The sequence below is a fragment of the Notolabrus celidotus genome, chromosome 6, assembly GCF_009762535.1.
Source record: "Notolabrus celidotus isolate fNotCel1 chromosome 6, fNotCel1.pri, whole genome shotgun sequence".
Lineage (NCBI taxonomy): Eukaryota > Metazoa > Chordata > Actinopteri > Labriformes > Labridae > Notolabrus > Notolabrus celidotus.
In genome coordinates this window covers 10,186,171-10,330,349 of record NC_048277.1, presented here as the reverse complement: position 1 = coordinate 10,330,349, position 144,179 = coordinate 10,186,171, and the positions used below count along the sequence as shown (strand labels likewise).

The following is a 144,179-nucleotide window of genomic DNA, read 5'->3' as shown; positions in this document are numbered from 1 at the left end:
TATGTTGTGGTTTATTCCGGCATTTTCAGTCATAAATCCCCTGCGACTGACGAGGCTCTCTACGAGTCAGGTGTCGAAGAAATGGGACAACCTCAAGCGAAAGTACAAGGTGAGAAAGTTCAATGTTCATGAATGCATTTTTCTTTTTCTTTTTTAAATATATATATTCTTGTTGGAATTATTGTACTGCACACCTTCTTGTTTGCTGCTGTAACTCCGTGAATTTCCCCCATGTGGGATGAATAAAGGAGTATCTTATCTTATCTTATACTTCAGATGTTGGACAAGCTTTGTGAGTCTCAATGCAACACGTAGAACTTTCAGTGTGTCTTTATCTCACTGACAAGTCCTTTTCCTTGTCTTACAGGAGCTGAGGAACCCCCCCCCCCCCACGGGGGGAGGCCACGGCTGCAACTTGGCCATGGTCTTCCCTCATGCATGAGGCCATCGGGGCGCAGCCCAGCATTGAGCTGCCCGTCCTGATGTACTCGTGTGGGGGAAAGCCATGAGCCTGACACTGCGGTGGGCTCCCCAGCTGGCTCATGATCTGCTGCTGGATCCGCAGCTTGTCGCCGGGCTCGTAGAGAGGAGGAGGAGGATGATGAACAGCCCGGGACAAGCTGTGGATACAGCACACAGGCAGATGATGGGCCAGCAACCTCCTCCCGCCCCCTCCTCGAAAGAAAAAGCCCATGAGGGGGGATCTTCTAGATTTTCTGAAGGAGGAGAGCCAACGGGAGGAACAACAGTTTCAGGAAACACAAGAACACTCAAAGAAAATTATCGAACTTTTGCAAGATTTAGTTAACAAATAACATTTTATTAATTACATTTCATTTCTGTCTAGCTATTTCATGAACATATTTTCATATGTTAACAGTCAAAGGTTCGAACCAACCTGAGGATTGAGGTTTGTCTCCTATCTTTACAGGTGTACATTTATGGAGTTTCAAGTGACATTTGGAGATGTGGGGGGGAGGGGGGGGGCAATATCTTCAACTCCAACAAGCAGAATACACTGCTTTATGTACACAAATTTTGCAGGCCTGCATGACAATATCCTAAAGTAGGAAAACAAATGTATGACACAACAAGGAAGTGAGGCTGTTTTAAACAACTTTATTGTAATGCAGCTCATTCTGTGCACAGTTCAGACAGGCATAACTCCCAAATGCATATGTGGGATTAACAAACTGTGGGGTACAGTATCTCGCTTTATCATGTTGCATATGAGTGTATTCCATCATAGCTGGCATTTCAGTTATCCATGAAGCTCATACATAGGAACTTTTCAGGGTAAGCAGACATTTTAAAGGCCTTCAAGGATTTTAACCACATAACAAAAAGAAGTGTTACCCTAACAAAGTACAATATAGAAGGTTTTCAGAGTGGTATAACTGAAATGAATGTCTCAATGGACAAGTTAGAACGAAAATAAGAAAACACAAAAAATAATTTATGGCACACGGTTTGTCATAAAGAGCGGTGGCCTGTGTCCCAGGCCTCCATGCTCCCCAAGTCTACAGGTAGTCGTGCTTCTGAAGCTCTACTGGGTGCACAAGTGGAGCAGAGAGCAGCCCTGCCAGTCGGTCTTGCTGGCCATGTCCGCTTTGCCCCCCCCCACTCACTGGACGTGGTGGAGCCACACCAATGTCCCCAACATCCTCCACAGGCCCGAGGATGTCCCCAGCAGTGATGCAGATGTTATGCAGCACTGCACAGGCAGTGATGACTGAGGGGACAAAGGTGTAGCTGACCTCCAGAGCCTTGAACAACAGGGACCTACAACGCGCCTTCAACATATCAAAGGCCCACTCTATAATACAGCAGGCCTTGGCATGGTGGTTGTTGAAGCGGCTCTGCACCCTCCCCTGCAGTGGTTCCCTGTATGGGATGATGATGGCCACAGGTCTTTGGGTGCAGGGGTAGCCACCATCACCCACAACAAAGTAACCTGCAGACAGAGGGAAGACAAAAATGATTTCCCTGTGATAAATGTGGGAGTATAAAGAAAGTTGTATTAGTCTTACCAGGGGGAGGATACAGAGCGTCTTTGTAGATCCTGCTGTTCTTCAAGACTCTGGTGTCATGGACGGAGCCAGGATACCCAACAAAGGTGTTGATGAAAAAGCCCTTCCCATCACATACAGCTTGCAGTTGTATGGATGGGAAGAGCTTTCTGTTGAGGTAATCCTGGCCTCCAGGTCTTGGGGGGGTCTTGATGTGGACTTAGCAGCCATCAATGGGGCCCACACATCTGGAGAACACTGGAGAGTTGGCCAGCCGAGCAAATACTTGGCCAACTTCATCCAGGTCTCCAGCGGCAGGCAACCTGATGACCTCCTGGCGAAGGGCTGCTATGTTCTCCACTCCACTGTGCACCAGTCTGCACACTGTAGACTTGGGGACATGAAAAGCCTGGGACACCACACTGTATGACAAGCCGTGTGCCAGCCAGTATACGGTCATGAGGACTTGCACCTCATGTGACCAGCCTTGTGCCGTCTTTGATGGCAGGATCCTCATGAGGGCCTCCATAGACTGCCTACTCAGCCTGTAGTTGGCCACGAGGTCCTGACCATCAAAGAAGGCAGCAAGAACTGGCACACGGATGTTCATCCTACCGTATACTGGCTCTCTGTCAACCTACGAGACAAGGGAAGCTGGGTTATTTTCCACACTTTTCTGCACAACAATGTCAACTTTCATATGAAGTACCTGGACATCAAACAATTAACAATTGAGCAACATAATTTGTGTTGAGTCCCCAGTGTATGCTTGGTTTCAAATACCTGTCTTAAATACTCTGTACTTTGTGTCCAGCCTGTGCATGCAGCATTACAATGTTTGGCTAAACTGTCAAGATGTCTTATCTCAAAGGTTACATGTGACATTGTAGTTGCAGTTCTAATTTAATTTGTTAGATGCTTACCTCTTCATAAAACAAAACCAGATGTCGCAGGCGCTGTCTTCTGCGCCTGTGGTGCTCAAGTTGGTTGTGCTGGTGACCCAGCAAAGACATGATGAGGGGTGCCGGCACAGCCATCTTTTCTTAACCTTCTGTGATGTTGCATTACCCTACTCTTTTATAGGCCTGCTGATTGACATACTGCATCAGGTGAACCAGCAAACAGGACTCAGTTTGCATGATTACACAGGCTTGTTAAAGCAGGTGTGACACTCAATGACAGTAATAGAATCAATCTTCTCACACCAGTGACTAAATAAAAGATTACGGTATTGCCTCTCGTGTTTTTGTCATTTTTAATAATGACACATTAGCTCATCAGAGTGTGGTAAGCTATGACAAATTATGCATTAGTCATGTTCCCTGTATTGAACAGAAAAAAAAATCAGGGATACTAAGGGAGGTGGGTTTAATGGCTTATGGCAGCTTGGATATGGTATGTATGGACACAGCGGCTGCAATGTAACATATCAGAACTGCAATCAATATTGCGAGCAATGATGAGACAGATTTATTTTAAAGTATTTACAAGCAGATCTGAGCATGGTCCCTGTGACAGCTAACAGTCTAATCAACCACTGATCAGATAAGATAATTCAGGTCCCACTTCTATTTTTCACAAAGCTACTCTCATTTAATATGTAATGGGATATCATACAATCAGAGTTCACCCAGTAATCATACAAAGTACGGCATAATCTGGCTCATCCACACATTTCAAATCCTTTGCGTTTGGCTGAGGCGGATCCAGCTGTGACATCGTCATCACAAACCGACGTCGCTTCACGTGACGCAACGGAGGAGAGGACGTCTCATTTCTCTTATACAAATCTCCTCGTTTCCTCTCTCCTCTGGTTTCATTTCCTTGCATCTCTGGTGGGTGGGACTAAGATGCGAGGAAACGACGTGAGAATGGAAGTTTAGAGCTTTGAGATGCACCCACAGATTCCAGAAAGGGAACACAGTGCTGGGACTCCATCTTGCTTTGGAAGTTCTTGAGGAAATGGAATGCCTCAACAAATCATTACAAAAGCGAACCATCACAGTTGCAGGCATGCAGGCTGCAGTAGATTATGTTAAGACAGCTCTGCAAGAGAAAAGAACAGAGCTGGTCACCTCAATAAACATCAGCCCAATTGAAATGCCTCGTATTCGCAGGCCACCGAAACGCCTAGCTGTTGAAACTGCAGCACATGCCCCAGCAGCTTCTATTGATTACTTCAGAAGGGAGTTCTTCAAGATGCTTGACAGAGCAGATTTGCAATTCAGAGAGCGGTTTCATCAAATAAGCCTTGAAGTTCTTCAGAAGTTGGAGAATGCGCTTGTAATGGGAAAAAGTGATGCCATTGTGGACCAGTATCCAGGGATTAACAGGAAGATGTTGGATGTGCAGTTAGCCATGTTCAAGTCAAAGAACACCTACATATCAAGCACAGAAGCTGCAGACATCCTGAGAGGCATGCTGCCTGAAGTCAGAGGTCTTTTTGATCAGGTGGAGGTTCTTGTGAGGCTGTTGTTGGTTGTTCCAACACTGTCTGCTGAAACTGAGAGGAGTTTCAGCAGAGGACCACTGAGGAGGTTAAAGACCTGGCTTACCAACTGCATGAGGCAGAAACGCCTGAACAATGTGGCAGTTTGTTACATACACCAAGAAAGGGTTGATGCCTTGGACAGGAAGAAACTCTGCCAGGAATTTATCTCTGCCAATGATGGAAGACAACATGTGTTTGGAAGCTTTGGATGAGTTGATCATGTTGCCCCTTCTGTGGTCTTTGGGTCGAATTGACCCTTTTTCACTTTTCATTTATATTTAAAATAGGATTTTCTTCCTGTCTAAAATGACAGTGGTTCTCTGTTACACTCATTTCAAATAAAATTGACTACTTGACTACTTACACTTAATTATGGACATTTTATTCAATTTATTCCCACCTGTGCTATTCCTGCCAGTTTGACCTGCCCACCACTGGGTGGTGCTATGTAAATGAGGTCTGTTTACCATATATTCCAAAAATAAGTGTAAAATTGGTGGTACTGAGTTGGAGTGAAGTTGATTAACAAAGTGAAACACAGAATTGGGTGATAATGTTTTGCTACATGCTTTACAACCAGTCAAACAAACAAAGGGAACAGTAAACTTAAAAGTAGCAATAGAAAACTAGAAGAACTACTAGAAAACATAGTGAACTGAAAGAGTTAGAGTTTTATTAAAAATACTTGTGTCCCCCACCTCTGAATTCAAATTTCGGCCTTGAGTGAGGATGCCTCCCTTCCTAATGCCCAGGCCAAGAGGCCTTTATCTGAATTGTTCTCTGAGTCTCCTGTGGTCTCAGAGAAGAGGGGAAGAGCTGGGAACCACTCAGACAGTTCATATGTGGAGGACCCCAGAGTCTTCCCCTCCAGTTCACCGAAGGAGGTCTCCTTTCTGAACATAGCTCTGCAATCGACCCCTCGAAGGACTCAAATTTTAAAAATCAACTTCAAGCCAGGAAAACCTGCACAGTCTGAAAGAGAAATGGGGCTTTATCTGGTCACTCTTCCCCCGTAAGAGTGAAAAAGAGCATCGTTAACAAGAAATATAACAACTGTTTTTAATTGATTTTAGTCTTTATGAATGTCTTACCTGTTGTTTTTAACCATATTTATGACTCTCACCTTCTCAACCATCAATGTGAGAAGCATGAAGTCGAAAGTTTGAGCCCTGACTTTTAAGTCAGATGTGTTTTTATTGCGTGTGGTCTACCATTTTTTTTAAAACTACAGGGACTGGGAGGCAATGTAGCCACATGCATCACTGTGGAGTGGATCCAACCATAATAAAAATGATGGTGTGGCCATTTTAATTAACAACCCTCTGGTCTTGGTGAATGGCAACATTGTGGTGAGAGATGGTAGAGCACTTTTAGCACACTTGACTTTTATGGGGAAGGATTTTAACATTTTAGATATTTATGGCTTCAATGATAAAAATGACAGGTATGACCGTTTAGAAGACTTGCCGTTCCACATGCTCGGTAGGGACCACTCAGTTGTAGGTGGAGATTTTGACTGTATTTTAACCAGAAATGATAGGAAAGGAACAAACGATGATTTTAAAGTGGACAAAACATTGGTTTTATTTGGGACTATTTGCAGGGATTTTAAATTACTTGACTGTTTTATAGTCATGCATCCCAGAGAGGAGGGCTTCACCTGGCTCAGTGGTGATGGCACCAAAGCCTCTCGCATAGACTACATTTTATCACGAGATTGCCCACCTACTGATGCTAAAGTAATTCCTGTCTTCTTTTCTGATCACGCTATGCTCTCCTGCACTCTTTCACTTTCTTCAGGTGTGACTTATGGAAAGGGTCTGTGGAAACTCAACTGCTCCCTTTTAGAAGCTAGGGAGCTAGTGAGTCGGTACAGGGAGTGTAGTAGCAGTACAAAGAGTGGCAGACCCTCCAAGACTTCTAAAGTCAAACTTTGAAATGGTGAAGGGAAGGACTCAGACTTTTTTTAGACAAGTAGGGAAAAGAAAAAAGATAGAGAAAATAGATGCATGTTGGGACTGCAGAAAAGACTCCAGAGATATTTTATTTTAAATCAACAAGGAATGGATTTTAATGAAGAAATTCATGAAGTAAAGACGCAGATGTCGTTTTTAGCAGAAATCAAGAGTAAAGGTGTAATTTTAAGGAGCAAGGAAAAGGAAATGGAAGAAGGTGAGAAGTGCACAAGATAGTTATTAAAAATAATTATTCACAAAGAGAGAACAATAACTAAACTCAAAAGAGACAATGGATGCACTGCTGAAACTACAACATAATTAAAATATACAATAGAACATTTTTATGAGGAACTGTACAAAGAAAACCTATCAAGACTGAAATAGTAACAGAAGTTTTAAAATGTTTTGAACAAAGAGTAGATGACAGTATGCTTTTATCCCAAGATTTTACCCTTTTAGAACTAAATAATTGTATTAAAAGTTTTAAAAGAGGAAAGTCTCCAGGGCACGATGGTCTCCCTTGGAGTTTTATTTTATTTTTTATTTAAGTTTTTATTCAGTACAATTTGAAACATGTTTTGCAGCCAGTCAAAGTAACAAAGCATTTTTTCAGAAAGTAAAGAGGTACATAAAACAGGTATAAGACATTTGTCTAAACATTCTTATAAAATGAGGTGATAATAGTGGCGAGAGAAATAAATATTTTGTAAATGAAAATTCAAAGCTTAGCAACGCCATTGTGAATAAAGGTAGTTTGCTAGGATTGGTAAACAAATAGGGTCGTTGTCGTAAACATATGTACATTTATATACCCTCGCTTACAAGAAAACATTTAGAAACAAATATCTGTACACGTACAAAGCCACGTACCCATTCATGGTGACGATAAATCAGTGAAGGAAAGTAAATAAGCTTAAAGTAAACAGATTTAAATCATCACATATTGAGAAAGTAAAAGAAATAAAGAATCTTGAAAAAACTTGATCAGAAAAAGTGATCAGTGAACAGATGAATTAAAATCAGCCTTGTCATTTGTGTCGCAGTACAAACTCAAATTAACAACTTGTTAATAACCCTGTTATAACCACCCATAGTGATATATATAACAGAAAGAGAAACATGGAGGAGGACTGGATCCTGGTCTAGCTACTTTCATGTGTTGCTGAATCATGAAATCTTGTTTGACAACAATTAACTATGTACAATTTAGTAGTTCAAGAAAATAAAACACAAATGGAAAAGTAGCAAACACTCAAGGGGGAGAGGTGTCTTAGGTCCATATTTTGAGATTGGTTGTTGTAGGGTTTAGTGAAGATGCATAAGTGGTCCTGTTAACTCCAATAAACACGACGTTTATTTCTTGTTACAGAACCATTTAATACCGCTCAGGTAAAACACACCGTAACACCGCGGCTGTCTCCCCGCGCTAGAACAACACACAGCGCATGCGCCACCCAGTTCAAGGGTCAACCTCAAAACACATTTTACCGTAACGAACACAGTAGAGATACATGTTAACAGTCCAAGGTGTCGAACAACCTTTAAACTTCTGTTGTTCGAGTCTTAAAGTAAACGCGAGTTTCTCCATCACGAAAATATCATGGATTACATCGATCCAGTTCTCAACTGTGGGGGAAACTATTGACATCCATTTTCTAGTGAACGCTTTCTTGCTTGAAATCAGTAGAATTTTGAACATGTATTTTTTTGGGAAAGCCCTCAATGCTCTCTGGCTGTAGACCTGGATAGAGCGTTGTAAAATTGAAAGGAATTGGCACTTTGAGCACCTTTTCCATAACATTTCTTACTTTTGTCCAGTAATTCTGGAGCAAAGGGCATTGCCAGAATACATGGTAATGGGTTGCCTTTTTTCCCCTGCAAGACCTCCAACAGGACGTATTTTTATTTACAAGTTTATTTTGTGCAGGTGTTTTAAAAAAACGTATCAAATTTTTCCATCCGAACTCTCTCCAGGAGAGGGCAGATGTACTTTCCCATTGTTGTTTGTGGAGTTTTTCCCATATTTCAGAGTGTAATGTAAGGTTTCCTTCCTTTTCCCATTTTTCTTTTACGTACGTTGTGTCGTCCCCTTCTAGCTCATTTAGTCCATTGTACAACTTAGATATGATTTTAGAACCTGGATCTGAATCATAAGCCTTTAAGAAAACCTTCAAAATGGTAGAATTCATGTTGACTAGGCCGTCCTTTCTTAATAATTTCTTAATAATATTATTTATCTTTTATGTATTTAATTAAAGCACTGTCTCCAATAACAGCTTACAGGGAAATATCGCTTGATAACAGGCATTCTATTTCTTTCCACCGCGCTATGTAGGATGGATAACATATCTCAACCAGGGTTTTAAGTTGTGCAGCTTTAAAATAGTTTCTGATATTTGGGAGGGAAAGACCACCTTTCTCCTTAGGTAACTGGAGGGTCTTGAACCTTACCCGAGGCTTCTTGCCCTGCCAAATAAACCTTGAAATCATTTTGTCAAGTTCTAGGAATTGCCCACTTGGAGGTTCAGCTGGAATGGTTTGAAACAAATAAAGAAGTCTAGGAAAAGTATTACTTTTAATTGCCTCTACTCTTTGTGCTGTACTCAGAAAGGGCAAAAGACCCCACCTCAACAGGTCTGATTTAATTTTAGATAATAAGGGGTCATAGTTTAAAGGGACAAGATTTTCAAGTTTTTTGGGATGTTCACACCCAAGTATCTCATCGCTTTAGAGTCCCAATTTATTTTGAATGTCTCTTTAATATGTTGATTAGGGATATACACTGCTCAAAACAAAATAGAGGGAACACTTAAACAACCCATCCTAGATCATGATTAATGAAATATTCCAGTTGAAAATCTTTATTCATTACAAAGTGGAATGTGTTAACATAAAAATGATCAATGGAAATCAAAATCATTAACCCATGGAGGTCTGGATTCAGAATCATACTCAAAATCAAAGTGGAAAATCAGATCACAGGCTGATCCAATTTCTGTGGAAATTCCTCAAGACATTTCAAAATGAGGCTCAGTAGTGTGTGTGGCCTCCACGTCCCTGTATACACTCCCTACAACGTCTGGGCATGCTCCTGATGAGACGACGGATGTTCTCCTGAGGGATCTCTTCCCAGACCTGGATCAGGGCATCAATCACCTCCTGGACAGTCTGTGGTGCAACGTAGCGTTGGTGGATGGAACGAGATGATGTCCCAGAGGTGCTCTATTGGATTCAAGCCTGGGGAACGGGCAGGCCAGTCCATAACATCAATGCCTTCATCACGGAGGAACTGCTGACACACTCCAGCCACATGAGGTTGGGCATTGTCATGCTTCAGAAGGAACCCAGGACCCACTGCACCAGCATATGGTCTTACAATGGGTCTGAGGATCTCATCCTGGTACTTAATGGCAGTCAGGGTACCTCTGGCTAGCACATGGAGGTCTGTGCGGCCATCCTAGGATATGCCTCCCCAAACCACCACTTACCCATTGCCAAACCGATCATGCTGGAGGATGTTGCAGGCAGTAGAACGTTCTCCACGGCTTCTCCAGACTCTGTCACGTCTGTCACATGTGCTCAGTGTGAACCTGCTCTCATCTGTGAAGAGTATGGGGCGTCAATGGCGAATCTGCCAATCCTGGTGTTCTCTGGCAAATGCCAATCAGCATGCACGGTGTTGAGCTGTTAGTACAGGCCCCACTTGTGGACATCTGGTCCCTTATACCACCCTCATGGAGTCTGTTTCTCACAGTTTGAGCAGAAACATGCACATTAGTGGCCTGCTGGAGGTCATTCTGTGGGGCTCTGGCAGTGCTCCTCCTGTTCCTCCTTGCACAAACGAGCAGATAGCGGTCTTGCTGCTGGGTTGTTGTCCTACGGCCCCTTCCATGTCTCCTGGTGTACTGGTCTGTCTCCTAGTATCTCCTCCATGTTCTTGACACTGTGCTGGGAGACACAGCAAACCTTTTTGCCACAGCGTGCATTGATGTGCCACCCTGGATTAGCTACACTACCTGAGCAACTTCTGTGGGTTGCAGACACTGCCACATGCTACCTCTAGTGGTGAGGGCACTGGTAAAATGCAAAAGTGACCAAAAATCAGGCAGAAAGGATGAGGACAGGGAAATAGTCTGTGGCCTCCACCTGCAGAACCATTCCATTATAGGGGTTGTCTTGCTAATTGCCTCTCATTTCCAACTGTTGTCTGTTCCATTTGCACAACAGCAGGTGAAATTGATTTACAATAAGTGTTGCTTCCTAACTGGACAGGTTGATATCCCAGAAGTGTGATTGATTTGGAGTTACATTGTAATTTTTAAGTGTTCCATTTATTTTTTTGAGAAGTGTAGTTAAAAGTCAATTCTTGAGGTTTGTGAGTATTTAGTTTGTAACTAGATAAGGACCCATAATCCGTGAGGGTTGAGATCAATTCTGGGAAGGAGGTATTAGGGTGCCCTAAGTAGATTAAAATAGCATCCGCGAACAAAGCAATTTTTTGTTCTCCCTGGCACATCTTGATTCCGTGAATTTTCTTATTTAGTCTGATCCATTGGCTTAATGGCTTGATGAAGACTGCAAATAAAAGCGGAGACAAAGGGCAACCTTGCCAGCAGCCTCGTTCTAATGCAAAGGGGTTTGATAAGGAACCATTAATTCTTATCTTTGCCGTTGGTCTGTCGTATAATGCTTTAATTGTCTTAATAAACTCTTCATGGAAGTTAAATCCGAACAACACTCTATACAAGAAAGACCAGTCTACGGAGTCAAAGGCCTTTTCGGCGTCTAACCCTAGTATTACTGCTTCTATATTGCTACGCTTGATATAGTTAATTACATGTAGTGTGCATCTGATACTGTCCCGGGTTTGTTTCTGTCTAATAAATCCAGTCTAATGATGTTAATGATGTCTGGGAGAATTGTTTCTAGTCTCTTGGCAAGAATAGAGGCAAAGAGTTTGTAATCCTGATTTCGGATGCTAATTGGCCTTAAGTTAGAACATTCCAATCTATCCTTTCCTTCTTTTGGTAAAACCGCAATAACAGCATCTCGCCAGGATGGAGGAATTTCCCCCCTTTCAAGCACCTAGTTAAAGGTAATTAATAATAGTGGTAGGAAAGGCTCTTTAAAAGTTTTGTACCACTCAGCACTGAATCCATCAGAACCTGGCGATTTACATGTTTTGAGTTTTGATATAGCATGTTCAAGCTCTTCTGCTGTTACTTTTGCTAGCAGGGCTGCATTCTGATCGTCTGTAATTGTAGGAAGTTTTAATGAGTTCAGAAGGTTGTCTGTACTCCTGTCTCCTTCACTGCATTTTTTGGAGTAGAGATTGTTATAGTATAACTCAAAACAAGTTTGGATTTCCTGAGTTTTGTGTTTTACTTGTTTCGTTACTGGATCTTTAATTTTTAATATAACTCTGTCTGATTGCTGTTTCTTCAGTTTGTAGGCCAAGCATTTGGTTGACTCACTACCAATTTCATAGTATCTTTGTTTCAAAAAATACCAATTTCTTCTGAATTGCTAATGAGTGTATTTAATTTATTTGGTTTTTAACTTCTTAAATTTTTTTGAGTAGTATCAGGTTCGGTTTTATCTTTATTTTTTCTTTCCAGGCTCATTAGTTCCTTTTCCAGGTCAGTCAGTTTTTTTTGTCGGAGTTTGTTCAGGAGGGATGACTTTGTTATAATTTTACCTCTCATGACTGCTTTACAGGCATCCCTTAGTGTAATTGGGGAAACCTCCCCATTATTGTTTTCTTTTAGGTATGTCTCTATAACTCTTAGCAGTTCCTGTTTAGTTGATTTAGTTGACCTTTGAGTATGCTTGCATTCAATCTCCACAAAAAAACGCCTGTTTTGTTCCTTATGTCAACGTCCATATACACAGCGCAATGGTCAGATAGTTCCATCAATCCAATTTTACATTTACTTATTTTATCGATATCTTCATTAAATGTAAAAAAAAAAAAATCAATCCTAGAGTAGGATGAGTGGGGAGAAGAAAAGAAAGTGTAATCCCTTGATGTAGGATTTAACTCCCTCCAAACATCACAAATTCCCATCTCTTTCAACAACCCTCTCAGTTTCCTACTTAATGAATGGTCTGGATTTTGGTTAACTCCTGAGGCATCTCTCATTCGGTTCAGTCGAAGGTTGAAATCACCACCACAAATTATTAAACCTTGTGCTTTTGCAATCATTAAATCAAATACGTGTTTATAAAATGCCCATTTGGCTCCTGGAGGGGCGTATACATTTAGTAGAGTGAGCTCTACTCCATCTAGTCTTCCTATAACCATATTAAATCTTCCTTCTTTGTCTTTGATGTCAGAAAGTTTTTCAAAGGGTATTTTTGCAGATATTAGTGTTGCAACACCTCTTCTGCATCCTGACTTATAGGATGATGATGACACCAGGTTGAAGCCCTGTCTGCTATGTCTAGTGTGGTCTAGATCTGTTAAGTGGGTTTCTTGTAAGAAAACTATTTCTGCTTTTTCTTTTCTCATTTTGTTTAAAATTTAGCACCTTTTTAAAGGATGAGGACACCTTTTACATTATAAGTAACTACTCTGACAGGTGTTTGTTCGGCCATGTATTTCTGGAGAGCAGTGACAACACAGAACAAACCTTTCCCCCTTTGCTACTCGTACAGACACAAACCAAAAACACAACAGAACACAGAAAAATAGAACGCTTGATTATTCGAATAAGAACAATGAAACTTCAAGTATCAAGTATTAGCCCAAGTAAGAGACCCTTAAATTAACAGTGTCTTAAAAGGGGCCAGGGGAAGCACCCATAAGTTTTTGCATTGTTGTTTATTCCACTACATCACGGTAGGAAAAGGACAAGCCCGTATACAGGCCGACGAAACAAATGTCAAAAGGGTTTTACCTTAGTGTAGTGAAATTCCTCACATGCCGTGCGTGGTCCGTGTAAAAGTCAATCTTTTCAAAAAGCCTCCAGTTTCTTTTTATATACGATTTGCGGAGTTTCTGCTGGTTTATCTCCCCTTGATGTACCAGATGAGTGCCACTGGGAAGATCAAATCCTGTCGGACCAATTTGCTGGTGCTTTGAACACAGTCAACGGGAGTCCGCGCCTCGCCATATCCCTGGTGGCCTCAGCTGCGGAGTTGTACACACGTGTCTCGTCCTCAGAATACTCTCATCCGGGCCGGGAACGGGGTGTGAAATCAAAGTTTTCTCTCTCTCAGGATCCTCTTTTGCCTCCGCGTATTTTCGCCGCTTCTTTAGGACATCTGGGGCATAGTCGTGATCGAGTATCACTCTTTTCTCCTGATGCAAAAACCGTTTTTTCTGCCAGGCCTTCTTTAAAGTTTCCTCTTTAGTTTTGAAACTTGCAAACTTGACCACTATCGATCTTGGGGGGGACTCTGGTGGGGGTTTTGGTCCCAGTGCGCTCTTTCGATCACAAGCTCTGCAGTGGCAGGGATTTCCAGCTTCTCTCTTAGCAAACCTTCTATGAATGTGATCATCGAAGCGGAGTTATCCTCCGATTCTTCTGATATGCCGTATAATCTGATGTTTTCCCGTCTGGCACGACCCTCTTGGTTCGAGAGTCTAGCCTCCAGGTTCTCTTGTACTTCTAGTAATCTCCAAAACGGCTTCTTCAACCACTCGCATTTTGTCATCTGTTTCTGTGATTCGGAATTCGGCTTCGTCAATTCACTGATGAGTTGTCTTAATTTCTTCTTTAATATCTTGGAGAGTGACTCCGTTCTCACAACGAAAGTCCCTCAGCTCCTGGAGTATGGTCTGCAGGTTAGCCATTTCGTTAGCTTGTTGCGGTGTTAGCTCCTCCTGCTCATTGTGATCACTGTCACCTTCTTCGTCTGCAGAATTTTTGCTTGCCAGAGAGAGCTGTTCTTTAGCATTGCACAGCGTTTTTTCGTCTTCCCCCTTTCATATTATCAACACCTTATTCATATTTTGCGATTTTCAATCAATTTAAAGTTCAAGAAGTCAGCGTTTTAGACGTAGGGTCAGGGAGCTCTGAAGTTAGGCTGTTACCCTCATGGCCGCCCAACCAGAAGCTTTCTTCCCTTTTGAATTTTATTGGATTTTATGGGATATTTTAGCACCTGACCTACTTGTTGTTTTTATGGAATTTGAAAAATTTGACCGACTTCCTGACAGTTTTAGAATAGGGATAGTGACTCTGCTTTTTAAAGACAAAGACAAGACAGACCTAAATAACTGGAGTCCTATCACCCTTTTAAATTTTGACTGCAAACTTTTTAGTAAGCTTTTATCATCTCGTATGTCATTGCTTTTAGAAGGGCTGATTCACCCGGATCAAGCCTGTGCCATACCGGGGAGGAAGATCACTGACAGCCTCATTCTGATCCAAGACACCATCTGTTTTGCGAGAGGCAGAAATATTCGGTTTGTCGTCCTCAATTTAGACTTTGAAAAAGCATTTGTTCCAGGTGCTGCAAACCGTGTGTAACCCAGCTAGTAAAATTGGGTTAAAAATAGTTCTAAAAAGAGGTAAATATTAAGACGGTGTATCATTCTATTTATTGTATTTATTATATAAAATGCTTTAGTTGTGATAACTAAGTCAAATCTTTCATTTTTGCCAGTTTAAAAACTTAATTCAAGATATCCAGTGAAACATCTGGATGAACCTTATTTGTACTAGGATTGTGCCAGTCATTTTTATTGGTACACATAACTTCAAGAATGCACTCCAACGATTTTGACTTATCGCCAACCTTGACTGACTTAAGCAGAGTACACCTTTGTCTGACTAGAATGCATAAACAGTTAATCCTGACTCGGAATTCCTGTGGAGCAACCCTACAAGGGCAATTTTAATTTCTCTTTTATTTAGAGGGCCCAGTTTATTATTTTCATGCAAATGTAAATAGGAATGTTAATTATTTGGTTAAGTCAGTAAACTGAACTATTGTTACAAACTTGTGTGTGTGTCAATGGTTATTATATTCATAACACAGCTCCTTACGAACCTAGAGAGACGTGCATCCAAGAGTGGGCTACACGTGGGTTTCCCTGAGAGGTTTGTAGCTTGGGTGGGATTGCTGTACCGGGACATTATCAGCAAAATTTGTTGTTAATGGGCATCTTACAAAAACAGTGAATATTAACTGCGGTGTCCGTCAGGGTTGTCCGTTATCTGCCCTTCTCTGTATCTGCATTGAACCGTTGGCACAGATCTTGACAAGGGACCCACAAATCAACGGGGTGGGAATACAAGGGAGTGGTGGACTGACAAGCAAGTGCTTTTTATACATGGACGACATCAACATTTTATGCACTGACTTTTTATCTGTCAACAGGACGCTGGACTGACTGGTTTGGACAGGCCTCTGTGTCCAAATTAAACAGATTAAAGACCCAAGCCCAATGCTATGGACCATGGACAACAACTGAGAAGACTGGACTCCCCCTGACTGTGAACCAGACTGACCAGAAAATACTGTGGGTCAAATTTGATAGGGAGGGGGGAGGGAAAACCAATTGGCAAGACAAAGTAGGGAAAGTCAGACAACGACTGGGGTACTGGACGCAGCGCAGACTGACCATGGAAGGAAAGGTTTTAATCATTAAAGCAGTGATTTTACCTTTTCTTTTATTGATCAGTTCTGTTTTTACCCCCTCAAGACACGTGCTTTTAGATCTGCATTGAGCAATCTTTTATTTTCTGTGGGGATCCAAGTGGGAGCGGCTGAAAAGAGACGTGATGAAGAAACAATAAGAAAAAGGTGGAAAAGGGGTCCCTGATTTTAATCTGTTTTTAGGAAGCAGATATGCAGCAACAGCAAATCCGAGCCGCCACAGCCCCATCCAGAAACCCAAAGACTACAGCAATGACACGGTTCTGGATGGGGTCATACCTAAGAAAAATGAAGATTTCACTCATTGATCTTAAAGTTCCAGTGTCTTTTAACCTTCCTCCTGCCTATGCTTTTATCCTAAAGTGTTTAAGTTATTTTAAACTTGAACAGGAAGAGGTGCAAATTTGACTCAGTGAGTCCAGTGCGTGGACTTGCACTCGGCGAGCCCTCTACAGTTTGGAGCATTGTAAACCATCCTGTTCCTCCAAACAGACTCCGGGACCATGGATGGTGGCTCATGAGATCCTCCCAGTCAGGTCCGTAATGCACTCCGGGGCATGTCAATGTCCTTGATCAGCCCTTAACCAGGTTGTGGCATAAATGAGTCTGAGGCAAATCTCAATTGCATTGTTACTTTGCCGCAGAATGAAGTATTTGTTGTCAGCTTTTGCTCAGCTTCTCTGCTTGGAGAATTTTAGACATGCTTTAAAAATGTTAAACCCCAGTTTACTGTATTTAACGTGGAGAAACTGACTGACAATGCCTCATGAAACTGTGAATGCAGAAGACTTTTTAATGTGGCTGGGAACAGGCACCACAGTGTCCACTTCACATTTTGTGAAAAGACGGTAAGCCGTACCTCATGTCCAGACTGGAATTCTCTAGAAATCTGATACAAAAAACGTTGAAATTTACACCAGATGATAGAAACTGCATCGTTACCCTCCCTATTAACAACATCAGTTTCCGCTCCTCAGTCTTACTTCAAGACTTTTGCACACAATTTGAAAATGTTAAACCCCAGATTCTTGCATTCAACGTGGAGAAACTGACTGACAATGCCTTTCAGATGGTTATTGTTAGAATGTTCAATGAAACTGTGAATGCAGAGGACATTTGTATTTTGCTTGAAAGAGACTACATGGTTAAAGGCCAGGCTTTGAAGGTGAGCAATGAAGATGGCATTTGGGCCTGTGCTTGGAGTGTCCTCATCCAACAATGGCATGACTCCCAAGGCTTCTAAGGCCTGAAACATCTGCAATCTGTGATAGTTCTGGGAAATAACCAGGGCCACATACAATACAAAGGCCAGCCCAAGCTCTGCCGCAAGTGTGGTAAACATGGGCACTTTGTGGAAGCTTGTCAGCAAATCATTATTAGAGAAATTGGTCATACTAATGGCAGAAAGTGTAATCTTTGTGGAGGAATAAGTAATCACTCCACAGAGACTCTCTATGAAGAGAAGAGAACAGGAAAAAAGTAGCCGGATTGAGAGAGAGTGCAAGTGTGGAAAAACATGGAAACCTGTAATGAAGAGGTACAACAACTTGAATGAGAAAAGAAAAAGTAGCAATTGATCAGTACAGGGAAATGGTAAAGGCAGATAGAGGACCTCAGCTATGTTTTCTGGCCAGGGCATGGGCTATTCCTAAATCCACCCTTGCAGGAAGGAAAACCATAAGGCACTCTCTCCTCATTGCTTAATGAAAGTGTTGGTTGGTATTCCTTGTCAGCACGTAGACTAAAACACTCACGTATCCTTATTTATAAGTCTCTTAAATCTGCTCCCGTCATACCTTGTCACCTTCATCAAGCAGAAGAACATACTTGGCATTGTTTTTTTTGTTTTCTTTTATATATTTATTGCTTTTATAAACATAGTAAATACAGACTTCACAACACACATACAAAGCAAAAATAAAAATAAAAGCTAACCCCCCCCCCCCTCCAAAAAGGAAAAAAAAAAAAAAAAAAAGAAAGAGTACGTCTGTTGCAATAGCAGCCTTGATCACATAAAAACCTTATCCTAAGCAGTTCTTATTAGGAAAAAAAAAGAAAAACTTGAAAAAACAAAGACACATTTGCAGCAGGATGGTGCAGTTATGATGCAGAATATTAATCTGTGCCACAAAGAAAGTTCAGCAAAGGGTCCCAAATCTTATTGAACACACTTCCTCTGTCTTCTTTGTGGAATCTCAGTCTCTCAAGGTTTAGAGTGTTCGCCATTTCTCCAAGCCACAGATCAAAGGTGGGCACACAGTCCATCTTCCACACTCTTAGTATTAGCTTTTTTGCAACCACCATTCCAAACAAAACAGTTTTCTTCTCATACTTATCAGCAAAAGATAAGGAGCTTGTAGCTCCAAGGATGGCCACCAGTGGGTCAGGTTTCCAACATTTTCCAAAGGCATTTGGCATTGTTTTTGACATAAGAATAATAATATTTTTTTAATTGATTAATCGATAATTGATCGTTAACATTTTCAAAAATTAGTCACAGAAAATGCTTTAAATGTATATCCCTATATTGCTATAGAATATTGTTAGGCATTGTTTTGCAGAAGATGTATGAAGCGCTTTAAAAATAAACAAGAGCTGTTGTTCTGAAATGCCGTGTCTATTCATAGATGTCCCGTGGGCAAGTAGAGTTTTAAAGCATTTTTTGTAGGATATCGTCAGATTATTGTTAACAGAAATTTAAAAAAAATATATATATATATTTATTTGGCCATATCGCCCACCACTAACGGGGATTTATACTCTTCAATCCCAGGACCTTATCTTACTATCTGTTCCAACTTTTGAAGTTCTTCTGCTCCTTCACTTGCCATGCCATGAAATGCAGTGAATGAGGCAGGACTGGGCTAACAGATAGGATGCTTTGCACATGCAGTAAATTTTGAGTTGAACGTTGTTTTTATTTAATGGGCAAAAGTTTACAAATGTTAAACAAAATAAATGGAGGACAAAGTTATATTTGTCTTGTCTTCTTTCTTTCTTTCTTTTTTTTTTGCTGATCCGAAAAATTATCCGATCCGTGACTCAAAACCGTGATACGATCAGAACCGGGAGTTTTTGATCCATTGCACCCCGACAGGATAGACAAATTGAATGATGTTTTGAGTTTCTAATTTTACAACGAACTATAGCTAATTGTTATGTATTGCTCCTCTGGCTCTAATTTTTTTTTATTCCCAGTTAGTTTTGGGTTAGGTGCGGGGAGCGACGGTCCATTGAGCAGCTAGCCCAGCACCTTTCCGTCTTTTGGTCATTTTGGCCGGGGTCTCCAGTCCCTTTTGTTTCCCTTGTTTTTAGTTTTCTTGTTTCTTCAAGTTGGGAATGTTTCTTTCTCAAAATAAAGCTTTGCGTTTAATGTCAGTTTTGCGTGGCATCTCTTTTTGTATGTTGTGGTTTCCACTTTTTGAGCCTTTGGTCATTGTTGCTTTGGAGACCACAACATTAACACTTAAACTAACACACAGAAACTAACCCTTATGTTTGGGATTCTGTTGGATAAAAGAATAACTGAACCACTTGATAATAAAATGATTGACAGTCATCTGGGACCGTTTCATGATCAACAGATGAGGCTGCACCATATTAACAGCAGAACTAGCATTGATGGACAACAGGCATACATAAGCCTTCAGGTCTTTGAGGTGCTTCAGAGTCAAATGAGAGATGCTGCTGATTCTGCTAGGTGCACATGCTCACAAAGTTTGGTTTGGTTATGTCACAGAGCAATCATGGATGGTGTTGTATTGTGGAATGCAGGCAGTGTGAGTCGAAAATTAACCTCCAGGATTTGGATTTCTCAGCTGAAAGACTGTATTCAAGTCTGCCACATAAGACAGAAAAATGCTATCTTGTTGGAAAAAACTTAAAAATAAACAGGGACAACTGGCTCTCCTCAAAGCCTTTATGGTGACAAAACAGATCAACCAGTTTGTTGTTTCCCCCCACCTTTTATACCCAGCTGCCTGATTTCTGGGTTGGTCAGTGAGGAGTTCTGCAATCAGTGCCACATTGACTCAGGTGGACTTAATCTCCCTCACCTTGAGCTCAATAATGAGCTAACACAGCCACAGAGTTTAAAATGTACCCTTAACATGAGAGGTCATCAGAACAATCACTTAATTGAAGAAATAAATCAAACATTAAACTATGTTTTAATATGAACAGAAAAAAAGTTTAGGTCATATTAAAAAGGTAATGCTGAGTAAACAAACCTTTAAAAGGGCAAACATACACAGTAACATGAGTCATGAGCAAGAGGAGGATGTGCACCTTCCTCTCAGCCTGTAAATTAACATTCATCGAAGATTATTTACACTATGACAAGGGAGACAGAGGGCATTGTCAGTCAGCTTTTCAACACTAAATCAAGTAAACTGGGGTTTAACAAGTTTTTAATTATTTAAGCTACATAGCAGAGTGAAAGCTGACATCCTTTGTTCAGTGGTAAAGTTACAATGCTGTGAGATCATGGACAAAAGTTAAGGGTTTCCTGGATTAGCCTCCTTAAAAAGTCAAGACTGGACATCCACAATAGCTGCCCTACAACTTCTCTGAAAGCAAAGCAGACAGTGTGGATACCATGGCTGCATGGGCCCCACACAATTAAGCTGTAAATCTTAAATACAGGAAATAAGCTGCTAAAGTTGTGTTACGATTAAAACATATGAATAGGAACAGGGCAAATAAACAGTAGTATGTACAGACAGTAGCAACTATCAGCGACTGGAGGTGATCTCTGTAAAGACCTCATGATAAAAAGAGATTTTTCTTTTAAAAAATCTTTCGGAACTGCAAACTTAACTTGTATCATAAACATATTTCCATTTTTGTACCTTTAAAAATGCAACAATAAGAAGAAAGTTTTTTTTCAGTAAAAAAACATTATTTAAAGGCATTACAAAGACAAAACATTTTCTTATTAAATGTTGATGGTACACAAAAGTTGATCTCTTGGGTAAAATTGTTTAGAAGGGAGTGCATCGGTTAAAAAGCTCTCCCCTGTGATCTGGACTTCACAGCAATGTTCCTAAATACCTCAGCTGACGGCGGCTGACCAAGGACACGGCCACACAGAAGAATCACCTCTGTGCCCAGTCAGACGACTGAGCTACAAAAGACCAATCAATCAATCTTTATTTATAAAGCGCCATTTCATAACAAATGCTATCTGAAGATTCTTTACAAACACAGCAGGCCTAGAACATACTTAATGTTATATCACAACGAACTGGCCCTCCACATTTTTTAAGAAATACAAATTTAAAAGTCACGTTAATGTTCATTAATGCTGTTTTAATTTTCTGCTTTATGCCTGTATACCATCCTAACACCTGAAATCACAGGTAAAGAGCTAAGGCCTGTTTAAAGAAGTTACAAACTTTATACCTGTGATTTAGTTTAAATCAATTAAATGTATTATTATGTTATATTATTTCACTACTTGATGACTAATCTAAACATACACAAATGTACATCAATAGATGCCTAGATGAGCTGTGGTAATCATAGAAACAAATAAACATGCTCAGTGTTAACCATAGAATGAAGCTCTGTGTGAGCAAAAACCTCTACTATGCACTGACAAAAAAAAACTAGATTTATATCAATACTGAAACAAAATAAATATTTACATTCTTATATTTCCTGATGTTTTTTTTTACTTGTTTATACTTGCATATCTTTTATTTATAATTGTATTTGTATATTTACATTATTATACATTTTTACTTTTTTATTCAGTTATTTTTATGTATTTATTTATGGTTATATTTTATATTTATGCTTTATTTGTTTAGATTTGTGTTGATATGTTTATTTTTAATATGTTTATATTTACATTTATATGTACTTTTATGTTCATGTATCTATTTATATTTATTTCATATTTATATTTATACAGCTCAGTTTGGTTCAGTGTGAAGAAGTAACCTCTGAATTAAAATTGATAACTGATAACTGAATCCTGAGAAATTTTAACTTCATGTAACTTAGAAGAGGTAAATTTCTTTATTCTAAAAACACATTAAACACCAGTGGAATCAAGCCAGAGCTTGTGACAGAGATAAAAGGTGTATAACAAAAGACAGGCAGGTATAACGTTACAGGACACAATGAGATAAGCCTTCGTCATAGTCTAAATTCCACAAAAACAAGAGAACACCTGTATGCTCTAATGTAAACCTGTCTGATTGCTCCTCAGAGTTCACACCTATAACTTATGTGAGTTTCATTGGGCCTCATTCACCAACATCTTCTTCAGGTTTTTCTTAATTTTGTTCTTAAGAAAGTTTCTAATAGAAGTTTACCTTGGATTCATGAATGATTCTTAAGTAGTCGAATTGTTCACACCTGTGTTCTTAAATTGATGAAAGCCATGTCCTCGTTAGTTTGAAGCTTGTGCTTGATGTTCCCAATTAGCTTGTGTACTCCCATTAGATGTCCATATAAGGGCATGACACTGCAGAGCCACTCAGAAATCACACAGGTGCAAATTAAATTATTTACTGATTGGGCACTGAACTCCAAGTAAAAAGTTGATTTAGTTTATCTGTAATGGGTGTAGTGCATCTTGACTTGAAACACAAAAGAGATTATTTTTTGTAAATCATATTGTATAGCCTAAGTAGTGAATATAAACAATACATTTGCTGATACCGCTCACTCAAAGAACACCTTCATCAAAGACAACGCAAAGTTAACAGTGAAAGACGCATTGCAGATGAAGTGAAATAAAAGTTTGATCTCAAATCTGAATGAAAGTTTCCTGAGACAGACAAGGCTATTCTCAACTTTTTGTCCCATAATATATATGATTTGTAAGCACCTTTGATCTGAAAGTTTGTGCTGTAAAATGATTGACATCTGACAGATTAGTCATTAAATACCCGTGTTTGAAGGTGAGTTATTGTTGGTGAGAATGTAAGTTTGCCTTTAATCATATTTTATCATTTAAACTGTAGCTTATATTATTGTCTTATGTCATCTTGTACATCAGGTTAAAATTTCATGTTTAATTTTTTTAGGTATATATCTGTTCAGTGAAAATAATTCTGATCTGATTCTGATATTTAAAAAAAATTCTTACATACATTTAATGGATCAGCTTCTTCTCGAGGTTCAGCCTACTGCCATGTTAATGGACCAGAGGCTAAAAATCCTGTAGTGAAGATGATGGTCCACCAGAGGGTGCCAAAGAGGTGGAAAAGCAGGAACCTACCAGTCAAGGACCTCCAGACCTATCTGCTGGGTAAGCTTTCCTCCACTCTAATAATTATTCCCATACAGAGACAGAGGTTTCACAGTTACTGTGAGTGCTCTGCTTTTTATCTCATAAGCTCTGATGGAGGAGAGACACACCTGTGCAGGAGCTTATTTTATCCCCACCGAAGACTTTACAGAAATCAAGTATAGAAGAAGGAAGGAGAAAACAGAGAGAGTAGAGATATTAATCTTCCAGTTCACTATCCCCGTCTTATTAAGAAAGAAACAAAAGACAAAAACATATAATGATAATAATAATACTAATTTGTTATATTATTATTATAATTATTATTATTATTATTATTATTATTGTATATTTTTTTATTATTTTAATGATTCACCTTGTGTGAAAATCATCAGTACTGGGTTCAGTGTCTTGCCCAAGAACACTTCAGCATGGGGCAGCAAGAACTGGGATTGAACTGCCAACTTTACAATTGAGAGATGAGCCAGTCCCCCACTGAGTCATAGCTATACCCCATGCGACCAGTGTGACCTTTGTGCAGTGAGGAAGCTGCTTCATCCTCTTCTCTGCACCCAGCATGTTGCTTTCCTCTCATTTATTGATACTGTGAATGCATCCAATCACACACAGTGTTGAAAGAAAGACAAACACTGTCAGAGCAGACGGCTTCACCCAACATGAGAGTCAGCCTCTTGTCACACCTTCTTATGGTTTCTATTTAAGATAACCAGCGGCTAACTATGCATTATCCCTTACATATCATCAGAGCTGTGCACACGTCCTTTGATCCGGTACTCGTTAATACGTTAATAGCTTCAGGGAAAGCCTCCTTTCGTTTGTGGCAAAGCTCCAAATGGTCTGCAAACCACGACCTAATCTAACCCCACCATACAGCCTGAAAGCAGTGGACTCTTTTTTCTCTGATGTTTATTCACAGTGGACTCAGTACGGGAAAATACTTAAATGAGAAAGCAAAGTCCATTAGTTTAGAACTTTGGATTCACTTCTAAAAAGCAGAATCAGAACAACAAAAGCGGAGGATAAGATGACCAAAGCTAACGTGGGCGTGTCAGCTCTGAGCTCATCCGCACGTTGGGGGCTCCAAGAGGCTGGGGATGAGGGCTCAGAAAGACAGAGACCAGGATGGAGATTCAGTGGCTGCTCCCATAAGTGATCTGTCAGTTGGTTAGACAACAAAGTAGATGGATGATTGAAAGAGTGCAATGTTTGGCTTGTTATCAGGAATGTAAAGAAAAGGAGAGAGTCAGAGTGATGCTGAATGAGGCGAGCAGAAGGCGAGGAGTTGGCCAGTTGTTTATCTGGCTGTCAGTTTATCTTGAATACCATTCAAAACATTTAGCTCAATGGCTCTCCCCAGAAAAATGTGTCTCACATGCCATCGCTTTTGTCACCTATTCCTAAAGCTGGCCCTGCTTCTCTGTGCTCTCTTCAGTTGGTGGTCTCAGTCCACTCTCAGAGACTCTTGTTATGAAACAGGATCCTGAAATCTAGAACTCCTCAACAGATGATGAAGGTCAAGGGCTGCAAGTTCCCACATGGAGCAGCTCCTAGCTGCAGTTGATATCTGAACATCTGACCATCTGTTAGTGATCTGATGCTCTGATTAATCCTTAAAGGGTCAGAGTCTGTGTTGCAGCCAAGCAGATGCAGGGTCAGTGTCGTGACCTGCAGGGCTTTTATCTCTATTTACAGGTTTGAGATAGAAATTAAGAGTCTGTACTCAAGGGTCTGAATAATATTGACCAATCAGGTGTCAGCAGGCTTTGGTGTCTGCATGAAAAACAGTCTGTATGGAGAGCTACAGCAGGAGGAACACACACACACACACAAACATAAATCTGCTTGATCCTGTATCACTAAAGACAATCAGCATTTAGATTTCCTGACTTCCTGGAATGCATCATAAATGATGGATCCCTATGGGTGGAGATTTGTGCCACTAGAAACTGAAATTGAATAATTATTTTGAATTTGAAAAGCATAATTTGAAATTGAAATTAATGTTTTGAAACTGAATTTATTTGATTTGAAATTGTATTTAACCTACATGAAAATTCAACTCTCTATTTTCCTTAAATTGAAAATGAAAAATTCAATTTGAGTTCACACAATTCGGATTCAGTTTTACAATTAAATTTCAGTTCAGCATGGCACAACCATTACGTCATCTACGTCTGTAAGGAAGAGCAATCGAGCACAGATTCTCACTGCTCCTATTCATAGCTTTCACGCACTTATGGAACACCCCCCCCTGGAGGGCAAAAAAAGCTTCTTAGTGCTAGGGGCTACGGAGAAATGACCGTACTCTGCCGCTAACTACGTGTTTAATTTTTTGTCACTAATTATATTAGCCACACTAGTTTGTGATCTGCTGGTATATCTTAATTACCAAAGACGTTAAGGACTGTTGTTAAGTCTTGCTTGTGAAAGCAAGAAGTTTTCTTGGTTAATTGTTAAGAGGTTAAGAGTCTCGGTGTCATCCTTGACAGCACATTATCCTTTCAATCACACATCAATAACATCACCAGGACTGCCTACTTCCATCTTCGTAACATCAATCGTCTTCGCCCCTCCCTCACCCCCCACACTGCCGCCATCCTTGTCCACAGCCTTGTCACTTCCCGTCTGGACTACTGCAACTGTCTCCTCTTCGGCCTCCCTCACAAATCCCTCCATAAACTCCAACTGGTCCAGAATTCAGCTGCCCGTATCATTGCCCAAACCCCTCCATCTACCACATCACTCCTGTCCTCCAACAGCTCCACTGGCTCCCTGTTCAGTTCCGTATTCAATTCAAAGTCCTTCTGTTGACATTCAAGACCATCCACAACCTCGCCCCCCCATATCTGTCCTCCATGTTCCCACTCCCTCCCGCTCCCTCAGATCCTCTTCCTCCATACACCTGTCTGTCCCCTCCGCCCGTCTCACCACTATGGGGAGCCGAGCATTCAGCTGCTCTGCTCCCCGTCTCTGGAACTCATTGCCACCTCAACTCAGAAACACAGATTCTTTCCCCCATTTCAAATCACAACTCAAAACATATCTGTTCAAAACCACTTACTCCGTCTGACTCCAATTGCACTGTCATTTTGTTATTGTTTCTATTTTTTCTTACCCCTTGTTAGTTTATATTGTTTTCATTTTTGACTCTGATTTTGTTTCCTTTAATGTAAATTCGTGTATGTATATATTTATATCTGTGTGGTGTCCTTGAGTGCCGAGAAAGACGCCTTTAAATAAAATTTATTATTATTATTATTATTATTATTATTGTGTGTGTGCTTTAGCTCACAGTTTACACACCTGACGAGATAGTGGCCTTTGGTGCTTTAATTGAATCTCTCTCCTGCTCTAATATTTTTTTGCCAATTCTGTCCTGATATCTTCATCACTTCCGCCTCTTGGGTGTCTACCTCTGAACACCTACATCTTTGTATGAGCTCTTATGTGTTTTCTATTTCAAGTTAAAAATGTACAAGCATCTAAAACATAAATATAAAAAATGAATAAAAAACAGAAATACATCAACGGATTACCTGGTTACAGATTGGTTATCTGTCTTAGTAAGAATGAGGAAAATGATGCTCTGTATTATTAAGCTTTTGTTGTGCAAAGACAGATGTCCTCTATTCCTACAGACTGTAATAGCATTATCCACTTATACATGATGCCACTTAAGTCTCAGGTCTAGTGCAAATACTCTTAAAAATGTTAGCTCATGGTGCAGTGTAATATAATATAAATCACAGACTGTATAGAAAATGGATGTGGCATAACCCATCTGTTCCTGAAGTTCTAAAAAAAATTCACCCCTCAGTGTGTGCCAATAGAAAAATTAGCTACTCAGACCTAAACTGTTTTTTGAACCAGGCTTTAAACATGTTTATATCTGCTGCAAAGATCGTCTTTTTTGAATGGGTGTGTATGTGGATTCCAGTGTTTCTGCAGCCAGCCTGTCTGGATGCTGCTTTTGGAAGGTGAAGGGCAAGAAAATATCCCTAATCAAAGCAAAGTCTGATGGTTGTGGGTTCAAATCCCATTAAGTGCTTCAAATGTAAGATGGAAAAGAAATAGTTTCCTCACAATGGGCCTCGTTCACTTACAGTGCATACGCACAAATATGTGCTTAAAGCGTGTGTATGAACGTTAGAAGCACAAATCTGGGATTCATCAATATATTCTTACTTTAATTTATTCTTACACTGCAAACAGAAATAGAACTTACTCAGACCATGCACACGCACAAATGTTGATGACGCTGACTTTTTTTTGTCATGGTGACTCCTGCTGATACGCTTCGGAAAAGTGTTGATTTTCTGCAATCAACTCTATTTCTGCCAAGGTGAAATTTTTTATATATTTTTTCCTTTTGGAGCCATCTTTAGCAACTTAGTTTTTCTCCAACTGGGACTCAGCTCAGTGCTCTTGTCTTGATGCATCGAACAGATGTCCTTATATAGATGAATTGGGGCATGGTGGTATGCTGATTGCAGTAAGTTTGTTGAAGCTGTGGTGTTGAGGATAGGCCTGCTACCTTTCAATCTAATGGTTCTGGGTTCAAAACCCACCAGGGGCGCAGATGATATTTTTGAACTGGGGGGGGGACCAAGCTTTACACAGCAACTCAATAAGTTATTTTTCCACTACATGCCTGAAACAAAATATGTTTTATTTAAACATTTTTAGATGAACTGTAGTGTAAACAACATGTGTGTAAACTACATGAATAAACATAAGTTTATATAGTCTCCATGAAATTCAAATTTTAAACGACAGAAGAAATACTATAAGGAATTCCAAAATAGAGCAGCCAAAACAAATTTAGTGTCTAGAAGAAGACTAAATGAAGGACCCAAAAACATTTCTCCTCCTTTCATTACCCTGAACATACTGCTGGGCAATTTCTTGTCTGTCCTGTCTGCCAAGCCTCTCTTGGTGAATGTGGCATATAGCAATGCCATTGAGTCGTTTCTGAGTCATGGTTGATCGCAACCATGTTTTCAATCTGTGTAACCCACTTAAACTGCGCTCTGCCTCAGCAGATGATATGGGAACCACCATCAACAATCTCACAAGTGTCTCTACCTGATCAAACAGGCCATGGACTTCAGGGGGCATTTCTTTCAAAGCATGCACAGCATCTGCAGTTGTGTTGACTTGTACTTGTTTTTAAACATGGCCAGTTGGACTCTCAAGCCTTCCTCTTTCAGTTCAGGATATCTGTTAACTGTCGCATCATTTGTAATGGGAGTCAGGAGTGACTTTTCCAGTTATTTTAATGTTTGAATACCTGGTTGCATAAACCTCTCAGTAATTTGTGCATATGCTGTGTCTAGGATATGGTAGAACTCTACTCTGTAAAAATCCACAGTTGATCTAGGTGTGTATGCAGGAGTTGGCCCAGAATATCTTTTAGGGGGCCTGTGTGTGCGGGGTGGAACAATGGGCTCTATAGACAGATTGCCACACCTGTCCTCTGCCTCCTTAAAGACTGCCTCAAAGTGATCTGTGTTTCTTTTGGATTTCAAGCTGTCTTGGACCAAGGAGACTGCAGAGAGCATGCCCTCCATTGTCTGAGTCTTTTTCTGGAGAGATATGTTTAGAACCTCTAGTTCATTTATCACATCTAAAGCAAGCAGAAGTCCCAGTACAAGCCCTCTGCCCGGCTTGCAGACTCAGAATGACTTGTAGCCACCTCATCTAGTGCACTTAGTACCAAACCATATTGGCTGAGAACAGCACGGGTAGCAGGTGAACAAATAGTCCACCTTGTGGGGCATAAAGGCCGGATGGACAGGACTGGCCCTTCTCCTTCAGCTGCAACAATGGCTTTAAACTTGTCTTTCATTTTACCAAACTGCCCAAAAAATGTGCCATTGTCATGTATCCAGTCAAGTGCATTTTGCACAACACACAAGGCTGAGGAAGCTTGTTGTGCAACTAAATTCACACAGTGTGCTCCACAATGTATATATGGTGCTAGTGGCTGTGCTCGCTGAATAACAGCATGTGCACCTGAGTATTTTCCAGCCATATTTGGAGCTCCATCATATGCCTGACCTCTGAGGCCCAATACTGGCAAATTCAGCCTCAACAGAACGTCCAAAATGATCCTGGCAAGGTTTTCACCTGTTGTAGAAGTTGCTTCATACAACCCTATGAAGTCTTCATGCACCAGCAAATCAGTGTAAACATGGAGTAGGCAAATCGCCTCCTGCTCAACACCGGAGATATCCCTTGTGCCATCCATAATAATGGAATACTGCAACATGGGTAAGGACCGGATCTCATCCGCAATTTTCCTGATAATTGATGAACTCATCAAATGTATCCGCTCATTTTGACAAACCCAAGATGTGTGCACCCCCCTCTTTGCAGATAACCACCCACTGAATGACTGATCATCTTCAGCTCTGTATTACAGAAGCTGGTCGAGGTTACCTTGATGATGTGCATACCCTCTAAAGGCCAATCCCTGCCTTGCCAGGAAGATCTCACCCCCTATTATTTGTAACAGGTTAGCTTTGTTTTCTGCCTGCTGTGTTCTGACTGCACTGCTCAACTGTGTAGTAACTGGACTGTTAGTTCTAACAGCCAGTTTGTGACTCTCTGATTTGTCATGCATGGAACATTTTTCAAGTGCTTTTTTCCAATTTTTAAATCTAGTGTTGACAAAAGCTTGATCCATACTCCTGACTTGTGCTGGTTTCTCTGTCCTAAAGTATTTAGAGCAGTGAAAACACAGAACACCATCAGTAGTACCCATACAAACATGCAGACAGGGATACTTCTCAGACCATGCTTTTTGGAATGTCAGTATCCGGTCTTTGAGCACTTCTTTGTGCAAAACTTTAGGATCAGGTTGATTTGGTTTGGTATATGTCATTGTCATGTCAACTTCCTCTCCCCTGTGTCGCCTCCTGTCCCTACTTGTTCTGTCCCTGCTTCTTCTGTCTGTATTTCTCCTGTCTCTCCTTCCTCATGCCGTGTTTTTCTACTCTGGCTGGCCCCTGGCAGATCCTCTCTTAAATGACTAGTGCCTACCTCACTGTCATCAGGAATTGCCTGAAGGTCAGGAGGATAATGTTAACATTTTGAATCTTATAATTTCACTTAACAGTTGCTTATAAAAATAACCTTATACATAAAAATGAAAAAAAAACAACATTAAAACAATTCACCTACAGCTTAAAAAGGCTTCTATTTTACATTTAGCCTACTTCAGGTAAGAGCAAATTTATAATTTATTATTGTCAAACCAGCTATTAACTTATTGTCAGAATAACTACTACTCAACATTACAAAGCAATTGTCTGCCACATCTGGAAAAGTCAACAGACAACATTTTATTTATAAAGCACATTTAAAAACACAGCAGAAGCTGACCAAAGTGGTGTACAATACATAAATACATAACATGAATTCTATGTCGGGCTGGTGAGAGTCATCCGACTCTCTGAGTTGGAGATCCGACTTTGGAGGCGTTCTGATCAAAGTTTTGACTCTGAGCACCAAAATTCCGACATCCGTGGACACCATGAACGCACCTTTAGCTGTAGCACTCAAACACCGGACTCTGTGTGTGTGTGTGTGTGTGTGTGTGTGTGTGTGTGTGTGTGTGTGTGTGTGTTTGTGTGTGTGTGTGTGTGTATGTGTTTGTGTGTGTGTGTGTGTGTGTGTGGTATTTGCTGCAATCGTGTAAATTAGTCTAACTAACGGAGCATTAATCCTCTGTTTTGCCGGCGATGTTTGTCGCCTTTTTTAGGGATAGTGGCAGTGGCGGAGCCAGGGGAAAACTGATTGTGGCCACCCTGAAATTCTTTTATTTCAAATATTTTTATTGAGTTTTGAACACATATGACAATACAAAACACAGCACACCCAAATACAAAAAATAAATAAATAAATAAGACAGAAAACACCGGGGTTGGGCGGTAATGTTCTACATTGCCACAGATGGTACTGTATTGTGCAAAACAAGGAAGACGAACAGGTCTCTGCGGCAGTGATAGTAATACCTGACATAGTGCAATAGCCCTTCCCACCCTCCCATCCCCTCCCTCCATCCCCAGCTGTCCTGAAAAATTGAGGCGTAATATGTAAGAGTCAGTTTGCAGCGCACCACACAGAGTCAGATCTTACTTCTTATGCCAAGGGCCGTATAAAAGCTCATCTTATGATGGTTTAGTTTGGGTGTCATGAAAGTAGACTAAGAAAGGGTCCCATGTCTCATAAAATTTCCTCTTCGAGCTACTGATAGAAAAACGTAGCATCTCGAGTTTAAGACAGGACATTGCATCCTGACGCCACTGGTCAAGCGTGGGCAGGGCAGCACCCTTCCATTTTAGCAGGATTGTACGTCTGGCCAAGAGCAAGGCAAAGGCAACCATGCGGTGTTCTGTAGGAGTGAGGTGGGGGTTATCTCCACCAGCAATACCAAACAGGGCAAGAGTAGGGCTAAGATTTACATTTTTCTGTAATACTTTAGACAAGGTGTGGAATATATCATGCCAGAATTTCTGCAACTTAGGACACAGCCAGTACATGTGTATCAGGGAAGCATCATTACAATTGCACTTGTCACAGGTGGGAGTTATATCGGGGTAGATACTGGACAGCTTGACCTTGGACATGTGAGCCCTGTGGACCACCTTAAATTGAAGCAGACAGTGTCTAGCGCAGATGGAGGATTTATGTATTGATGATAGAATGGAGTCCCATTGGTCATCAGATATGTGTCCCAAGTCCTGTTCCCAAGCCGCCTTAATCTTGTCCAGTGGTGAACTTATCAGCTTCGAAATGGTATTGTGTAATTTGGACAGTGCACCTCTGGACAGTGGATCGAAGGAGAGAAAGGTGTCAATTGGGTTAGCTATGGGTACTGAGGGGAAACAAGGCACAACCGAGCGGACATACTGTCTGACCTGTAAATACCGAAAGAAATGTGTTTTGGGTAGGTTGTATTTCTCAGTCAGTTGATTAAAGGAAACAAAATAGCCGTCTTCAAACATGCACGCAAATGACCTGATGCCCCTTTCATGCCAGGTCCGAAAAGTCGAGTCAGAGCGCGAGGGGGTGAAAAGGTGGTTGGAAGCAATCGGACTCAGAGGGGAGAAGAGTTTGTATCCAAAAGATCTCCTAAATTGGGTCCACACCCGAATGGTATGACGCACTACTGGGTTATTCAGTGATTTTGGTAAGGGGCAGTCAAGCGGCGCACCGAGGAGTGCAGGAAGGGAGACATCTCGGCATGAGTTCAGCTCCAGAGATGTCCAGTCTGGACCGTCCGACTGGAGATAAAAGCGGGTCCAAAAAGTAATACAACGAATATTGGTAGCCCAGTAATAATGTCGGAAATCGGGGAGTCCCATACCTCCGTCCCTTTTGGGTCTCTGAAGCAGGGCTTTGCTAACTCGAGGCCTCTTGCCCTGCCAGATGTACGAGGAGACAATGGAATCTAGTGAGACAAAAAACGATTTTGGAATAAATACTGGAACACACTGAAACAAATATGTAAATTTTGGGAGTATGTTCATTTTTATAGAGTTAATTCGCCCAGCGAGCGATAATGCAAGGGGGGACCACTGTGACAATAATGTTCTGACCTGGTTCAGCAGGGTAATAAAGTTTTCTTTTAAAAGGTTCTTAAACTGCCGGGTAGCTACCACTCCCAAATAAGTAAACTGTCTCTCTTCAATTTGGAATGGGACACTACTGTAGTCTAAGTCAAACGCCTCTCTGTTTATTGGAAACAGTTCACTCTTGTGCATATTGATCTTGTATCCAGATATAGATCCAAATTGCTCAAGCAGGGAGAGCGCTGCTGGAAGAGAGGTATCTGGGTCCGAAATAAATAGCAAGAGATCATCTGCGTATAAAGACACCCTGTGCTCTATACCCCCTCTCCAAATACCAGAGACACCCCGGCTGTTCCGGAGAGCCATTGCGAGCGGTTCGATCGCTAAGTCAAAGAGAATTGGGCTTAGTGGGCAACCCTGGCGGGTGCCGCGACCTAATGCAAAGGGCTGAGAGACTGTGCTGTTAGTTTGAACTTTAGCAATGGGAGAAGCATACAATAATTTAATCAAGGCTATAAGTAGCGGGCCTAAGCCAAAGTTTTCCAAGACTTTAAACAAATATTTCCACTCTACGCGATCAAACGCCTTCTCGGCATCTAGTGATACAACACATTCAGGGACATCACCAGAGCTCGAGTAGAGAATGTTAAATAAGCGTCTGACGTTAAAGAAGGAGTGTCGGTTCTTTATAAAGCCAGTCTGATCCTGCGCTATTATTAAGGGGACAACTTCCTCCAACCTGCGTGCCAGTGCCTTAGCGAGGACTTTCGCATCTGTGTTCAACAGGGAGATTGGTCTGTACGAGGCACAGTGGGTGGGGTCCTTACCCTTTTTAGCTATAAGAGTGATACGAGCCTCGTTCATCGACTGAGGGAGTGAGCCATTCTTAAGAGACTCTGAAAAGACAGTAGCAAGGTGTGGAGAGAGAAGTGCTGAAAATTTCTTAAAAAATTCAGCTGGAAAGCCGTCAGGGCCAGGGGATTTCCCGGATTGCATGGATGAAATAGCTAGGGCTACCTCCGCCTGGGACAAAGGGGTCTCCATTTTCTCCACCAACTCTGGTGGAATGGTTGGGATGGGCAGGGGGTCAAGAAAGGCCTTAATAGCTGCATCATCACCGTTAAATTGTGAGGTATACAGTTGGGAGTAAAAGCTTTTAAAGGTATCATTTATCTTGGTGGGGTCTAGAGTAGTGTCTCCGCTGTCTGTGTGAATACTTGTTATAAGTTGTTTAGCCCTTAATCCCTTTAGTTGATTAGCTAGTAGTTTCCCAGTTTTTTCACTATGTTCATAGTAGGTGCTTTTGCTTTTTGACAGAAGATTTTCCGTTTGGTAAGTGGTAAGTAGGTCAAACTTAGTTTTCAGTTCCAACCGTTCATTGTATAGTTCTGGAGTTTGTTTAAGTGCATATTGTCGATCGATTTCTTGAATTTTGGATACCAATTCCAGCTGTTCCTTCTGAGACTGTCTTTTCTTATTAGCAGTGAACGCTATAATTTGCCCCCTCAAGTACGCCTTAAATGCATCCCAGACCACAAGAACAGAGACATCCGGAGTACAGTTTGTTTCAAAGAAAAAAACAATCTGTTCTTCTATATATTTAACAAACAAGGGGTCTGAAAGTAGGGTTGAATTGAGACGCCAGTGCCTCGTAGGCCGCGGAGCGTTGGGAAATAGCAATGACATCACAACAGGGGCGTGATCAGATATGACAATACCGTGATATGTGCAGGAATGAACCTGAGGGATTAGTCTGTTGTCTATAAAAATATAGTCTATCCTGGAGTAAGTGTGATGGACATTGGAAAAAAAAGAATACTGTCTCGCTTTAGGGTTAAGGAACCGCCATATATCTGAAATCCCAAACTCAGAGGTAAAAGACTGTATACATGAGGCAGATCTACTCATTACCCCTGGTCTGCTGGAGGAGCGATCCAGGGTCGGGTCCAACCAGCAGTTGAAGTCCCCCCCAAGTATGAGATAATGTGTGTCTAGGCCACTAAGAAGAGAGAAAAAACGATCAAAAAAGCCAACATCATCAGCATTCGGAGCATAGACATTGGCAAGGATGACTTTTGTTTGAAATAGTTTCCCTGAGACAATTACAAATCTCCCATTCTTATCAGCTGTGATATTGTCTGGTTCAAAATGGACATGTCTGCCAACCAGTATAGAGACCCCCCTTGCCTTGGCCTGAAAGGCAGAGTGGAAATGCTGCCCCGCCCAGCCCGCCATAAGTCCGGAGTGCTCAGAGGCACGTACATGCGTCTCCTGTAAGAAGACAATGTCAGTTTTAAACTGTTTGAGATGATTGAATACCTTCCTTCTTTTTACTGGGTGGTTTAGGCCCTTGACATTCCAGCTCACAATGTTAAGATCGCTACCCATTCATTGTGTAATCCAAGGAATGTGTACCAATAGTTTTTATGTAGCATGAACTCTGTGTGATAGCACTGCCGCAAAGTCTCAAACAGTAAAAGTCCCAAAGAGTGCCTAAGTTAAAGCATGGCTGTCTGCCTCTTACTCCCCGTCCCCAAAAACAAAAGAACACAAAAGGAACTTCCCAAAAGACAACAACACAGATAGCAACTGCAACAGCAAGTTGCAAGCTCTTCCTAACTTTCCCTATACCATACATGTACTTCCTATCTACTCAACCTCAGTCCCATACTTGTATAGGTGCCTCAAAATAAATGACCCTCAGACGTAAATGTTCACTACACCTTGCATAGAAGATTTTGAAAGGTAAGATTCACCAAGGAAAATAAATAACAATACTAAAACTAAGATAGTGGCAATAATTCGGTAGAAATAAATAAATACATAGATGAAATGATAGTAAAAAATTTAGTTAAAACAAAATAAGTAAAATCGGAGTATCTGTAATAGGACAGTCTTGGCTCAGTTTTCGCTATGCTATGAGTGAGGGAGTTGTGGGCATATAAGATTAGAACGATATATTAATACTGACATATAACCAATGTGCAACACAGCATGTAACAATGTAAGGAGTCCAGGCTCAGTCCTGTGTAAGGTAGTTTGTCTGCAAAACCAGCAGGGAGTTGGGGGGCGCATGGTGTGGTTGCTATGCAACGGAGTCCGTGATGTAAACAAACCAAGTAGGCCCCGTGTTAGCCGGCGAAGCTATTAGCACAGTTGTAACAACAGTTTGAACATATATGTGGAACTCGTATGAAAGAAACAGTACTCTACAGTCATTACGCTGTGATTGATATGAAAATATAAACGTAGTAAGACACTGTGGCTATAAACACTAGCCAGTTATGCTAAGGCAACAAACAGAGGTAGCCATATGTAAACCTGGACAGCGGTTGCCGTCGTGAAAATTACCACTATTCCCCGTTGGAAGATTGCGATGTGTCTCTACGGTGTGTCTTCAGGAAGGTTGTGGCGTCCTCCACCGAAGTGAAGAACCTTTTCCTTCCATCTCTGGTCGAGATCCGTAGCCTAGCTGGGTACAGGAGCGATGGTTTGCAGCCTTGTTGGTACAGCCTCGACATCACCTCCCGGTAGGCCATGCGTTGTTCGACTATCTCGGGGCAATAGTCCTCGAAGATTGCAACAGGTTTCCCTTGGTAAGAAAGCTGACCTCTCCTCTTTCGGGCTTCCTGGACGATCGCCGCCTTGGTTTGGTAGTGATGAATGCGTGCAATTACCGCTCTGGGCCTGGATCCTGGGGCTGGCTTGGCTACAAGGGCTCTGTGGGCACGGTCAAGCTCCGGAGCTTTGGGGAGGGTCTCTTCGCCGAGAATCTCCTTCAATAGTTCAGAGAAGAAGGCCGTGGGTTGCGTACCCTCAATCGACTCCGGGAGGCCAACTATCCTTATATTATTGCGGCGGCTACGTGACTCGAGGTCGATGGTTTTAGCCTTTAGCTTGTTATAGCTATCTTCCATAGCCGCGCATTTAGCTTCCAGTACCTCCAGTTTATCACTGAGTTCGTCAGCATTCTCCTCGAGTGAGGTGATACGGTGTCCGTGGTCTGTGACCGTTGTCTGGACAAAGTCCAGTTTCGCCTCCAGCGGTGTTATGGCCGATTTGAACTCAGCAGAGAGGGCAGTTTTATGCTCCTCGAGTAGCTTCGTGAGGGCCGCCATGTTATCGTCGGTGGTAACTGGAGCCGGCAAATCGCATTTCTTTTTGGTTGCTTTCGTTGCCATTTTCAGGATCTTTTAGGTGGGGAATAGTAAGCAATCTGTAAATTGCCGTGTTCTACCTTACTAAATGTGCGAATGAGGCTTAAAAAGTAGTATTGTATAGCGTTGAGTGGGAGCTCGAGGAAAACACGTCTACTCCATACGTGACCCGGAAGTCCCTCCTGAAATTCTTAAACATGATTGGCTATTTGCCATGTCAGAGGCATTACTTATTATCAAACAAGCTATTGTGTTTCAGCAAGCTGCAGAGACAGTAGTTTCTGTGGATTTGAATATTATTTTTATTGAGGCTTTGACTTTGGACAATCATCTTCATTTTGAGTCTTTAAAGAGTTCAGTTCAGCAGATTTAAACGTTGACACTCTGTCGAGTTACATTTTTAATGTTAACGTTAGAAATCTACAAAAATCTAACATTTGTTAAATTGTTTTATAAAAAGAAGCTAAAGTAGATGTGATTATTGGAAGTAACCCTCCTAGGTTTGGGGTAAGCCCCTAATGTTTTCCACGCCTGGCCAACCCTTCAACTGTCAGTCCCCCAGTTTGGCCACCCAAGTCAAAACTGTGTGGCTCCGCCACTGGATAGTGGGGGGGACGGATCGGGGTCACTGTGAATCTGAGGAAGTCATATTCCCCCGTCCCTAGTGCCATCTGCGTGCCTGAAACCCACCATGTGTTGCAAATGTGAGATGAAAAGGAAACACTTTCCTCACATGTGCGTGAGCTGTGCTTTTGAACTACTACAAAAAATTGTGAAATGAAAAGACCTAAACAGGCAAGCACTGCGAAGTTTCCCTGTGGGGCTAATTAAACTTTCAAGCATTTACAAGCACTTTGACCCAAAATTCAAGCATTCGGCAAAAATAAAAGTTTTGCGGATCTGAGCCAGTGGGCTCCGTCCTGCCGGACCAGAGTGTAATGTGGCTGGTGTAGGTGGCGAGAGCTAGTGGTTGTAGCAGGTAGCAATTGACCCAAGATAGCGAGTAGCATCAGACGAAAGAGGACAGAGTGGGGATTTCCACACAGCAGCTTATTAAACAGAAGTTAACAGTTGACCTGATGAAGCCAGGTCTCCACAGCACTATATTTGATTATCACACGACAAACAGAAAAATAGGCACAGCTTATACCAGCTCGTCACTAGAGTGAGTCATTCTCTCAGTCGGAAAGTAACATCTGCGGGCTTAGAGGGGAGCAACTTCTCTGTATATAACAAACCAAAACAGAAAGGTGGCGTCACCTTGTGGTGCTACCAGGTATTGTAGCAGTATTATAATAATTATATTCTGAATGTTAAAAGAGACGCAGACAGAAGTTTAAATATTGAGTAGAATAGAAACCTATCTACCTACCTGCCGGGACAGATCAGAGACAGACTGGACACATTTGGTGGAATTTGGCCGTATTACACTGAGCTCTGCTACTTTTACACTTTTTTTCAAAAGCTAGGGTTTAAAGTTCAGCATTGTACAGGTTAACTGAATCTGCCTTTGAAACCCTCTGTCAGCAAATATACCATCACCAGGAATGAGACAATCTAGAAATCCACTTCTTTTAGTCAAGTGTTTGTATGATGTTCAGCCTCTCCATCCTTTTGATATAAAAGAAACTGTTCCTTGATGTTTTTTCCCTATAAAATATATCATGGTATGATGATGTTTGTCGGGCCGATTAGCGGCGCCGATATTCGGCATTTTAATGCATATTGGCATTGGCCTTTTGTTTAAATTCCCAATTTAAAAATCTCAAAGCAATAAATAATAAAAGCACATTTACGTAAGATCTGTCTGAATGTTATAGGCACTGACGGCTGAAGTTCTTCTCAATTAGGCAAAAACCAAGCGGCAACCTCCGGCTGCAAGAATTGAAGCCAATGCGGAAATCTTCAAAAATGCGGTTCCTTGAGGCTGGTTCCGGAAGTACCAGAAACCACAATTGAACGACAATCTTTACAGCAGAGAAAAACATGTTTACAGCCTGGTACAAAAAAAATTGTTTCTTCAGAATAGCTTATTTCTCAACCGGCACACACTGTACGGGGGGAGAATTTTTTCATAACGCTGCAGTTTCAAAGATATTAAGATTACGAGTTTTCTTACTATGAGAGGCACAGCTGACTTGATTGACAGGCCAGAACACTTTAACTGTTAGCGTCTTTACCTCATAATAGCTCGACAGAAGTTAGGTTGAGTTCAGCAAGTCCAATATGGCTCCTGCTGATGATGACATTGATGATTGGCTTCAAAACAGCATTTCAGAAACAGATGGTTGATGTCACGTATACTACATTCATTTATTATACATATATTAAATTAAAAAAAACACAAGCGCTGGAACAGGCCTTGCATGCAAAACTTATATTGTACCTCTTAATATACTGCTAGCAGTTGGAATTGAGATCCTAAAGATACAACCAAGCAATGAAAGATGAAGGTTCATTTTCAGCCTCATTAGAGTTGACATCATTTGTTGTAATGAGAGAGGTTTGCACTAGTCGGTAGAAATGACACAACAAATGTATGGACTACATGTAGCTTGGAATATGTGGGGATACCAATCTTTGCCTTCCCTTTTGCATCACCTCCCCAAAAAGCATGTTCATCAAATGTTCCTGATTTAAAAATGTTCTTTAGCCTGTGGTTTTCCTCCCTGAGTTCATTGCACTCCCTCTGTAGTCATGAAATGTGTTCCTTGCAGTTTGTTGTCCCGCTGTAGTTCATCCTTAGCAAGTCTCAAAGGCTCTGATGACAGTTCTGGGAAGACATCAGCTGCATCTTATTTCTTCTTCTTCTCAACCCTCTTCATCTGCCACCCGGCTAACTCCTTTAGCGCTTTACATAGCCACTTCGTAGCTTGATTTATTAGTAAATAAAATTACTTCTGACTGATTCTACACCACCAGTGTACTGACTAAAAGGTTAATATAAATAAATCTCACATGCCATTGTGAATGAGGTGATCTAACTAGTCTGTTGACACATTTCCGTGTGGTGATATATACAAGGCCTCTCATCAACCTGATCTCAAGGATGACAGTCAGTGAGTGCTGTCTCAAAGACATGAGCCCAGGTGCATTGCACTTCCTAAATTTACGGCTGTGCTCCTGCTTCAGAATGGAGTAATAAAGTGAGTTTCAGGTGCAGCGTGCAGAGTATCTGGTGCATCGTGTGTTAATATAGTGAGCAGTGCATTACTGCTGGTTTGTAAAATGTGGTGAGACTTAGAGTCTTACATGGTGACTGAGGAATGCTGCTGAGGTGCACTGAAGTCAGAGTTACGAGAGAGAGAAGCTCTAATGCCACTTAATGGGCCACATAGGCCTGCCTGTGTGTGTGTGTTTGTGTGTGTGCGTGTGTGCGCAGACTCGGGGGCTTTGTGGTGGGGGAGCATTAGTAAACTGAGTCATTAGTTGGAAGTTAATGTTGGGATTTCAGACTGATCTGTGGTCTGTTTCCATTAACGTTGAGGCTGGAGAGGGAAGTTTTACTGTACGTTAGGGATCGTGCGTCTCTCTCTCTCTCTCTCTCTCTCTCTCTCTCTCTCTCTCTCTCTCTCTCTATGTGTGTGTGTGTGTGTGTCTTTATATGTGTTATAGGACTCTAGTGAAAATTAAATCAGAAAATGTATGTGTGCGCATCAGTTTAACATACTCTAACATGCTGTTTTGCAGAAACCAATAAAGTCAGGATAAAATGCTTGTATTGACGACCTAAAAGATAAAGTGACCACAGATAATCAGGTTGTCAGGATTGGTTTACGCCTCCCTCTGCACTTTCCTCAAATTATCCCAAAGAAAGGTCCATTTAAATGAGACAATAGCTGCTGGCTTAAATCTTTGAAAATTATCAAGAAACTGAATACATTAATGACTGCAAACAATGGAGAAGTCATCCATTAATGTGCTGAGATCAGCTGAAAAAACTGTTACAGAAGGGAAGTCTGGAGTTGTTTTTAATATATCAAAAAATAGTACAGGACAACACTCAATGGTAACTTAATTTATCTTCTTTGTTGCCTCAGACGTTTTGGGCATGACCCCTCCTCAGTGACCTCCAGCAGTCACAGACAGCGATCAGTATAATGGTAAAGAGAAAACAGAAGGACCTGAATAATGTCAAGCTGCATTGTTTGATCAACAAAACAGTAGGAGTAACGCCTCCATTGATTTTCAGAGGATGAGAGGAAACATAACCAAACTTAAATTTCTATAGAGGAGGACGGTAAAAGGCGACTCCAATATTATTAGAGGGAGGAGGATTAACAGTCAGCCAGGCACGTAAATATGTGCTATAGAATATACAGAATGCACTGAGCATTACAGTAGTCAACACAGTCTGCATCCATTGCGGTCTACAATCATCACAGTCTACAATCATCCCAATCATCACAGGCTACAATCATAATAGTCTACAATCATCACAGTCAACAGTCATAATAGTCTACAGTCATCACAGGCTACAGTCTACAATTATCACAGTGTACAATCATCACAGTCTAAAATAATCAGTCTATAGTCCACAGTCTACAGTCATCACAGTCTGCAATTATCATAGTCTACAGTTCTCATAGATTACAACCACGACAGTAATAGTCTACAGTCATCATAGTCTACAATCATCACAGTCTAAAATCATCAGTCTACAATAATCACAGTTCACAGTCATCACAGTTTACAATCATCACAGTCATCACAGTCTACAACCATCACAGTCTACAGTCATCCCAGTCCACAGTCATCACAGGCTACAATCATCACAGCCCACAGTCCACAGTCATCATAGTCTACAGGCTACTGTCATTACAGTCTACAATCATCACAGTCTAAAGTCATCACAGTCTACAATCATCCCAGTGTACAGTCATCACAGGCTATAGTCATCACAGTCTACAGTCATCACATATTTCATACTGAGGTAGAGCAGCTGTTGCACTAACCGGCTTTAATTCGCCAAAGTCCGGTCTTCCGCCTCCCTTCTCCGGTCGTCTATCTCTCTTCTCCTCCTCAGCTGACGAAAGTGAAGCAGTATGTTTGTGTCGGGCTGCTTATTCAAAACTATAATCAAAATCAAAGCGAAAATTGTACTTATTGTGTGGTCTTCCATGTTGTAACCGAAAATAATAATAATAATAATAATGCATTTTATTTATAGGCGCCTTTCTTGGCACTCAAGGTCACCATACAACATTAAAAACAAACAGAGTTTAAATAGCAGACAGTAAATAAAACACAATTTTAAAAGTTTTAAGTGAATAGACAGTGGAGTTGTGGTCAGATGGAATAAGCCAGTTTAAACAGATGGGTTTTGAGTTTGGATTTAAAATGTGGGAGTGAATCAGTGTTGCAGAGTGGGAGAGAGTTCCAGAGCTGGGGAGCAGAGCGGCTGAAGGCTCTGCATCCACCTCACTGTCCCCCCTGCTCCCCAAGGCGAGCAGGGGGGACAGTGAGGTGGATGGAGGAGGAGGATCTGAGGGTGCAGACGGGTGTGGCAGTATGGAGGAGGTCAGAGAGGTATGGAGGGGCGAGGTTGTGTATGGATTTGAAGGTGAGGAGAAGTATTTTGTAGTTGATCCGGTGTGTGATGGGGAGCCAGTGGAGCTGTTGCAGGATGGGTGTGATGTGGTGGAAGGAGGCGGTGCATGTGATAATACGGGCGGCTGAGTTTTGAACCAGTTGAAGTTTATGGAGGGTTTTGTGGGGGAGACCAAACAGAAGGGAGTTGCAATAGTCCAAATGGGAGGTGACGAGGCTGTGAACAAGAATGGCAGTGGAGTGGGGAGTGAGTGAAGGACGGAGACGGTTAATATTGCGGAGGTGAAAGTAGGCGGACCGGGTGACGTGGTTGATATGGGAGGTGAAGGAGAGGGTGCTGTCGAGGATGACATCCAGACTCTTAACCTGGGGGGAGGGGAAGAGGGGCGAGTTGTCGATGGGAATAGAGAAATTATGGAGTTTGTTTAATGTAGATTTTGTGCCAATTAGAAGAAGTTCAGTTTTATTGCTGTTTAATTTGAGGAAGTTTGAGGTGAACCAAGATTTTATTTCAAGGAGACAATCAGTTAGGGAAGAAGGTGGAAGTGAGGAGTCAGGTTTAGTGGAGAGGTAGAGCTGGGTGTCATCCGCGCAGCAGTGGAAGTAAATATGATGTTTACGGAAGATGTGACCAAGGGGGAGGAGGTAGATGATGAACAGCAGGGGCCCCAGGACAGAGCCCTGGGGCACACCTGTGGTGACGGGGACTGGGTGGGAGATGAATGATTTAAATTGAATGAACTGAGTGCGGCCTGAAAGGTATGAATGAAACCAGTTGAGGGGTGTATTGGTGATGCCTATGGACGAGAGTCGGTTCAGCAGAATGGTGTGTGAAATAGTGTCGAAGGCCGCACTCAGATCAAGCAGAAGGAGAATGGTTAGTGAACAAGAGTCAGCAGCAAGGAGGAGGTCATTGGTGATCTTGATAAGTGCTGCTTCAGTGCTATGGAGGGGACGGAAACCAGACTGGAATTGTTCATATAAATTATTGTAGAGTAGATGGGTATGGAGTTGAGCGGCAACTGATTTTTCAAGAATTTTGGAGATGAATGGAAGATTTGAAAAGGAACGGAAATTATTGAGGTCGGTGGGATCTGAACCAGGTTTCTTGAGTATTGGAGTTACAGTGGCTGTTTTGAGGGAAGAAGGAACAATTCCAGTGGTAAGGGAGGAGTGAATAATGTCAGAGATGAGAGGGGACAGAGAGGGGAGGGTGGCCTTTACGAGGACAGTAGGAAGCGGGTCCAATTTGCAGGTTGAGGATTTGGATTGTTGAATGAGTTTGGATATTTCATTGACTGAGGGTAGGGTAAATGCTGAGAGTGAAAGGGTAGGGGCAGAGGGAACTGGGTCAGGTGGATATGGAACAGAGGTGGGTAAGAGCTGTTGGTGGATAAGTTCGATTTTTGATGAGAAGAATGATATCATAGTGTTACAGAAATCAGTGGAGTACAGGTGAGGAGGAAGTGAGTCCGGTGGCTTTGTGATGTTTGTAAGGAGGGAGAAGAGGGCCTTGGAGTTTCCTTCATTTGTACTGATCAGACCAGAGTAGTAAATGGATTTGGCTTTGGAAATGCAGTCTCTGTAGTGGAGAATATGATTTGAATATATGTCCTTGTGTACAGTGAGACCAGTTTTCTTGTAGAGTCTTTCCAGTTGGCGTCCTTTTGTTTTAAGCTGTCTGAGAGTGGGAGTGAACCAAGGAGCAGTGCGACTAAATGAGACAGATCTGGTTTTGAGTGGAGCAAGATTATTGAGAAGGTTATGGAGGGAGTTGTTGTAGTGGGAGAGCAATTCATCAGGGGTAGAGAGGCTGTCAACACTGGGTAGGCTGTCAATATGAGCAGATAGATTGTCCAAGTTAATGTCCTTGATTTTACGGAAAGTTATAGTGCGTGGAGGGTTGGATTTGGAAAGTGAAAGATTGACACTGAAAGACAACATCATATGGTCTGAGACAGGGAGGGGATCGGCTTTGCAGTCAACCGGTGGAAAATGAAAGAAGCAGGAACTGGAGTCTGTTTTCTTCCGCTAAACGTAAATACATCACGTCCGCCCCTGTCCAATCAGAACCCTTCCTAACCCCCAGACCTTAAGCAGAATTAAATAAAGACGATTAAAGTGTTTTCCATGAAAACCTCAATTCGGAATTACTATTTCCATGTAAACGCGAAGGAGAATACTTTAATTCCGAATTATTTAATTCTGAATAATTAATTCTAAATGTTTATTGAAAAATTGCAGTTAATGTCTTCTCTTCTCTGGGCCGTATGTTTGACACCCCTGCTCTACAGGCATCACAATCTAAAATCATCAAATTCTACAGTCATTAAAGTCTAAAGTTATAGTCTACAGCTTTGTGAAATGTTTTTTTTCCTTAATTTTGTATGTTTTTTAAAATATTATGAGTTTCCCTTCAGGGCCACCGTACTGGGTCCTGTGGCGCAGTGTTCATTACACTTTAAAAAAAAAAGACACACAGAGGGAGAGAGAGCTGATGTCATTTGACTGCGCTGAAGATTAAAGGATCCTTACGAGCTGAAGAGATTTAAACTTTGGAAAAACAGACTAAATGATCTGTTATTAAATATCTGTCTTCACTGCACTGCATCATTACAATGATGAACCATGCACAGATTTTTCTCCTGACTGTGTCAAAGCTTGTGGATCATGTATTGGGTAATTACTGGACAGGTTGTGCCCCTTATTGAATGTGGTATAAAGCATGACAACGAAAGTTACATACACAGATCCATACTATATCCGCCTGTCTCCTCTGTCTGTATCTTACTGCATTATTATAAACTCTGATAACCTGTGATGTGAACACAGTGTTAGATATGGTTAGCTAACGTCTTTACCTGCACAGTTCTCCGCTGGGTCTCATTGCTCCTCATCTTAATGTCTCTCCTGAGGCCATTATTTCTCCCGATCTGTCACTTTTTGAGTCCGAATAGGCTTGTAACCATGACCCTTGTCATCGGCCGAGCTGACATTTAGATTTATATTCATTGATATTAAGCAGCAGCTTAAAGCAGGGTTCCCACGCATCCTGGAAAACCTGGAAAACCTGGAAAACAGTTTACCAGTTTTCCAGTACTGGAAAACACCTGGGAAATGGGAGAAAAAGTCAAATGTCCTGGAAAATCACTTATAGTCCTGGAAAATTATTCCAACATGGCTGCATGCGACCTGACCCGATTAACAAAACACATCCCCATTCATTGAAAGTTGAGTCCACGCTATGCCGGAAAAGACAGCGACACTGTGCAACTTTTTTCACATCTTTTCTCCTTCACTTCATAATCATGCATTCACAGAAAACAGGGGTATATTGTTTAGTTTTATGGTACATTAACCTTGTAGAGTGCTCTTTTGATTCAAAGAGTCTTATATTCAAGTTATAGTGTGACCAGTGGAGTTGGGCAGAGAGCTTGGGGGTCTGTGCCTCACAACTTTCTCTGCAGGCTGAGAGCTCAATTACCGTACTGTAGCTCAGTTGTTCTCAAAGTGGGGTCCTGGGACCCCTGGGGTCCGCGAACCATAGCATGGGAGTCTGTGAAATAATTTGAATACATTTCTAATGAATTATAAAATTGTGCTGTGTCATTACAAAACAGCATATACACAATTGTTATGATATCATTTGGTGGCTCAAAGGGATATGTGAGTCTTGCTACTGTTAATTTTCTGAAAGCGTTTAAGATCAATTACTTGAAAAGTATAAATGCTGTCATGTTGAGTCCACAAGGAATGAAATGACCCTGTGTCTTAAAGTATACAAGTGGTATTTACTTGATTCAAATTTAAGTGTTATCTGTTTATCACTATGGTACAGGTCTGAAGTATTTACATTGATACGTTTTACAATACAAATAGTTCCAAGGGCAACTAAGAGTGCAAATGGCAGTAAGATTGTGCTTGAGTGATGGGAAGTTCGGCTCTTTTCAGAGAGCCGGCTCTTTTAACTCGGCTCCCAAAGAAGAGCTGTCTCTTTCGACTCCCGAACGGCTCTTAATTTAGGCTCTTGTGTATCTTTTGACGTATATTTTAACTTAACTTTGCAAAAACTAATGGTTGGTGTATTGAAAACCCTTTTACGTACGATGTTTTTATGAGAAGCCTTATAATTGCCCACTTTTGTGCATTTATTCTGTTACAAAACCATTCTTACCCTAATCCTAGGGTTAGGGTTAGGGCTAGGGTTAGGATTTGGGTTATGATTAGGGTTATGATTAGGCTTAGGGTTAGGATTAGGGTTAGGGCTAAGATTAGGGTTATGATTAGGGTTATGATTAGGGTTAGGGTTAGTGTTATGATTAGGGTTAGGATTTGGGTTAGGGTTAGGGTTAGGATTAGTGTTAGGATTAGGGTTAGGATTAGGGTTAGGATTAGGATTAGGGTTTGGGTTAGGGTTAGGGTTATGATTAGGGTAAAGGTTAGGATAAGGGTTAGGGTTAGGATAAGGGTTAGGGTTAGGATTAGGGTTAGGGTGAGAAACAGAACTTAATTTAAGCAAACAGAACCAGAACCAAACTCAAGCAAACAGAACCAGAACCAAACTCAAGCAAACCCAACCAGAACCCAACCAGAACCGAACCAGGCCCGAACCAGAACCGAACCCAACCAGGATCGTACCAGAACCGAACCAGAACCGAGCCGAACCAGAACCGAACCAGAACAGAACCAGAACAGAACCAGAACCATACCAGAACCAGAACCAGAACCAGAACAGAACCAGAACCAGAACCGAACCAGAACAGAACCAGAACCAGAACCATACCAGAACCGAACCAGAACCAAACTCAAGCAAACAGAACCAGAACCAGAACCAGAACCAAACTCAAGCAAACAGAACCAGAACCAACTCACACAAACAGAACCAGAACCAAACTGGAGCAAACATTATTCATGTCCTCAGTGCACGTTGGCATTGAGAAAAATCAGATGCCTCAGCTTGGATTGGCTGGTCCGATTTCTCCTCTCAGTGAGTATTTGCCCGGTCTTCAAGAAGACTCTCTCTCAACTAACAGATGTAGCCAGGATACACAGCCTCCCCTCCATCACCTGTATCCCATATCCTCACACGATTCCTGATTCCTTTGCTGGCTCTTTTGTTCTTTTCTTAGCTCATTTTATATTTTTTGAGAAAAGAGAAAGCTGAGATGTTGCCCATCATTGTTACTTGGTTGCACTAATAAAGTGAAGTTCTGTACATCTGTGGTTGCATTATTCTATTATCAATTTGCCATAATTTTTAAGTATGTAAGAGATGATTTCATTGATAGCCATAGACGACATGTCTTTCAATGTAGACTTCCACTGAGAGGAACATATTAGACTATTTAGGAACTAAGTTAGGAACTAAATTTAGACTGTCATACCAGCTTGAACATCCATGAAAATGTCCTGGAAATGTCCTGGAAAATGACCTCTGGAAAAGAGTGGGAACCCTGTTAAAGGTAAATTTACAAAAATGACATCCGAAATCACTTTTGAAGATTTATTCATAAATTTGTCTGAAAATGCTCTTAATAATTTCTTACATATTGGCTCACTGGGGACTCAGAGTTTCCCTGTAATGTCTCTCCATGCATGGTTAACCAATAATAGCACGATGATGTGCTTTCTCTCAGATAGCAGAAAAGTTTGTCTCAGATGAGTTTCTGGAGTCATATTTACGAACAGGATGATACATGATGTTTGTAAATTAATGATCAGGTATTAGTTTCAACAGGAGTGTGCATCTTGAATTTGTTTTAAACTTTATTGACACGTTTATGCAGCAGTCTTCATGCTGTGTGCGTCCCTGCTGGTCAGGCTCTTTGTCCTCTGGTGGTCATTGTTATCCTGACCACATCCTGAAAGCACGGAGAGGAGGACGATGACGGACAGGATGAAGAGAAAGAAGATGAGTCGTGGAGATAGAGAGGCTCAAGGATGAGGATGAGAAAAAGATTTCATCCAGGTAGGGATTAGTTATACTAAAGGATGGATGTGAGGTCTGCGAGGAGGAGGAGGGGGGCATTAAGAGATCTGATGATAAACTCAATTAGAAAAAAGAGGAGGAAGAGAAGGGGGAGGAAGGATAGGAAGGAGGAGGGAAAAACAAAAAGGAGAAAATGGATCTGATATTTTGTCGGTAAGATGGGCTCTCGGTGGTCTGGTCCATAAAAAAAATATGTTAAAGGCTTTTACCGCCAGAGGCTAACAGTGTGTGTGTGTGTGTGTGTGTGTGTGTGTGTGTGTGTGTGTGTGTGTTTGTGTGTGTGTGTGTGTGTGTGTGTGTGTGTGCGCGTGCGTGCGTGCGTGCGTGCGTGTGTGTGTGTTTGATAAAACATGATAAGGTTATTGTTCTCCAAATGGACTCCACTGTCCTCCTGTCCCTCCTATATTAAATATTAAATAATCTAATAATATAATATAAATATGTTTGTTTGGGCTAAATGAAGACAGCAGATTACACACACACACACACACACACACACACACACACACACACAGATCCCTGTGGGACAGAGTTAGAGGGAAACAGTATTTTTATTTTTACGTGTTATATATTTTGGGTTCTAAATGACAAACAGGTAAAAGAAAACTCTGAGTGTTTACAGTAGGTGTCTTCATCCTGCAGCAGGTAAACATGCTGTGATGTCTGCAACATAATCCCTGATGGATCAATGTGTGTCCACGAAAAGTTCTTTTTTTGTCCCTGACAGGCTCAGGTTGTTATTCTAAGAGTCATCATTACAGCAAGGATCCCTACAGAGAGAGAGCATTTATGTTCAAGAGGAAGAAGATTTTAACCACAAACAGCTGTTACATGTCTCTCTACAGACACCACACTACACTGATGATAACAGGAGTTTAACCTCACAGAGCTCAGGAGTTGCTGATCTACCTCTGGCTCCATCAGGTCAGAGTTTTGGTTGCTTATTCTGGACTCTGTGACTCCTCTGCACCCCGTATGTCTCATTGCTGAAATTTGATCTGGATTCAGTCTCTTCTAGTGTGTCTGCTGTGTTTGTGTGATATTTTGACCGCATTCAGCTGCAAACCGCAGCTGAATGCAAAGCGGCTGGGACGAGAATCTGTACCTCTAGGTCTGAGGCCATGATTCTCTGCCGGAAAACGGTGGATTGCTCTCTCCCTCGGTGGGGAGCGAATCTTTGCCCCAAGTGGGGGAGTTTAAGTATCTCGGGATCTTGTTGTAAGTGGGGCTAAAATGGAGCGTGAGATCGACAGGCGGATTGGTGCAGTGTCAGCAGTTATGCATGCAATGTACTGGACAGTTGTGCTAAGGAGGGAGCTGAGCCAGAAGGCAAGGCTTTCATTTTACCAGTCGGTCTATGCTCCAACCCTCACCTATGGTCATGAGCTGTGGATCATGACCGAAAGAATAAGATCTCGGATACAAGCGGCTGAAATGAGTTTCCTCCGAAGGCCTTAGAGATAGGGTCAGGAGCTCCGACATCCAGAGGGAGCTTGGAGTAAAGCTGCTGCTCCTCAGCGTCGAAAGGAGCTATCTGAGGTGGTTCGGGCATCTGATAAGCATGCTTCCTGTCACCTCCCTTTAGAGGTGTTCCGGGCCCGTCCAACTGGGAGAAGGCCCCTGGGAAGACCCAGAACTCGGTGGAGGGATTATATATCCCACCTGGTATGGGATTACCTCGGGATTCCCCAGGAGGAGCTGGAAAGTGTTGCTGGGGAGAGGGATGTCTGGGTCAATTTGCTTGGACTGTTACTTCTGCGACCCGACCCCGGATAAGCTGTTATCCGGTTTTATGTTAGGATGTTGGGTAAGTTTTAAGGTTTGAGTCAAAAGATACACAATACAAGAAACTGACAAACAGAAGCACACAGGTGTGAGGATTACACACAGGTAGCTCTGATGATACAGTTTAGATACTCCTAAACACAACACTGGATTAAACTGGAGTCCTCAAACTGAGGGTAAAGTCTGACTCCTCCTGAGAGGACAGAGACAACAATCAGACCAACAAGCAACAGGGTAAACACACAAACACACACACACACACACACACACACACACACACACACACACACACACACACACACACACACACACACACACACACACACACACACACAGGAGGTGATGTGGTCTAAGGAAACTCTTAGAGTATGAACATACTCACAAAAACTCTGCAGCAGTGTGCTATGGTGTATGTTTTACAAGCTAAATGTTGTCTGAGGATGAAGAAAGACAAACTGCACTATGTGTAATCCCAAACACTAACACACGCAGTAACATATCAGTGTTGATCTGAGTGCTGCAGTGTGTGTGAGCTTCAGGACGTCAAACTGAAGAGGACTCAGTAATGGTGAGCTCTGTGACTGACCAGAAATATAATCATAGATCAACTCATGCTGTTCATTCATTATGTTTCTCATGGTGAATATCACCACACTCTGACCTGTTCACTGTCCACCCCATGAAGCCAAATCACCTGAAGAAACTGACTCACCTATCTGCACTGATCCGACCTGTCAGCAGAGAGAAGGTGTCCTGACATTAACTAATCTTTGCTTTCTGCAGTCTCTCTATAACATCAGCAGAAACCTTTGTTTTTCTCCTCTCTGACTCTGAGCACATTAAACTCTACATAAAAGCCCTAATGCTCCTGAGCTGCTGTGTTTAGATGTGTGTGCGGTTTGTGGACACACCCCGGTGTGTTTTCAGAGACCACAGTCCATCATGAGTCCATCCTGAGCCACAGAGACCCAGAGGACACACAGGAAGCTCCCTTTTACTGCTCCTTTCAAAGTAATGGACCTCTATTAAAAATGTTTTGGGTTTGTGTTTTTCTGTGGTTTCTGAGTCTTTGTGTGTGTGTGTGTGTGTGTGTGTGTGTGTGTGTGTGTGTGTGTGTGTGTGTGTGTGTGTGTGTGTGTGTGTGTGTGTGTGTGTGTGTGTGTGGGTGGTTCAGATAGAGATACTGAGCTTTTGTTCTGCCCTCTAAAACACTAGGACTAAAAGTCTGCTTGCTTCTCTGGGCATCTCGAATGTGAAGGCTTACTCCAAAAAATGAACAAGATTAAATTGTAAACTTTAATTCAAATCTTTTTAATTGTGGGGATCCACAGATGGAGCTTATTGTCTGCGCTCAAAAAAATGTGTCCTTAGAAAGAAAGACAAAAACAGGAAAGAGACAAGGGGCAGCTGTGTCGTCCATTGTTCCGCGGATAAAAGTGGGTGTAGTCCATGAAAGGTGTTAATTCAATTTCTGATCCAGAAATGTCCTTCTTCCAAGTGCCCATGCTTCCAGGGATTAAAGCATAAAATTATAAACTTCTGAATGATAAAAAATCAACAGAATGTTCGACACTAGGGCTCTATGTGGTTGTTAGCTCTAATAAAACCTGACTCATGGTTAACTCTGGCATGTTACAGATCATCAGTCTCCTCAAAAGGCCACAGAAACAGAATACTATACTGGTGTTACAATAAACAGAGGTGGGCCAAGTTAATCAAAACTTTCCCTCTGTTAACCTTTAATCCATTAACCGTCAATCTGTTACCTTCCATAACACTTAATCCGTTCATTCTTTTTCAAAAATGAACATAACAGTCATAGCATTATAATAAACGTTAACGTTAAAACCTGTTGAAAGTCTTATGGTCCCCACCCCAAATCTACAAAGGCTGTATGCTCTGCTCAAGCTGCCTGAGATCCATCTTATCATGTCAGAGATGGGTTTGGATCCTGCTTTCTCAGGTACACAGATGGGCTGTGGGTAAACCCAGTACTCTAAGTAACATTTGTCTACAGACCCACATTCCAGGGACTGCAATTCTCAGACTCTTGTTGTTTTTAGTGTTTAACGTAACCATATTTAGTGTCTAATCAAAATTCTAACCCTTACGTCTAACTTTAACCAGATCAGTCCGGTCTGTCTTCGCTCTGTCACAGTAGCAGAGCTGATAGGTTTCAATCGAGTCAATGTGTTAATTTCACTGGCTCTGCTGTGTTTCTGCTCTGCAACAGCTCCAGCAATCCAAACCCTCCACAGCAGATACTTCTTTCTTTGCTAGTCCTCATGATACCACCTACAGGAAGCCTATATAAGGTGTTTCCTCATGATACTACTTAGAGAAAGCATAAACAGGGAACGTCCTCATGATGCTACCTAGAGGAAGTATATTTAATGTGTTTCCTCATGATACTACTTAGAGGAAACATATATAAAGTGTGCCCTCATGATTATAATTTGCCTGAATCAAGTGTAGGCTTTTTAAGAGGAGGTCTGATCACAGCTACTTCAGCCCATTGGACTAAAGACATTGAGTGATAGAGGACAGAATCTCCCTGAATGAGATGCTGGATGTTGATAAGATAATCATGGACAGAGACCAGACTTTGAAGTAACTTCAAGCCTTAATGTTAAAAAAAAAGAGAGCTTGGGAGGTTACAGAACTTAATCAGAGTTATTTTCAGGGAATCGGGAGTATTAAGCTGAATTTTTACAGACATGGACAGCTGATGTTGAGCTGCTTACTGTGAACATTTTGGGGAAAATAAGTCAGAGCCGCCATATGCAGTGTCTGATCTCTGTTAAATGTCTCCAGCAGGCTTTACTGTGTTCTGACTTTCTGTCTTCACTGTCAGATCTGTCAACATTTCACAAAATGAACTGTTTCTCACAGCACCTCATGATCTGACTTTACCTCAACAATCTTTGACTTGTTGATGAGTTACTGTCAGACTTTATATTGTAGGATCCCCACAAAAAACAGATGACGCATCTCAAGTGGTTATTCCTAATAAAAAAATCAAATATAGATGTTGTTCCTCTGGTTGATGCATTACAGTCAGATTGTATAAATTATATTAGAGGTTTTCCTCTGGTTTATATGTTACAGTCAGACTGTATATGATGTTAGATGTTGTTCCTCTGGATTATATGTTACATGTATTTATTACCTGGCTCTCTTACTGATCTTCCAGTTGTGTAAGATGCTTGATTATGATTGATCCAAATCCCTTGACAACCCCTTAACAACGGTTAATAACTTTCACTAACATGAGCAACACCAGAGGCAAACAGATCACAGTTCATGTCAAATCAATAAGCGGAGAAGAGTTCAGACACATTTAGCTTCTGCTTGTTGACACTACAGACCGTAAGGTGAGAGGAAACCGTTAGCTTCTGTTAGCATCATATTGGTTAGCAATGTGGGTAAAACGTTATCTTCGATTAGCATGCTGAATCAGCAGGCTATGGATGCTTACATATTGGATCCTGTCCAGCAATATTAGCAACGGCAGTGGATTAGGTGAAAGCCACTTTATGTTACCAGTCTCTAAAAAGAAACTTAAACCATGAGTAGTGGTGATGATAGCAGCAGGGTTCAAAGTTGTGACATTTGCCTTGATTATTTTTAAATGTGTGTGAGCTCAGAGGAGGAGAGCTGGATGAGGACAGTTTCATGATAAATCCACCGCAACAGACAGATAAGAATCCATCGCCATGGAACGCTAACTGCAGTTGAATCACTGGGACTACTTTTTAAAAATTGTGTCCAAACATCACTTTAAATCAATAAAATAATCTTTTAATCCATGTTTTTTGACAACGTGTGTGTATTTTAAGTTAGAAAAAGAATCCCGACAGGGTGAGACAAGACCCCGACGCAAAGCCGAGGGGTCTTGACCACCCTGGAGGGATTATTTTTCCCATAACAACCTGCTAACCATACATTATCCCTTACATATGATATTAGAGGTTGTTTCTCTGGTTAATGTGTGTGTTCAAATCAGGCTAAAGAGCTGGATAAAGAGTCATTTGGTTCCTACTCGTCTCATGGCTGGTTTCATCAGAGTCGATAAAAACTCTGACCGCAGGTTTCATGTTGGACTCATGAATAAAAGATGGCGTCCCATTAAAGATGACCACAGTCTTTTTGTTTCTAACATGGAGTATTTAGAGGATGCTGTGGAGACAACCGTTGAGGACTCTATGTCCAACACATCATAATGTCCTGATTAGCTCCGATCTGATCTGCACACTCTCAGGTTTAACATCACCTGGCTCTGAAATTCAAAAACTCATACAGACATTCAGTCCACATAAACCAACCTCACATTTCTGTCAGATTTATTCATTTCATGTGTTAGTGTACACAAACTGTGGAGGATAAGCCAAACAGTCTGGAGGACAAGTCAGCCTGAGTGTGAGAGACAGAGGATAATGTGCTCCAATTTCCAGGAGAATTGAGAAAAAACAATTTAACCTGAAGAGGTGAGAGTGAACATTGATCCTCTCTGAATGAGCTGTAATAATGCTGCTGTCTTCTACATTAAAGGTACAGTTAAAGAATGTGTTTCTTCATCAATTAGCAGCAACTATCTGTGCATTTAAACTTTTCCTCTTGTCAAAATTACCTTACATTGAATTGTTTTTAATCCATCAATAAGTATGAAAAGGTTCATCTGTTCAGCAGTTTTATGAGGACAGCTCGGGACGAGACTGCTACTGAGAGATTAAATCTGATTAAGGATTGAGATTGGAATATTAAAATAATGTAGTGAGGTGCAGGAGGTTTACTTTAACAAACACACACAAACAACCAAACAGTACCTCTTATTCTTCTGTTTCATTAAACCTTTAGAATCAACAGCATACACACAGTAGTGTGTGTGTGTGTGTGTGTGTGTGTGTGTGTGTGTGTGTGTGTGTGTGTGTGTGTGTGTGTGTGGGTGTGTGTGTGTGTGAGTGTGTGGGTGTGTGGGTGTGTGTGTGTCTGTCCTCAGGGCTTGCTCTGGTCACAGTCAGTACATTAACTCAACATTAGGAATCAATGGATCATCCATAATGCATTGTGGTCAGAGGTGCATTAAGAGACATGACAGCAGTTACATCACAGTGATGTCATCAGTGGGCGGGACTAACCCTCTTCGCTGTGAAGAAATACTACTACTACTGCTATTAATAATAATTTGATGCATGTCTTGTACGTATCTTATATCATAACATATCAAACATTTCTACACAGGTGAAAGGTTTTATTCATCCTTCATTTGGGGTGTGTAGCCTTGTTCACACTAGCTAGTGCTAGCTTGGACATGCTATAGCGTAGCGTCCTGTTTGATGTTCATAAGGACAGTTTAGAGCTGTATGAATGTTATGATTGTCTCTAAACTTTACATGGTAATTTCAGGTCAGGATGCAGGGGACCATCTGCTCTTTCTTTAAATAAAGAATCATGTCAGAGGTAGGTTGTTCTGAGTGAGCTGATATTTAGATGTAGGAAATTTAAATGTGATTTAAGGGATGAAAAACCCTGATGAAAAATTACTTTAAAAAAGGGAGTAAAAGCTCACAGATATGTAGATTCATGTTTATGTGAGACCTGCATTCAAAACTGACAGAGCAACTTTCACTTGTATTGGAGTAATATTTGACCAGGAGGATCTATACTTTGACTTAAGTAATGAAGCTGTGTACTTCGTCCACCACTGGATACCGGTCATAATAAAAAGGTTAATAACAGCTGTAGTTTTGATATGTAATAATATATTATGTCAGAATAATGAGTAATAGTCACGGCCAAATTCCACCGGATCCGTGTCCAGTCTGTCTCCGATCCGTCACCGGAGCTGATAGGTTTCTATTCTAGTCAATGTGTTAACTCCCACTGGATCAACTCCGTTGCGTTCTGGCTGCATTTCTGAACTGGCACGCTGGAGCCCCCCGGGTCAGAATAAGACTTCTATTTTTGCCAGATGCCAGAGCACGATGAATGAATCTTAACAGAGAGGATCGAGTGGGACAGGGAGTCAGGCACCAAAACAAAATTAAAACATCCGGTTAATTTTCAGAATAAAACACTTTGTTATCGCCAGATAGTTTTTCACTTAACTACGACAACAACCCGTCATAATGAGCTGAGCCAGGCCTGGAGTCAACAGGTCAGAGGTTTTTAGAGGCGATATAGGCAACATGGATGAGGAGAGGTGTCAGATATTCATTACATAAAGTCATCACTGCAAGAAAAACCTTGGTCACATAACTTCAGCTGTCCGTGAACATGAGATGTAACATAAAAGCAACAAAACATGTTTTATGATTATTAAAATAATATTTAAAAGATTTCACCCTACTGAAGAGGAAGTTTAAACTTCAGGTTTTTTTATGTTTAAATTTCAAAATACTGAAAACTGAATAACTCCATTTTTTCTGTGAATGTCCTCACCTGTCCACCCGGTAACTTCTACCTGACTGCTTTATACATCACCACTGAGCAGACAGCATAGGGTGAAAACAGAGCAATCAATCAATTTAATAAAACACTATTGAACCAATAAATAATAGAAACAAAGATAAATAGCAGGGTTTCATAAAATAAATACATTTGTGTGGGCAGAGTGGGTAAACTGTGAGAGGCCAGTTCAACTGACAAATAATGAATAATAAGTGAATCAATAAAGCGCTGTGAGCCGCACAGTCCGGACTGTGGCTCAGTGGATGCAGGCTGTGACGCGTTGGTTGGTTCTCTGTAAATAAAAAGGATTTATTCAACGCGCTGCCCACCCCGTGTTTTATCCGGACATCATCCGAGCAGCTGCGCGCGTGCACCCCGACCAGTGCGCGCACGTCTATCAGTTCCCTTTGAGGCCGATGGGTGGAGCTGAAGCTTGAGGATGGATTCTCTCTCTCTCTCTCTCTCTCTCTCTCTCTCTCTCTCTCTCTCTCTCTCTCCCTCTCTCTCTCTCACACACACACACACACACACACAGTCTGTCTGGTACCAGCAACAGCGCGCGGGAGGAGAGAAGAGGAGAGAGAGGGGGAGAGGAGAAAAGAGAGGGGATGAGATGGAAGGATGACTTAAAACGATGAGGAGAGAGAGAGGGGAAAAGAAGGACCCGGACACCTCCACTCATGCCTCACCTGGAATATTTTCTGGATTTCTCCTTTTTTTCTGCCGAGCAGTGTTTTTTTTCTTTCTTTTTTAAAGGAGCGCGAGAGCCGTGACTGGCATCATCAATACATCTGACACACACACAGAGACACACTTACACACAGATACACACAGACGCACGCACACACCCTCACATTCTCACGCGCACAGATAGGCTATAGGGAGATGTGTTTTTTGGACTCTGTGAGAGAAAAGGTGAGAGTAGCGTCCACACCCCCACGCACGCGCGGAGCGGACTCTAACAGGAGGATCTGAGTGTGTTTCAGTGCTGGGGGTGAAGTTGCGGACAGATCCGGCTCCTGAGTCGTGACGGTATGGAGGGGCACGGCGCATGGTTCGCCCGGCGGCCTCGCAGGATTTGGCTTCTGGTTCTGCTCAGCAGCGTAGGTTTTCACGGATACCTGAGCTCCCTACTGGACTGTCCGCCCACCTGCTCGTGCTCTCCTGCGGAGATCTTCTGCAATAAGTCGGACAGCAGCAGCGTCTTCCCGCTGCTCTCCTTCCAGGGCACCGGGAGCTCCGCCAACAGCAGCGGGAGCATCGAGGACCTCTTCCAGAACATCTCTTCCATGTGAGTCTGCTGCTGGCTCTGAAATCTGCTTCAGCGACGTGCTCTGGTTATAATGTGTGTGTGTGTTAGATCTCAGCCTGTGCTCTGTGTGTGTTCTATCTGAGCTGATGGTGGGTGTGTGTGAGCGCCGGTTTGTTCTCCGTTTCATGGTAAATGTGGATAAAACCTTCACACTTCTCCTTGTCTGTGTGAAGGATGCACACTGTTATGTCCCGGGGATAACGTGACTCCTGTCTGTAAGACAGCAGACATGTGAGACCCTCTGAAGGTTGGTGCTTTAATATAGTTTAATATTGGAATGTTTTTAATGTTGACCTGACAGACTGAGAGCAGAGTCACTGTCAGTCAGAGCCTGAGTCCTACATCCCTGATGACAAACAGCAGCATGTGAACATCATTCAGGTCTGTCAGAGACAGGTCTGAGTCATTACACTCCCTCATACAGGATCATTTGATTTTATGTATTAGTTATAATAATTCAATCACTGTCAGACAGGTACTGACACATGCAGTGACTGTGACAGCCTCCGCCTGTCTGATGTGATAAACTGTGTTTTTAATATAGGTGACAGTCAAAGCGTGCTGTTTCGCTCTAACAGATGAAGCTGTATCTCAGCTTATCGAAAAAAGTCAAGAAAACTCAACCCAAGTCAAAAAAACATTTCTTAAACAGCAAAATCAGATAATGTTGACATTATCAATCAATCAATCAATCAATCAATCAATCAATCAATCAATCAATCATTCTTTATCGCTAATCCACAACAAATAGTCTTATCATTTTTTTATACAATTATTCTAGAATCAGAAATTATAAAGGTAGAAGTTGCTGGTATAGAAGCAGGGCTGCACAGCGGTGCAGGGCCAGCGTCATCCCTTCAGAGTAAGGAGGTTTGTGGTTCGATTCTGGGATCAGTGTTGCTCTGTATGTTCTGCATGCATGCTGCACTCTGGTCCTCAGACATGCTCGCCAGGTTAATTTCTGAATCTGAATTGCCTTTAGGTGTTAGTGTGTGCCTTTCTGGTTCAGGTGACCTGTCCAGGTGTTCCCTGCCTCTCACCCAATGACGGGCTCCGGTCCGCTGTGACCCTAAACAGAGTTAGCGTTAAAGACAATGGATGGATGAACCAGTGTGGGTTGACTGATTCAATCTGCATAGTTGAGAATTAGACTGATTTAAGCTTGATGGGTTGACTGATGGTATTTAAATTATATTTTATAATATTTAATACAAACATTAAGGTTTGATTTGGGGTGCATTTAAAGTCACCCATCCTAACATATACTGAATATGGATGAGGCAAATGAAACGTGTTAGAAATTATCCTCTGGTTACATGCAGAATTTAGTCCTCATGGATTACATCCAATACAAACAGAAAAAACTGACTGAAGTACAGAAGCATGGAGAAACACAAAGACAGCGTAACATTAAAAACTGATCTTTATTTAAAATGACCCTGTTTTAAACTTTTCCTGCAGAGTGCCTGAATCCCGTTAAATAGTTGTCAGTCATGTTAATGAACACAAGATGAAGTGATGAGGTCAGGATGAAGAGATGTAAATGAACACAGGATGGAGTTCGGAGGTCAGGATGAGGAGAGAAATAAGGACAGGATGGAGTGATGAGGTCAGGATAAAGAGATGTGAATGAACCCAGGATGGAGTGATGAGGTCAGGATAAGGGGATGTTAATTAGTATAGGATGGAGTGATAAGGTAAGGGAGAAGAGATGTTAATGAACACAAGATGGAGTAATGAGGTTGGGATGAAGAGATGTTAATGAACACAGGATGGAGTGATGATGTCAGGATGAGGAGATGTCAATGAACACAGGATGGAGGGATGAGGTCAGGATGAGGAGATGTTAATGAACACAGGATGGAGTGATGATGTCAGGATGAGGAGATGTCAATGAACACAGGATGGAGTGATGATGTCAGGATGAGGAGATGTCAATGAACACAGGATGGAGTTCGGAGGTCAGGATGAGGAGATGTCAATGAACACAGCATGGAGGGATGAGGTCAGGATGAGGAGATGTTAATGAACACAGGAGGGAGTTCGGAGGTCAGGATTAGGAGAGAAATGAGGAAAGGATGGAGTGATGAGGTCAGGATAAAGAGATGTTAATGAACCCAGGATGGAGTGACAAGGTCAGGATGAGGAGATGTTAATGAACACAGGATGGAGTGATGATGTCAGGATGAGGAGATGTCAATGAACACAGGATGCAGTGATGAGATCAGGATAAAGAGATGTGAATGAACACAGGATGGAGTGATGAGGTCAGGATAAGGAGATGTTAATTAGTATAGGATGGAGTGATGAGGTAAGGGAGAAATATGTTCATGAAAACAGGATGGAGTAATGAGGTTGGGATGAAGAGATGTTTTTGAACACAGAATGGAGGGATGAGGTCAGGATGGGGAGCTGTTAATGAACACAGGATGGAGTGATGATGTCAGGATGAGGAGATGTGAATGAACACAGGATGCAGTGATGAGGTCAGGATGAGGAGATGTAAATGAACACAGCATGGAGGGATGAGGTCAGGATGAGGAGATGTTAATGAACACAGGATGGAGTGATGAGGTCAGGATGAAGAGATGTCAATGAACACTATGAAGGGATGAGGTCAGGATGAGGAGATGTAAATGAACACAGCATGGAGGGATGAGGTCAGGATGAGGAGATGTGAATGAACACAGGATGGAGTGATGAGGTCAGGATGAAGAGATGTCAATGAACACTATTAAGGGATGAGGTCAGGATGAGGAGATGTTAATCAACACAGGATGGAGTGATGAGATTGGGAAGAATTGTGAAATCAACAATGGATGCAGTGATGAGGTCAAGAACAAGAAATGTCTATGAACCCAGGATGAAGTGATGAGGTCAGGATAAGGAAATGTTAATTAGCAAGGATGGAGTGATGAGGTAAGGGAGAAGAGATGTTAATGAACACAGGATGGAGTAATGAGCTTGGGATGAAGAGATGTTAATGACCACAGGATGGAGAGATGAGGTCAGGATGAGGAGATGTTATTGAACACAGGATGGAGAGGTGAGGTCAGGATGAGGAGAGAAATGAGGACAGGGTGGAGTTAGGAGGTCAGGATGAGGAGATGTCAATGAACACAGGATGAAGTGATGAGGTCAGGATGAGGAGATGTCAATGAACACAGCATGGAGGAATGAGGTCAGGATGAGGAGATGTTAATGAACACAGGATGGAGTTCGGAGGTCAGGATGAGGAGAGAAATTAGGACAGGATGGAGTGATGAGGTCAGGATAAAGAGATGTTAATGAACCCAGGATGGAGTGACAAGGTCAGGATTAGGAGATGTTAATGAACACAGGATGGAGTGATGATGTCAGGATGAGGAGATGTTAATGAACACAGGATGGAGTGATGAGGTCAGGATAAGGAGATGTTAATGAACCCAGAATGGAGTGATGAGGTAAGGGAGGAAAGATGTTAATTAAAACAGGATGGAGTAATGAGGTTGGGATGAAGAGATGTTTTTGAACACAGAACGGAGGGATGAGGTCAGGATGGGGAGCTGTTATACACAGGATGGAGTGATGATGTCAGGATGAGGAGATGTGAATGAACACAGTATGCAGTGATGAGGTCAGGATGAGGAGATGTTAATGAACACAGGATGGAGTGATGAGGTCAGGATGAAGAGATGTCAATGAACACTATGAAGGGATGAGGTCAGGATGAGGAGATGTAAATGAACACAGCGTGGAGGGATGAGGTCAGGCTGAGGAGATGTGAATGAACACAGGATGGAGTGATGAGGTTGGGATGAAGAGATGTTTTTGAACACAGAATGGAGGGATGAGGTCAGGATGGGGAGCTGTTATACACAGGATAGAGTGATGATGTCAGGATGAGGAGATGTAAATGAACATAGCATGGAGGAATGAGGTCAGGATGAGGAGATGTTAATGAACACAGGATGGAGTGATGAGATTGGGAAGAAGTGTGAAATCAACAATGGATGCAGTGATGAGGTCAAGAACAAGAGATGTCTATGAACCCAGGATGAAGTGATGAGGTCAGGATAAGGAAATGTTAATTAGCAAGGATGGAGTGATGAGGTAAGGGAAAAGAGATGTTAATGAACACAGGATGGAGTAATGAGCTTGGGATGAAGAGATGTTAATGACCACAGGATGGAGAGATGAGGTCAGGATGAGGAGATGTTATTGAACACAGGATGGAGAGGTGAGGTCAGGATGAGGAGAGAAATGAGGACAGGGTGGAGTTAGGAGGTCAGGATGAGGAGATAAATGAAAACAGGATGAAGTGATGAGGTCAGGATAAAGATATGTTAATAAACACAGGATGGAGTGATGAGGTCAGGATAAGGAGATGTTAATTAGTTTAGGATGGAGTGATGAGGTAAGGGAGAAGAGATGTTAATGAACACAGGATGGAGTTATGAGGTCGGGATGAAGAGATGTTAATGAACACAGGATGGAGGGATGAGGTCAGGATGAGGAGATGTTAATTAGTATAGGATGGAGTGTTGAGGTTAGGGAGAAGAGATGTTAATGAACACAGGATGGAGGGATGAGGTCAGGATGGGGAAATGTTAATGAACACAGGATGGAGGGATGAGGTCAGGATGAGGAGATGTTAATGAACACAGGATGGAGTGATGATGTCAGGATGAGGAGATGCCAATGAACACAGGATGGAGTGATGAGGTCAGGATGAGGAGACGTCAATGAACACAGTATGGAGGGATGAGGTCAGGATGAGGAGATGTTAATGAACACAGGATGGAGTGATGAGATTGGGAAGAAGTGTGAAATTAACAATAGATGCAGTGATGAGGTCAAGAACAAGAGATGTTTATGAACACAGGATGAAGTGCTGCTTTTCTGTTCTTCCACCATATGAATCAGTGATGTCACAGAGGAGTCTGTCTCTGCTGTGATTTGAACTTATTTGAAGTATTTCCTGGTTCTGGCTCTTTAAATATGTTAACTTTTTGTCAGTGCTGCAGTGTGAGATTGTCCTCCTCCTCCTCCTTCTGCTGTGACAGAGTACAGCTCAGTGAGACAGAGAATAAACCAAGATCTACAAAACAGAGTCTGAACCTGCACTCAGTCTCCAAACACAGACGATGACTCTCTCAAATACCAACAGACTTTACAGAAACACTTCAGAGATCCCATTTAATAATCATACACAGATTGAATTCATCTCTGCACACTTCATTTACACACAACAGAACATACAACAACACCATATCAGAGTGTGTGTGTTTGTAAGTGTGATGTAAGTCTGATCTCTGTGATTTTTGTCCAAAGTTTACAATCAACAAGCTGTTAAACATAGAACAAATAGTATATCTAAATTGAGTTTAGGATTTAGAAATAAGAAAATCTAAAAAAATGTTATCCGTCCATCTCCGTCCAATGTTTAGGGTCAGATTCACATATAAACTTTTGCTTTCACATTACTATATGAATATTGATATTTCAGGTCTAACCTGCCTTATATTCTCTGAACACCTCTGTCAGAAAGGCTGATAGAACTTCACACTGACAACATTTAAGAATTATAAGCATAGTTTGATATTATTAAAATAAACTACGTTATGTTATTGAAATATGATAAATATAATATACTCATAAATGAATTAAACTAAATGTAAACATTACTTATATTACTGTTATATTGAATTAAATAGTCCTTGTTAATTTATAAAAAAAATATGATAAACAATAGTATCTTAAATAAAATATAATACAAATTAAACATCGTGTTAAATATATTGAATTAAATAAGCTTTGTTCCTATCCCTATGTTATAAAAAATATTAAGAACATAAAAGAATGTTAAAAAGAATAAGATTAAAGCTTTATGTTTAATCATTGAATTTAATAACCTCTGCGTTTTTAAACAGGTCAGTGACTCTGAGGTCACCTTCAGTCCGACATGAATAATAAAAACACTCTCTATCCTCTTTCTCTGAACTCACTGATCAAATATTCAATAACATTACTGACCATTATGTCCCCGTGAATGTGGCACACTGCATCATGTCATTATGTTAGTGTTTGTGTGTGTGTGTGTGTGTGTGTGTGTGTGTGTGTGTGTGTGTGTGTGTGTGTGTGTGTGTGTGTGTGTGTCTCTCAGTAATGGGAACTTGACTTGGCCTATCCCCTGGACTCGGAATCAAGCTTTGGGACTCATACACGTTCTTATTATTGCGAAAATGTCATACATGCACAGTTTGCCTTTCTGTTAATGCAATGATGGAGGTCAGCGTCTCATGTTGAATATTAACCTTCTCTTACTGCTAATTAAACAGTGTTGTGGGTGCTGAACTCTCAGTTTTGGATTGTCATTAACAAGCCTTGTCCACACACAGATCACCTGATGTGATAACGGAGCATTCAAGTATTAAAGATGATGTGCTATTTGGACGTGTTAATAAAACGGGCTGCTGATGAGTGAGGTCACAGAGCAGACACAGACAAGCAGTCCACTCTGTGTCTTATCTGTGTCCACGTTGTGTCCTCTCTGTCTGCTCTGTGTCCTCGCTGTGTCCACTATATCTCCTCTCTATGTCCACTCTGTGATCAGAAACAGAACACAGCTGGGCTAATTTTATTCTCTTTATGAAATGTTAAATACCTGTTGCTGTAGTCTTGGTTGAAATATTCCACTATATTAAAATTATTCAGAGGTTTATTATAATATTAGATTGAAATAAGAGGATAGATGTGTTCAAATGGTCAAAGACTACTGTTTGTGCTGACATGTAAATGTAAAACACGTCTAATTAGTGAAGTCAAGGATGTGAGCCTTTGTTCACAATCTCCAGAGTGAACTGCACTCATGTTCCCGTTCATTAATTGCAAATTAAGCTGTTCAGTTCACCGTTCACCAAAACATGAGCATATCGATGAACATGAATACACATTTTCGCACAGCAATGCTGTGATTCTCTGTTATCAGCTTTTCTTTTCCTTCTTCTTCTTCTTTTTTCTCGTGTCAGAAATTGGCTCTAAGCCAGATTATTTATTACCAACAAAATTTGATTATGTGTAGCTGTATTTCACAAAACAATAATTTTATTCCCTTGTTCTATCATAAATGAGTGACCTATGTTGTTCTCGCAACAAGTACAACAAAAATGGAAGGCAATCTTTCAGTGCAAAGACTGTGTGCCGTGTGGACACCTGTAACATAGTAGAGAAAAGGTGTGTTACCATTATTAAAGTATATATTGTATTAATATTGCATACTGTTACATTATTAAATCATATATAGTACTAACATTACATACTGTTACATTATTAAAGTATATACAGTACTAACATCACATACTGTTACATTATTAAAGTATATACAGTACTAACATTACATACTGTTACATTATTAAAGTATATACAGTACTAACATTACATATTGTTACATTATTAAAGTATATACAGTACTAACATTACACACTGTTACATTATTAAAGTATATACAGTACTAACATTACATACTGTTACATTATTAAAGTATATACAGTACTAACATTACATACTGTTACATTATTAAAGTATATACAGTACTAACATTACATACTGTTACATTATTAAAGTATATACAGTACTAACATTACATACTGTTACATTATTAAAGTATATACAGTACTAACATTACACACTGTTACATTATTAAAGTATATACAGTACTAACATTACATACTGTTTCAAGTGTATACAGTATGAACATTACATACTTTACATTAGTAAAGTATGGTCAGTATTAACATTACTTGCTGTTCAATTATTTAAAGTATATACAGTATAAATCAGGGTAATACATACAGTGATATACATGTATATCCGTCAGTATAGACTTCACGGTGACATTAAAGTGTCCTCAGCTTCCTGTGTGTCTGTGTGTATGTGTGTGTGTGTGTGTGTGTGTTTCTAACAGACCTGTTTATGAAACACATTATGACAGATGATCAATAGCAGTGATGAATGCAGAGCTGAAGTCGATGTTAAAATGCTATAGATTATGAAAATGAAAAACGATCAATAAGTTCTTTAGTAATGCTGTCTGACACAAACCGTCAATAACGGCCTGCGCTATTGATCACACTTGAATCTAAATTTGTATGCTTGTGTGTGTGTGATGACGTATTAATGGACACGTTAATGAACCACAAGGATTCATTAACGTGTGTGTTTAATGAAATGGATAGATGTATAAAGATATGTTTACAGCTAAATAACTTAAAATACTAAAAAACTTAAAATAGTTAATTTTGGTCTTTTCTGATTGGAACAGTTTCTGCTTTATCACATGTATCTCTGAAAATCAAAGTCAGAATGAAACCAAATCTAGAATGGACATTCACAGACATTTTATTTATTTATTTTTTACAATAAAACAAATCTTTTGTTGACACCATTATCAGCTTATAAAATGAACACACTTCCCTGAAACACACTTAGTGTAAGCGAAAATATGTACTAAATACAGTTATCTTGTCTAAAAGTAGGTTATTTGATTCTTCATGTCTTTCTTTCCTGTCACGAGCCCTCTTGTCATTTTTAATACATTCTGTAGTATGTGGGCTTGTCTTAAATGTGATACTTTAGGATGATACTCTGAGCCAACGAGTTGCTTTCGACACCAATAATTTAATAGAGCATATTAACCCAATTATAAAAAAAAAAATTAAATACAAAAATCTTTATATCAATCATTTATTACTAATTAAGAATACAGTATTGACAGGCTACCATTGAGTTTACATAACTGAGACATTCTTCTTAGTCTGAATGGCTTTAAGCTTACTGCTATCTTTGTGTTCAAACCAGTCTTATAAATATACATTTAGCCAACTTTTTTTATCGTATCACAAACTTTTAAGAATTACCTAGTTACTGCAGAGGAGACATTGGATGAAGTAATATTCTTTGAGCTACCCTAAGTAGGGTGGGGGTTCTGTAGCTTGTTAAATGATAAGCTGTGTTCAGAAAGGGCATTAATGTAAGGTCAGTGACCTTACAGTGTCCCAAGTACTTTAGTCTAACATTGTTTTGCTTTATGGTTTAAACCACATGCTATTGCTCAAAGAATGTAAAATGTATCCACCTCAAATCTGTGTCAGGGAGGCCTTAAGATTTTGGTTTTGATGCCAGCAGAGGGTGTGTTTATTGCAGCACTGCAAACAAAATGTTCGCCATCATGACTTGCCATGAAAATTCAAACACAGTTGCTCTATAGCAATGCATTTTTTAAAGAGGGAGTCATGTTTTTGTGAGCTTAGATTACATGTAGAAGCACCAAACTTGGTACACAACGGCCCAGTGGAATACTGAGAAATTTAATATAGGTTTTGAATGTGGTTGTGGCTAAATGGCTCAGTGGTGCCCCTTACGTATTTTGAAAAATGTATCCCCTTCAGCACATTTTGCCTAGCCTTCTGAGATTTGTCGGGCTTCTGTTTCAAGTCAAGACCCACAAAAAAGTATCCACATTGTAAATAATCTGTAATAAACAGGCAAATGTATTGGCATTTCCAGGGCGTGACTTTGGCAGCTGATTGGAACATTTGAAAAAAATGTTTTTTTAAGTCAATTTCTGAGGTCAGACTTGGTTTCATTTCTTCTGCAGGGTTAATACAATCCATGTCAAATTGTTACACCATCTGAAGGCACTTAAATAAAAACTATTTCTATAGTTTAATTACATAACCCAGAGTCTGGCTGTGGCTAAGTTTGATGTCTCACCATATAACAGTAATGTCTGTGAAACATACAGGATCCAAACTGACTCAAACTCTACATGTAAGACTAAAATCCCTCTCTGTCTGCATTATTGTGTTTTTGTAATACCCTTAGTTACTGGTTAGGCAGGATACTGACATGACTCAGTATGTTCTGTTGGAGTTCACACTGTGTGCTGTTCAACAGGACAGTTCAAATACAGTACCACTGTTTTTTCACTGAGGAAGATGGTGAAGCTGCAGCACACTGAAATAGCACCACACCATGAAAAGCCCCAAGATACGTCACACCATGACATGCGCAAAGGTACGAAGGCCCGTTCAGTGCTGGTGTTTTTTTGTTACTATAGTAACGATTCACCTCCTCTCTGTGAAGGACCAATCAGCTGATGATGGATCAGTTCATACAGAGCTGTGACAGCTGCAGCCTCATCACTGTGTTCACTAATTCAGCCAAAGATACAGGTTTTACACACACACACACACACACACACACACACACACACACACACACACACACACACACACACACACACACACACACACACACACACACACACAGAGAGAGAGAGAGAACCAAATTGTGACGGTTAGACGACTGGATCAGCGTGTCTCCAAAACTGCAGCTCCTGTGGGGTGATTCCGGTCTACACTGGGTCAGAACCTGCCAGACAGGGTTTTGGGCGGCATGACGGTCTGATCCAACAGAAGAGCTCCTGGAGCATTAAATGCTGGCTCTGATAGAAGGGAGTCTGAATACACGGTGATCAGTTTTTGGTTTATGGGTCTGTGGAGCTGCAGACCCCCCAGGGTGTCCAGGCTGACCCCTGTTCACAACCTAAATTGGACCCCTGAGCTTCAGAGCTAGACCATAGAGCAATGGAAGGAGGTCTGCTCAAGGTGTTGACTTGGTGTCATATGCAAACTCACACACCTGTTAGCTTCTCTCCTGTTATTTTTCTCCCAGCATGCATCACTGCCCTCTCTCTCTCCCTTAAGAGCAGAGTGTGTGGGAGGCTGCTGTACTGTTTCAGCTGTGTCCGTGTGTGTTCGCCTTGTCAGTGTAGTTCTGTTGTGTGCTGATGTTGTAACATGTCTGTATCATGTAAGACTAATACTGGTAACCATGGAGATGCCTGCTAAGTCTTTATAAATCTCAGTGCGGACAGTCCTTCCTCTCCTCTGTGTATCTGTGTATCTCTGCATGAGTGTGTGAGTGTGTGTGTGTGTGTGTGTGTGTGTGTGTGTGTGTGTGTGTGTGTGTGTGTGTGTATAGTGTTTGTGATATAGATGCAAAGTTTATTTCTGATGTGGCAGGTTCAGTGGTTGAATAAAGTAGTGTGTTTGATCCGCAGTGTGTCGGAGTGTGTTTACAGGTAAATACACCTTCATCTCAGGGCGTAACTGCGCAGTCAGTGATGTTAGGACTGTTTGCGGCTCATAGATCAGAGCAGCATGCACCAAACTGAGTTTAAAATCCACCTGTCTGTGTGGAGAGACATACTGTCCCCTGATGCAGGTGAAAAAGCTCAGGTGATCACAGGTGTACTCAACTCAAGCTAACACACACACACACACACACGCACACACGCACACACACACACACACACACACACACACACACACACACACACACACACACACACACACACACACACATACACACACACACACACACACACACACAAACTAACACACTAACACACACACACACACACACACACATACACACACACACACACACACACACACACACACACACACACACACACACATCACATCACATCACATGACCCTGTGTGAGGTCTGACAATAGACTGTATAATACATGGATGTAGTCTCTGTGACGTCACCTGTTAGCTTTTTGAAGACTATTGTTGATGAACACCATGTTGGAAATGCTGACTCAACCTGACTTCAGTCGATCTAGTATGACGCAAAGACATGTAGTTGCGACAACATTTTAGCCTCTTTGCTATAGGCAAACTACAAGTCAGCCACACCTTTAATTAGGCGAAACTTGTAAATTTAATCTTTTCAAAAATAATGAGTTATAATTAAATCCACCCCTGTACCCGTGTGTGTGTGTGTGTGTGTGTGTGGAGAGAGAAATTAGCTATTCAGACCATAAACGTTCTTTGTGCCAGGCTGTAAACATGCTTGTATACCTGTAATGATCGTCTTTTTAGAATGGGTGTTTATGTGGTTTCTGGTCTTTCTGCAGCCAGCCTCTGGTGGACACTTGAGGAACTGCAGTTTTAACACATCCACATTGGCTTCATATTTTAAGGCCAGAGGTTGCTGCATGGGTTTAACAGGTGATGTTCCTCATTGTTAATCTCTAGTAGTCAGGAGGAGAGGCTTTTTTCTACAGAAACCATGGTTTCATGCTCAGTGACAGAGCACACCTGAAGTCACACCTGTAATTCACTCGATGTATGATTTGAGATGGAGTCAGGTGGATAGAGGTGTGTTCAGTCAGAGGTGTCTCAGACAGGCTGCAGTGTGTGTGTTATAAAGCGAAGGTGTGTTCACAGAGAGAGGAGTTAATAAAAGAGACTGTCACTGGCAGCAGAACTGATTCAGTCTCTAACAGAGGACAGCTCCTCTTCTTCTCCTCACACCTGGTTACACATTATCACCTGATATCAGCTGCTGCAGAGACTTCTGTAAATACTCTGGTTTCTAAAGTACTCTACGGCGCTGTTTGCTGTATATTTAACATGATGTGTGTGTGTGTGTGTGTGTGTGTGTGTGTGTGTGTGTGTGTGTGTGTGTGTGTGTGTGTGTGAATTGAATGATTGATCAGCTGTTTGGTTAATCGATCAGCAGCTCTCAGAGGGGGCGGAGTCTGCTTTCAGGTGATAATGAACTTAGCCAATCAGTGAGCAGAATGCTGTGTATGAAATGACTCTGGACCAATCAGAGGGTGCTGTGGTCTAAGTGTGAGGGTGCATCTCAAAGCTCTAAATGTCCGTCCTCGGGTTGTTTCCTCGCGTCTCTTCATCGCGTCTTAGTCCTGCCCACCAGAGATGCGATGAAATGAAATGAGAGGGGAGAGGAAACGAGGAGGTTTGTATTTAGAGGAATGAGACGTCCTCTCCTCCGGAGTGTCACGTGAAGCGACGTCGGTTTGTGATGACGGCTTTAACAGCTGTTTGTGTCTGCACACATGTTCACTGTAATAACTCTGATAAATATAAACAGTAACAGAGCTCTGTCTCTGTGTTTACCTGCTTAACACACACCTGCACATGACGAGAAACCCTGTGCTCATTAATGATCAGCCTTATATGAAACTTTATTAACCTAACAGGAAATATATAACAAGTGTTTTTACTAACAGACAAACTTTACTGTCAGAATTCTCTCCATGAAGAAAACGGGAACAAACGGGGAAACTAACATGAGAAATAACTGATCATTAATATATATTCTATCTATGATATTAGACTCTATCACTCTATTTCGTTAGACAATGAATCTAACAAAAACAATCAGATATAACATAATCCACCCTCTGTTATATTGAATTTATGCGTTCAGTATTTTGTGTTTAAAACTCACATCAAACAATTTTCAATCTCACAGACTGTTTACAAAACCAACGTATGTTTATGATCTGTCTCAGGGCACCCTTAGTGACTGTTTTAAGGTCCGTCTTTTCTCTGTTATTAAACTCAGCTGATGTTAAGTTTCAGTTAGGGCCGCTGCTGCAGCGTCCAACCGGTGAGTGATATTCGATACGGGGGCGTGTCTGTCAGAGAAAAGTCTTCTGCAAAGTCTGCTCTCGTGTTTCCTCGATTACCCCTCCTCCGATCAGTCTCCTGGCTCCTGGCTCCTCTCTCCTCCTACCAGCACCACCTCTCTCTCTCTCTCTCTGTCTCTCTCTCTCTCTCTCTCTCTCTCTCTCTCTCTCTCTCTCTCTCTCTCTCTCTCTCTCTCTCTCTCTCTCTCTCTCTCTCTTTTCTTTCTGTAAATGTGTTCAAATTTGCTGAATATGTGTGCCAACATGACAACATCATCAACAGCTGCATTCAGACTCATGGTTACAGTACAGATAATGGTGTTGAAAATTTGTGAACTTTTTACAGGAACTAATGCTTAATGCTAACAGACTGATCTTAATATTTAAGGCAGTAAAAGTGAACAGGTCTCAGATTAGCATTGATTAGCGTTGATAAGAATAACCCACTCTGGTCTTCCTCTTTTAGCTCAGTGTTTGGTCTCCACCAGCTGCTGAGGGAAACATCAGTTTGTTTCTCTGCTGAATGATATTCTTTGTTTTGAGATGATTGTAATATCCTGTACTTCCACCTGCTTTAAAATAGTCTCCATCACTTTTAGGTTCAATAGTATCTAAAGTGCAGCAGCTTTAATTGTGTAACAGAGGAATAGGTTTTGGATTGCTTGACAGCGGTTATGCTGTTACAAACTCCACCCCTCCAAACTAACGTACAGTACCGAGCTGGATTCTGTCTGAATGCAGCTGCTCTTCATCCCGCACACTGTAGTTCATCCCTTACACCTGTAGCTCTCACACAGAAACAGAGTGTTCCTATCCACAGTTAGCAGTGTCTCTTAGTCCCTTTGGAGTCTCTGAAAGATGTGCAAATTATACTTGTGTCTGTCGCCTACAGACTGAGAGCAGAGCAGACAGAGGTGTCACACCCAAGCACAGCTACATGATGAGTCAATCAGAAAACACCAACAGAGGGCAGACTTCTGCAGGTACAGACACCATCCAACACTTGAACTGGACAACATTACTAATTTTACTGTGAGTGTAAACATTAAAATAAGGAAAAAAAAATTCTCCAGCCTTTGATGACTGAGCAGTTTGTCAGATGTTGGTGTGAGTCAGGGTATTTGTCTGTAGCAGCACTGTGAGCACATCAGAGGCTAAAACATGATGATGATCTACACTTGTTGCTCAGTTCTTATGTTTATTGTTTCTGTGGTATTGAATCTAGATGGTGTGGATTTTACTGGTAAGGTAGAGAAGTTCAAACTTACAGTTTAGTGACAACCTTTGTTCACTAACTTCTCTGTGTGTGTATATGTGTGTGCGTGTTTTGAAGTGAATAACCAGTATAGATCATATAACTATATCATGCTAAGCCGTGCTGTCTCTGTTTGCAGACACATCGAGAACTGGACTGGGTTGCAGACTCTGAGAGACGTGGACATGGAGCTGTACACCGGCCTGCAGAGACTGTGAGGGCAAACACTGAGTACACGTCTGAATGTTTCTGCAGCTTATAACCACACGTCTGTTAAATATATTCATCTAGAAGAAAAGTAAAATAAACAAAATATATATATATATATATGTACATTAACGAAAATAACTTAAACAACAACAATGAAATAAAAGAACAAAACTCTGCATAACAGAAAACAAGGGTTCCTACACCTCATATAAATGAAGAAGGTGACCACTCTGTGACCACCAATGTGTGTGTGTGTGTGTGTGTGTGTGTGATTGTGTGTGTGTGTTTTACAGATCTATTACGAGGAGTAACCTGCATACGATACAAGCTCGGGTTTTCTCCAAGAACCCCCACCTACGCTTCATGTGAGTATACACACACGCACACACACACACACGCACACACGCACACAGGCACACACGCACACACGCACACACGCACACACGCACACACGCACACACAATAACTTTTAGTGAGTAGCTCTGACTGTTAGAACGTTCATCTTCACATGTTGCAGGATACACACACTTACATGTTATACAGCCACGCTGTGCATGTTCAGTGTGTGTTTAGAATATTAATGTGTCCTCATTGTGTTCAGGCTGACCTTTCACAGGACACCCTCTGCATGTGTGTGTGTGTTTGTGTGTGTTTTGTTCCAATAAACATAAAATTATGGATGAAACAACAGTTCCCTGGAACTGAAGCTTAATATTTAGAGCTCCCCTGATGACTGGCTGCAGTATAGGTTATAGAGCCAGCCTCCTCCACATTAACAGATGGAACAAGGGTCAGACTCTGAAATCCAAATCCAGGTCAAATAAATGTTTGTCAAACATGGTTTCTGTCATTATAGTTAGTTCTTTTCATGATGATTTATGTCCCAGTGTTAAGTTTTCTGCCTCAGTTTTAGAAAGATAAATGTTCCTCAGTGTTCTTGCATTTATGAATTATTGACTGAAGCTTTCACTTTACGTATCAGTGACTCTGCTCAGTTATCTCTTACAGGGAGGTTTAAATACAGTTCCTCAGTTAGTCTGCACTTTCATTCTCTCATTGAAATGTTGAGAAGTTTCTTAGGTCCTATTTGCCTATCAGAGACCAGTCGGACCTCCTCTCCCTGAAACCTGTCTGTTTTCTGTGTATGAAATGAAATTGATGAGAAACTGAAGTATATACCGTATATCCTGTTCAGACTACAGGAAGTGATGTAAAAATCCTGTTAGCTTCAGAACAGTAGCCAGTCGACAGGTAGAGACACCAGGCTGCGTTCAGCCTTGACAGCACGCAATAGATGTTTGTTAAAAGTAAACCCTGGTGCTTTGTTTTTTTGTTTGTTTAGTTAGGCAGGGCGCTGTTTCTTTAAGAAGAAGGGTTTTATGTAAGCAAGTTTCTGCTAATTGGATTAAACCTCAGAAACACCCTGTTTACCTCAGCTGTTCACACCTGTTCATGGGAGCATGTTAAAGTTTTCTAACGTCTGTCTCTGTCTCCTCAGAAATCTGTCCAAAAACCCGATCACCACGCTGTCCTGGCAGATCTTTGAACACCTGCAGCTCTTTGAACTGTGAGTCCTTTTAAGTTGTTCACTAACAGCTCAAACACACATGATGTTTGTTCCATCGTCTGTCTAAGGGGAAATACAAGCAGTTTGAACCGTACGAGTGAATGTAGGTGAAGGTAAGAACTACCTATTGAAGCAAATATTTGCCAAAATGAACATTAAAAAGCTAATTTGAAAAGTAAATTGCAACAGAAATGCTTATTAATTTTCCAAATATAGGTGCATTATGTGACTCATAACTAAAATTAATATTCAATAATCCTATTTGCATTTTAATTTTAATATTCAACAATGCTAATTATTTCACACAATTAAAATGAAAAAGAAAATGACATTTGCTTTTTATCATCATAATCTGTGGACCTCGTTGTCTGACAGATCGCTCCAGCGTTAAAGAGCACACCACCAGCTTCCCGTACTGGATGTGTGGTACAAACAGTCGGACTGCGAGGTGAAGTCTGAGGCCACTTTTCTGGGCCGTGCACATTGCAATTTCATTTTCGAGTTGGTTTGAATATTGTGAGAGATTTAGAGGGGCAGATTTGAAAACGAAAAAGCAATGTCCTTTCCGTTTTTATTTCAATTGTGTTACAAAATGTGCAAGCTTGAACATGAAAGTTAGAATGAAAAAGGAAGGATTACTCATTTTTGAGTAAAAAAATATGTATTCACTCATAAATTTAAAAAGCATTTCTGTGAATGCATTTTAATTTTCGAATTTTCTTTTTAATTTGAAGTATGATAATAATTTAGCAGGGCAATTTTTGAAAATTAGATAGCAAATGTAATTTTCTTTTTCATTTAATCATCTGAAATAATTAGCATTGTTGAAGATTAAAATTAAATTGCAAATAGGATTATTGGATTTTAATTTTAGGTATGAGTCACATAATGCCCCCATATTTGGAAAATTAATAAGGATTTTTGTTAATGCAATTCAATTACAAAATTAGCATTTTCATTTTAATTTTGATACATTGCTTCCATGCCTACCTTCATTTAGCTCTGTATTTGATTCTATAGATGGAGACAGTGTGAGTGACGGCTGTTTCATCACATTCACGCACTGAACACTGCAGCTTTCATTAAACAGCTGTTAAAGAGAGACAGACAGTCAACTTCTGTTGCTGATATTCTCACCAGCTTTACTTATAGCCAAGCAAATGTATTTATTTACTATTGCTGAATGAGACCTATATTCATGAGTCCACAGTCATGGGCCCACCTGCTTCAACAAAAAGCACAAAAGTGATAGCAGGTAAAGAGTCAGGTGATGTTAGAGCATTCATTACATTTGCTGGGTAGAGGTTGGGGCTGGATGACCCAGGTGTAGAATCATCAGTGATTCTCTGTCAAAGAAAGCTGAGGTGTTCTGCTCCAGCAGCCGAATGCACCAGCTTGACATAAACCAAGACTGTTGTATCTCTTATGTCACATTCAGCAATGACCTACCTTCTGAACTGAATGCACACTGAATGCACAAAGCCTGACTAAGACCAGTCATTGCTGTACCATGCGCGTTTGAGTAAACATTTGCTGCCTGCTGCTAATTATTAAGGAGGGGGATTTCAAGCCAAAATACTATTTGATAATCACTGGCATTTATTCTGCGATTATTCGTAATTGATCTCTCTGACAGCAGGTTTGAAATGTCAAGTTGAGACAACTGCTACTAACACAATATTTGTTGTGCTGTAAAAGTAAACACTCCTTGACACACCTGTCCTGTTAACAGTCCGCTTTTGTGGCAGTTGTGTTAACAAGCATCAGGACGAGGTGCCGCTAGTAGCAGCAGTGGCAGCGTCTATCGCAACCTTCATGCCGGCGTTTGTATGACGCAGCAGCATGGCATTTTCTGAATATCACAGCATAATGATTTTCTTCTTTTGCGGTTTAATGCAGTAAACTTTCTTGTCCTCCTATAGCTACTTAATGCGGTTAGCAAACAGCTTTAAGAAGCTCTATAGCCACCGTCTGAAGAGTATGCCGTATCAAAACCAGGCATCGGTGAAAACGATGAAAAATTGTACTGTACAAATTAGATAATATTTACATTAAGTCTTCAGTTTTCAATAAGTGAACGAATATTCAAGCATTTGAAAATCATGTATCATCCCTCCTAATTATCACACTTCTATCCACTCTGTTCTCCAGTCAAATTATCTACAGAGAATTAGGATAACACAACCCTTAAAATTTAATACAGATGCAGACAAACAGAAACTCAAAGATGTATCTGTGGAACATAACATTCTCACTAAGGTACTAAACAACACCAACACAAACACACAGAAGATTCAGCGAGGTGTGTAACTGACACCATCATTAGTCTCTGACATATGTGAATAGAATTCCTCCTCTCTCACAGGACTGGACGGCATAGACCGCTCAGAGTTGACAGCCTCATATAACCTGTGATCAGAACTTGCAGGGCAGGGACAGGACTCTGTCTTTGTGTGACCCATGCTGTAGCTGAGGGGAGAGCTCTTTGATTCATTAAGAGGACATACCAGACAAAAGGAATCCTTAAAATCAGCTCACTGAGTGTTGTCCAGATCTCTCTCCTTTCTCTTAATGCACTTTCATTTATCACCCTGTTAACGAGACGCGCTGCCATCACCCTATTTAAAGGTCTGTTACTTTTTCTGTTAATATGACTTTGAATAGGATGACTGGTCTAATGCCCCTGCCTAACACACAGGGCTTCAGTCTAACAGGTGACAGTGCTTAAGTTTAGGTCAGTTGTAACTTTCAACTCTAAGTTGCCGTAACATTACATCCAACTGCTGCACTCAGCCCCAAGAGCTTAGCATGCACAAATTAATGTCTCTTTCCTTATACATAAAAAAAAGGGTTGTCCAGATTAACTTGGGTTTTTACCAATACTTGAGATGGAATTTTTCCTAAGTTAAATTAAAGCGTTTTAAACAGTAGAGTCATTGTGAGGCGTTTTCCACCTGTCAGCCTGTCACTGACTCGCAGAGCAGCTAAGGACGTGTTTATGAGAAAACCCGAAACTATCTGAGCTCCCTGCAGATGAAGTCAAATATATTAAACAGTGTCGGTGTTTCTGTCCTGCTCTGACTCCGCTCCTCCTCTTCGTGACTCAGAGTCTCAGTCCGTGCTGCCATCCAGTCAAACCTTTTTAAATGTCATCAAAAATAAACGCAGCTCTCCATCAGACAGATTCAAAGCGAATGACATGAAGCTATCAGCGTGCAGAAATGTTTTAAAAGTTGAGTCTGGTTTAGTTTGAGGATAGCAGAGTGAAACTGATGTTTCACTGGTCCGACACGCAACAGATCCATCCATCAAACTCCTGCAGAGAGGACTGATGTTCAGTTTAATTAGGTTATAATAATCTAAACTATAAACCCTTCTCCATTTATCTATTGATAACATATATGGATCATATAAATATAATGTTCAGTAACTATGGCATTGGTTTGAACACACAGTTTATGCAGGTTATTTTAACGTGACAGAAACAGTTACTCTGAATGTAAAGCTCACAGCATGCTCACACTCTGATTTACCTTCATTACTGCCCAATTAGCTTAACATGTTGCACTGATTGATTGTGTATAAATACGAACAATACAGATAAAGGGAGCCAAAAACCCACCTCAGTGGCTCCTGACACATTGAACTTTCTAAGAAAGCGTGGTCGCTACCCTAAGTGGATTGAGTCCTTAGGAGGGTCCAGCCCAGCAGAACAGACTATTGTGTGGGTTTGAAGCAGACACTCACGGTTATGAAAAGTTCAATGATTCTTGTGTTAGAGTTTGCCTCATTGGTCAAGAGAGCAGTCAATCATGGTATTGTAGCCATTTTTATAGCATAGAATAAGTAATTCAAACTAAACTAGTCATAAAATTGAACTCTGTGAAATAAATCAGCATGATAGGAACTAACTATGATGACAGAAACCATGTTTGACAAACATTTATTTGACCTTTGTTTGGATTTTAGAGTTTGACCCATGTCCAACATGTTAACATGGAGGAGGCAGGGTTTATGACCTATACTGCTGACAGTCAGCAGCTCCACATGCTTTTGCTTTCCTTTGATGGAGCTGTCACACTGTTCACTGACCATCTTATACAGTCTGTGGTGACTGACCAAAGAAAATAGATTTACAAACAGGAAGGAAATGCGTGTGAAAACATGGACTACATATTTAATGAGATAAGAACCCCACCCTTTGACAGTACTAATAAACATTAAATGTAACCCCACCTTCTGACAGCACTAACACACATTAAATTTAACACCACCCTCTTAAAGCACTAACATACATTAAATGTAACCCCACCCTCTGATGGCACTAACACACATAAAACCCTGTTTGGGATAAATCACTCCAACTGTTATCTGTTCTGACATTAAGTATTTTACTTATCACTCAAACCAAACTAAGTTCTGTTTCGTACCAATGGTGCTCTCAAAATTTTAATTATTTATATGATCTAGAAAAAGTAGAGTGTCAATCTGCTGTTACTGCTGTTTAGAAACTAAACTAAGAACTGTCAGTAAATGTTGGATGAGGATGTAGACTGAAAAGTTCAGTGTCTCTTAGGGTAAAAAGCATCAAATTAAATACAGAATAAATATAGGATTGCAGCTTCAATCGACAGGCAGGTAGTGGAAATCATGGACTTCTTCACATTTAAAGACCACAAACTGTGCATACAGCAGAAACAATGTCAGGTAGCTCTAGTCTCCACTTCATCAGGTGTTATCCCTTACATAAAAGAATCTGACAGTTACTGTGCATTTAGTCATTTGATTTCAGTGATGTATTAAACTGCATTATGTGGACAGAAACATGATGTGGCCATACATTTGATTGTACTGAAATGTGTAGTTATGATCATGATCATTTTTAGTCAGATATCTTGTTAAAAAGGTTTTTTTTAGATAACAGTGTAGATCTGAAGAGCCTGCTTTAATAACACTGTGAATGAGTCCCCCTCCACACTGTGAATCACTCTGCTTCACGCACACGCACACGCGCACGCACGCACGCACGCACGCACACAAACACACAAACACACAAACACACAAACACACAGTTAATGTTAGAGGTGATTATTACCAGACCTAACAAGAATCACAGACTGTAACACACTGTGATAGTTACATAGTCCACTGTATAAGGACTACAAAGTAAACAAAGATATAACTGTGCCTCAGAAACTGCTGAAAAAACATACACACACGATACAAATATTAGGGAGATTAGAGCGACTAATCATCATCACAGGAACCACTGTAGCTTGGTTAAATCTTATTTGATGATCAATCTCAGTTGGTACACGCTAATAAAATGTCCTCTGTGCACACCAGGGCTAATCATGGAGTTCCACAAGGATCAGTGCACGGACTAATCCATTTAACTTTATATGCTTCTTCTAGGTAGTATCATGAGGAAACACCTTATGTATGCTTCCTCTAGGTAGAATCATGAAGAAACACTCAATAAATGTGCATTGTTATGCAGATGACTCTCAGTTATATTTATTAATGAAGCCAAAAGAAATCAATCAGCTGACTGAACTAGCAGCATGTCTTAAAAATATAAAGATCTGGAGGATCAGAAATCCTTTTCTGCTAAACTCGGACTTAGTGAAGTTATTGTTGTTGGCCCCAAACATCTCAAAGAGACTCTTTCTGATGGATTATTGCAATTCCCTTTTATCTGGCTGCCCTAATAAGCCTCTGAAGACTCTTCAGCTGGTCAAAAATGCTACAGCGCGAGTACTACTAGAACTAGGAAAAGAGAGCATGTCTCTCCTGTGTTAACATCTTTGGACCTACAAAGCTCTTAATGGTTAGTCACCTTCACATCTTAAAGAGCACATGGTACCCCATTAACCCCACTAGAACACTATGCTCCCAGCATGCAGGCCTGCTCCTCATACCTGAAGTCTCTAAAAGTAGTATTGGAAGACTGTTATGTGTCCGCAGCAGAAATAACAACACACACTCTTCACACACAGACACAGACCCCTGAGGTTTACCGTTACATAATCCCAATCTGTGAGTTACATTATTCACTGTGTGTGTGTGTGTGTGTGTGTGTGTGTGTGTGTGTGTGTGTGTGTGTGTGTGTGTGTGTGTGTGTGGGAATGTGAGTGTGTGTGTGTGTGTGTGTGTGTGGGAATGTAAGTGTGTGTGTGTTTCTGTGTGTGTGTATGTGTGAGTGAGAGTGAGAGTGAGAGTGTGTGAAGAGCTGTATTTATTTATGTGTGTGTATGTGTGTGTGTGTGTGTGTGTGTGTGCTCTGCAGTCTCAACTGAATGTGTCACTTTTATTTTACCTAGCAACCGTTGCCAGGAAGCTCTGTTTTATTTGACGTCACACAGTTTCTCTGAAGGTGAATGTGTCGATCTAACTATTTGGGTGTGTTTTGTGTGTGTGTGTGTGTGTGTGTGTGTGTGTGTGTGTGTGTGTGTGTGTGTGTGTGTGTGTGTGTATCTGCAGTCACTTGGAGGAGGTGGTGTTTACCTGTGGCTGTGAGATCCGATGGCTGCAGCTATGGCAACAGAGAGGCGAGGCGGGGCTTAGCAGCCAGCAGCTGCACTGTTCTGACGATTACGGAAGGATCCCTCTGCAGGACATGAACATCAGCAGCTGTGGTGAGGATGGGCACACACACACACACACACGCACACGCACACACGCACGCACACACACACACACACACACACACACACACACACACACACACACACACACACACACACACACACACACACACACACACACATACCTTAACTGAGTTGTGATGTGTGTTAAGTGTGTTATTGTTTCATGGAAAATATGCTCATTTTAAATTTGATACATTAACATTTTTCAAACAGCTGGTACAGAGACAAAAAAAACAGCTTAAAGTTTTGTAACGCTAAAAAGGAACCTGGAGGAACATCTCCCAACTAATGAGGTTAACCATCAACAGGTTAATCATGACTGGGTGTAAAAAGGACACTCCAGAGAGGCTGAGTCTCTCAGAAGGAAAGATGGGAAGAGGTTCACCACTCTGTGAGAGACTGTGTGAGCAAATAATTCAACAGTTTCAGAATAATGTTCCTCAGAGTAACATGAAAAGGAATGAGTGGATTTCTTCATCTACAGTACATAATATAATTAAAAGATTAAATCTGGAGACATCTCTGTACAAAAGGGACAAGGACCAAAACCAAGACTGGATAGCGCTGATCCTCAGGCCAACAGGCAGCACTGCATTAAAGACAGACATGATTCTTCAGTGGAAATCACTGCATTGGCTCAAAATCACTTCGAAAAACAATTGTTTATCACTGCATCCACAAATGCAGATTAAAACTGAACCATGCAAAGAGGAAACCATACATAAACACGACCCAGAAACACAGGAGACTTCTCTAGCCTGTTTAAGATTGACTGAGGGGAAGTGGAAAACTGTAACTGGTCAACAACAACGAGGTCACACGTAGCATGGTGTTGACAATGTGAACACAGCGTCCTCTGAAGTCACATTGCCAAAGATCTGATGTGGGTTTGATTTAGGAGCACTTTTTAAGGTGGACCAAGTCAGAGTGGTAAAGATCAGACACCATGTGACCTGTAGTGTTCAAATTCTCATTCAATATCTGATCTAAGTCACATATGAGCCCAAAAATAATCCAGAAGAGATTAATGTCTGCCCGCAGTGTGACATATCAGTCTGCCATGAAGACAAGTTTACAACTCATCCTGCCTGTCATCATTTTACCGCAAGATTATCACACAGCAGCTGTGACAGTGATTCTGCTGAGTGAGGTTCACCTCAAAGAAACAATGTCTCTCTACAACTTTAGTACTGAAAGGTGTGTGTGGGGGCTTGTTTATACTCTCTCTCTCTCTCTCTCTCTCTCTCTCTCTCTCTCTCTCTCTCTCTCTCTCTCTCTCTCTCTCTGTCTCTCTCTCTCCCTCTCAGACCTCCCTGAGATCAGCGTTAGTCACAGTAATCTCACTGTGATCGAGGGCGATCGAGTGACAGCCATCTGTAACGGATCAGGATCACCTTTGCCTGAGGTGGACTGGCCTGTTAATGGCCTGCACTCCATCAACACACAGGAGGTATACACACACAAACACACACAGACATGTACACACATTCTCACACACACACACACACACACACACACACACACACACACACACACACACACACACACACACAGACACACACACACACACACACACACACACACACACACACACACACACACACACACACACACACACACACATCAGGTGCTGAGGTGTTTGGCAGTGGGATGTCAGTGTGAGAGAGTAACTGCAGATGCCATTACTCTCAGTGATGTCCTGGTACTGATCACTTCCGGACTCATGCTGACTGAGCGCAGCTAGAGAGCAGAACATATGTACTGACCTAGGCTAGGTACTGACCTTCCCATATGATCTGACATCAACAAACCCCCCCAGCCAACCTGGTCCCTCTGCTGCCGTCGTGTGAGCAGGAGTAGGTTTAAAAAGTCAGACTGTTTGTGAGTTAATGAGTAATAATGATTAATGTGAGGACGTTAAACTGACCTAGGATCAGACCAACCCTCTGCTGGTGTACTCAGACAGAGCTGAAGGTTTCCACAGACAGACAAACCCTCTTTGAGTTATCTGAAGAGTCCCCGCCTAAACCACGGCCTGTGTTGGGCTGTGACACTGAGCTGCAGGTTATATACAGATTGATTTTTTAAAATGCAGAGAAATGTGATACATCTTTTTCTGGCAGCAGCATGCTGGGCTATGAGAAGTGTGAACAGTTGTCACCTCTCCAGTGTTCTCATGAAGGAGCACAGCTGAACCAGCTGTCAGTCAGACTTGTTGCTTTCTGTAGAAACCATCTTAGTCGACTTAGTCAGGTGTAAAGGAAAACCCAGCTCTTGGGACACTCCCTGCACTAATCTGCGGGGCGTGTGCCTCAGGTGAGAGGGAGAGACAAAAGTACACACATGATGATGTGTTTTAAAAGTAGCAATGTTACCTGATAGTCATCTCCTTGACTGACTGAGCTCAAGTCAGTCATTGGGTTGTTTCCGGAGACTTGGCATGTCAGGGTGTAGCGCCCTCTGTGGCTTTCTCAGGTGTGTGAACAGAAACACTGAGCACCTAATGGGGGGGTTTACTATGGGAGAGAGCTGGTGCCTCTAATAATCTAGATATATTTATAAAGATTGATCGATCTGAGATGAACCAACTCACTGCACACACTCATGTTATTTTATATGTCTGTACTAATCAGCTTTAACTACCAAACTCACTCTGGTGTGTGTGTGTGTGTGTGTGGGTGTGTGTGTGTGTGTGTGCATGTGTGTGTGTGTGTGCAGGCCAGAGTGTATGAGAACAACACAATCCACTCCATCAACATCACACTGGTCAACGTCAGCAGAGACGACAACAACTTCCTGTTAACCTGCACCGCCACCAACGTGGTCGGAATGACCAACGCCTCAGTACAGCTCACTGTGCACTGTGAGTACACACACACACACATACACATGCACACACTCAGATGTGCAGAGGCTGTGATGAGAGCAATGTATTTGAGTGTTAATGGATCTCAGTCCTGGTCGCAACAGCAGAGTGATCACACTCTGTCTTCTCCCAGTGTATGAGAATGACATGAAAGAGGTGGTGTGAGGCTATAAAATACTGTGATGTCTATCTGATGATAATATGAACATGTCTCTTCTGTCCTCCATCCTCTGTCCTCTTTTCTCTATCCTCTCCTCAGTCCCTCCCTCAATCATTAAGCTCAAAGAGCCTGAGCGCCGCCATGACACCTGTATAGAGTTCACTGTTCGGGGGTCGCCCCACCCCAACCTTCGCTGGTTCTACCAGGATGAGGTGTGTTTGATTTATCCCTCAAACAAACACACAATCACACAAATAAACACACAAACAAAAAAAACATTTATTTTATAACACTAATTTCCAATGAATCTTATCTGAAGACACTTAACAAACAGATCTGGTGTAGACCAGCAGATATATCCAACAGGTGTCATATTAGCTTTTATAATAATCATGTTGATAATAGGGGAATGAAAGTGTCAGGTACAGCAGCTGGAGTCGGACTGCTCTGAGATTAGCGTTGTAGCAGTGCTGATAATGCTGAGATGGATAGTGGTAGTTATAGCAGCTGGAGTCCGGAACGTCCACAGCAGCAGAACGTCCACAGCAGCAGAACGTCCACAGCAGCAGAACGTCCACCGCAGCAGAACGTCCACAGCAGCAGAACGGCCAGAGCAGCGATCCAGAGGAACCTACGAGACAAGGGAGCTTATGAACTCCAAGAAAGATCTATGGTTAGCAACTTTAATTGGAAAGGAAGACTTAAACATAGTGACAGGCAGACAGAGGAGAGAGAAAGAAACAAGATCCCAGTGTGTCAGTTCCCCAGCAGTCTAAGCCCATAGCAGTCTATACCTATTGCAACATAACTAAGAGCTGGTTCAAACCTGAGCAGAAGACATCCTTATACAGGAGCTGTTTTTTATCATGTTGCTGTGTCCTGACTTCCTATGAAGACTGATATGTTACTCCTCTGTGATTCAGGAGATCAAGCACACAGAGTATGTGCGTCCTGACATGGATATTTATCAGGACTATATCGAGGGCTGTCTCACCTTTAAAAATCCAACTCACCACAACAACGGGAACTATACTCTCGAGGCCACAAACTACCTGGGAGCAGCCAGCAGCATGGTGTATGGGCACTTCTTGGACGAACCTTTTGGGGGTAAGTGAAGGGAGACTCAGAGCCGGACTACACTGACAGAGAGTGTGTAAACAAAACTTCAGTAGTTGTTCCTTTGCATTTACGTGTCCCGTAGCAGCAGCCTCCTCTGTCGAGCCAGACAGCTGTCAGGCAGACATTCAAGACAATTCATGTCTGACCAGACATGTACAAAAACTGTCTGACGCCCAGGTGATAATATTTAACACAAAGCAGACAGTGAGGCTGACGTTACGTTTCCTCAGGTGAGACTCTTTTTACAGTTCAATCTGTTCACATAAGATGGTTCAGTAATACAGTAACTACTGATGAGTCCCTTATACAAATCAAAACTACCCTCGTACTACAGCTAATCTACAGGGCCTGGCTGCTTACAGTTTGATCCAGATTATGTAATCCACCTTTTTTAAACCTGGTTCAGGAGGTTAATTTAGTTTTGTCCGGTTTTTAAATCTGATTTAGATTCTGATTTATAAAGATTACCTAATCCAGATTAGTAGATCTTTAAAAGGGAATACACACAATATACTTATCCACAAGGGGGCGCCAAAATCTCCACATGCTAAAATATGCTCACAGCTGCTTTAATTTCTCCGTCATTGTAGAGACTCAGAAATACAAAAGTATCAGCATTGTTAAGAACATATTTTCTTCAGGAAGTCCTTGAAATCCTGCCTGAATGCAGCCCTCTTCTGGGTTCAGGATAATCCGGATGTTTTGATGAACACTCAGAAGTTTAACAACACAAACTGAAGGGTGAACTGGATTACCTGTTAAAATCCCATTACGTAATCCAATTTTTGTATTGAACACACAGATTGTAAAATTTGATCTAATTTTAGTTATTTACCTATTCTGATCGGATTACTTCATTTTAATGTGGGAGAGTGTGTTTCTGTGGATTACGTGAAGCACGTGAGTCTATATTCAGTCTAAATGTGTTCATAATCCCAACTGCTATAATAATATTATTTCATAATAATAGCGATAATCAAAATTGAAATTAGGATTATAATAATAATAATAATAATAATAATAATAATAACAAAGATAAAAAGATAATAAAAATAAGTATAATAGTAATATCATTATTAAAATAAAAGTTATTATAATAAGTGTAATTATTAAACTAATAATTATCACAATGTTTCATTAAAAAGTTCAATCATTAAAACAGCAGCAGCAAAAGACAATAAGACCAACAATAATAATACTACTACCAGTAAAAAAAAGCCAAATAATGCTAATAATAATACTGATCTTGAAGATTACTATTATTATTATTATTATTATTATTATTATTATTATTATTATTATCATTATCATTATCATTATCATTATCATTATCATTATTATTATTATTATTATTGTTATTATTATTATTAAAGTGAGGCTTGTGTGTTTATTATCTCGTGTTTTCAAACCTGTATGGGCTGTATTTCACCTGTAGGAGCTGTATCTCACTGTAGGAGCTGTATCTCACCTGTAGGAGCTGTATCTCACCTGCAGGAGCTGTATCTCACCTGTAGGAGCTGTATCTCACCTGCAGGAGCTGTATCTCACCTGTATGGGCTGTATCTCACCTGTAGGACCTGTATCTCACCTGTATGGGCTGTATCTCACCTGTAGGAGCTGTATCTCACTGTAGGAGCTGCATCTCACCTGTAGGAGCTGTATCTCACCTGTACGAGCTGTATCTCACCCGTTCTCTGTCTCTTTGTTCTCTCTTACCTGTCCAGTAGGAGACTATGAGTATGGTGAGTGATTCATGTAATTATTTAGTGTTGCAGCAGTGACAGCAAGCAGGTTACAGAGTCAGATTATCCTGATTTTATAACCCTACAGGATGATTTATAAGATACTGACCATAAAGCTAACATAAGAGGTGAAGGTTACAGAGTCAGAGAGATGCTGTGTCAGTCTGTACTTCTGTTTAAACATATATCACTCAACAGTTAACAGCAGATCCATCATACAGCTTACCTTTACCCCAAGTGTGGTCTGCAGGCAGCTGTAGCCTGCACAGATTCACTGCAGTGTAAACAACCTGACCTGTTATTAATAATCAATAACTCATGTTGTTTGTCTCACACTGTGTCCCTTCTCTGGTGTTTTCTGTCAGTCTGAGTAAAATAAAAATAACTGATATCATAAAACATTAATATAGTTGATATTTTCTAAAGCTTTTTATTTATTATAGAGGGATATTCATTAATGTCACAGTATTACTGCACAGTTACATCATCATTAACATTATTTTCACAGAAATAAATAATCTTTAGTTCAAAATGTTCTCTTTATTATAATTCTACCTGACCACATCTGCCTTCTAGAATATAAATACAGGTAATTTAAATAATTATATAAGGACGTTATATTTATGTATTCATGTGTTATCTGTTTTTAACTGTGATAGCTTGATTTCATGAATCTTTGACCTCTCTGTGTATGAATTATTGTTCACCGATTATTAATTTATACTCTGCAGGATTTATCTGTGTGTGTGTGTGTGAGTGTGTGAGTGTGTGTGTGTGTGTGTGTGTGTGTGTGTGTGTGTGGTGTGTGTGTGTGTGTGTGTGTGTGTTTTTGAGATGAGTTCAGACATTGTTTCAGGGAAGTGTGTGAACTCTGTTGTGTTTGTCTCTCAGGGACTCAACCTGCTGAAACTCTGAAACCTGAAGAGGACACCTTTGGGGTAAGTCTTTGAATTTTAATTATAACAGATTAAATATTCAACATTAAATATTAAATATTGAACATGTGCAGTGTTTCTATTCAGTTCACAGTTTGTATTATATACGTAAATTACATTATTATTATATATTATATTATACATCACAAACTATAATTATATTATGAGGTCACAGTCTCCTCTCCTCTCCTCTCCTCTCCTTTGTCTCTTATCCTCAGGTGTCCATAGCTGTGGGTCTTGCAGGTTTTGCCTGTGTGATGTTGGTGGTTGTCTTCCTGCTCTTCAACAAATATGGCCGGCGCTCAAAGTTCGGCATGAAGGGTAAGAGGAAGTTGAATGTGTGTGCTGTGTTTGTGATCACAGAGTGATGCTGGAGGCTGTGAGTGTGAGTCTGACTGATCCAACATCGTCTTAGTCCATTCAGTCTGAGTGAAGGAGTGAGTGAACCATGGAAGAGGAGGAGTGACAGGGTGATGAAGACATGAAGAGATGGAGGGGTGAAAGTGTTAAGGATGAACTATGTTAGTGCAGAAATGTGTTTCACAGTGTCTGTGAGTCTGGTGTGTGTTCAGTGAGTGTGTTTGGAGAATAATCTGAACTGAACTAAGAAGACTCTGAGCTGAGTTCACTGCTCACTACACTTCTCATCTCTCTGACTCTCTCTCTCTCTCTCTCTCTCTCACACACAGACCAGAGACCCACTACGATTCAAGTTCAACATACCCCTTTTAACTGTTTCAGATCCAGCTTCACAAACAAGATTGAGTTTATCTGTCACACAAAGCTGATCAGTCAACCAAGAGTTACTCTGTGCTCACATGAATGGGGCAGAGTCAGCAACATCTGACTAATCACAGATAAGAGAGAGTGGATGTGCAGGTTACGTCTTACTGTATAATTTTTCCATCATTAGTGCAGATAGATCTGACTATAATAACTCCTTTTTTCCCTAAAAGTGATCTCTCACTCTGATTTAATCTTGTGTCTGATTTAATCTTGTGCCAAGTCAGGAGTGAACCACCATCATGGTACTGAAAATCCAGAGTTAACCCTAAAGGCACCTCGATAACCACAACCCCTTCATAATACACCCCTCTGTCTCTACACACACAGATACACCAGATCAGCCATCTGTTGATTACATCCATCTGTTCATTTAGTGCTGTTCAAATTACTGCCTGCAGGGCCATTACACACACACACACACACACACACACACACACACACACACACACACACACACACACACACACACACACACACACACACACACACACACACACACAGATAAATAGTGGTGATATGAAGTGTCCTATTCTCTAAATGGAGATGAAGAATAGGAACAAACAAGTGATTTCATTATGTTTCTATAAATCTGATCTGAGTCTGCAGGAACAAACCATAGTGCACAGTTCACTCCTTAGTGTCCTCTTTATCTCTACCATCTGACTTAATGTACTCAGAGCACTCAAAGAGGCACTGTGTGTGTGTGTGTGTGTGTGTGTGTGTGTGTGTGTGTGTGTGTGTGTGTGTGTGTGTGTGTGTGTGTGTGTGTGTGTGTGTGTGAATAAATAAAGCAGCCCTGAGGATTCAGTTTGTTCTGTTTGTGTGTGTGTGTGTCCATGTCCTGAGCTTTGATGTGATCTGTCTCTTGGCGCTGAAGTCAGCAGGTGAGCATAGGAGCTCCTAATTTTGGCTCCATTTGACCAAAGAGTGAATGAACAAGTTACTGCAGCTGATGTTTTGTCCATCTGTAACCCATGTTCCCCTGTTTAGCAGGTTAGGGTTAGGGTGTGCCTTAGTGAGTGGGAGAGTGAATGGTACATATCTGGATAACAGAGTCAGAGATGGGAGTGAGAATCCTCAAACAGTTACATGAGGATGAAGTAAATTAGTCTGTAAAAGACAATTTACAAATAACACTTTACAAGTCTACTGATCAGAGTATGAAGAGTAACATCAACATTTAAGACTCTCCAAACACTGATGGTGACAGAGAAGAGGAGGGAGATGATGAGGAAGAGTTTGGAGGACTTTAAAGCTCTGATATTTCTGACTCTCTCTCTGTATCATCCACCATCTGCTCTGTTTTAATTCAGAACAAACTGAATCCTCAGGGCTGCTTTATTTATTCACACACACACACACACACACACACACACACACACACACACACACACACACACACACACACACACACTCAAACTCAACTCAGCCTGGTTCTTCTCAAGTTTAGATTCTAGGGACTGTGTGCCTTGTGATCTGTGTATTGTGTGAGTGTGTGTGTTGGTGTAGAGGTGGAAGCTCTACTTCAGGTATCATTGGTAAACTGTAAGGTAGCAAGCCGTTACTCTCAGCTGGTAAACAGCAGCATACGATGCATACTGTGATGTAGTTATGGTGTTACAATCTTTTTACGTCTGTGCTTTGTGCCTGTTTCTCTTATTGCTGGTATGCTGTAAAAGAGTCACAGATTTACCCTCATCTTTATAGCTCCATCTATACAGTGGGTCTTACTGAGTGAAATAAGACTGGTTGTTCTCAGACCAACTGAATAACTGGGTTAAATTGGATATTTGATTCCAATGTGTGCAGATTGGCCTTCTTTTATTGTCAGGTGACTATATTAGAGAGTATGCGGTAAAATAGTCTCTTGACGTTTGAATACAGACTCTGTTTATATCTTGCTGCTGGAGTAAAGATGCTGAAGTCAGCATGAAGAAGTAAGCACACTGCAAGGAAACTGTGTGTGTGTGTGTGTGTGTGTGTGTGTGTGTGTGTGTGTGTGTGTGTGTGTGTGTGTGTGTGTGTGTGTGTGTGTGTGTGTGTGTGTGTGTGTGTGTGTGTGTGTGTGAGCAAATGAATGAAGGTTTTATCCTCTTCTGTCTCCCTGCAGGAACTCACTGTGTTCATTAGCATTTAAATAGAGCAGCTAATATATACATAATTACGGTGTTAGCCTTTAATGTACATCTAAATATGGCTCACACACACACACCTACATACACGCACACACAAACACACACATTGGTTTGTATCATTGGAGCATGAGCAGAGTATATTTGGATCTGGTGTAGTTTCTCACACATCCTCATCACAGTCCGCTGGTAGTCTGAGCTAAATTTGGGCTCTGTCTAATATCTGGTCAGCTACCAGCCCATGTGGTGGAGGATTAGTTTGTTCTGGCAGGTTCTGTCTGATGTTGAACACCAGCGTGTCACTGGATTTTGGAAGCCATGTTCTCAACACTTTAAGAACAGCAGATTGATCTTCAACGTAGAGCCTTTGAATTATGACTCCCCAGGTAGTGTCAATTTAGAACGTGCATGTTTAACTGTATTGTTAACAGTTATTTGAATCTATATAAATAGATTATGCTGAGAAACATTACTTTTTTATTACATTTCAGGATTCCTGAATATGCTGGTATAAAGTTAGATTTATTCAAAGTGAAGTTAAAAGTGGAACATGGTTTGGATTATTTACTGACATCTCGTTTTCATCTCTCTTCCCACTCGTCTCTCTCTCCTCTCTCTCTCTCTCTCTCTCTCTCCTCTTTCTCTCTCTCCTCTCTCTCTCTCTCTCTCTCTCTCTCTCTCTCTCTCTCTCTCCTCTCTCTCTGCTCCATCTCTCTCTCTTTCTCTCCTCTCTCTTTCTCTCACAGTTACAAGTTCACCTCCAGATATTTAAAGACTCCCCAACATCTCTACTGACTCTGTACAGTAACCTCGTCAGTGTGTCTCTCTGCTGGTTAGACTTTCATAGATCAAATCTAAATAAATCATTTTCTCAGTGAGAGGTTAGACGAGCTGGAAACTTTCTCCACTTCATCAACCTGTCATTTTACTGAAAAGGGACAGTTCAGAAAGGGATTATCTTTTATAGGAGGATACATGGAAGACAAATACGTGTGAAATACATGTGACACACAGAGACAGCTAGAGTTAGAGTTAGGAAAACAGAAAGACAGAGAGAGGTCAGAAAGTTGATGAAATAAAAAAAGCAAACTGATTAAAAATGGCTAACTGTCCTCTTTGGAGTTTAATTCATAATGCAACAGAAACATATGCACCTGAACACACACGGCCCGTGTTACCACGCACAGTCTGAAGCGCATGGCTCAAAGTCAATCAGTCCGACTGCATGTTGCTGCACAGTCTGAACGCTAAGTGAGGCGCAGAGGGCAAAGAGGTTGGATTCAGCCCTGTAGTTATTCTAAGGTGTGTTTTTTGCACAACATAAATCAAACCAATCAGTGTGTCCACACTCACTCCCTTTAAGAGTCAGGTGATCGAGCAGGCAGGTGTGTTACTGGAAGATTTCAGACTTTCTACTTAGACAGAGCTGCAGATGGCATACTGAACCTCTCTCCTTCCACCTAAACACAGAGACAGAAACAATTAGGGAGGATCCAAGTACATTTATGCACGAGACACAGCAGCATAACTTCATGAACATGAAACTGAAAAACTATAAGAGACAACAGACTCCAACATACTTAATCATTTTGTATGTATTGTTAACTCTGACCTTATCTCAGGTGTGTAACCCAAACCAGCAACCCTCAGGACTCCATGAATACCCACAGAGTCTCTGTGGAATAAAGACTGAGACCCTTTCAGTAATGACGTCCAGGCTTCTATATGTGTGTCAGAGAGTGTGAAATTAGATTACCTCCTGTACGTGCTTCAGATCAATATTTCACACTGTCGTCCTGTGATTACATCCTGACTATTACCCGTGCCGTGCTGAAAAATTAAACCTCCCTCTCATCAAGCATTCACTGCTCTTCCTCTCATTACCGCCCCCCGGCCTGTTAGGGGGGGGCGGGAGAGTGTGGACGGGATGTGAAATGTCAACAGACTTCATGTCTACATGCTGCTGGAAGTCTCTAACATTTGATTTAACCTGAAGTCAACGTGCTCTGATCAGAGACTGAAATCTTCAGACGCCTGTGATACCTGCTCAGACTGTGGACACAAGTTATACACATACAGACATACAGATCATGCTCTGTGCACAGAGTATCAGTATGTGCACACATGATCACAGTGTTACTCCCCCTCCTCAGCCTGTCACCCCTCTGATGTCACTCCCTTCGACCTTTAACCTCTGTCCTCTGTTAAAACTGTCCACTGCACACTGTCTGACACCGACATCTTTTTAACCTCTGTGCTTTATTCTGTGTGTCAGTCTCTGATCCATCAGCAGCTCAGTGCTCAGCCTCCTGACATACAGCCTACACACACACACACACACACACACACACACACACACACACACACACACACACACACACACACACACACACACACACAAATACACACACGCACACACACACACACACACACACACACACACACAGACACACAGACACACACACACACAGAAGCTGTTGCTGACAGAGGTCACAGGTTTGATCCCCACAGCCTCAGACATGTCCATCAACATGGAAACGGTCCTTTCGAGTGTCCTTCAGATAACTAGCCCATCCCCCTCCTGATCACAATGACAACACACACACACACACACACACACACACACAAACACACACACACACACACACACACACACACACACACACACACACACACACACACACACACACACACACACACACAAACACACACATACACACAGAGATTTGATTAATGTCTGTTTTCTGTGCTGCTGGTCTCAAGAAGAAGAAATGAAAGCAGTCAGCTCTGATCCAGTGAGCTGACAGAAATCTTTGCTGTACCTTTAATCAACGTAAAGCCTATCCATCTCTTTAAATGAGTTGTTAGTCACTGCTTGTTGAAGAAGAACACAAACACAATGAACACAGTCCTCTGATCGCATCCTCCTGTTTCTGTCAGACCCCCCCTGCCCTCTGTAGCAGTAAACAAGACAGACCACAGACAAGACAACAGGCTAGGCAGACAGGACAATAGGCTTGTGGAGTTGTATGACACAGATACAAGATGAGAGTATGCATTAAAGTGAAAGTTATAACCTGTTCATTCAAATGAAGCTAAGACAGCCAGCTGAGCGAGACTAAGAACAGTCTTCATTACTAAAAGGTTCTCTGTCCTCTGTCTCTAATCACCTGGCGTACATCCATCCTCCGTTTCTGTCCTCTGTCCTCTGCCTCTGAACACTCTTTATTGCACTTATGGGCCACCATAGCTCCTCCTCCTCCACCTGTGGGTCAACCTCATACAGCATAGTTAGTAAATGTGTGTGTGGATGTAGGGTGCGCTGGGTGATCAGTAATCTCCTGTTCAGCTGTGTAGAGATGAAGTGTGTGATTTACCTGGAACCTGAAGATGAGTCTGTTGGACATTTCTCTTCTTGTGCTGCAGTCTGATGACAGAAGTATCTGACGTGTCTTTAAATCTGATCCTGTTTGGTTATCGAAGAACTTAAAACCATACTCCTGTCTCTATGTGTCCCTCCCTGAATAACCCTGTCATTGGTTTGTCTGTAAAAAGGTCAAGGATTTTATGAGCTAACAGCTGGGTTTGTATCTCTATCTCTCTCTTTCTCTCTCACTCAGGACCCGTGGCAGTTATCAGTGGCGAGGAAGATTCTGCCAGTCCTCTTCATCATGTGAACCACGGGATCATCAGTCCGTGCACGCTGGATGGAGGAGCAGATGCTGTGGTGATCGGGATGACGAGAATTCCTGTCATCGAGAACCCGCAGTACTTCAGACATGGACACAACTGTAACAAACCCACCACCTGTGAGTACACACACATGCACATACACAAACTCACATACACACACATGCACACACACACACACATGCACACACACACACACACACACACACACACAGACACACACACACAGTGTCAGAGTCAGCAGGTGCAGACTCACCTGTGTTTGAGTCGAGTGGAGTTCCCAATATTCATGTTAAGTTTCGAGTCCCCAGTGATCGAGTCGATTTAAGTACCCAGGGTTCGGATCAAGTTTCGAGTTGAGTCAAGTCAGCTGTAAAATCTTTGAAGCTAGAACATATGACACCTCTGTAAGCATGAATGAACTATCAGGGCCTTATACTAACAAAACACAAGACAGTCTTTATCAGTAAGTCCAACCGTGAAAAGTAAGACTGCCTGACTCGAGTACTGCGACATTATCTCATGAGTCCACATGCTGTTTAAATGCTGACAGTCAGCAACATTGACATATCATGTCAAATAAATCATGGGGTGGTAGTTTTGGCGCTGTGGGCAGGTGCTAAAGGTACTTTCATCTGAAAAGAGGACTTTGGATGTGCGTAGTGGCTCTTGATGCACTGACTCCAGCCACAGTCCACTCCTTGTGAAGTTCTCAAAAGGTCTGAAACAACTTTTCTGTAAATCCCTCTCCAAGTTGTGGTCATCCCTGTTGCTTGTACACCTTTCCTATCACACTTTTCCTTCCAGCCAACTTTCCATTAAACTGCTCTGATACAGTGCTCTGTGAAAAGCAAGCCTTTCAGCAGTGACCTTCTGAGGCCTACCCTCCATGTGGAGGGAGTCCATGAATGTCTGCTGAAATACTGTCAGGTCAGCAATCTTACCATGGCTGTGGCTGTGCGTACTGAACTACTCTGACAGAAACACAGTGTTTCTACTGTTTGAATAGTGATTTACTTAAACTCTAAATTTAAAATTCTTATATTATGAGGTAAAGACAGACAGTTGTTTTAGATAGATGTTTAGTGGATATAATAAGTCCAGAATATGTTCTTAGACGACTGATGGAAAATAATGAACTATGAATGATTTGATTCTAATTTGTTCAGCTGCGCCTGTACATCACCTCTATTACTGTAACCATGGAGACACACATTCAGCTAACACACACACTCTCAATCTCTCTCTCTCCCTATCTCTCTGTCGCTATATAACTCTGACAGTATTCTGCACAACGGTCGAGCAAATCGCCTCTTTCCTTTACAGCCACATAAATCTAACAATTCCCCTAGAGACTACACACACACACACACACACACACACACACAGACACACACACACGCACACACGCACACACACACGCACACACACACACACACACACACAACCACACACACACATACACACACTCACACTCACACTTATGCTGTTGCCAATGCTGATCTATCACAAGAGTCACCTTGTGTGATTATCACCAGCTACAAATTTACACTATGTGTGTGTCAGTTTGTCTGTTTGTGTGTGTGTGTATGTGTGTGTATGTGTGTGTGTGTGTGTGTGGGAGGGGGGGGGGGTTCTTTGTACTGGTGTTTGGTTCTTGTTACTACAATAGTGTGTACCTGGGCACAAACACACACACACTCTCAGAGAACAGGTGATGTGGTATTTCCCAGGTGTAGCGATGATGTTATATCTGGAGGTTATCAGTAACGTTGGTTCTATTCATTGTAAACATGATGTCTATGATTACTAATGTTAGCCCAGCTGTTAATCAGGTGTGTGTTTTATTAAACTCTCAATGACAGTATCCAGCTCTGCACAGCTGGAGCAATCTCACCCAGTCCCCTTCCTTCATATAGCACTTTACAAACAGAGCTCAGTACACAGGGGTGAATTTAATAACAGACATAAACTCACAGAGTATAAATTACACAAGGACACGCTGGAACAAACACATCAATAAACCTATAAAAGTAACACAAACAGTGAGCAGAAACAAAGATGGAGTCTGTGTTATCAGAAGGTCCTGATGGTTTATAAATCACCTGTATGGGGTTAAACCATGCGCCCCATGTACAGAGGATAGTCCTTGACACAGGCGGCCCAGGCTCAACAACATCCAGGAAACATACGGCAGCAGAGCTGGTGACAGCATCTCTAAGCTGCTGATCTCTACAAAGTCACTTAAACCAGAAGAGAGTGATAACAGCAAGAATCAAAGTTGAGACTCATTGATGTTTAAATATGAGTCAACTTCAAAGAGAAGGAGAGCTGAATGAGGACAGAAATGTTATCATCAATATTCCTGCAGATGTCCTGTTCACTTCGTACAATGTTACCTTCAATGTTCACTTTAGTGTGATTTACACCAAATAAACAGGATCAGGTTTAAACTGGGCCCTGAATTTAAATGTTCAGTTTGATGTTAATTTATACAACAAGGCGGCTGAGGTGAATCTGTTACCAAGGAAACATTAACAACCGTGGAATCAGAGATTTTAATATCTGTATAAATAATCATCTTTAAATCAATATTTAATGTCAGTTGGTAGAAAGCTTCACATCAGGGTCCTGTCAGCTGTATAACAACCTGCTCATTATACAGTATCCCTTACATAACGTGTATATATCTACACTGAGTATAGAGTTATTGACATGATATGATGCACCACCACGCCTCAACACACACACACACAGCCTGTATAGGAGCTATACATCTGCTGCTGATCCCACAGCTCATTACTGTCTCACTAATTGAAACTCAGGGGCGGAACGGTCAGCTAACTCTGTGTGTGTGTACGTGTGCATATGGAGGGGGCTGGTTTAGAGCACAGTAGTAGGACATATCAGTTCCGATATCGTCCTCTGGTGTTGTTTTTATTTAACATCTCTATGTTTTACATTGGAGTGGTTTTGATGAGTCTCTGCCGGCTGTGCAGAGAAACAAACAGAAGCAGTGATGAGCAGGCTGCGTTCAAAATACAGTGAGATAAGCAATGAGTTACACTATGTTACAGTCAGCTGCACTAAGATGACCTCTGTTTCTAAAGGAGGACAGCAACTAACACACTCACACACACAAGCACACTGTGGACTCGGCATGATGATGATGATGATGTGTGTGTGTGTGTGTGCGTTGAAAATGCAGGCTAATTAGCACAGTTACAAATAGCTGAGGTTAATGTTGTCATTAACACAGAGAGACAGAGGGCAGCCAACACACACACACACACACACACACGCACCACACACACACACACACACACACACACACACACCACACACACACACACACACACACACACACACTCGCACACACACATATTGATGAAGCAGCAGCCTTATCCAGTTTACTATCAGTCTAATAAACAGCGGGGTATCTTACCCTGATACAAGAGTAGGTGTCCGTACTCAGGACTCCACTGTCTGTCTGTCTGTCGGTCTGTCTGTCTGTCTGTCTTCTGTCTGTCTGTCTGTCTGTCTGTCTGTCACAGATGAATGTACCTATATCACGTGGGACAGAGCTCAGCTGTAAATGGTATGTGGACTTGTACTGTAAAGCACTTACTAGTGTTTCTGATCACTTCAAAGCACCTTTACACAGCTAGTCACATTCTGATCCCACACTGATGGCAGAGGCTGCTATAGTAAGGGACCATCAGTATTAGTAATCTCGTTCATACACATTCACACACAGCGGTCACTGGGAGCGATTTGAGGTCCAGTGTTGTGACCAAGGACACTTTGGCAGGTGACTGCAGAAGCAAGGATCAAATCCCAACCTTTTGATTGAGAGATGAACGACTGCTCTACCACTGAGCCACAGCTTTGTGCGTGAAGCATCTCTAACACAGACTACACAAATGTATCACTCTACAGACTGCATCAACTGAGTCCATCAGTATTGTTCAACTTCACAGTACAAATGAGCTAGCTCAAAGTTCAGCTCACATTGACTGAAATAAACAAATTCATGTTTATTTTTTTTAGCTGTTCCTAGACTCTTTGTCAGAAGAGCCTCCTGTGCTTCAATCCATCACCCTCAATCACTGACATTTCCTAAACTCCATTTATTACGGTATTTTACATTTTAGAACTTTTTACACAACACTCGACTCAGAATTGACCCTACTCTTCACCTCTGTGATGAGGACTGTGGACCCTCAGAGTCATTACAAATCAGAGCTCACATGGACAGAGTTCAGTCTCTGCACTCACACTCTGATCTGTCTGAACTGGGCTGAAGAGTGGGTGAACAGTGCACTCAGACCATGTTTCATTCATGACACTGACTAATGATGCTAACACTGTCTGTCTCTCTTCTGTCTGTCTCGCAGACGTTCAGCACATACAGCGCAGAGACATCATCCTGAAGAGAGAGCTTGGAGAGGGAGCGTTTGGAAAGGTGTTTCTGGCTGAGTGTTACAACCTGAGCCCCACCAAGGACAAGATGCTGGTCGCTGTGAAGGTGAGTTCAAGGTTAAAGGTGAAAGGCTACATCGTCTAAGCTTTTTTATTTTTTTATTTAATTCACAAAGTTAAACTCTCAAATATGTTCATTTATCCTCTCTGTACTTGGTTGGGGCTCCTTTATGAGGAATTACTGTATCAGTGTGGCAAAGCATAGCGGCGATCAGCCTGTAACTCTGCTGAGGAGTTATTGAAGCCCAGGTTGTTTTGATAGAAGCCTTCAGCTCTTCTGTATTTTTGTGTTGGTTGTTTCTCGCCTTCCTCTTAACAAATACCTCACAGATTCTCTTTAGGGTTCAGGTCAGGTGAGTTGGCTAGTCAATCAAGCACAGTCACATCATGGTCAGTAAATCATGTGGTGGTAGATTTGGCGCTGTGGGTAGGTGCTGAGTCCAATACTTGAATTAAAGTTGAAATAATTATGAAAATTAATCTTTGAGCTTGTTAAAAACCCCTGCTCTTCTTCACCTCCCACTATCCCAATGCTGTGGTCAGTGTGGTCATAAACACTTTCTCCTTCTCCTGAAACCACAGCGAGAAGACATATGTGACCCTTTGATACACCTGTTCCTCCCTGCAGAAAGATGTGAAGGTGAACTGAGTGAGGACAGAAAGAAACACAGGTATCAGGGTGCTGTGTCAGAGAAACTGTCAATGGCAATTGATCTTCCTCAGCACACCCACCTGGACCTCTGCACAGGTGTAACATGAACTGATACTTTGTTATTCACATGTCCCAGTAAACTGTGACAAGGTGAGTCAGCATGAACAGAGCCTGAAACTGAAACATTCAGACATCATTCTTCAGATGGACTCTTGTTTTCAGGTTACATCACTGGGATCATCTCTGTAACGTCCAATGTTATTACTCTGATAACCCAGTAAGCTGACTCAGCAGGTTTCACATGTAAACAGTGATCGATGGTTAAGTCCTCAGCCTCTCACCGCTCAGACGTGAGCACACTCTCTCACACACACACACACACACACACACACACACACACACACACACACACACACACACACACACACACCCACACACACACACACACACCACACACACCAAACACACAACACACACAGCTGGACTGTCAGGGTCAGTTTCATCAGCAGTGTGTTCATGCAGAGACAGTTAATTTCTGCTGAGTCACACATAATGCAGTAAACAAAACAAAGTGTGTTAGTGGAGGAAGTGCAGGAACACAGGCTGCAGGAACACAGGCTGCAGGAGAACAGGTCCATGAAAACAGATAGGAACACAGGCGAACATGCGCTTGAGAAGAGGAGCTGTCAGAGGACGGAGATTAGATGGTGATGCAGATAGATGCTGGAGTATTCTATGGTAACAGTCCTTCTATAAATTATGTTGACTGTTATGTGAGTGTTCGTACCTGTGACTGTGATTCTCTGCAGAGGACTGAGTTTGTTTTTCATGAATGGATGTGGTTTCTGATGTACTTGTCTCTGTGCTCTGACCCACCTGAAGTCTACTTAGTCTAAAGACGATCATAATGAAGGGTTGAGAGATGATGAAGATGCTGAGGGAGGGAAAGAAGCAGAGCTGAAGAATATACGTGTAGGAGGCAGGAGACATCAATCAGCCAACCTGACTAAACCTTATGATCCAGTGACAGTGTTTTCAATGTGTCAACCTATTCAAATCATCATACAGAAGTCTAAATACACTAAGACGTTTGAGCTGTGAGAGTCCGAGCTCAAGAGAGAATAATTAACCAAGAGGCATTCAGTGTAATTGTTGAAATGAAAGGAACAAAGACAAGAGCACAGCGTTCTACATTTTGGCTGATTGTTCCAGTTATTTTGTTAAATGTCATCATGTGATCATCATTTAACAGTTGTTAGAGCTGCAAACATGGAGGATATAGAGCTCTAAACCTGCTGACAGGAGAGAGAGATTACTGAGGGTGGAATAATTTACCTTCCTGACTGTGGTCATACCTCCTTCTGTCAGACTCTGAAGGATCCCACTCTGGCAGCCAGGAAGGATTTCCAGCGTGAGGCCGAGCTGCTGACCAACCTGCAGCATGAACACATCGTCAAGTTCTACGGCGTGTGTGTGGACGGAGACCCGCTCATTATGGTGTTCGAGTACATGAAGCACGGAGACCTCACAAGTTCCTCAGGTCAGTCTCACCTTCTTCATCCTCCTCCCCATCATCTGTGCCCTGCTTTCGATCCTCACCTTTAACTGTAACCTCATCGTTGTTTTAACCCTCCATGTTGTCTTTACCCGCAGCGTTATTTAAAACCTTATCGTTATTTAACCCTCATCATATTTTAATACTTAGCATTATTTAACCCTCAGAGTCATTTTAACCCTCAGAGTTATTTTTACCCGTAGCCATTATTTAACCCTCATCATTATTTCAACATCATATACATTTCAGACCTACGTCTACGTTGTGAGGATTCTGCTCTAACAGTTGAGCATACGTCCATGAACTCTTCACCATCATCAGGCTGAATTTGACTTCTTATTTTTGTAGAGGAGAAATAACTGTCTGTATTTCCCTCCATCTCCAGTGAAGTTTATGGCCCTCTTTATATAGAGTTTATCTTTCATCCTCTGAGAGCAGAAAATGTGAGAGTCAGACAGCAGGAGAGCTTGGTATAATCACATCCTCTGATCATGGTGTGTGTTTGTCAGACTGATGCCTTCAGATTTAATCAGACAGAGGGATCTAATTTACTCTGAGAGAGAGAGAAGCTTTATTGTTTGATGAAATGAGGAGCTCTGCTCACTTCATTACAGCCCAACACACACTCAGACTGCTCTGCATGTAAGGGAATTAATCATTACATGGTCATTTGATCAGGTATAGCTACTGACATAATAGATATATTTTAAAATATCTATCATATAAAGGATTTATTAGATGGACATGTCCATTTTAAATACGATCCATTTTTATCACATAGAACAAGGTCAGAGCTTCCTCCACCAGAGCTCCTGTTTTATTGTTAACCAGCTGATTATTTTTACAGCTTATTACCTGGCTTTCTTACAGATCTTCTAGTTGTGTAAGATGCTTGATTCTGATTGGTCAAAGCCCCTTGACAACCCCTTAAGAATGTTGATTAACTTTAACTAACATGAGCAACACCAGAGGCAAATCATTCACACGTCATGTCAAATCAATCTGCGAAAAAAAGTTCTTGCATATTTTGCTTTTGCTTGTTAACACCATCGACCGTAAGGTGAGGGAAAACCGTGAGCTTCAGTTAGCATCCACACAATGTGGCTGAAACGCTAGTTTCAGTTAGCATGCTAAATTGGCAGGCCATGGACATTTCCATATTGGATTGATAAAGTCCTGAGACCAACAATACAACAGCCATGAACGATAAGAACAGTTCAGTCACAGAGGTGGACTGAATATAATGCTACACCTGTCTGAACAGATGTGTTTTTTAAAGACTCTGTAGAGCCAGCAGACTGTAGAGACATCAGCAAAGAGTTTCAAATGTTTGGTGCTATAGATTCAGCCTATACAGATGTCATGAATAGAGAAATGGGCTGTAGAGACCATGCTGTAAACATCTTTATTTCTGCTGTAACATTTTAACATGGGGCTCTATGGGGACTGACTCACTGCAGAAGACAGACTCCAGTGGACACTTAAGGAACTGAAGTTTCTTATATTGAAGCCATGGCCTGATTTTTCAACGCTGGGGGTTGCTGATTGATAAAGGGCAGTACAAAAAATAAAGTGGATGCATCAGAAAAAAGCAGCTGTATGTTCCCATTTTGGAGCTGAAGCTGACGTTTATTCTCCTAAATGATAAATATATATATGTGGTGTAGTGGTTAAAGCCAGTACTGAAACAGAGCGTAATGGTTTCATTGTTAAAGGAGCAGCAGGTTGATGAGCTGTAACGCTCAAACACCAGAGAACAAGAATTAAAATCATGGCTTTAATAGCAGAGAGAGATACAGAGGATTAATGTGTGTAATTAAAACTCTCCCTGGTGTGTGCACACTGAGATGAAGTATGCATGAGGAGCAGTTATTACCACATATACTGACTGCATGAGAGAACATGAGAACACAGCAGCTGATAACATGAAACACAGACTCTAACTGACCCGATCTGATCTGAGGAGGACGAACATCACACCTGCGCCATACTCTGCAGCCCTATCTGTTGCTCTACCTGCAGCTTTACCTGAAGCTCTGTCTGCTCTATCTGCTCTATCTGCTCTCTCTCTCTCTCTCTCTCTCTCTCTCTCTCTCTCTCTCTCTCTCTCTCTCTCTCCACACTCACTGCCACACTGGCTGTCTGCATGTTAAACTGCTCTGTGAGGTAATGAGCTGCATTATGTCTGCTGTCATTAGATCTGATTTGCTCCCATGATGCTTTGCCCTGCAGAATACAACATCAATACTTAAACCGCCGCCAGAATGTGGAATCTGCCAGAGTGTATGTATGACTCTGACTGTTTGTGTGTGTGTGTGTGTGTGTGTGTGTGTGTCTGTGTGTGTGTGTGTGTGTGTGTGTGTGTGTGTGTGTGTGTGTGTATCTTTGCCTCGGATGCTAATTTCAGCTCTGTAATTGTGTTTCCATTTAAGTGCAGCCATCAATTCTTCCAGGACATACTGCTAATTAAGCTGACAACTATAACCCTCCAAACCACACACAGACACAAACACGCACACACAGAACACACACACACACACAAAAAACACTGAACTGCCTTTTCATTGGCCTCCCCCTCCTACAGTGGAGACTTTAGGTCAGCTGGACTAAAAAGACTCCAACACACTCACTGTGTGAGCAGGGAGGAAAGTTCAGACACACTATAGTGGTAATTTTGGTGGCTGCTTTAGATTTAGTCTTAGTCTTTAGAAGAAAATGCCTGTTAGTTTTAGTCACATTTTTAGTCTTTTCAGCCCTTTATAGTTTTAGTCTAGTTGTAGTTGGCGGAAACTCAAAACATTTTGATCTAGTTTTAGTCGACGAAAACTCAAACATTTAAGTCTTTGATTTTTGCCGAAACATCTTCACTCTTTAAATAATTCATGTAGTCAATCAGATATTGGTAACAGGGTTACACCAAATGTAAAAATCGTGAACATTTCACTCCTTTAACACTTTTGCTTGTGTAATATCTTAAGTTAAACAATTTAGCCTGTCCCTACAAAAAATCTAAAGGAAAAATTCTTGATGTGACCATTGTGACTGTATTTTGATTCTCTTGACTCAGAAAAATGCCATGAAAGGGCTGTATTGCACATATACGACGGTCCTTGAATGCACCTGCAGTGACAGGTGAACTGGACAGACAGTCAGTTCACGGCACTCTGAAATGTATCTGCATCTTTCAACAAGGAGTTGATCCAAACTTTATAAATGTGTCTGATTTATCACCAAACTGGAATAAATCAAGCTTTATACGCAGAGCTTTTTACGGTAATAGCGGCAAAAACAGCAAACATCAAATATTAAACAGACGTCCCCTGGTTATGTCTTTGTCACTAACGCACTACGGGGTTAAAAAATCCTCAAGGAAGATGAGACAGATGCATGGAGGGGGGAGAGCTGGTTCATAAAGCACTCCTGCTGCAGGTAGTAACCAAGCGAACACTGCGCCCCTCAAATAATATCTCAGCCTGCCACAGGAATGCATCGCTTTTATTTTTAAAAATTAGACGCACAGCGGGGGAAACATGGATTCTTAATCTCCGACGGTCCACCACTAAGTTTTCGTCTCATCATCGTCTCCTCAACAAAATCAAAACATATTTTCGTCAGAGTTTTTATTATCAGTGAAGCACTTCACCTCGTCATAGTCTCGTTTTCGTCATGAAAAAATGAGTCGTTGGCAAACATTTATCGTCATAATTTCGTTAACGAAATTAACACTAATACACACGCTGTATTTGGGTACAGTACATACTACACTGTTACAGTTGAACTATGAACTATCACAAGAACATCAGTTTCTGTTTCAGGTTCATACCGCTGAAGTAAGCCAGAGTGAAGCTGTCTCTGGAACTTACTGTTTACAGTGAAACTGAGACCCTACCCGTCTGATGAATATATTGGAAATATAGTTTTTTTCTCTGTTTTTTCGCCTTCCTTCCACACGTAAACAGATTTTTAAGTCACTGATAATTGAGGTTTTGGAAGCCAATGTGTTGATCTTTAAAAGCTCTGTTTTGTCTGTATTTGTGAGGACAGCATAAACAGAGGTTTCAGTTTCAGGTGAATCAATCTTTCACACTCAATAGAAAGCTGTTTATGGTCTCTGCTTGCTCAGTATTAGTGGACAAAATGTTCGTCTTGATTCTTATAGTGTTGTTTTTGAAACTTTCCTTTGCCTGGATCCCCACGCTGAAGAGACACATTTTTTTCTGCACCTGTCCACACCCTGCAGCACTCCATGCTTCTGTTTTATATTTGAAGTCTGATGCTTATATTCTTACTGATTAGTGAAGGAGCTGTTAGTTAAACATCCCTCTATTGGAGTTGCACATGCTCAGTCAGTACTGATCAACAGGATCACACACTGTAAACACAAACCAGTTGAAATTGCACAAAATGTTTGTCGTAAATGATTACATAAGAGTTTTTAAGTAGCGGACATATAATTTTTGAGTATAACTGAAATGATAAAATCCGCTTTCAGTTTACTCAATTGTTTTCTTTCTTTTCTTTTAATTTTCAAGTTTCCCCAACTCAAATTTATTAGTTACATTTTTTCATATTTTTAATTCATACATACTAGATGAAACTGAGTGCATGTCATGGTTTGGTTAGTTCAGTTTTTTCCTTGTGTTTCATGCCTTGGTTCCTCCTTTGTCCTGGAGTGTTTAGTGATCCATGTCTCTTGATGTGTTTTCTTAGTCTAGCCTTGTGTTTACTGTTTTATTTGTAGTTCTGAATCCTTGTGTCTCCAGTTTAGTTTTACGTCATGCCCATGTGTATTTCCCTCCTTTTGTGATTCCCCTCATTAGTATCACCTGTGTTCACAACTGTGTTGATTACTCGGTGTATTTCATTCCAGTTTCCCTTGTTGGATTATTGTCCGTCTTCCCTGTACCGGTACAGTGATTTGGCATTGTCTTTCTTCGTTACTTGCCGCTTCATGAATATCAACCATTGTGGTTTGTCAAGTGTGTGAAGACTTAGGTGGAGACGTAGATGACGTCATACGCAGCGTCCCTCTATACACTCAAAAGTTGTTATTTGGACATGGATATTAACTCACTAAAATTGATCCACATATAATTAAAACAACATTAATCGTTCAGATAACTCAAAAATTAATTGTTGGTTCAACTAAATAGCTGGTTTTGAGTGCTGAACCCTTAATGACTATGCGTTAGAAGTACTTTTCAGGTTTACAGTGTATATGAAGATGAATGTGTTTCTCTCCTGTTGTATTTTCTATCTCCTGATCCTGAACCTGGCTGTGTACATCTCCAACTTTAGAGCCCACGGGCCAGACGCCATGATCCTGGTGGACGGACAGCCGCTGCAGACCAACGGGGAACTGGGTCTGTCTCAGATGCTACACATCGCCAGTCAGATAGCGGCGGGGATGATCTACCTGGCGTCTCAGCACTTTGTGCACCGTGATCTGGCCACAAGGAACTGTCTGGTGGGGAACGGCCTGCTGGTGAAGATTGGAGACTTTGGCATGTCCAGAGACATTTACAGTACAGACTACTACAGGGTAAGGGACAAGTTTTCATCCAATCATTTAACAGAAAGGGAAAAAGAATCCTACATATATAGTTTTAATGACTAATTCACTCTGAGATCTGAGTCTCAAAATGTTTGATTCTTAAGGTGCCGTAACACTTGTGTTCACTCAGCTTTGTTCATGAAATGACTGTGATGGGGGAGGCAGTCTAGCCCTTCCTGTTGACGTCATGATCCTATTCTCAGCATTAAAAGTACGTCAAAATACCTCTAAGAGAAAATTATTGGAGTCAAGAAAGACACTGCACAAATCTCTGGAGACGTATTAAGTCTGACACAGACAGCAGACACATCTTAATAATCCCTGAGTCAGCTGGAGATTATGGTCTGACAGTGGATTTTGTAGTTTAACTGTTAAGGCTGATTTATACTTCTGCGTCGCCCCTACGCAGCAGGGGCTGACGCGGACATGAGCCCACATACTTCTGCGTCGATGTGTCCGTGTCGCGCAGCAATTCTCCTCCGAAACGCTTGAGGGCAGTGCGGTCTCTTTGATAGCCGGTCGCCTGCTTCCGGTCCTGCTACGATCTCTGTTTACTTTTCCACATCGATTCAGAGCGTGTTACATGTTGCTGTTTATCATACAGACATGATTACATGAAGAATAGAGAGGAGGAGATGAAATACACGGCGGATGTGTGGCCGATGTCCGGGATCCCGGAAGTGCTGTGAATGCGGGAAAGACCAAGCCGTCGAGCGGACCAATCACAGAGCTTGCGGTCCGCGTCGGCTCTACGCGTAGTTACATTTTGGAGGAGGTGCATGTCAGCTACGTGCGTAGGCCTCTGCGTAGGTACGGGAGCTACGCGGACCTACGGCGTAGGCTACGCCGTCGATTCGACGCAGAAGTATAAATCAGCCTTTACTCTGCAGATGTTCGTCACACCATACCGTTACACCATTATAATCAAATCATATCATTAGCATATTCTTTCCAGGCAGCGTGACCACACCCTCTGAAAGCTAACTAAAATGCTGAGTCAGCAAAAAAAATCCTGCTCTGTCATGTTCTAACTACTCAAGCTTTTGGGTTTTCTCACTCCTGGGACAAATCCTCTGAATGACCTGTTCTTGTATACACAAGAGAGAAAGAAATGAGTCATAACATGGATGAACAGATTGATTTAGCCTCTCCGGGCTTTAATAATGGCTTCATGTTTGTTAAATGATAATAATATTTACTGAGCAGCGTGTCTTGGATTGTTGTCTTCCTCAATTATTCAGAGCATTTACATTTAGTAAGGGGCAGTGAACGGTTAAACATAATCATCGACAGAGAGCTGTGATTGGAGGTTTGTCTAAAGTTAAAGTGGAGATGGTGAATCATGTATACTCTGCTGCTGTGTTAAAAGTGCAGACCGCCTGTTACTGTGTGTTCTCTTTGAAAGAAGAGGCCTGTAGCAGTGCGTTAAAAGATTAGTGAGGTTGTGATGAACTCTGGAGGTTTATTAAAAGTTGAATATCTCATGTGGGTCCCAGATGTGAGTCTGAAGAAGCTGTGCAGTGAGTTTTCCGCCTGCATAGAGGATCTTTGTGTTCAGCAGCAGCTCAGAGGGGTTTTCAGGAGGCTCGCTCTGCTCTGTAATCGCTGTGCTGGGAAATAATTTGTGTTTGGCAGTAAATGTCAATGAGTCCATGGAGTCCCATCGTCCTTAAGAGCTCCTGAGGACTGTTCTGGTTTTAATGGCTGCTCTGGTGTCTCTGCAGCACAAACAGCAGACTGACCTGTTTTATTTTAACTCCTATCAGCAGGATGCCGTTGGCCTTGCAGTTTTGAGCATGCGCCTCGTGTACAGAGGCTTCAGTGCTCTTTGGAGCAGCTGATGGTTCCACTCTTGGCCACGAGCATGTGCTGCATGTCTTCCCCCATGTCGGCTCCACTCCTCACATTAACGGTCTCTCTTCAGCTGTCCTGTTAATAAAGACAAAATGCCCCCAGAAATAACTCTAACTCAGCTTCCCTCTCACACAACAGAAACAATACAGTATTATAACAAAAGTAATTAATAATGTGCTTCTCTGAAACAAATGACACCAAAACTTCAGAGTTACAGAAAGGAGGATGAGGTGATGATGAAGAGTCAGAGGTAGATGGTGGAGTGGAAGGAGGTTGATTTATCAGCAGCACAGCAGAAGTCATCCATTGACTGATGCACCACAGAGGAGACGGTCTGCAGCTTCATGTCCTCACATCAGTCATGTTAGAGTCAGACAGTCTAGACTCATGATGAATGTTTACATCAAAAATATGGACACACTTTTTTCATGTTAACACCCTATAAGCAGATTGAATGAACTCTTACTTATGGACAGCTGGATTGATCCCAGCTTCCGCAGTCTCATGCTGAAGTAGGCAAGACACTGAACCCCAAAGTGCTCCAGGTGACACAGTCAGTCAGTTTTGCTGAGAATAAAAGTAGGAAATGTGTTTACTGGAAGCAGGGGTTAGACTGAACAGCACACATGTATTATAAAAATAAATACAAGCCTGGCGATGAAAGTTCCCTGTATAATCTTTAATAAAATCAGTATCATCAGGGTGGTTTTACAGCCCAAGATTTAAAAATGTACCTCATAAAGTCTTACAGGACTCTGACTCAATAAACCCCAAACCTATTCTGTATGTATAACCTGCAACGTTAAAATGAATGAAACACCTGTCTGATACCTGTGGATCACACAAACTAAGAGCATAAAGCAAACACCGGCAGCTGAGTTTGACTTTAACGTGTATCTGAAGACATCACATACATGCATCGTTCTTACTCTGTATGTGTGTTTATGTGTGTGTGTGTGTTCAGGTGGGGGGTCACACCATGCTGCCAATCCGGTGGATGCCTCCAGAGAGCATCATGTACAGGAAGTTCACCACAGAGAGTGACGTGTGGAGCTTTGGAGTCATCCTGTGGGAGATCTTCACCTACGGCAAACAGCCATGGTTCCAGCTTGCCAACAACGAGGTACACATTATAATATTTAGAATATTCAGGTTATATACACTTTGTGAAGTCACTGATGCATACACTTTATATGCACTGTGTGAAGTCACTAATGTATACACTTGATATACTCTGTGTGAAGTCACTAATGTATACACTTTATAAACACCGTGTGAAGTCACTAATGTATACACTTTATATGCCATGTGTGAAGTCACTAATGTATACACTTTATATACACTGTGTGAAGTCACTAATGTATACACTTTATATGCACTGTGTGAAGTCACTAATGTATACACTTGATATACTCTGTGTGAAGTCACTAATGTGTACACTTTATAAACACTGTGTGAAGTCACTGATGTATACACTTGATATACACTGTGTGAAGTCACTAATGTGTACACTTTATAAACACTGTGTGAAGTCAACGATGTATACACTTTATAAACACTGTGTGAAGTCACTAATGTATACACTTTAGAAATAGTGAGTTGTCACAAACATCATCTGTGACATACTGAGACAAAAACACTGATAGAGCCATTCATTGGCTAAGCGATCTGTCTTTCCTCTGATGTATACACTTTGAGTTAAAGCTTCTGTGAGCAGTGTCATTCACCCTGATGTCTCTTTATGACCTTAGGGGTATACTACAAAGCCGGATTTGCGGTTATCGAGGTAACTTCAGGGTTAACTCTGGATTTTCAGTACTACGAAGGTGGTTCACGTCTAAAGGCTGATGTATACTTCTGTGTCTCCCCTACGCAGCAGGGGCTGACGCAGACATGAGCCCAACATACTTGTGCGTCGGTGTGTCTGTGTCGCACAGTAATTCTCCGCCGAAACGCTTGAGGGCAGTGTGGTCTCTCTGATACCGGTCGCCTGCTTCCGGTACCGCTACGATCTCTGTTTACTTTTCCACAGAGATTCAGAGCGTGTTATGTTAATCTACAGCTGATACATGTTGCTGTTTATCATACAGACATGATTACATGAAGGAGGACAGAGAGGAGGAGATGAAATACACGGCCGATGTGCGGCCGATGTCCAGGATCCCGGAAGTGTTGTAAATGCGGGAAAGACAAAGCCGCCGAGCGGACCAATCACAGAGCTTGCGGTCCGCGTTGGCTCTACGGGGAGTTACATTTTGGAGGAGGTGCACGTCAGCTACGTGCGTATGCCTCGGCGTAGGGTACGCCGTTGATTCAACGCAGAAGTATAAATCAGCCTTTACCAGGGTAGATAACCATGGTTACTCATGCTGAACTCCTAACCTGCTCCGGAGCAGGTTATGCTCAGGATCAGAGATCAGTTTGTAGTAAACTCCGCCCACTGACCAATCAGCTCACTCCATCACATGATGTATAAACAGAGTCTGAAGTCAGATTATTCTGATTAAGTTGTTTTACTGCATTAAATATAAAACTGAGTGTGCTTATCGCTTTGAATCATGTTCTCATTGTTATTAGTCCTTTAAGCACAGCGCTCAGTTTGATACCGTCAGGACTGCAGCTGAAATATTACGTCTAAAACTTGCACACACAAGATAAGATTAAATCAGAGAGAGAGATCACTCTCAGGGAATAAACAGAGTTATTATTGTCAGATATATCTAATGATGAGAAATAAGACCTGATTCGCGCATTCAAACAGTTTTTGTCTTATCTCTCAGTTCTTCCTTCATGTTCCAAACACAGCTGTGTTGATCGTAGTCTGGATTATGTGTTTAACTTCTTCATATTTTTCTAAAATCAGTGCAGTGTTTGAAAAATATGTCGATGTGCTGACGGCAGACTGTCCTTGTCTGTGATTGGTCACATGTTGCCTTCTCCGCCCCGTTCATGTGAACGCGCTCAGGGTAATTCTGGATTGACTCAACATGTTGATAACCAGCTTCGTGTGACAGTTTAGCGCGATCTCCTTTGTTAGGTTCAGTGAGGCCAGATCAGGAGAAGATATCTAGGATATGTTGAACTTGCTTCGTAGTATACCCCTCTGGAGCATCATCATTATTCATTGGTAGATGTTTATGATGTCTTAAGCTGTTTCCAATGGCTGCTACAGTGTTTTAGTGTTCAAGTAGCCCAGGGGAGATATTTTGTAAGGAAACATGACACACGTCACAGCACAAAATCTGAACAGAGCTCAGAGTCACCTCTTTGTCCACAGGGGGCGCTAAAAACAACATAATCCAACCTGACCTCACAGGCGCTTTAACTTCTTCTAACAAAATACAGATGCTAATTGCTGTGACCAATGAAAGCTTCACTTGAGTGATTCATGATGTGTTTACCTGTGTCTCTGTCTGTGTCTTCAGGTGATAGAGTGCATTACTCAGGGCCGGGTCCTGGAGCGCCCAAGACTGTGTCCCAAAGAAGTCTACGATATGATGCTTGGTTGCTGGCAGAGAGAGCCACAGCAACGCCTCAACATAAAGGACATCCAGAAGATGCTGTTTACCCTGATGAAGTCCACACCTGTCTACCTGGACATACTGGGATAGAGGTGGACTTCAAAGGACGGGTTGGAGGAATGATTTCACTGGATCTAAAGAGAGTGGATTACCCTGGAGCTGAGGTCTGGACTCACATGTGGATTAGGTCTGGACTTTTCTCTGTGTCTGGATTAGGACTGATCTGACTGCAGAAGGATGATCTAGATGCATGTTGAACTGGATTAGAGTAAACTGGATTTGAGTGAACTGGATTAGAGTGAACTGGAATACTCTTCTCAGGATCTCATGAACAAAAGAGTGTCTGAAAGCTGAGTATCTTGGTTTGGACTCATGTGGTCCAGTTTTGCCTGTTGGACTAAGCCATGTCTGAAAGACTGGAGTATGGAGTATGTTAAACTGGACTGAACTGAGAGCACCTGATTGTACTGGTCCAGTTTGGTTTGGTACCAATGTTTCCTAGCCTATGCATCTTCATTTCACCCTGAGCCAGTGCAGCGCTGGTTCAGGATCAGTCCTGGTAGAGTCTGATTTAGCCTGTTGGATTTAGGCTGAGCTTAGCTTTATAACCATCCTACATTATAACAACCCCCCCTCATGTGTTTTCATCGTGGTCCCTCGCGGAGTCAGGGCTTGGTTTGGTGTCAGCAATCCTGACTTAGAGCGGTCTCTTCTAACTGGCCTCTCTTGGACAGGTCATCACACAGTTAACCGTCCCTGACTCTAATCATGTGACTACAGTTCAGAGGGCTCTGTGTACAGTCTTACCTTTGAACAGGTAGGTGCTTGCCTATGGCTTCACCTGTTTTTGAATTTCTATTGGCCAGATTAGACTTTTAGATCACGATAGAGTTTATGTTTGTGTGGAACACTCTGGATCATCATGGCTGTGACTCACTGAGTTAGACAATTGGGGGTCATGGTTTCTCAGTAGAATACGATGGAGCTATTCAGTATGAAGCACAGCCTCACTGAACTTCTCCTCCAGCGTAAAAGAGAAACATTAACAGACATTAGTACCAGGCTGCGGTCTTCTTTCTTTCACACTCATGTTGAAAATGTACAGCACAGATAACTGGTGAGGGTTTTTAGTCAGTGAATGAGCTGACATCTCAACAGCTAAGCTAGCAGCCTCCAGAGCCCCACTGGAGACATGCAGCTGTTCAACATGACGCTGCTTTGTTCAATGTTTTAATTCTGTGTTTCAGAGAGTAACAGCCTCTGTAGATAATCTGACTACCTGTGGACGACTAATACTGACAGATATGTGAGGGAGGAATTCATAAGTTTCTGCAGCTCTGTGCAGGTTGCTCTTGTTTTGTGTCTGATCATGTAAATGAGCTGTCAGAATCTCCTCTCTCTGCAGTACAGAGCTGTGAGCTCTCCTCCTGACGGAGTTAAAGTCTGTCCTCATACAGATTATGAGCTGGATGGAGAGAAGACACTTTTAACAAGTTTAATATGAAGTCATTTCGTGACATCTCTTATGAGTGCTGCACAGTGTCAGTGTCACTCTGTGTGGCTGTTAGAGCTGTTTTCTGTCTGACTTGCACAGGTTTAGCACACCAAGCTGCAGGTATGTCTGCATCTGAACCTGTATGTGTTGACGGAGATGTGATCCAGAGTTTTCCTGACCCAGACGTCTGAGGAGGCTGACCTGCTGAGACCCTGACCAAGTCCCTGTAGAGGGATTAGAAACCAAACAGGCAGGCGGATCAGACTGAAGATGACCATAATTTACTGGTCATATGATCTCTGTCCACAGATTTCATCTGTAAACACTGTTCATTCAAACATGCGGTAGCCTGCATGTTTAATATTCATCCACTGTCTGCTTCCATTCATTCATTCATCTGAGGTTTTCATCTGTCAGTCTTCATTGTCTCACCTACTGGTCCTGACCTCAGGTGACTCCAGACCCTCTGGTCCTGAGCCTGAAGCCTGAGAGACCGTCTGTGGCCGTACAGATGGACCTAAGTGCCTCATTCTTTCTAAATACAGGAACTAAAAAACAAGTCTCTGAGATAAGAGCACTTTTACATTTTGTTTACCTGCGTACAGACCAACACTGGCTGCAAACTTCTTTTCTTTTTCAGACAAACAAACAAACAAACAAACAAACAATCAAACAAACAAACACAAACAGATGGACAGAACAACAAAGAAGAAACAGGTGAACAAACAAACAAAATAACGAACAGACAAACACAGAAAACCATATAGATAGATAGATAGACAAACAAACATACCAACACACAAATAGACAAACAAACAAACAGATGGACAAACTAACAAACTGACAAATATACCGACATACCAAAAAAACAAACAAACAGACAAACATACAGATAGACAAACAAACCAACAAACAAACAGACCTTCAAACATTAAAACTTTAAAATATGAGAAAACAGAGAAAAACGGAAGAAAAAAAAAAATAGAAAAAATGTTTTTTACCTTTTCAACTCAACCAGAAGGTCAGAGTACTCGAGGTAAAGTTTTGTTTTTTAGATAAAAAAATATTCTCTATATTTTTATTTATTTTTATTTGTAAACAAAGAGTGGACCTCTGCCATGCTTCAAAGCCATCAGAACAACCTGCCACTGATCACCACAGACAGGTGAGGTCACCTGAGACCCTCATCTGACATAGAAGTGTTTCTGTGAGGGGATTCACCTGGATCAGGTGTGACCCTGGACGTGATCCATGATAAACAGCTTTATGGACACAGACAGAACGGGGACAGAGCATCCGCTCGATGAACAAACAGTGGCCAGTGTTCCTTACGATGAATGTATATACTGTAAATCTCTGCGTCTCACAGCTGTTAATTTATTCACTCTTTATTTTTAGCTCCTGATGTGTTGATATAAAGTTCAGTGAGAGATAATAGATCAATGATAACGTTTATTTCCTGTTGTTTTAAGTGTTGGTATTTACTTTAGTCATTAAATGTCTCTCAGCATTTTATTCAGATAACACACACAGAAACCATTTCTCTTTATTAATCTTTGAGTTTAACACCTGATGGTCTTTACTTTGACACCTGATGGTCTTTACTTTAACACCTGATGGTCTTTACTTTAACACCTGATGGTCTTTACTTTGACACCTGATGGTCTTTACTTTGACACCTGATGGTCTTTACTTTGACACCTGATGGACTTTACTTTAACACCTGATGGTCTTTAGTCGGTCATGTAATGGTCACGTGATGTCTGAGTGGGGACAGTAGAGGAAACCTGTTGTGGAGCTGATGTTGAATGACCCTGCTGCTTTTACATCAGGAACATGGTTCATGCTAAAGGGATAGTCTGATGTGAATGAGGTTCTTTTTTAACTGTCAGTGTGTTACATGCTGTGGACATCATTCAGCACAGTCAGCGTTTGAGAAGACAGCCAGTATGCATGGTGGTTGTGCATCACACTGCAAAGAATGCAGACAGTATCCTTAGAGATAGCACACACTTTTACTGACATGTTGTCCTGCAGGTGTTTCTGAACAGTGACTGTGCTGACAGTTATCTGCTGCTAATGACAAACTGAAGATAAGGAAGGACCTTAAACTGCTTCAAAAACACAAACAATCCCTTTAAAGAAACAGTTTAAGAAACTGTCATCTAACATTGTTCACCTAGAGACAGCTAAACAGTAATGCCTGTGCTCCTGTGTTTAGTTTAGCTTAGCATAAAGGGTATGAGCAAAGGGAAACTGTTAGCTTAGCTCCCACCAAACTAAAGAAATGTACCTTGAAACTGTTGTTACGCTGCTGTCTCAGCTTACAGTGGTTTTATAAATATCTAGTAAAACTGTCCCCAAACTGTTGAACTGTTTTATACATTTATTCTACACACGTTTAATTTTTGTTTTTTTCTGTCCAACCTCTGACTGTTTCACGCTGTACTCTGTTCATGCTTCAGCATTTTTCTGACCTGACCCAGTTTCTCCTCCTGGTTACCTGAGAAAGTTACCTGATGGGAACAGAGCTTTTACATGTATGTATGTATGTAGCACTACACTCAGGGGCAGAGCCAGGGGATGGGCATGCCCCCCCCCCCCCCCTGAAACCTGATTAGTAACCCCAGTGGCCATCCCAGAATGTTAAATCATGATTGGCCATCTAGCATTTTGAGAGGCGGGGCTTATGATGAAATCAATTACTCAGGCTGTGTTTCAGCAGGCAGTTAGTAGTTATCACTGTATTTAACTGTGGCACACTTTCTTTTGTTAGTTCTTTAACTCGTGACTTTGGACATAATCCTTTGTGAGTCCTTTTAGCTGAGAAGATTCATATGTTGTCATTTTGTTGTGTTACTTTTTAAACTTATAAATATACCCTGAAATATAACATCTGTACAATACTTGAATGTTAGTAGTTAATGTGTTTATGATCAAATAGAATATAATTAATAAATGTCATACATTTATGTGATTATGGTCACAGGTCTGGCTCCGCCCCTGAGTACACTGGGTATCCATGTTAGTCTCCATCCTTACATACGTAGATCTGCTCATGTAGGTGACTGACACATTATAATCTCAGACACAGTGTGTGATAGCGCTGTCTCTCTGAGCCTGTGGCTTCATTTTCAGCTTACATCATGAAAACACTGAAAGTAAAGATGGATGATATGCCCCCTATATCCTGTTGTACAAAAGTGAAGCCAAAACACCACCAGCAGGCACTGACTTGTTGCAAAAATTTAGGTGTCGGGCTCTGTGCAGTAGGGATCGGCTGGTATAGCTGCAGTATTGACATCCTGCCCCCTCCTCTAATAAACCCACCTTTACCTTGTTGCTAAAGCGTGTGTCCGGTCCACAGCAAAACAGATTCTTGTGTTTGTTACGTTTCCTCTCACTTTTCCTCCTTCAATCTGAAAATCCGGTACACCCAGCTTTGCAGGAGCCTCATTGGTCAACAGAGCTGTCAATCATGATGTCACATCTCCTCTTTATAGCATCAAATAACTTACAAATACAAATAAAAACTAATTTAAACCAAACTAGTCAGAAACATGAACACTGTGACGTAAATCAGCATGATAAGAACAAACTATAATGACAGAAACCATGTTTTACAAACATGTATTTCACCTGTGTTTGGATTTTAGAGTTTGACCCATGTTCCATCTGTTAACATGGAGGACGCGGGGTTTATGATTTATCTGTTTGATGAGTATCTGTTTGTTGTCCACAAACTTGACTCACCTCAGAACCTTAGTGTTAAAATAATAACTTAAAACCAAGATTGAACCAGAGCTGATACAGATTCCTCTCACCCTGCTATAACCTGTGTGGGGACTGAGGTTGTTTAAAAGTGAAAATTTGAAGCATGACTCAGAGACAGAGTCAGGAGAAGGAAAAGGGTGAGGTTATTTTACAGCAGTGTTTCTCTCTTTACGTGATTCCATGATGCAGTCTGATTCTGAGTGCTCTCTGGTTACACAGCTTTACAGTTTTTTTTTCACATAAATGAGTATTTAAGTTTTCACAGGAGCTCCTCTGTCCTATGTGAAACTCTCATGTCTGTCAGTCTGAGGAGGAAGTCTGTCAGACCAGAATGTAAAGACACTACTCTGATGTTTTCTTTCCTTCTTTCTGTGAATGTTTCTGAACGTCCTCCTGAAGTCCATGAAGTTTACTCTGTGCATCAGAGAGCAGCTTTATCTAAACTCAGTGTTGATCACTGTTCTCCAACAGTCTTTAGACGCTGTGTAACATATTAATAAAAACAGTTTGATGGTCTGTAAATCATTTAAAGTCTATATTTAACTGAAAATACATCAAAGACAATGTGGCAAGTGTTGAAACTGAAACATTTTATTGTTTTATGAAAATATATGCTGATTTTAAATTTGATGTCATCAACATATTTCAAACAGTTGGTACAGAAACATGTTAACTGTTGTGTTCATCAGCTCTTCTTTTAACAACACTGAAAACATTGGTGAACCCAGGGGACCATTTTCTGGAGTTTAAAGTGAAATGTTCCATTCTTGATATAGGATTTCAGCTGCTCAACAATTCAGGGTCTCCTGGACGCTTCTACTACAGAGCCATGCAGTTGTAATACGTGCAGAATGTAGCTTGGCATTGTCTTGCTGAAATATGTAAGGTCTCCTGAATCTTTTAATGATAATATGTCATGTAGATGATGAAATCCACTAATTCTGTAATTTTACTCTGAGGAACATTATTCTGAGACTGTTGAGCTGTCTCTCACAGAGTGGTGAACCTCTTTCCATGTTGATAATTAACCTTTCTAATGAAATTTTCACTGTGTTCACAGAGTCATTGTTGTCTCTGTACCAACTGTTTAAAACGTGTTACTGCATCGAATTTAAAATGAGCATTGTTATAAAACAATGACATTTTCAGTTTCAACATCTGATACTTTGTCTTTGTTCTCTTTTCAATTAAATATAGGCTTTCAATGATTTAAAAACCATCTTCTTTTTCAACATTTTACAGAGTCCAAGGTTCTTCAGCTGAAACAGACTTTACTGGGTGAAACTTATTCAGCTTCTCTTCAAAACTCAAAGGGTGGGTTCGTGGTGGCTGGTCAAATTTTGACATCTGAAAAACTGATTTTTCAGCCATTTCTGGGCATCACTCTTGTATTAACTACTTCCAGAGTGTTACTCTGATCTACTTCAAATTTGGTGGACAGCTTGTAGAAACCTGAAAGACTAAAAGTGAATTGGTTTTTGAGCAGTATTCAAATAGTATGGCTGCAGTGGCCTGTCAAGTCTTGATGTCCAAAAAACAGTAAGTTTTGAGCCATTTGAAGGGGTTATGCTCGGATTAACTGCTCCTACATGGTTTATCCAATCCACTTGTTTTACTTGTTTAGTCCAAATGTTTTATTAAATCACAGGAAACCTTAAGGACGATAATAGTTTTGTCTGGTGTATAGAAGTCATATCCACATGGCTGTGGCGGCTTGCTGAAGTTTGATTTTCCCACTGAAATCAGGAAATAGCTGTAACTTGAAAAATAGAGGCTCCAAACTGCCTTTATACAAGGTTTACTCTCTGCATGATACAGTTTTAATCACATTTGTGGATGCAGTGATGAATTGTGTTCATAGACAATGGTTTATGAAGTGATTTTGGCCTATGCAGTGACTTCCACTACAGTCTTGTCTGTTTTTAATGCAGTGCTGCCTTAGGGCCTGAAGCAGCCCTAGTTGTTCTTATGTTTTCTTATTTGACAAAAACAAATACTGTTGGTGAACACAGGGCCTGAGTGAGACTGAAGCTGCCCGGTCTGAAGAGAGGACACTGACCTGAGAAACATTTTATATGCGGATCTGAATAATGCAGACATCATGAGGACTCAGAAACAAACGGTCAAATATTCAAACAGACTGATCTCTGCTGAATGTCCTGATCACAGCCTTAACCTTTACACACACTCTCTGATACACGTCAATACTGCTGATGTCAATGTAAAGATTTCTGTCAGCTCATAGCTTCACATTTCTACTTTTATATTCTACTGTTTTTATTTCTAACCATCAATGCCCCCCTGCATTAATCTGTCTGCCTCCTTATCATCATATTTATATAACCTAACCAGCTCATGTACTCCTCCCCTCTCCTGCATCATGATTATACATCCTATTATATCTAAATGTGTTCAAACTGCATTACTCACTCATTACTCTCTCTCTCTCTCTCTCTCTCTCTCTCTCTCTCTCTCTCTCTCTCTCTCTCTCTCTCTCTCTCTCTCTCTCTCTCTCTCTCTCTCTCTCTCTCTCTCTCTCTCTTACTCTCTCTCTCTCTCTACCTGTCCCCCCGCCCTCTCTCTTGGTAGCGTGTAGTGTATCCATCTCCATGCAGTCATGTATACCTCTCTGTAATGGATCGTTTCATCTTATAGACTGTGTTTTTAGAGAGCTGATATGTGGTGAAATGTGGGGCGGCTCTGTGTGATTCTGACTCATTAAAGTTTCTTCATCTTTGAGATGTCCTATCCTCTGTTCTCTGTTCATTCTCTGAAGAAAAGCTGTTTGGAGAATATCTCTATACCTGATCACAGATCAGCCGCATCACTTCACTTCATTATTCTGATGTATAAACTCTATGAACGGTCATAACCTGTAGTCAGAGTTTCAGCTTCATTCACTGAGAGATGGAATTCAGTTTACGTGAAGCTGCAGTGTGGTCAGATTGTCACCTGCAGACTGTGAGACGTGCTGAACTACATTGACTGTAAGTGGCTGAGCTGTGACTGAGCCCACCTGAGCTCTGTGTGTCATGGGTTTCAGTGAGATGGGGACTCGAGTTACAGACCCAGACTTGAGCCGACCTTGCGACTCGTGCACAGTCTTTATAATTTTAGTATTACAAGCTGAATGTCATGCATAAATTTCCACATCTGGTGCACGAGCGTCCCCACCCCACAGAGGACACCATGGGGAGCACATCACCTGCTACAGGGCTTTTGTCTGTAATAACTTCATGCATAGTCTGAAAAAAAGAATCGCTGAATGCTACATCTGTGGTTTGAAACTAAGGATGCTAGATCAACTACATCAAACTTTTTTTGGCACCTGAAAACGCTCCCAGATAGATCAGACAGTTTTGCAAAAATGATGGGCTCAGCTGCACAAGCTTTCCACGTTAGCTAGCAAAGACAAAGTCATAACTAGAACATCAGACACTGTCTGTGACTGTGCCCTTTTAGACTGATGTGTGGCCTACAGGGGTCACAGCCCACTTCATGGACATGTAGGAAAAACAGACGAGTCTGCAGACAGGACTCTTAAGATTCACAGGGTCACACAGAGAAGGAAAGATAATTAAAATACATTGAATTTAATTATAAAACATAAGTTAGATGGCATTATCAGTGATAATGCTGCAAATATGGAAAAAGCCTTCACAGTTTGTTTCCAGAGAGTGATGATGACCTGGAAATTAACAACTAATGGAAGGATCACCAGAAGGATGTGCAATCCATCCAGAGCAGCTGCACTGCTCTGCACATTCACTGCAGCTTGTTGTGTGAGTTTACTTCATGTGGTCTGAAAGAAGCATCTGAAGCAATGTTTGGTGCCAATCCCAGCATCCTCTCTGCTGCATCAACAAGATGAACACAACTCCCCACCACGTGGAAGCAATCACTGAGCTGGATCCCCAAAGCCTCACTACGCTCCTGGAAGCACATAAAGGCTTATCACCCACAGAGCTGAGTCAGCTGAAGGAGTCCCATTTCTCCAAGCATCAGTCTTCACATAAGGGGAGAAACTGGAGCGCAGCTCTGCTCTCACTCAACAGCCACCTGATCAGTGTGCTGAATGTGAATGGTCACCTGGTGAGTGTAGTCAGAGCAATGACCCAGATTAATACAGCTGGTGGATTAAGATGACATCAGACTTGAGTCCTGCCTGTGAAATGGGACTGGATCTTACCCTGTTTTGATGTTGGGTCTCAGTTAATAATTTAATATATAGGGCCGGATCTACTAAGATCCCAAATAAGGAGCGCTAATTTGCGTGTGCAAATAATAATTTTGCACGTGTTATTTCTGGGCGTGTTGCGGGTGATCTACTATGACTGCGTGCGCAAATGATAACAGGTGCAAAAGTGGTTCGGACTGCCCTTTAATGAGGATTTTGCGTGTGCTATCGTCTGTCCCCATGGAGAGTTTGAGAGAACAGAGTGGCCTTAAGCAATAAATGAAGTTTGAAGCCACGGAGTTGGAGATCTTTGTGGAGGAGGGAAATAAACACATTGGTGAACTCCAGCAGAGACATCTCAGCGTTAGAAACGCAATTTGGGAGGCCATCTGTGAAAAGGTGAATGCTGTGAGAACCAGGGCCAGAAAAATTAGGCGTCACTTGGACGAAGACAGTCACTTCACTGACGCAGAGAGCAACTTTTGGTTGAACGTTTTTAATGCCTGATATCATCATCCAGCAACTGTCCAAAAGATTCACTAGCTTAAATGGAACTGTGAACATGTTTGAGGCAATTCACCCCAACACACTGCTGCAAGCACGAGATGAGGAGTTACACCAAGCTGCCTGGCAGCTTAGTGAGCGCTCATTCTCCAAGTTAAAACTAACTAAAAACCCCTTGATGAGCACGATTTGACAGGAGCTTAAGGCTCGTCCAAACAGTGGTGAGTAGGCCGAGTACTTCATATTGATTTTTGTTTGTATGTGAGCATGTGGGCCGCTGAGCCAATTTTACTAAACTGTATATCTGTTGATACAGTGACCTACTGTGCTCTCATTAGTTGAAAAAGTTAAAGTGGGTGTGAGAATGATGCGGCCGCTATCCGGGATGCTGAATTGCTTTGAATTTGTGTTGTTTTATTATTATTACTTTTTTGTTCTCTTGGTTTGATTGACTAAAAAATGTAGTAATGCTTGTAAGCCCCTTTGTTGCGGGCATGTTGTAAAGCAATGTTATGATGAGCTTTACAGTGACCGCACCCATGTGTGTGTAACGCTGTGCCAGTTTGCACCTGCCTTTCAAACGTGCTAAATATAGAAGCAAAAACAGCGCTCGCTATCTGCTTCAGGTTTGATAAATCACATTGCGTGTGCTAAATGATTACATTTGTATCTCCTCCTCCCAGTTTTTTGCACGTTCTGATGATCTACATGTTTTCTGCATATTCATGAAGGCAAACACGCTAAATGGATAGCGAGTGCTATTTTGCTCATTTGAAAGACGCGATCCTCGGTGCACCCTGCACTGACTGTTCTGACTGTAAAGAGTCTCCAGGTGACACGTGTTGTGATTTGGCGCTATATAAAGAAAGATTGATCGAACCTGCAGGAGGCCTTCCTTTTGGATACAAGGTTTGTATGATGTCTGCATGCATCTGATACGTAAAACTCTGACAAATGCCTGTTTTGTTTTCATTAACGAGCCGATGACGATGTTAGTGATGGACCGCCGGACATTCAAAATACATGACACCTGTCCCTTCTGTCCGAACAGGGAGACGGTGTTTCACTGTTTTCTGGAGTGTGTCCGGCTGGGTCCTCTGTTCTGTTTTTTGGCCCGCTTGTTTGTCCTGTTCGATGAGGTGTTCTCTCGGCAGGTGTTCATCCTTGGGCGCAGGTACGGAAAAAGAGACAAGGTGAAGTGTCAGCTGATTAACTTTCTGTTGGGGCAGGCTAAGCTGGCCATTTATGTGAGCAGGAGGGACCGGCTGGAGCGCTCTGAGGACGTGGATCCTCAGGTCCTGTTTGTGAGGATGGTGAAGGTCAGGCTGAGGACCGATTTTAGGTACTTCAGTCTGACCCACGGCCTGGATGAGTTCACACACCTGTGGGTTCTCAAAGAGGTGCTGTGCTCTGTGGAGAACCAGGAGCTGGTGTTTGGGAACATCCTGTGCTGAGCATGTGTTAGTTTCATTGTGTTGTGTCTTGTATGATCTCGGTAAGCTAATGATCTCTGGTTGGTCTTTTTTGTGTTTGTTGGAAAAAACAAATGAGACAATAAAAGGAGTGTGAAAAATCAAACTCAAAAAAATACATGATATTTGTTCATTGATCTGTCCAAATACAAGCAATTACAGTCCTGTGATAGGCTGAGCGTAGGGCCGCAGTTTTAGCTTGGTCACTAACCTGCAGTGTGCTCTGTGTACAAGTTCTCGCTGCCTCTGTGCACCTTTCTTATTTTCCTTGATGATTTTTATCCCCCAGTGTGCGTTAGTGACAAAGACGCAACCATTACATCTGTTTACTATTTGACGTTTGCAATTATTTTCTGCTTTCATTGTTAATAGCTCCGTGTCTAGAGCTTGATTTATTCCAGTTTGGTGATACGTTGGACACATTTCATAAGACGTTGAAATGTTTTGATCAACTCTTAACTCCACAACGTGACAAAGGACTGTCGTAAAAGTGCAATGCAGTCCTTGTGTGTTCATGGCACTTTTATTTGAAGGCAAATAATCCAAATACAGTCATATTTTTTCTTTTTACTTGACTTGGTGTAAAGTTGGAAGTAAACATTTTTCTATATTACCTCTTTTATCTGTGTGCACTTAACTTACTCTAGTAAATCAGAACAGCATTACATTGGTGGTAGAGTCCAGGCTTAATTATTTAGCTTTATTAACACTGCATGAAACATCTTCTCAGTTTACTGCTCAGGGAGGAGCAGACCCATGTCCCTGACCAAACTCTCTACAGAAGTGAGTACAGAGCCATTCCCCACTCATATTAACATTCTGCAATTCACCCATAACAATCACCACTGGGTGTGCTATACATTGCCAGTATTATATCACTGTAACTAACTATGGATTTTGTGTATATATATTTTTTACTTTCAGACCTCGTCTTGGCTGAGGCTCAGAAAGTCACCTCACCAGAGAGTGGAGAGGTGAGGACGATCAGGTGGAGGAACCACCTGTTCTCTGGCTTACAGAAGAAGAAAGGAGACCATGGCTCATCCGTCAAAGCTGAGCTCATCCCATCCAGGTGTCTGATGAAGAAGAGGAAGAGGTGGACTGCCTGGATCGTTGGGGAAGGAAAGCAAAGAGCTTCTTGAGTCTGTACTGTGGCCAGGCTTGGTGAAAAGACGCTGTCAATCCTAACCCTTTGAAATGCAGGTTGTTATGAACCATGGCAGCTGGCTTTAGTTTGGATTTCATGTTTTGTTTTGAGCTGCATGTATTGAGTGTTACATGTACTTTTGTTGATTTCCTCGTGTATGACGCAGAGGAGTTATCATGTTCTTATTAATATAACCAGCTGCGGGGTTGATTCGAACACCTGCTGGCTTCAGGAGCATTTCAGAGTTTCCTTTTCATGTTGTTACACTACACAGGGAGGGATCCTGATGTAATGAACCTGAAAGATCTCCTGTTTTAAAGTGTCCTTCAGACAGAGCTAGTGTCCACATACAGCCACAGCTCTCAGTGTCTGTGTGTCTGTGACAAAGACGTCAAACCAAAACATCATAATTTGATGGTGTTGAGCAGTTGATAAGTTTAGACCTCTATCCCGTGAAGCTTTATTTGTTATCACTTATTTAGAATTCATTAGGACGTGCTGCTGCCCTCAAAGACTAGAGACTTGACTCGGACTTGCAAAAAGAGACAAAATAGAGGTTTAACTTCATGGCACGTTCCCTCTCTCTGGTCAGTCTGTGGTCTGTTTCTGTCTGTGTCTGCTCCTCCTCCACCTCCTCCTCCAGTTCTCTGACCCCACCCTCAACCCCCATCCGCCATCCTCCTTCAGCTCATACTCTGGTTGTTTGGACAGAGCAGAGGACAATTCAGCCCCAGAAAATGTGTGTGTGTGTGTGTGTGTGTGTGTGTGTGTGTGTGTGTGTGTGTGTGTGTGTGTGTGTGTGTGTGTGTTGTGTGTGTTGTGTGTGTGTGGTGTGTGTTAGCAGACTGAGGAGAGGTTACCCCTGGGAAATGAGCCTCTGTCAGGGCAGGTTGACCAATTTGTTCAGGGAAGAAGCGCGCATGTGTGTGTGTGTGTGTCTGCAGTGGAAGAATGAACAGTGTGAAAAAGATGAGAGGATGGTATCGGTGTGACAGACTGAGAGGAGCAGATTTATAAGAGTGAATTTAAATAGTCTCTTATATTATAATCCTGTTGGTGTAAACCAGATTATTCAGAGTAAAATCCGAGCTGCTCAGCCCCTCAGCAAACACATCAGTCTCCCCTTTTTAACTGCACTGTGGTTATTGAAACACTGTTCACAGAGACTGAGTTTAGTTTACATGGACTTGAGTGTCCCGTTTTTGAGCGGGTGTGTCCTGTTTGTCTTTGTGTGTGTAAACAATATATCCTGATTTCAGAAATGTTAGCCCCAGTTATTTTGTTGACAGCTTGAGAATGAACACCGGAGAATTCGTTCAGGTCTCAGAAAATATTTATTATGGTCACATGTAAAGAAGTACAGCGCTGGTCTCAAAAGGACAGTGCTCCCGCAGGAAATCAGCAAAATGAGCCCTGAGTCCTGGATATCATAATCTTATATAGAGATACATCTTGAAAGGCATACAGGAAGTACGCAGCCAACTCCTATTGGCCTCCAAGTTGGGTGTCGTACACAGCCGTCTCCATTTTGGCTCTAGTCTCCCACACACGTACCTCAATCGATACACGTCAATCTTTTGGAAGCAGGGGCAGCCTTCCTTTCTGTTATAGATTTCGCTATTGTTAGCATCTAAGGACTATCTGTGGATCCTTTAGATCTGCAACACCCTGCCTGTGTTATTTTTCATGGTGTCTTGTGTCTATTGTGTGTGAGTGTGTATATGTTGAGAAAACAAAAAAAATCAACTCCCTTGTTCTTGCTGCCCTAAACTTTACTGTTCCATTCAAGCTTGAGGTTGAAACTAGTGGAACAGGGGCTGGAGCTGTCTTCATTCATGAGGATTCAGCAGGCATTGACCACCCTGTGTGATACTTTTCTGAGAAATTCCCAGCAGCTCAGCAGAACTACAGCACTATTGAAAAGGAGGCCTTAGCTTTGCTGTGAGCTTTACAGCATTTTGAAGTTTACGATGGTTCCTCCTTCCAGCCTGTTGTGGTGTACAAGGATCACAACCCTCTAGTGTTTTTGAACCAAATGTATAACAGCAACCAGAGTTTAACGTGTTGGGGCAACATAGCTCAAAGCTATAATTTAGAGATTCCCCACAAGACATGCAAAGACAATGCCCTGTCACGTGTTTTCGAAAAATGTCACAGGGGTGCCATCTTTATGGGGGTGAGTGTTACATCAGAGTTATTGCCTGTTTTATGTTAGAGCCTCCTGGGGGGATTCCTGGTGATCCACCTATACCTGAGTCTATTTAGGCAGGTCCTGAGTATCGACTCACTCTCTATCCCCACCTGGCAACAGCAACACCTCAGTGGTTTGTTTTCAGGTCTATAGTTATATTCTGTTTGGTTTTTCAAAAAAATCCTTTCATTCTTTTGTGTTGTGTCCCTTATTATATTCGTCAATAGAGCCAGCCGTAACACCACGAATCTGAGACATTTCACTAGTTCCAAAATGAAACAGGTTTTCGGTACCCAAGCCTAGCTTCAACATGAACTGTTCGATCCACCTACCATGGTGGTGGGTAGATTAAACAATCAGCCAGCACATTATATATTTTTTTTGCTATAAAACATAGTTTTTGTCTCACATAAACATTTGTATGTAAACAAGGGCACGTTGCTATTATTGTGTGCGTGCATCAGCGGGCCGTGGTATCAACATGTTTTTATGCTTAAGCCTCACACAGAAACCTCTGACATGCAGACACTAACGGAGCAGCAGACATAAGCTTAGCTGCGCTCCTTTGCTTCACTTGTGTTTGTTTCTCTCTCTCACACACACCTCTTCATCTCTCAGGTATTCCACTCCTGCATTTTGTAAACAGTCAGTTTACTGTGAGTTAACACAACACAAACATGACACCTGATTAAACCCCTCTCTCTGCCCCTCTCATTTGCACTCGCACCATCTTCCCTTCATCATCCTCCACTCATTCACTGATAACACTGATGATGATGATTAGGGTCCTCTCAGATCAGTGTCCTGAGGAGACTAGAATGAGTGTGTCTAATAGAAACCCTGATGGCATAATCACTCTCAGATCTCTCTCTCTCACACACACACACACACACACACACACACACACACACACACACACACACGGTGTAATGGATCCTCCTGATCAGTATTCAGATCTTTGCCACTATCAGCTTGGTCAGTAATGAAGAGCAGAGAGGCAGCGGAGGGAGGGTTTATCGTGATATCACTCCTCTCCTGAGGCTACAGCGTGACGAGACGTCGTCCTGAGAGCTCCTCACGGTGTGCAGAGAGGAGCTACAAGAAGAAGAGCATGAGGGAGGAGCACAGAGGGTTGAGCGAGAGGCAGGAAGAAGATGACAGGCTGAAGAGAAGAAGAAAACATGTAGACAAAGTTTCACACTAGAAGATCACCAAATGGAAATATGAGGACTCTCTTTGTTAAGACTCAGTCTGTTATTTAAGCCAGGTGCTCTCAAACTTCAGCCCGTGACCCCCAACATAACGGTGCCAGGGACCAGTGACCTCTACCGACCTTCTGTAACTTTGTGTTTTTGTGAGTGGTGTCCAACATTTGACAAATATGCTCCTCTGTCCAAATGTCCATGAGACATTGACCTCCTTGCTGCTCCAAGTCAACCCATTGCTTATTCTGTTGGCAGTGTTACACACGGCTCTGAGTAGAGGTATGAATTAACATAATAGCTAGCCCTAACATGAAGGGTGAAACTATAGATATGGGTTGGATAGAAGGGACTGGTTCTCATTAAGAGAAATAGGCTGGATCAACTCACCTGCACCTGCCGGATTACTCTGGACATGCCACTGGTGAGTGGCGAGCCCAAGCTTCGTGTGTGAGTTCAAGTTTCTTTTTTGTTTAGTAGTGTTAGATTTTAAAAGATACGGACTGGTTCTCAAAAGTTCATGGGTCTATCAGTGGCTGAGTCTTGTAGTTGTACGGGTTGGCTTCCTCATCACATCACAGCTGCAGCTCATCACCTCAATCGTCATTTAAGGGAGACCAAGCATCTTCTTGGGGTGCACCTCAGAAAAGGTGCATTTAAAGTATTGGAAAAAAACAGACACAGCTGCACCCAATCCACATTTCTCACATGAGAACCAGTCAAAGTAAACAGAAAAGAAAGGAAAAGAAGAGGAGAGGAGACTTCAAGTACCTATCACTCCTAACAATGATGGTGTGAGCTTTACTTTAATATCACATAGTGAACACAGAAAGACCAGAGAGAGAAATACAACCGTGGATCATTTAACCACCTGAATCAGAACAAAGAGAACCAGATAAAGGTGAGAGGGCAGACTAACAGATCAGGAGGGTGAGGAACTCAAACACCCTGAGAGCTCTGAGTAGAAATGCTAGTTCCTCACATCTAAAGGAGACAGTTAAAGTGGTTCACTGTCGGATCAGGATCCTCTCAGGCACCTCCCTTTGGAGGGTTTCAAGGAACATCAAACACTGACCCTGGATTAAAGACCCTGGACCCCAGACACAGGGGGAACATTTATTCCATCTGGCTCTTTGTCGTCACAGGATCCATCAGGAGGAGCTGCAGAACGCTTCTATGACTCTGAACCTAACTTACTGGGCAGACCCAGCCCTGGAGGAGGATCGATGGTCGCTTCTTCTTAATGTGCAGTCACTGATCATACCGCCATGCAGAGCCTTACACACACACACCAAATCCATACTGTGTGTGAACCTCTGACCCTAAATGTGTAGAGTTACTGAGTGACACACACATATACACACACAGAGAGACACACAGTGCACTGTGTAACCCCTCAGTGTAGAGTTTCGGAGTGTCTGTCTGTGAACACATGTTCCTGCAGGGACTTGAAGCAGCAGAAAGGAGGAGTCCTCAGGTTTAGTCCCATTAATATTTAAAGACAGACGACAGAGCAAAAACAGAGAGAGACAAGACCCAGGACAGATCATCTCAGACGCACCACCCTGTTCTCACCAGAGCCACAGGAGCAGCTACACCATTTAGAGGCACTGCTGGAGATACTGTAAAACAAAGCACACTGCAACCCTGTGTGTGTGTGTGTGTGCATTTGTGTGTGTGTGTGTGTGTGTGTGTGTGTGTGTGTGTGTGTGTGTGTGTGTGTGTGTGTGTGTTTGTGTGTGTGTGTGTGTGTGTGTGATGGGCCGGTTCCTCTGTGAGGACATCAGTGATGTCTCCAACCAGATCACCTTCCATGCTCGGGTCAGTGTGTAGTTTCTAACATTTCATGGAGTTCAGCTGGATCACTTTCACTCCAACTGTCACATTCCTGATAAACAGACAGCAGTATGCTCCTACACACACACACACACACATACACACACACACACACACACACACTGCACAGGTTTCTTTAATGTAAATCTAAAGGTCTCCCTTGACTGTAGTGCTGTCAGCAGTGTAAAGGTTAAAGTTGGTCTGGGCAGAGGTCAGCGTTCACGCTGAGGAGATTGAAATAAGACTTGAGTTAGTAGCTTCAGATTGTCTTTACCTTGATGGATCACATGAAGATGAAATGTGATGAATTTATGTCTTTCTTCATGTGCAGAGATTCAATTATTTGTTATTTTTCATTGTTCTACCATTACATCTCTGTCTTTTTATCTCCTCATCCTGGCTCTGCTTTCCCTGATCTGTGTTTAACCTCTCTCCTCTCCCTGTTTTTCTCTCTTATCTTTGGGTATGATAGGCGGTGTGAGCTAGCACGGGGAGGTTGGATCCACTAAGCTGCAGCAATTGGCTAACTTCTAAGTCTGTGTTAACTTCCACTGGCTCTGATGTGTCTCTGCTCTGTCTCAGCTCTGGAAATCCAAGCCCTCCACAGCAGATACAAGACTTCTGTCTTTGCTAGATGCCAGAGCACGATGCATCAATCGGCACAGAGCAGATCGAGCGGCACAGGAAGTCAGGCACCGAAACAACATAATTGATTTAATTGATTTTCAGAATAAAACACTGTGTGGACACCAGATTGTATTTAATTTAACTACAACAAACTGTCATGATGATTGGAGCCAAGCCTGGAATCAACAGTTCAGACATTTTCAGAGGCCAATAAAGACAACATGGATGAGGGGAGACTCATCATTGGAGGTAGAAAACCATTGATTCAGTAATTACAGCTGGAAATCCTCGCTCAGATGTCTCCATCCATGTTTGTTATCCTGTGAGAAACAACCCCTTCACAGAGAGAGAAAACTCACACTCAAAGATCCAGATGAAGAGAGTTCAGATGGATGACATGCTCTGCAGTGTTAAGGAAGGAACATTTTCTACCTTTCAGACCGGTTCATTGTCTTGGTGGTGTCACCAAATCATTTTCAAGTCAATATCTCTGACTGTTGAGAACAGAGTGGCGAAAGCCGAGTGCTGGGCTCAATACAAACTGCTTTACTGCCCGAAACTAAAAAAATGTATATGACATGAAGTCCTTTCATCATGTATTTTTAAAGCACTTTTCTGTGGAAGTTTACAGGATGTGGAGGTCTTCCTCTTTCATAAATAACTGGGTTTTTTTTGTAAATCAGTCAATTGTCTGTAGCTCTCTTTCTCTGTTTTGAGGCTGTACAATTTACTTACCCACTTATCTTCTAATCTGTCTCTCACTTGTCTCCGTTTAGTCAAAGTCTAAGCTGCTATATTGGAGTGTATGTGTGTGTGTGTGTGCCTGCCTTGTCAGCAGTGTTGCCAAGTGTTACACCTACAGCGTCCATTACAATTCAAATTATGCAAATTAAATGATGATGTCATTTAGCAACTTCTAGCGACTTTTAGGACAGCCAATAGCTACTTTCCTCACTGAGGAGTTTGCAACACCGCTTGTCAGTGTTTTCCACCTTGACCACCCTCTCATTTTCATCAAATCATCTCCTGGGAGTCTCTTTGCATCAGTGACACACTCTCTGCCACATACACATACACACACCCACATGGCTCATATCCTGAGTACAGTGAATTAATAACTCTGGTGAAGCTGAAGGTTTATCTCATCATCAGTTAAATGTAATATATATGATATATAATGTTTATTATATTTAATCTCTGAGAGAGAGAGAGAGAGAGAGAGAGAGAGAGAGAGAGAGAGAGAGAGAGAGAGAGAGAGAGAGGGGGCGAGCCCAGAAATGCTTCTGTCAGGACCCACAAAGGTTCAGAGAGCAGAGCAAGAGGGATTTGATTGGTTTCATATTTTGGCTCCTGATGGCAGGGATTGGTTGGTGTTTTCCCAGGTTTTCTCCGGCTGTAGATATCGGCTTTTTTTCACTCTTTTTGGAGAACACATTATATATTGATTGCCATCGGGACATAAAGATCATTTTAACCAGTATAACAAAAAGTGTATCTAAATCTGACCACCAACCCCAGCTTTAATACTATTGTTTTATTATATATGTATATATTTATATTATTAAGTCATGATGATGTTGTTGATGTTATGATATAGGAGGGGGGGAATCAAAATGTAGGTATCAATTTTCTGCCTTGAAATGGCCAAAATACACATCTAAATTAAAATTTGATTTTCTGAGCTTTTTGTCTTAAAAGTTATTTATATGAAAAATTACCAATTTTCAAATGCTGATTAAAAATGAAAGAAACAAGTTGGAATATTTTTTTTCGACCTATGAAAGCTGAACCTCTGTGCTTTATTTTGATGTATTCATTGTTTACATATTCATAAAACAAAACATTTTCGGGAGTTTGAAAGTTCACTAAATTTGATCAAAAATTCTGGCAGAGGCTGGCAACTTATTCATAGAATGTTGGCGGGGAATGAGTTAAGAGCTAGCTTACGTGCACTGCAGGCTGTGCTAAGTTACGTGCACAGGATAATGCTGTGGTTTTTTTGTGTATGAGCTCGAGCGAGATGCAACTTACATGGAGGTCTGTTTGTCTTTTGTGCCAGTGACAGAATAAAACAGAATCCTGGTGTCAAAGTATCGTACTCGCACTACACAACGCAGAAGTAAACCAGTAACAAGTGCATACATGCACATGCATCATCAGTGGATGAGTGTTTTCCTGCTGTGCATTCAGGTCCAACTGTTTTCTTTGTGCTGCTATGTCAAACGTGACGCGACGCGTTTGGGCGACATCAAAAATAATCTACTACTTCACTGCACAGTCGTGAACGAATATTCTACGTAATAGTGTAAACCCTGGATCACCACAACTGACAAATGTTTACTCCAAGTATGAATGCTCATAAATGCTTGCTGGGATCTGATTCCAAGTTTTTTTAAAATCTGACATTGCATAAAAAATAGTAGAGCGATAAAATGAGTGTTGTTGCAAGGCAACTTATATCAAACTGTGTTGACTCCAAAAAAATTAATCCAGTTTTAATGTATTATGTAGGAGAAAATCCATTTTAGTGTTTTTCATCCCCCTAAATTTCACCTCCAGTGCGCTATAACAAGTGGTCATTAAAAGGTGTATAGTACAATTAGTGAATTTTAAGTATTTCAAATGAATACTGAAGTTGATTAGAAATGTTTAAATTGAAATATTTCATTAATGTTTGACATTAAGCAGTACCTGGCTTCACAGGTACTACATCTGGATTCTTGGATGCATCAGCCAAGATGCTGAATGCCCGTTTTTAACGTAAATCTCACTTCAGCCACAGATAATGCAGCATTTGGGTAACTCTTGGCATCTGTTGATAACTCTTGGATCCTCCCTGAACGTAAGTGGTTGTTCTGTGTCTCCAGAGTGAACATTCACATTCACGCTTATGAGTTGCAAACTGAGCGTGTTAGATCCCTTTTCACACAATAATCCCTTTATAAATCACAAACCACCTGAAGAATGCAGCTTGTCATTCTTCTATTTTCCTAACTTGTTTTGGTGAAACTAAGGGCCTCAGTTGAGCTGAGCTATCCCGCAAATGCTCTACTCATTTCCCCAGGACTGGTTCACTAATTTTCCCCAAAACAGCTCAGTGTTTGGCCAAACAGCTCCATTAGACACCCGGACCCTTACTCCTACACTTCAGCCTCCGCTGCTCCGGGCTTTACATGGTCCTAATGCCCCGAAAATGGAGGCTACGAAGTGATAAAAGTAATCAATGATATAAGTTCAGATTCTGAAGAACTACTCAGAGACCGTTTGAAATGAATAGTTTTCAAGTTCTGGTGTTTTTATGTCTTAAGATTCAGAGTCAGACGGCTCAAACGTGCAGGCTGTGAACTCTCTTGATGTGTCAATCAAAAAGTTAGCTGTTTTTGAACAGAGTTTTTTCATAGTTATGGATGTTTATTTTCACTCAGAATTTCATTGATGCTTAATTACACATTATGTTTTGATATTCTATACGAATTTTAAATATTCCCTTCACGTTTCCAGAGGCTTTAAAACTTTCCGCCATTGTCCTCCCTGCTGCTGTGTTGACACATCGTCTCTACCTCTACACTAAACTTGCTGTTCACTTGGACACTGCACTTGGTTTCTGGGCCTTGTTGAATTTGAGGACCTGCACAGCTAACAAACCAAACCAATGCTGGGGGCGCTTGGCAGCCATCATGTGCCTGTTTATGCTTATATATCAGGTCTGTCAATTAAACAAGAACTATAATTATCAACCTGAAGGTAACATGCATGGACTAGTTTCTCTGCATCATGATGGGTCTGATTTTTGTGACATTGTGACGATTCAGTTCAGAGAAATAAATAAAGCTCCAGAATAAAAACATTTCTGAGCCGTGAGTCTGGACCTGATAAACATCACATGACTTCATGACCTGTTTCATATCCATATCTGTGTCACGGGGGTTAGACAGTATTGCATTAACATGACTCACTGAGCCCCTTGGTAATAGTTCTTACCGTAGGTAAAGGAGCTTTCAGACTACTAAATAATTCACTCATCACAAATCATAGGACAGATTTCATACCACACGCTCCAGTTTCAGACTTTGTTTGGTTAAAAACCTGATACGGTGAGATTTGGCCTCTGAGGGGCTGCCTCCTCCGTCCTGCCTGCCCCGTCCCTCCCCCAGTCTGTCCCTGTGTCCCTCCTCCCACTGTCCCTCCCTGTGTCCCCCTCCTGCCCCTCCCTTTTCTGTTCCCTCCCGCACTTTGTGATGATACAGTAATGGGATGCCTGAAGTCTCACAGCATGTTGTTCAGTGGACTGGGTGGGTGGGTAGGTAGGTGCCTCTTCTGTAAGTCTTTACATTCTACCGTTTGGATATTTTACTTCAAATTCAAAGTTCAATCTCCAATGTGAGGAATTTGTTGCATTTCCATCTCCCATGGACAGTCCCCGCCAGGATTCAAACCCAGGACCCTTGCACTGAAAGGAAACAGCCCTGTCCACCACACCACAGGCCAACTTTGCAGTGCTTGCCTCTTTGGTTCTTTTCATTTCACAATTTTTTGTTAAGTAGTTTAAAAGCATAGCTCACAAAAATTGGGCCTCTTAGAATACTTTCGAAGAGTGTGACGAATGGCTCATCAGTCGATTCCGACTGCCAAAGCATGGTTTTTTTTCTGATTGATTTGCAGTTGTTAATTGCAAAAAACAGCAACCTGACATGGAGGTGTCTCCAATAATCGCAGGCATTCTTTTATCCTGAGCTGTCAGATCAGGTGGTTCTTGTCCTCCTCCAGTTTCCTTCCTTTTTTTCTGTTCTGCCAGAGTTTTTTTTTTCGCGGCCACTTTAATACCAAACCATCTTTTTCTTAACTTGAGCCACGGTGCGAACCTCAGGAGAAACAGCATTAACAGCATTTTTTTTTCGTCATAGTGACTCCTGATGCACTTCGGAAAGTGTTGGATTTCTTGCCTCAACCTCTGCAACAATCACCTCTACCCCTCTTGTCTTGATGCACCGAACAGATGTCCTTATATAGACTAATTGCGGCGTGGTAGAATGCTGATTGCAGGTTATGGGCACACGCCTGTCAATTTAGAATTATTCTGATTGGGCCTCATTCACTAATAAATGCGTAGAAACGTTCTTACTCTGCGCATAATATAAGTGCATATGCAAAATTGAAAAATGTGATGAGTTGTCTGCCTTTCATTTTGCCAGATGGCTATATGACAGTCATCTGGCTTTTTTCTATTACTGAAAGTAGTATAAATATGTTATGCATTTAGCTAAAAGAGAATGGGCCTCATTCACTAACAGTGCTTATGCACGAATACGTGCTTAAACTGCAGTCCATTTGATGGTGTTAACTCCTCTATGTGGTGTAGTTGTTTTGCTGTCTCCTCACTGATCATAAGGTGAAGTTCAACCAAGAGTTCCGGGGTCTTTTAGCCCCCAGAACTACTTTCCCCAGAACTAAAAGGTCCCTGTGCCCCCATTGTTGTCTGTGTTTCGACCACAGGCTGAAGTCCTGGGTAGATTGTGCAAATCAGGCAAGTGACGTATGGAGAAAAAATTAAAAGTAAACGTACTACACCAGTCGAGGGCAGTTCAACAAAGACGAATGCCATTCATCACAGATGACACCATAGAAGCAGATAGATAGGCAGGTATCATTATGAGCAAAACAACAGTTAGCCTGTTAGCATGAAAGAGACTCAGCTCGCGCTGTTTTGGATCGTGCTGTATTGCATCACAAATGGATTAACTGAATCAATACGTGAAAGGAGATAAGCATGAGCAGCAAAGATGTTTCAACACGGCTTTGAAAACGTTTTTAACTCAAAATCCTGTGGCAGAGATCGTCCGGTGTTTTGGTTTAAACAGCGACCCTGTTAACTGCCAATTTTCAGCCAGATGCATCCCTCATAAGATACTCCTTTAGACAATGATTAAATACTAATCTGATGAGGATATTTTGACATTTTGAGAAAAAACACTAGTTTGCATTCACAAGACCTTCCCCTGTGTTTCAACAGCTGTGTAAACTCCACAAACACTGTTACGTTCAGCTGAAGGTCTCCAGTTTACAGGGTCACTTTTAAAACTGTAACACCAGGAGAGACGCATTCACTATGGGCTGAGAGAAACTACTGTTGCAAAGCTGCTAAATCAAGTGAATCACAGCTTCTTCTTTTGAAAAGTACACACACATACAAAAAAGATAGAACAAATTAAAGAAAGACAAATCAAGTGAATCACAGATGTGTGTGATGTTATTATGGATGGCAGGCGGAGTAAAAACACTGCAGGTAAGCTACCAATCAGACACGTTCAGCATTGCAGGCCCTGCCCCCCGAAAGCCCCAGGACCTTTGAAAAGTACTACCCCCCTATCGGGGGCTTCTTAGATGGGAGATTGGGAACCCTGAAATAAATTTAGATTCTGGGTCCACCAGTTGAAACACTTGTACTGTAGTTCAGGGAAAAAGTCCCTAGTTCCAGAGTAAAGTTCCTCCGGTCGAAAAACGCCTATAGTGTCGTTTCTGTGTTGTAGTCTGCTCACTGATCGTGTTGTTGTGACCTCTGACCGCTCCATGTTTCAGAGGCGTCAGTGTTTTTGTTAACAGGGTCAAACTGTATGTTCCTCTTATTTGTCTCACAGCAGTGAAGCAGAACATTTATAGCTTGCAGCTCTCAGGCTGTTTGTGCATGCAGTGCATTGTGGGTCCTGCGGTTTTGTGCATACTCTCACACTCCCTCACACATTGACAAACACACAACATGAAACAGTAGCTGCGTTGTTGAAAGGGCCTGTGGGATCAAACAGTTAAACGACCAATTAACTGAGGCGATCAATAAAGCTCCCTCCTGACCAAACTAATTAACTGCTGCTGTAACGAGAGAGCTGTTCCTGCTCGCAGCCTGTTTACTGTCAGCTAAGTGGACAGCCGGGACTCTGCTGGGTCTACAGATAAACTGTACGGGTTAAAGATCTGCTATAACAGGATCTGTACGTAGACTGAAAGAGAATTCCTGTGATATCTAAATGTGAAGTGCTGTCGAATTCGGTGGTTTGCGTCTCAGTGAAAGTGTAAAACTGTTCAAATGAATAAAAAAAGTTATGCTCTCTCTGTTCCTCTGTCAACAGCATCCTCGGTGCATCTCTGAGCTGTGTGGAGCTTCAGTCTTGTGCAAACACAATGACTGAACTCACTTAAGGATTGTCCTACAACCCCACACTCTGAAGCTCTGGCATCTGAGGCGAAATATGTGATATGTGAAGGCCAGACACTGTTTTCCTGTAATGAAAGCAAAACAGCCCAGAAACTGAAGAAACTAGAGACACATCCCTTAAACCATTAAACTTACTCCACTTGATTTTCATGACATTACTGATATGACACATTATGATGTGATTACTGTAAACACAGATAATACCTCCACATGAACCACCAATCTAACAAACTAACACATAACTGCTTTGCTTCAGCGCTGTGCTGCTTTAGCAGAGCAGAAGAAATTGGATGATGGAGTTTATGAGAGCTTCAGGGTGACAATGTAGAAAAGTAACAGGTGATAAAACAAACTGAAGTGAAGTATCTGCAGGAAACAGGATTCTGTCCCATTAGAAACATCCCCCCATCCTATCCTCTGGGTGATATGAAGATCAGAGCTGCAGGACTGCATGAACCAATAAGGGAGCAGATTGTCCAGGTCAGAGGATCCATGATTAATTTCTCCTATCTGACTGTCTGTAAGGTTTCCCTCCATTATTTAGAGTCTGCTTCTTGCTCTCTATCATTACTTTCCTCAGCCTCACTGTGGATCCACTCTGCTCTCCTCTGTCCAAATCCTCCACACACTCACCACACACCATTCACACACTCTGACAGCATGATTACCTGTGTCAAAGGCTTCAGTGTGCATCCTCACTCTTACAGCAAGTAACCCTCAGCTTCCTCCCTGTATGGTCTGTATAATCACAGGGTCCACAGCTGCAGCCTCTTCCCAGCTGCATCCTGTCCTCAGCAGGGACAGAGGCCAGACCTGTGCTATGACGGACAGACCTATAAGGAGTGACCTGTATTTTTAGGGAGTTCTGGAGGCATATCCCACTCTGGATGAGTCTTTCCTGATTGTTTGGCTGAGGCAGGTGTTATTGTAAGGTCCTATGTTGTTCAATAGCTAGTGTGCCTGTACCCATCGTAACATCCAGGGACATGTGGTGTGGTTTAGGATGATGGTGCTGCATTACTGACATAAGGCAGCAGAGAGTGACTGCACACAGACCAATGGTATAGTACTCTCCTGCTGTTTTTAAATGTCTTTTATAAGCCTGGTTCACACTCTTCTTGTTACACACAGACTCACAGCAGCGCTACAACTCCTCAGTATCTGTTTACTCTGGTATACAGCTGTATGGCAAAGTTAAAGGAAATTCTAAGCTGTAAATACAGCATGAAAACAGACCAACTAATAACCTTTACCTGAAACATCACCAAAAGATGTCTTACCCAGTCATTACAACTCCCATCAGAAAGAGTCTTTTTGAGATGTTTGGGGCCAACAACAATAACTTCACTATGTCCGAGTTTAGCAGAAAATGATTTCTGATCCTCCAGATCTTTATATTTTTAAGACATGATGCTAGTTCAGTTAGCTGATTGGTTTCTTCTGGCTTCATTAATAAATATAACTGAGAGTCATCTGCATAACAGTGAACACTGTCAATTTTTCAAATCAAGTCAAGTGAACTTTATTTAAATAGCACATTTAAAAACAACCAGTGTTGGCCAAAGTGCTTTACGAGGTAAAAAGTAAAAATTACATGAAGACAACAATAAACAACATAACAGGATATTAATGTCCTCTTCACGAGGAGAATGCCAAAGAGAAGAGATGGGTCTTCAACAAAGATTTAAAACATAACAGTTGGGGCCGATCTTAATTGGAGTGGCAAGCCATTCCAGAGCTTGGGGGCTGCTGCTGCAAAGGCTCGGTCTCCCCGGGTTTTGAGGTGACTTTTAGGCACATCCAGGAGCAGCTGGTTTGTTGACCTCAGTGCTCGGGCTGGGTTGTGAGCATGGAGAAGATCAGCAAGTAGGATGGAGCCAATCCATTTAGGGCCTTGTACGTTAAAAGTGCAACTTTAAAATCAATTCTGTGACAGACTGGGAGCCAGTGGAGAGCACGCAGCACAGGTGTGATGTGCTCCCTCTTATGGAGTGTTTCCTCATGTTGCTACCTAGAGGAAGCATATATAAGGTGTTTCCTAATGATGCTACCTGGAGGAAGCACATATAAGGTGTTTCCTCAAGTTAGTACCTCAAGGAAGCATAGATGACAGCTTTCCTCATGATGCTACCTAGAGGAACTCACTTCGGTGTGTGGAAGTGTTAAAAACTGCAGTTCCTTAAGTGTTCGTTTGAGGCTGGCTACTGAAGTACCGAAAACCATGTATACACAAATAAAAAAAAAGCAGATCTTTACAGCCGAAATACACACGTTTACAGCCTGGCACAAAAAAACGAGTGTAGTCTGGATAGCCCATTTTTCGATCAGCACACACTGTAGGTGGGGTGAATTTTTTTCTAACGTGGCAATTTTGAAGATAATAAGATTACGAATTTTCCATTATTAGAGGCACAGCTGATTTGATTGATAAGCGGGAACACTTTAGCTGTTTGCTAGGAGGCTTAAAGCCCGCCTCTTTACGTCACACTAGCCAAGGGTAACAGACACATTTAACGTGATCATATTTGTTGCTCCCCCCCATGTTTAAGACTCGATGTGAGACTATTTTTGCATAGCTGACTTGAATTTAGTTTGTTCTTTAATATTTTTTGTTTATTTTTTAACAAATTCCTTTTACACTTAGAACTCCAAATTAACACTAACTCTCTTCCTATTATTCACTTTAATATTTGATGACAGAAATATAACAGAAACTGAGTACATGATAAAATCCTCTGCCTAAAGGATAATCTGTGTACTCAGAGTCAGTTTCTGCTTGTTTGACTGCACGCAAAAATACAACAATACAACTACCTCCAACACTCATAGTTCTGCACGCAGCTTACATAGCTACTATCAGGGATACGCGCGCACACACACACACACACACACACACACACACACACACACACACACACACACACACACACACACACACACACACACACACACAATAGAGTAATCTATTATTCAGAGCATTAATAATTAAAACACTTGTCCAAAGTTATTGATGTCTTTGGCTGGCAGGCTTACTGTACCACAGTGCAAGTGTGTGTGTGTGTGTGTGTGTGTGTGTTGTGTGTATGTGTGTGTGTGTGTGTGTGTGTGTGTGTGTGTGTGTGTGTGTGTGTGTGTGTGTCTGTACTGCAGTATGCAGTATGCAGTACGGAGTATAAGACATGGCCGTGCACAGTCCTGGATGTGTTTCCAAACATGATGATAATGATGAAGATGATGATGGGAGCAGCAGAGCCTGATGAAGGTGGGGAGTGCTGGAGCAGGTTAACACACATCTGCAATAAAACGAACAAGATGAGATGAAAGTTTAATGAAGCCGAGGAGAGACCGGCTCTCTGCAGAACAAGGACACAGAGCAGAGACACTGCAGGTGCTGCGTCTTTGTCTGACTCAGACACAGGCTAAAAGAATGAGGACTAAATTTAGAGGACAGAGGATAAAAGCATGAGGAGCTGTAATCTGTGATTTGTTGATCCAGGATCATTTAAAGTCTGTATGACATGACTATGTTTCTAAATCAGATTCACAACAGCTCAGAGTTTTAAGATTAATGTACTTTATTTTGTAGAATTATTAGTGTTAATTCACAGATCATCATTTGTCATTGAGATGACAACAGGTGCCAAAACTCAATGACTATTCATTCTCATATTTTCAAATCTAAAGCTGCATAGCAAACTAAACCACCATTAAAGAGGGTTGTGCCTAAAAAACTCAGATTTACAGCCTGGAAATATGAACATAGATCATATTCTGCTCTCTACATGCCAACATTCAACCATGGACGGTCAATGCAAAGCACCTCCTGAATAGATCTGCATATAAATGAGACGGTGCATCAAAGGTGACCTGCAAAGAGTCATGGCTTAAACTGGAAGATGGAGGAAACAAAAACACAGAGATAGAGGTCTTTGTGACTGACGTAAAGGTTAGAGGCACAACAGGTTGATCACAAACAAAGGAAAATCAGCAAGTGACACCCAAGAGGCAACCTCAGATGTTGAGGAATTCAGTGCACAGTAATTGCAGTTCTTCTCAGTGCCCACTAGATTGTGTCTCCTGCAGTGAGTCAGTCCCCATAGAGCCCCATGTTAAATGTTACAGCAGAAACAAACATGTTTACAATTTGGGTCTCTGTAGCTCCTTTCTCTGTCATACATATTTTTTAATGTGATGATAGAACTTAGTGGTATGCTTCAACTTGTATAATTTGGGGTGTGGCTAACTTGACTGACAGGTGGACGTTTTGCAGCTGTGCTCTTGGCTCCACCTCTTTGCCTGTTTCTAAGATTATTGAGATTTAGTTGGAGTCAGCACTTTTACCAATATAAATTTGGACCTCATCACACCTCTTCTACCCATGTTCACAATCATATGCTTTGGCTGTGTGTTGTGTGTTTTTTGTTTGTTGACATTGATTGTGAAATGGGCTGTATGTGTACTTCTCAGTTATCAAATGTAACTTTGGTGATTGTTGTTGAATGTTAGTTGGTAAGTGGGAGAGGACGGTGCATAGTAACACCCCCAACTTATGGCTCATTGGTCCATGGGCGCGTCAAATACAAGGGCATCATCCGTGAAACCACCAGGAGAGAGGAGTGAGGTTTTTTATAACTTGTTACTTTTGAAGATATTAAGCTAACAGGTTCTGGATAATTAGGAGCGTGGTTGACTTGACTGACAGGCAGGCACAGTGTAGCAGTGAGCGAGCAGGCTAAAGAGCCACCAAAAACGCCACCTCTTTGCCTGTAGTTTGGTCAATAATCAATCAATCAACCTTTGTTTATACTCAAGATCATTGAGAGGCAACTCTCATTTAAAATGATATCGAGTCAGTAACAGAGGCATTTAAAAACAAACAACAAACAAAAAACAAGACATCAAGAGTATCAAAGTCATCAAATAGGATAATTTTCGATTTGGAGATAAAAACAATTAAAATATCAAATTAAATAATACAAATTAAAGGAGGTGTAGCGTATTGACTATGAAACGTACTAAAATAGGAAGGGACTGACTGATTTAAAAAAATACAATAAATATATACAGGTAACCCTCGCTAAAACAGTTAGTCAGCGGAGTTGAAAGGTTGAAAATTGAGTTTCTAAACTGTCCAAGAGGCTTCAAAACTCTGCTTCAGACACTGGGTGACTACGCTGACAGTCTGCCATGTGTCTTACAGACTATGATTACTACCTGCAAGCAGAGATGAAGAGTTTGAAGTTAGATGTGTCATTTATATTTATGTCTGCAGGCCAGAGGGAGCGCCTGTTAATATTATACCTGTATAATATTTTCTTCTGTGGTCTTCATCATTCACCCTTTTCTAACTCAGAGTTAAAGCCATAAAGAGCCCTGTTAGCTGCTCCAGATACTCTGACCTGTGTTTAAGGTACAGCTGTGTCTGAACAGTATACTGAGGTCTGATTTCAGGTTTACAGGCACAGCACAGGTCATGAATAGTTAAAGAGCTGAGGCCCCTAGATACATGGTCTCGATCCACTATGAAAGCACTACAATACCCCTCACTGAGATTGAATCCAACATGAAATGATTCAGAGGGAGGAGATAGGGGGAAGGTAAGAAATAAAAAACATGGTTTTCTCAGACTGCAGCTGACACTACCCCCGCTGGAAGAAGAAGGGAGGAAACTGAAGAGTGAGAAAATGCCGGTGTGATCTCATGTTGTGATCTGTAGTTTAATGTGTGTGTTTCTGTGCATGTATCCCAGAGTGTGCACAAACAACGTAGTGATGGTGACAGTCTGGAGTTTTTGCAGGGCTGAGTTGAAGCAGGTTTGTGAGGAGAGCGTGATGAGGGTGTCCTCGTGTTTTGCAACCGAAGATCAGCCCCATACTGTATCATGATGTAAGGAGATCACTCATCTTCACTGTATTAGCCGAAGCACTAACATCTCCTCATGAGAGAGGCACTGCTGTGCGTCTCTGTTTATGATCCACTGACGTGCTTTCAGACCTCACCAGACACTGCTTAGACCTCTCACCCTAAGGGAACACGTGTTGGTGTGGTCACAATCTTTCAGGTCACCTGTGTGATTTTGGTGAATTTACCTCAAGATCTGTGGTGTAGTGTTGATGTAGTGTTGTGATATCTGATCAGGAGTCTGCACAAGGTATTGATCAGGGTGTA

At 41.6% G+C, this 144,179-nt stretch overlaps 1 protein-coding gene across 2 annotated transcripts; it reads left to right on the top strand.

Annotated features, from left to right (window-relative positions):
* The first annotated feature begins 57,167 nt into the window (after positions 1-57,167).
* Positions 57,168-116,244, top strand: ntrk3a (neurotrophic tyrosine kinase, receptor, type 3a). 2 transcript variants are annotated; one of them, XM_034684757.1, is made up of 19 exons: positions 57,168-58,131; positions 73,044-73,118; positions 73,408-73,479; positions 74,613-74,681; positions 81,165-81,319; positions 82,639-82,781; positions 84,050-84,194; positions 84,457-84,569; positions 85,281-85,464; positions 87,201-87,218; positions 88,110-88,156; positions 88,372-88,474; positions 94,692-94,880; positions 99,159-99,289; positions 101,264-101,426; positions 101,862-101,866; positions 106,744-106,992; positions 109,823-109,981; positions 112,284-114,586. In XM_034684757.1, the coding sequence occupies exons 1-19, from the start codon at positions 57,875-57,877 to the stop codon at positions 112,467-112,469; spliced, it is 2,463 nt and encodes an 820-aa protein (XP_034540648.1). In that variant the 5' UTR covers positions 57,168-57,874; the 3' UTR covers positions 112,470-114,586. The 2 variants fall into 2 exon arrangements, 1 of the variants encoding a protein (XP_034540648.1); XR_004631443.1 differs by lacking the exon at positions 101,862-101,866 and having other exon boundaries at positions 101,264-101,435; positions 106,749-106,992; positions 112,284-116,244.
* Positions 116,245-144,179: the final 27,935 nt, after the last annotated feature.

Coding starts and splice junctions, on each gene's coding strand:
- ntrk3a (XM_034684757.1), top strand. CDS start 57,875: ATGGAGGGGCACGGCGCATGGTTCGCCCGGCGGCCTCGCAGGATTTGG. Junction 88,157..88,371: donor CTGAAGAGGACACCTTTGGG/GTAAGTCTTTGA, acceptor TCTTATCCTCAG/GTGTCCATAGCTGTGGGTCT. Junction 99,290..101,263: donor AGATGCTGGTCGCTGTGAAG/GTGAGTTCAAGG, acceptor TCCTTCTGTCAG/ACTCTGAAGGATCCCACTCT.